This window comes from Eublepharis macularius, chromosome 11 (assembly GCF_028583425.1).
Source record: "Eublepharis macularius isolate TG4126 chromosome 11, MPM_Emac_v1.0, whole genome shotgun sequence".
NCBI classification, from domain to species: domain Eukaryota; kingdom Metazoa; phylum Chordata; class Lepidosauria; order Squamata; family Eublepharidae; genus Eublepharis; species Eublepharis macularius.
In genome coordinates, this window is record NC_072800.1 from 79242851 (window position 1) to 79387029 (window position 144179).

Consider the following 144179-nt stretch of genomic DNA (forward strand, 5'->3'; position numbering starts at 1 on the left):
CCTCGTACATTGCAGACTCATAAACAGTGTGACATATAGTTCCTGCCACTCTAACTGCGACACAATACTGGCTATAAACAGAATGATACACCAGATGAGGATGCTCTGGTATTTTTTAAAAGCTGCTTTGAAGACCATAGAAGGGTTGCTTAGGAAGAGGGTGTTTCACCCTTCCTATTTCTCTTTCACAATTTAACTCCCCCCACCCCTTAAAGCTGCATTTAGCTCTACCTGAAAGAGGTCAAAAACAACACAGGTGCGATGATTTAAATCATGAAACATGCAATGGAGGAAGGAGTTAAACAGTTCCTTTCCAAACAGGCCCTCCCCAATCTTCAGAGCAGCCACCTGAGATATCCCCATGAAGTTTTTGGTAGCCATCATACATGGAAAGGAACTATGGCTGCCAACCTCCAGGTGGTGGCAGGAGATTTCTCAGAATTACAACTGATCTCCAGGCCACAGAGAACAGTTCCCCTGGAGAAAATGGCCGCTTTGGAGGGGGGACTCTATGGCATTATACCCTGCTGAGACCCTAACCCTTCCCAAACTTCTCTCTTTCCAGGCTTCACCCTCAAAATCACCAGGAATTTCTCAACTTGGAGCTGGCAACCCTGAAAGGAACAATCCAGATTGATTTCCAGAGGACTTGAAGCTTATACGGATCAACATGAAGCGCTACAATGCCCTGTTCGAGACTGAGGCAAAACATCAGCTAAAGCCCCAGGCAGAACAGGAAAGCGGGATCCGTACGGAAAGCAGAATGAGGCTTTAAGAGTGAAGCGAGCTGCGCGTAGCTGCCAACATGGTGGAAAAAAGTCTTGATAGCAGGAATTAATTACCAGCTGTTGCTGGAAGCTGAGATCACCTCTTTCACCTTCACGGTCCTCACTTCCCATTTTCTCCAGTGCTGCTCCTTGCAGTCCCTAGACATTTTCTTGGACATCCTTAACGAGAGCCCTCGGAAGAAGCAAACATTTGACAGCCCGGTAAGCGTGCATCAGCTCCTCAGCCAATTCAGTGTGTTTCCCATCTAGAATTTCAAGCTTGTACTGTACTGCTTCTTAGCCCTAAATGAGCTGTAGGTATATTCTTGGGGGCCACTCCTGTCCGTGAACTGGCTAGAAATGCCTTTTGCTTCACAAGTAATCAAGAGCAAATAATACAGCTGATGATGCAACCCACCTAGTGCAAGAGTTTCACAGATTAGGAGCAGATGTATCAAGCATGCCCACTGCAAAATCAAACAAGAAGTATGCAATGCATTTCTGATGTTCAGCTTCTGAAAATTATTTGTGAGTGCTGCTGTTATCATACCTAGATATAAAACTTGAAAAAAAATCTATTAAAGCCCTGATAAAATCGCTTTTGTGAGACACCAGTTGTGGTTCTTGCAGTCTAATAAAATAAGAAATAATCATTTTATTTGAAAAACATTAAATGGTTGTTAATTTTGCAGGTGGTACTTACTACAATGTAACAGAAAGCAAAAATGGATTCAATAACGTTAACCATGTGGATAGGCAAGGAAAGAACATGCATGCTCTACTAAAAATGTTAAAAAGACATCTCCAAGATCACCCTTGAAGACAAAACAGGAGGTGAGAGTAGGTGGGTGATGGGATGCAGACAACTGTGACCCCCCCCCCCACCAGACAAGGTTGCCTTGGTAGCCGGCATCCCTCGCCTGCAGTCTAAGAGGCAGGTCCGTCGCTTCCTGGGACTTCTCGGCTACTATGATCTGTTCATCCCCCACTTTGCCTACAAAGCGGCGCCACTGACCAACTGTCTGAAGAAGGGAGTGCCAAACCGCTTCGACTGGACCCCAGAACAAGAGGACACCTTCCAGAAACTCCAGACCAACCTGATGGAAAGCACCACTCTGTGGAATCCAGACTTCGAGAATCCCTTCTCGTTGTCCACTGACTCCTTGGATATAGGCCTGGGGTTTGTCTTAATGCAGGAACAGGATGGTGTGAGGTCCCCATCCTCTTCTTCAGCAGGAAACTCCAACCCCCGGAGCCCTACAATATTATCTGGCAAACAATCCCTTTGTGTTGATGACCAACCATGGTCCCGGACTTGTGTGTGTCCGGAAACTACCGCCTTGCCGTCCCCGGACTTACCTGGCTCATTAGAGAGTGCCGGGAGAGCAGGAAGAGCTGACGCAGAACCATGGCCAGCCGCGGGAGGGTCGGCAACGTCTGTAGCTGGCATGGCAATGCTCAGCTGTGCAGCATAGCCCTCCAGAGGTGCCATGGAAGTGGTGTAGCTCCCCAGAAGCACCGCCAAGCCCAGAGAGGTGGCAGCAATGACTTGATGCTCTGCGCAGCCTGCTGGGGAGCCACCAGGGCTGGGAAAGGCCCAGGCAAGGTAGCACAGTGGACAGAGGCCACTGCCAAGGATGCAGCCACAGCAACAAGGCCTGACAAGGGGGCATGGACCCAAGAGAAGCCACAGGAAGCCCAGGCCACCTCCTTCAACTCCAGCAACATCACGGGCCAAGCCTCAGCCCAGGCAGTGGGGGCGGAGCCATGCCAAGACAGCCACACCGGCAAGACAGGGCAGCCAAGCGAGGTTGTGTGGCCCTGCCAGTCCTACCTTACAGGCCGCCATTAGAGGTCAGGAAGGGGCCAAGGGCAGGGCCAACCCCAAGGGAGTCCCAGACTGGCCAGTGATCCAGGCAGTCACCTGGGGGGTTGGATACCCCCTCAGTGGGTGGAACCTGGGGGAGGAAGCAATGAAGAGGAGGCCTATAAAGGAGAAACCAGGCAGGGAGCCAGTGAGGTGTAGCTGGGAGCGAGTGTGAGGTGAAGAAGAAGTAGAGAGAGCAAGACAAGGGACAGAGAAATGGTAACCCTAGACAGCCCAGTGGTGGAAGAGAGGGAGCAAGTGTGCTATAATCTCCCCGTGTCAAGGGCTGGGCTCCCCCAAGCTGGTAGTCCACAGTCAGAGCACTCACACAAAAGCCAAGGGGGAGTCCAAGATTCCAAAGCCAAGTCCAGCCTGTAGTCAGAGCACGAGGTAAACGCCAGGAGTTTCCACACGGCTTACCTTGTTCCAGCGAAATCTCACACGAAATCGCGTGAGAAGACATGATAACAGCGTCTTCTCCGAGATTTCGTGCGTGATTTCGCTGTTTTCTGGAACAAGGTAAGCTGTGTGGAAACAGCCCTGGTTCCAGGTTTGTGTGACGGTAATGTCTGAAAAGCCCCAAAAGGAAGTGCCAGCTTGTTCCTAACAGCAAAGCAAATTATAGCACCACCTAGTGACCTACCAATGCCCTGATTTTATTTCTCTGCAAAGCTGTTGCTATTCCTTCAAGGGGCCTCGCTCCAGAACCCATGTCCTATACTCAGTAAAGTGGCTAAATTTGGTAGCCAGAGTTCCCAGCTCAAGACTCCAGCTGACAAGATAACAAAGATGAAATAAAGTAACAGACATTTTAAACCATTTAAAACCTTTTCTGCAGTTTTCACAGTTCTTTTGCACCCGAGTTTACCTAGATTTTTAAAAGCGTTCAAAACAATTCAGCGCCAGCGCACAGAAGACATTCCAAACCCAGGCGAATGGCCGGCTCGTCCGTGTTTCCCGCGTGTTTTCCCTTAATCGAAGCGTGGTGTTCTGAGACTTGGCCTTGTGTCATGGTCTGATTATCATCAGAAAGAATTAAACAGGAAGTGGCAGAAGAGGGACGCTAAAAGTACTCCCAGGAAATTTTCATTTTTACTAAAGCTTCCCTTTATTGCCTCGATGGTTTTGTTTGTCCAAACTTCTTGTCAAGATGCGGTTACCCTCATTTACCCACACTAGGCAGTACAGCAGAATAAGGCTTGGAATTAAAACGATGACCTCCTTATGGTGTATGCATGCAGGCAATAAGAACTTTTTTCCTGGATATACTTGGAAGTGGCTAGGACAAAACTTTGAAGTCGATTATTAAACACATTTGGGGCAGTTTTTTATCTATCTCTGCACACCTGGTATATACAAAAGTAATTGCTCATTAGGGGAGAAAGAGTGGTAGTCTAAATTCAACTTTTGGCACAAGATGCAAATAGGGTTGCCAACTCTGGTCTGGGACCCTTCTGGAGATTTGGGGGTGGAGCCTGGGGAGGGTGGGGTTCGGGGTGGGGAGGGGCCTTGGCAGGGTATAAAGCCACAGAGTCCACCCACCAAAACAGCCATTTTCTCCAGGGGAGCTGATCTCTGTAGTCTGCAGATCAGTTATAAATCTGTGAGATCTCCAGGTCCCACTTGGAGGTTGGCAACCTTAAATGCAAAGTAGGCTTTCAGGGCCAGTTCTAGGTGTGGCAAGGAGGTGGGTGCAGCGGCGTAGCATGCCTTAGTGCTGCCCGGGGCAGGAGGTGGTGCCTTTGCCCCCATGGGCACGTGCAAAGCGCACACGCTCTGGGCCCTGCGCAATGACATCACTTCTGTGATGTCATTGCACAAGGGTGTGCCCCCACCCACCCAAGAGTGCTCTGCGGTTTGGGCAGCTTGCCTCACCACCCCTTACCTCTTCACCGCAGCTGCCCGTGCCCCTGCTGGGCACTGAGCTGATGGCAGCGGCACAAGCGGCTGCAGCGAAGAGATAAGGGGTGGGGGATGTGAGTGGCCCAAACCGCAGGAGTGGGGAGGGTCAGGAGACGAGCGGAGAGGCAGGCCGCCTCCTACGCCGCCAGGGTGCTCAGCTTGCTGGGCACCGTGTTGGCGGCAGCAGCGAAGGGGCAGGGAGATGAGCAGGGGTGTTCCTGGGGGGGGGCAGATGTGGCACTTCCTCCAAATTTTGCACCCAGGGCAGCAGCCCCCTGGCCCTCCCCACTCTATGCCTCTGGGTAGGTGGCATCCCTGCAAGGTGCGCAGCCCAGCTGCTGGCCTTATAGGGCCTGTGCCCCCATGCTCGGGGGCAGCCACCAGTGGGGGAAGAGGCATGGGAATGGATCAGGAATCCCCCAACGTACACTCCTGCGCACTCTGGAATGCTTCAGTGTCACACCAGGAATGGCATCCGGCACTGGGCAGAGAGCAATGGCTACAGGACTTGATTATTTTGCACACCAGCAACATACACGGTCATCATCTTCTATCTTTCACTTTATCCTCATAACTACCTTGTGGTGTAGGTTAGGCAGGGCCAGCTTTCAGTCAGTGGGCTTCTTTGCTAACCCGCATCTCCCCAGTCCAGCACTCCACCACAAAGGGTACAGGCTCCCAAACAGATGGGCACAACCACAGGCAGGGGAAGAGGTCCAGTGCTCAAGAGGGTTACCACAAGCGCTCTGTGGGGCAGCATGTACCACACTATTTGGCTGTCACCTCTGTATTCTTGGGGGGGGGGCTTTATTTTCTGGAAAACACTCCCAGACCTGGAAGTATGTTTTCCCTCAGAGCTTGAAGCTTTACTAGGGTTTCTGGAGCCCCAGCAGAGACAGGAGATCCCCCACTTCCAGCCTCTACCCCCCTCTCACCTGGCCAATGGGGGGCAAGGCGCAGGAATGGACATCCCAGTGCATGCTCCCAGTTCGGTGTGATGATGTCACTTCCAGGAGTGACATCATCACACAGGCCCCAGGAGTGTTCCCAGGCTTCATGCCGGGCTGGTTCTTAAAGAATTGGCCCAGTACAAAGCCTGGGAGCTCTACCAGGGCCTGTGCGATGACGTCACTCCCGGAAGTGACATAATTGCACTGCGCAAGGATGTCCCACAAGCAAGTGGCAGGTCCCCCTCTCCCGCCATGAGGGTAAAGGGACCTGGCAATGCTACTCTTTGCCTAGCAGTCAGCAATAAGAGTTGCACTGTTATGTTCGCATAGAGGTGGAAGAGGAAAAACCCACGTGGGACAAGCTCAGCCATGTTGATGACATTATCAGTTTGTGCCAGCTAGGGTTGCCAGCCTCCAGGTGGTGGCTGGAGATCTCCCGGAATTACAACTGGTCTCCAGGCCACAGAGATCATTTCCCCTGGAGAAAATGGCTACTTTGGGGAGTGGACTCTATGGAATTAAGCCGTGCCAAGGTCCTTTCCTTCTCCAAACCCCACTTTCTCCAGGTTTCTCCAGGTTTCACCCGCAGATCTTCAGGACTTTCCCAACTCGGAGCTGACAACCCTAGTGCCAGCCACAAGAATCTTCTTTATGAGTCCCCTGGTGGCAGCTATTTTGTGGCTCTATAAAATTCTCTCAGCAACTATGGAACCTTTACATAGTCAACAGTAACACCCACATATTTCCTACATGACTGCTTCTTAACAGATGTGTATTAGACAGCCATAAAAACTCAACCTTCCCCCTCTCTTGCTTGCATGAATGTGTCATAATATTGGAAGGACCAGGCCTTTTACCAACTCTTACAGAATGCTACGTTTGACACTTTAGTTCAGGCTTCTGTTCCTGCAGACTTTGCACTAGGCCTGTTTGGTGGAAAGCCCCTAGCGCTGTTGATTGAATACATCTGTGGGTTGCTTTGTTCCTGTGGGAAAGTGTCAATGAGCAGGCCGGAGCCTGGTGTTTTCAGCTCAGTCCCTAATCAGCACTCCCTATACTTTCACATGCCATAATGCCAATTGACTAACTGAGCCCTGACTGGTTCTTAGCCGGTGGGCCGATGCCCTCCTCAGATCTCAAGAATGCTCACCTTTCCCTACATCCTTCTCTCCTCAAATCCCCTGAACAACTTACCTTTTATCTGCACCTCATCTTCATCTATATTTATTAATTTACTTCATTTATATACTGCTTTTCTCCCTAGCGAGGAGGGACCCAAAGCAGCTTACATCATTCTCCTTGCTGCCATATTATCCTCTCAACAACCCAGACAGCTAGGTTAGGCTGAGAGGGTGTGACTGGATCAAAGTCACTTAGTGAGCTTCTGCAGTAGATTGGGGATTCAAACCTGAGTCTCTCAGATCCTACATTGAAACTCTAACCACTAAACTACACAGGCTTTTGTGGGAGGGGGCTGCTGTTGAACAGTAGGAAGCAGCCAGGCCTGGGTGATTCATGCAAGTCACATGATAGCAAGTCGTCCAATGGTTGCTTCTGGGCTTGACCGCAGTAAGTCCTCCCTCAAAAGCCAAAACAGCCCTGAAATGGCCCTGTCCCCTCCTCCTGCATTTTACTGACAGAAACCAAGCATGGAACACTGGCTGAACTATTATGGTTGCCTAACAACAGCCATTGAGGGCATCTGGTTAAAGCTACAGGTGCTCTTTTTTATCATTTTGCATTTTTAAATCCCCCCTTCCAATGTATTTTTTTTAGATTTCAGATTTTTCTGCAAACCTGGGGCATTTTTCAGATGTGTAGGAAGATCTGTCTTGTCCAGTCATTGGCTATTCATATATAAGATTTTGTTGCAAAACATAACATACGTGTGTGTGTGTGTGTGTGTGCGTCTTCCTGCCTGCCTGCCTGCCTGCTGAGGAAGGCCTTTACTAGTTCTATAATCTGAGTAATTACACTTCCTAAAGTTGATACAGATCTCAGAAAGACAAGCAAGACAGAATACTATATTCAATAGGTGACCTCATGCAATTTTTTTCTCTGGAGTTCGAAAAATGTTGGAAATTAAAGATACTTCAGTTTGTCTGTATAGCAGTCCCTGTTGTGATTCCTTTTCCTGTTACTGCAGAGGGGTCTGTTATAAATTCGGGCCTAACTATTCTACAAATGCAGACTAGTTTTATACCAGTTTAACTATCATGGGTTCTGCCCCCCACCTCACAAATCATTTAGAAATTAATTCCAGAAGAGTAATTATGTCAGTATGATGCAACCAGAGCAACAAGAGCATTCTACAGCACCAGTGTGAAAATATTCATCATCATCTTTTTATTTTATGATACCTAATAATTAAGTAGGTGACTTGAGTCAATCAAACAAACAAAAAATCAGACTGCCTGCAGTCAAGATAGGATTTTTTATAAACTCAGAGGACTCCCCAAGAGGACAGAAAGATATTACTTTCTAAATTAAAAAAAGAAAACAAAACCACCAGTTTACGTTACAAAATCCTTGTTTGTTGGCCAATGACACAAGGAGTTGTGAGTTTTGTGCTTCCTAGATTCAAGCAAGTCTTTTTCTGCTTCTGACCAGGGTGCATAAGCAAAAGTGTTTGGGGCCTTCCCCCTGCACAGGGTTGCCAGGTCCATTGGGGGCTAAACTAAGGGATGAGGGGACAGCGGCGTAGCACGGGTCCCAGGCACCCAGGGCAACTCGTGGCCAGTGGCACCCCTGTCACTACATGTGCACACGCATGCGCACAAAGCACACACGGTCCAAGGACTGCATGATGATGTCACTTTACACACACACACAAGAGTGCTCTCACGATTCGGGCCACTTGCCTCCCCACCCAGCCAGTCACCGTCAGCTCCACGCACTCCCAGCCAGCAGCCGCGCTCACCGTCCTCTCTTTGTGGGGGAGGCGGGGCAAGTGACCTCCCCCCAAATATGGCTCTGTGAAGGAAGAAGGGAGGCAGCAGGTACTTACTCTGCGTACCCACCCACCATGCTGGAAAATGATGTCATTTCCCATACTGTGTGGAAGCAGCAGGTTGCAACAGGAGCTGTTCTCTAAAAGTCAGCCACTAGTGCAAGCCATTGCTTTCACATTGCACCTGAAATTGTGATATTCCGGCCGCGTGGGAGCACATGCACCTTGTCAGCTATGTGCCTTCAGGGCAGAGTACACCTGGTGGGCTGGTTCCCTGTGCATTCCCCCTGCCACACTGGCAAGGCGAGAGAGCGCCGCGGTTGCAGGGCGTGGCAGATGAGCGGTTCCCACATCCACCAAGGAACTGGTCGGCTTGCCAGTGGTGGGCAAACCTCTAGCAGTAGGAAGCAAGCTGCTTGGGGGTCACCTGTCACCAGCAACCCAGGCCAGATAGAACGCCATAGACTCCACCCTCCTAAGCAGCCATTTTCTCCAAGAGAGATGTAGTCTGGAAATCAGTAGTAATCCCAAGAGCTCTCCAGGCCCCACCTCACTTTCCTCCCCAGTGATGTTCCAGAGCTTACAATATTCTCCCCTCTCCCATTTTATCCTCACAGCCACCACCTGTGAGGTAGGCTAGGATGAGAATGTGTGACTGGTCCGAGGTCACCCAGCAAGCTTCCATGATGATAGAGCAGGGATTTTAACCTGGACTGCCCAGATTCTAGTAAAATACTCTAACCACTATACTATGCTATCTATGCTCAAAAAGCAGCAGGGGAAATCTTAAAGCAATCTTTTTCTGTTCTGGGTTAATGCAAACATTGGCTGCATAGCCAAACCCTATGCATGGAGGGTTGATTTATTCCCCTTCCCCCAGAGAAACCTGGGAACAGTAGAGGTCTATGTGGGGGCTAGGCATTCCTATCCTAACCAGACTACAGTTCCCATAACACTAGGGAGAAGCCAGGGAAGTTAAATGAGTCTGATTATATTTAGTATCTAGATGTACCTAGAGAAAATCCAGATATTCCATCCAATCCACGCCCTGTTTCACTCTAGAAACGAAGTAGCTAGTCATAATTCATAACACTGATTTTCAGTGGCAAGCATTCATCTTTCCTCCTTTTCCCCTTTATCCGCTTGGAGACAATGCACATGCAAGCCTGATTATCTCTGTGCAGACATTCAGCACTCGTCCTTGTGGCTAGATCGCTTTTGTAAACGTAAGGCTGCGTGCAATACGAAGGCTACAGAATCAAGGATGGTTTCTGTCTGAACGGAGAGCCTCCAAGAACAGATCAATTAACCCCAGGGCATGCTGAAGCTTCGCCTCTGAACTGCCCCACGGTCTACAAGCATACACGCCAGGACAATAACTTCTGGTATGATACGTATCACCCACCACACTGCTCCATTCATTATAACACATCTGCTTTTGAAAAGGCAGGGACCTGAAAATGCTACAGGCATAGCAACAGGTCAAGGAACAGTGAGTTTGGGATGCTCACACACAGCTGTTCCTTCCGCAACTGCTGCTGGCGGAATCTGTTCAGAACTTGGCTTGTTTAGGCAATAACAGAGCAAGAACTTGGCCAAGAAGGCAGGAGGAGATGATATTGGGCCATAAGTTTAGAGGGCAAGGTTTAATGAACTATTTGTGCCAAGGGAGCCAATGAGGGTCTGAGATCTACTGCGTAGTTTGGAGGCTTCTTCTGTGAACTTCCTCTATTGCTTCTTTCAGCTCTTTCTTGTACATTTTTGGTCAGACTGAACCAAGCATTAAGCTGCTGTTCCATTATTGCAATAGAAGTGCTTTATGGTTTGCAATTAACAAAGCAATGGCTTTATTTATGTAGAAAAACAAGATCGGGAAATATTCCCAATTAATCTTATTTTAAGGGAAACTTAAGCATCAGAAAAGGGATATGTGAGAGCTTAGGAGGCATAGACTACAGCCACCTTACAAAATGTCCAAAAAAGTCATAATACTAACTTAGCTAGCATGGCTCAGAATGAAATTTGCACCATTTACAAACAAATCTCACTCTCCTACTTGATGCTAATTTATTCAAGGGACTTTGCCAATCATTCTTCATCCACACCCACAGCCCGTTAGAATGGATCTAGACAGGCAGCAGAATCACAATGCATGGCACACTGAAGAGGGGAGAATCGTACAGTGAAAAGCTTCTTTTTCTGAGAGCCAGTTTGGTGTAGTGGTTAAGAGTGGCAGGACTCTAATCCAGAGAACCAGGTTTGATTCCCCACTCCTCCACTTGAAGCCAGCTGGGTGACCTTGGGTCAGTCACAGCTTCTAGGAGCTCTCTCAGCCCCACCCACCTCACAGGGTGATTGTTGTGGGGATAATAACACACATTGTAAACCGCTCTGAGTGGGTGTTTTGTCCTGAAGGGCAGTATATAAATCAAATGTTGTTGTTGTTCTGTGGATGCACCTTTTTATGGGGAGTGGAAGACAACAGACAGACCAGGCAACTGTATCTGCTACTGTGACAGAATGGGCATTAAATGCCAACTGCTGCATCCAGAGAGAAGAAGGATAAGGGCTAAAAAGGGAGGATGATTGACATATTACTCCCCCCTCTCTGTGATTGGCCAGCAAGAACAAATGGGAGCTGACAGGATTGTCAGGAGTGAGTCAGCGCTTGGAATCTGACCAGGGAAGGTCAGGCTTAGATTCCTCTGTATGAGGAAGAAAAGAAGAGAAAAGTTTGCCCTAACTGGGACAGCTTAAGCTTTATGAAAAGCTTTTAGCTGATGAACTAAATTGGGAAAACAAGCACTAATTTTACTCAGACAAGATAGAACAGGAAGTATGTGGTTGGCAGAGGAAGGGGGTAGTAAAGGAGACCCCCCATACACAGCCAAGAGAACAGGGTTATGTCTGTAGTAGAAGAATAATTCCTGCCTAGTGTCTGGAAAGTGGTTTTTGCCTTTGTGGAGTACCCTGGGTCTGCAGTAAAAGGAAAAGAGTGCCGCGTGGAAGTCCAAACACCTAAGCTGTAAAGTGAAATCTATGAAGGAACCTACTTTAAGTAACAAGTCTGAAACAGCCAACCTAAGATCTGTAAATACTGAAACTAAGATTTTAGAAGACTATTGTGCCTAACAATTTTGAAGTATTCTGCTCTCCAATAAAAATTTACCTCAACTTTTCTTTCACTGCCTATTTATATACCAATCCTGCCTGTTTAATAAACCTGCTCTTTCCTTTTGAACTTTACTCAACCTCTAGTACCATTTCATTTTAGAATAGACAAGGGCTCCTACTTCTCCTCTTCCCAGCATTTGGGCTGGGTTATAAGCCAAAAATATGTGTGTGTTAAGTGTGAGTCAAAAAGCCTTTTAAATTATTCTCAGAGACATGCTACCAGAGTCTGCCCAGCCAGAGCAAACAGTTTTGGAGGGAAAATCTGCCTCACAACGGGGGAGTGAGTATGGTTTGTATGCTATAGCTACCTGTTAGCTTCCCTGCTCAAGGTTTAACATTATTATTATTCATTCATTTATTTATAGTCCACCTTTCTCGCTGAGACCCAAGGCAGATTACACAGTGCAAGTGCAATATAATCTCAGTAGCTAGAAAATACCGGTCATCAGTTAGGACATTCAATGAGCAGATACAATAGGGTACGGTAGTAGAAAATTTGAAAATAAGCATAAAGCCAAGCACAGAGAAGAAATCATTTTGAAACGATGCATAACTAATTAACACTACATGTTTAGCAACATGGAAACTCCCCAGTAGAAGCATATGTACGTCAACAGACAGTGCCCAGCAGCGTAATCTATAGTCTCTGTCCCTACCAAGGCATCTTTCTAAGCTATTGATTTGTAGAAAGGCAGTAAAGTGGGAGCTTTCCTGACCTCCTCAGGCCATTCCATAAGGTGGGGGCTGCCACAGAAAAAGCATATGTCTGGGCAACTGTTGATTTTACCCAACTGCAGGGTGGTATCTGCAGAAGGCCCTGTTCAGATGAGTGAAGCTGCCATGGTGGAACATGAGGAGAAAGGTGGCTGCACAGATATGAGGGGCCAATGCCATGAAGGGCTCTGAATGTGGTGGTCATGACCTTGCATTGAGCCTGGTAACTAATAAGCAGCCAATGGAGTGATTACAGAATGGGAGAGGTAGGTATGTTCTGTGTAGCACCTAACAGTAAATGAGCTACAGCATTCTGCTCTAGCTGGAGTCTCTCTGAATCAACTTTGAGGGGAGACTTATGCAGACTGCATTACAGTAGTCTAGTCCCGATGTTACTGTGGCATGGATCCAGGTGGCCAGATCAGCTGTGTCAAGGTAGAGGACCATCTTCAAAGCTGTGTCAAGGTAGAGGACCATCTTCAAAGCTACTCTGAGTTGGGAGAAGGCCTTTTATGTAGCTGCATTTACTGGCTTCTCTAGCAGCAGTGCTGGATCCAGTGTAACCCCCAAGTCAGGCAGGGAGTTCTCTCTCCTTATGATCCTAGCCACCCTGGGATGGGCCACAGCTCAGTGGCAGAGAATCCGCATTGCGTTCAGAAGGTCCCTGGCATCTCCTGTTAGAAGGATCAGATTGTAGGTGATACGACTGACCTCTTCAAGGGATCCTGTAGAACTGCTGCCTGTCAGAGCAGTTCCGACCTTGATAGGACAGAGGTCTGACTCAGTATAAAGCATTTTCTTATGTTCCTGAGCTGGAGAGCCTGATCTAGTCAGCTCTCAGAAGCTAAGCGGGGCCAGCCTTGTTTAGTAATTGGATGGGAGGCCGCCAAGGAAGACCAGGGTTGCAGAGGCAGGCAATGGCAAACCACCTCTGTTAGTCTCTTGCCGTGGAAACTCCATGAGGGGGTTGCCATAAGTCAACTATGACTTGAGAGCAGAATTTCATTTCATCCTTTATGAACTGCTTGAGAACCTCTGCTCCGAGGCCACTCCACTTGAAAAGATGTTGATGAGGGAGAGGTGTGCTGTCCCCCTGCCCCGCCCCAATTCTATTGAATTCTCTTCCATGTGTGTTACACTTAGAGCACAATCTGCAATATTTTAGAAAGCAGTGCAAAAGGTGTCATATAAAATTTTACAGAGACCCTGAAGTATCCTCTATAGTTTAGCAATTTGGTTTTGTAGGCTTCTATTTGGTTATTGAATGGTATTCTTGCATTGTATGATTTTAGAATTCTGTATTGTCTGAACCTTTAATACGCTGCCTTGAGCTTCAGGAGAAAATGTAATAAAAATAATTGATTAAAAGTTATGGCGTTCCCGTTTGTTTTAAAATAAGCTTTGATTTTCAAGCACACCTGACAGAGCAAATATATTACCTTATAATGCCTAAAAGGTATAAAAAGCATAAGGCTGAATACTTTAGCCTAGTAGTTAAATAAATATATAGTCTTCTAATTAAAAAAAAAACCTCTCATATCTTGCTCTGCCCCCCAGTGGAAGTTAAAACTAAAAACAGTTTTTGCAGATAGTCTCTGCAGAAAACACACCACAATCTGATGCATGGCGGCGGGTGGGGGGGTGGGGGAATCTGTCAGAGATCAAAATGGGCTAGAAAGGAGAGGAAGTAAATGTAACATGGAATAGTTAAGATCAACAAGTCTGTCCATAAAAGCATGTAAGGAAACCGCCATTTCAATCAACATGACAAGTATTTTCAAAAACCTTCTGGAGATAAGAGGCAACTTCAAGGCAAAACAACAAGATGCTGACATGGAGTTAAGTGGCAGGCTGTGCTTATGTGGAATGGAGGCGCATATAATGAACACAGTGCAGAGGCAGAAACAGACACACACAACGACCAGAAGGTTGCCTTCTTACCTGCTGTCTTATCTACTAGGGTTGCCAGCTCCAAGTTGGGAAATTCCTGGAGATCTGGAGGGTGAAACCTGGAGAAAGTGGGGTTTGGGGAGGGAAAGGACCTCGGCATGGCATAATTCCATAGAGCCCACCCCCCAAAGTAGCAATTTTCTCCAGGTGAACCGATCTCTGTGGCCTGGAGACCAGTTGTAATTCCGGGAGATCTCCAGCCTCTACCTGGAGGCTGGCAACCCTATTATCTACTAATAGCCAAGTGGCCCTAATCTGTAGATACTTAAATTTGGAGACTGAAGCCATGAACAGACAAGACAGATCTTCCTAAACGCCTGAAAAATACCTTAAGTTTGCAGAAAAATCTGCTAATCTCTTGCCTTGGAAACCCTGCGTTCCTGGGGTCGCCATGAGAAAGTTGTGACTTGACAATTATTATTATTATTATTATTATTATTAGGCAAAGGACCATTCTGTGCCCGGATTTCCCCACCTGCAGTCTGAAACAGTGGAGACCATTTTCTGACCTCAAGGCTCTGCCACTTCATTCTGCCACATGTATGAACCAGGCCTAGGATTTATACTACAGGAAGTCAGAAGTAGTTTCCCCCTGATCTTTCTATTCAGAGGTGGCAGTACCTGTGAGCCTGAAGGGCTTGCAAGAGGGAAAACCACATATGTTCTCACCTGGTGGCTCAGGTAAACAGGGAGCTGGTTTTTCACTCCCATATCTCCCCAGAACTTTGCCTCCTATCTGGCCTGAAGGTGGAGCTAAGCTACAAAACATATCGCAAAGCTTCTGAAAAAGGCAGCCTGGCGTGGAGTCCCCTGCCCACCTCCCCTGTAACATCTGACACAGTTTACCCAGTATCCTGCCACTGTTTTGCTGTCTGTTTTCCCACCAGCATAGCCCAGGTGAGCCTGATCTCATCACATTTCAGAAGCTAAGCAGGGTTGGCCTTGGTTAGTAATTGGATGGCAGGCCTCCAACAAAGACCAGGATTGAAGAGGCAGGCAATGGCAAACCACCTCTGTTAGTCTTTTTCCATAAAACACCACCAAGGAGGGGGGGGGGGTCACCATACGTCAACTATGACTTGAGAGCAAGATTTCATTCCCCCCCCCCCCCACCAGCAGGCTGTTAAATGTAAAGCCTCAAAAGAAATTGTGCCAGACATTATGGAGGAGAAAGGACTTGGCTCTGGATTGCTATTTTCAGACAACACAAATACAAAAGGTGGGGGTACTGACTGAGCATGTTTGTCTGTATCACAGCCACGATGAAGATGTGGCCCAGCTCCACTCTCCCTAAAGTTTAGGGGCCTCAGCTGGGACCCAGGTGTAATCCGTTTCCTCGTGCTTCATTACTTTATTTGATTGGACCTAGTTTTGGGGGTTTTTTTTAAGGGAGTCAGGCTGAATTTGTTGAACAGAAATGCACAAAACACACCAGGGACCAATGGTTGACTGCCTCGATAGACAAGCACAGCACCGAGAACAGATGTTGTGTCAACTCTGCAGCGCAAGCCTGCCAGCAGACTTGCGATTCCAGAGTGGAGACAAGCGGCAATGCCAAATTTCTAGGGGTTTCGAGAGAGAAAGCAGGCAGCAGCAGAAATGCAGAGGGCAGCAGCAGAAACCAGGCTCATGGCGGAAAGGCTCTACCTGAAGCTCCTACCTATTAATTTCCAAATGAACAAAGAAACAAACTGATACCAAAAAGCTAGTGGGAATAACAACAAAGGAACATGGGGCATTTGTGTCATTCATTTCTCTACAATAAGTGAGGGTGAGGGGGCTGTTCAAAATGACAGGCACTGAGATCAAATATGAAGCTGCCACCCAAGTTTTCCAATCATCAAAGTCAAACAGATTTTGCCATAGAAGAGAGTTGTTCTGACTGAGTCCACCAGTCGCATTGCTGGTTTGAATGCTTGTGGAAAACATTCTTCTTTCTATACAAGCAGCCTTCCCTGCCCTCGAGTTCTGTCCTTGTCCGACCTGCCTCTGTGGGCCAGACTAGATGATTCCACGTTTCCAAGTCCACTATAAGGACATGCTGCCATTTTACAGCCTGAGCCTGCTGAGGATCACAGCACAGTGGGATGAGGGCTCCCATCCACACTCCCGGTTGCCATCTTCAAGAGCCAAAAATTCAGTTCTCGAAAATCCACTTACCTTGTGTCTGCAGGTAACAGAACAAAACCCAATACATATTGGCAACACAGACCCTGTTGAAGATACCATTTGCTTCATATTTCTGGAAAAGTAGCTGCTCTTCAGTATTTACATTAACTTATTTAATATAATCAACCTTTATAAAATATTTCTCTAAAGCCTTAGAAACAAATAGCTTGAGGAACAACTATTAGGGTTCAAAATTAATTTGGTCTCGAGAAGTTCTAAAATGCCATTTTTGTCAAACTAACATGCTCATCTTGAAACATGTTCGAGAACAAGAAACTTACTGCCCTCTGAGAAATAATATTCCCAAATTAGGCAACCCTCTTACTCCACTGACATAAGTACAATATGGAATTAAAGTGTGAAATGTTTGACTCTGAGTGGCTCGTAAGTTAAAGGTTTCTCAGTCTCAGGAGCCATTTTAAGACAAGAGTATCAAAGGGCAGCAAAGCCATTCCCTAGCAATGTGGCAAGCCTCAAAAAGGCATAGCCAGGATCCATAGCAGAAAAAACATCAAGCGAGCTGGGGAGTGTAGCTTAATGGTACAGCATCTGCAGGTCTGTGGCTCAGTGGCGGAGCCTCTGTTTGGCGTGCAGAGGGTCCCATGTTCAGTCCCCGACATCTCCCATTAAAATGGGAAGGGGGGCATTGCCACCTGCTCCACTCCTGGCCCTGGCTGGGTGAAGAGGGGAGCGGGCATTGCCTCCTGCTCCGTGCCTGATCCTGGCCGGGTGAAGGCGGGGTCGGCATTGCCCCCTGCTCCGCTCCTGATTCCAGCTGGTTGAAGGCAGGGGGAGGGCATTGCCACCTGCTCCGTGCCTGATCCCAGCCTGGGCTTCCCACCACGATGTGCTCTCTGGAGGGATGGGCTGCCTCGTCTGGGCATCCCTCCACAGCAATGCCCTCTGGAGGTGCTCCAGGGTAGGAAGTGAGTTGTCAGAAACACGGTTAACCTTTTATATAGTAGGATTAGAATAATTTCAGATAAAAGCAAGTTCTTTTTCACGTGTATGTGCGTGCCATCAAGTCGCGATTGACTTATGGCAACCCCAGCAAGGGGCTTTCAAGGTAGCTGAGAAGGCCTGGGCATCTATGGGCTCTTTTTTGGCCCTCCAGGCCAACTAGTCAGCCGCTGTGTGAGACAGGATGCTGAGTTCGATGGACCACAGGCATGATCCAGGAGTGCTCTTATACCTCCATATTTCAGACCAAAGCAAAACGACTCGCTCATGGGGATTTGCAGTCACACAGCATCTTGCTTTGAGAGGGCTGCTGCTCCTGCAAAGCAACTACCCATGTCGTGTGGCAAAACAGAATTCAGAAATGTGTTTCCTTACAGCAAGACTGTGAGCCTAAGTACATGAAAGCTCTAACAGCAGAAGAAAAGGAACACTGCACCAGTCTAATTCTATCTCTTCTATGGTTTTTCACCCAGTACATCAAATGTCACATCTATTTCCCTTGTAGGATTAACCGCTGCGTGTTGTATTGTGCTGCGAGTGTTCCTCCGAGACTGGCTCCATTAAAAATCCTTTTGTTTTCCTTGGGTCCTGATAAGTAATGCTGCAAAGGTACAGATAACATTTTGACTAAGCTAGATAAGAAATTAAAATCAGATTAGATTTTATGCCATCGTTTCACTTTTGAATAGTCCAAAGTACCTTCCTCTAGGGATGTCATCTGAACTTGTGAGAAATCCAAACTTTAAACAATCTAGTGATATTAACTTACTGACTTTCCTCGGCTGGCTGGCATTTCTTTTGTTTGTGAAAGCTCCCTGAATGGTACAATGTGGAATCTGATTGCTGCGAGTTTTTCCACACAGCATGACAGTAAAGCATACTAGACACATATTCATGCCCATACCCACATTCTAACCAGAGCTACATATTCTCCAACCCAGGGCTTTTTTTCTGGGAAAAGAGGTGGCGGAACTCAGTGGGTTGCCCTCGGAGAAAATGGTCACATGGCTGGTGGCCCCGCCCCCTGATCTCCAGACAGAGGGGAGTTTAGATTGCCCTCCGCGCCACTGAGCAGCGCGGAGGGCAATCTAAACTCCCCTCTGTCTGGAGATCAGGGGGCGGGGCCACCAGCCATGTGACCTTTTTCAAGAGGTTCTGGAACTCCGTTCCACCGCATTCCTGCTGAAAAAAAGCCCTGCTCCAACCATATAAATTAAGTAAGTTTCATTCATTCTGGTACTGAAAGTCAAGGAGGAAGAACATGAAGCTATTCTAAGCACTGAAAGGCCAGCCATGAGGACTGGGAATAGCACAAGATTTGTTTTCTGGCATTCAAGAGGAACGGGGGTTGTTGGTCAATCATATCTGAAGAACCTGAAGAAGGGAGCTTTGACTCTTGAAATCTTATACCCTGAAAATCTTGGTCTCATGGGCTACTGGATTCAAATTCTACTGGTTAATCAAAGATTCCAGTGGCTCAAGCTTTACGCCTTGCACATTTGTTTGGAGGCTTCTGCCAACATCACTCCCAGGTTTTTAAGTATATACTCTCAATTATAACTTGGAACTTGCTTTTTTCAAAAGCTGGATTCTGTTCCCCATAATGTGTTCTGTATTTTTTGAACCCCTTCCATACACAAACAGCTCTGGTTAGAAAATTATTGGAATACTTGCTGTTCATAGCTCGCTGTTAAGCTGCACCATTCGCTGTCATCTACAATTGGGTTATTTCACATAAAACCTTTGCGATGTTTTGTATTCTCACTAGTTGATAGTGGACAATACCTATCTAACCATACAATGGTGTATTTCTAGTTGTGCTGTTGTTTAGACAAGCTTTGCGATGACCTCTCTTTAAAAGTCAATAAACTGAACCACTATCTAAAAAATACATCCCATTTGCCAGTAGGCGTTTTCCTCACAGTTACTGCTTGGCACTAATGGGCAGATTTATCTTTATCTATGCCACTCTAAAACCAAATTGGCTCCCAAAGCTGCTTACAATTAGAATCTGATGCAAAATATTAGTCCATGGGTGTGGAGATGAAAGAATGCTTGTCACTCTCTGCTTTGTGGCCCTCTGAGGAGGACTTCAGTCATTGTTACCATCTGGAAGAAGATGACCCAGAAAATGAAGAAGTCCATAGATGTGGTACAGTCCTTTTGTTACGCCGTACCACTGCAGAATTTATATATTGCCTTGTATGCTCCTACATACCAAGATCTCTCTCACACCAACACACAGGTAACACTTACTGCCTCTTCTTTGACTTCTCTTATATACAAGGGATTTTCATACCATGATATGGGATAGCTGTGCCAAAAAAAAAGAAGATAACAGAACTGTGTCCAACTCAGCATGCTTCTGTTAGATTTCTTCGGTGAACTAACTATGCTATTTGTCCTGGTGTGGTTTGATCCTTGTTCTTTGGATCAATACAGATGGCTTGCACATTTCTAAACAAAAGCAAAGAGGAGCATGGTGGGATTTCAGCTCAATTTTAATAAATTTCTCCCTTAGAGTTGTTCCAGGAGCACAAATCCATGAATTTGTTCCATTAACTCCATTTAGGGATGTGCACTTCGGGTTTCCAATTCAGGCTTTTAACACGAATCGGGCCCGATTTGTAAAGATTTGGGATTCTTGAATCAGCACCAGCATTGCTGAGCTGATTTGAGAATCTCAAAACAAAGTTTTCCAAAGCGGTTTGTATCGCTTCAGGAAGCTTCCGGCAGAGCGGCAGAGCGGCAGCAGCCTCTCCTGTAGTACTTTTCTAGCTGTTTGCATTGCAAACAGCAAGGAAAGTGCTGCTTGCTTTCAAACTTCCCGCCCCGCTGCTTTTTTCCCCTCATGGGAAGGGGAGGAGTTCCCCTCCCCCTCCCATGGGGGGGAAGTGGCAGGGGGGGAAGTTTGAAAGACTTCTTTTCGTGCCACTTGCACTTGCTTTGGTGTGCTCTATAAAAATTACCAAAGCGATTCAAACACCCAAATGCTGCTTTGGGGTTCAGGTTATTCCAAATTGTTTTCCTGATTTGGGTAAACCCAAAGCAGGAAACCCGAATATTTTTCAGGTGCACACCCCTAACTCCATTGGCTATCAGTTACCAGGCTCACTTCAAGGTACTGGCTATCACATGCAAAGCTCTTCATGGCCTTGGTCCAGCATATCTATGGGACTGCCTCTCTCCCTATGTTCCACCACAGCAGCTTCTCTAATCTGAACAGGACCTTCTGCAGGTGCCACCCTGCACATGGGCAAAATCAACAGCTGCCCATACACGTTTTCTTTGTGGTTGCCTCAACTTTATGGAATGGCCTACCTGACGAGATTAGGAAAGCTTCCACTCTCCTAGCTTTCCACGAACTGTGCAAAACTGAATTATTCAAGAGGGTTCCCCCCCCCCCTCAGATAAGAGGGCTGGAACATAAGGAAGTGCTCTCAAAGAGATGTATCAGTAAAGTGATAGGAAGTTACTATAAACTTTATTACTATTGCTGTAAGAATGACACACTGCAGATGTTAGGGTTGGCAGGTCCCTTGAGTCCCCTGGTGGGAGATTGGGAATCTGGCACTCACCCTCCATGGTCTCAGTCGTTGCTTGCACACACACTCCTGGTGTGTGTGATGACATCCCTTCCGGGAAGTGACATCATCACGTGGGTCAAAGGGTGGCCCAGCGTGCACTCCTGCACTCTCCAAAGGACTGAATCGGCCCTCCGCGGGCCTGATTCAGCCCAAAATGGGCCCGTTGCAGGGGCATGCTGGGCCGCTGGGGGGCGCCTTGCAGGGCGCACCCCCCCACTGGCCAGGTAAGTGGCATCGGGGGGGGAGGAGGTGGGAGCAGGGGATCCCCCACCCCAGGGAGGGGAATGGCAGCCCTAGCAGATGTTACTATTAGTGTGCAGGCATGAACTACAGACTTTACTGCTATTGCTGTAAGTGCAACCCTACTGGGTAGATCCTATGTTGTTTAATACGTCAATATTATAATTACTTATGCTGTTTCAGTATTTCTTCAACTCTGTATTGGATTTTTGCTGGTTTAAATCTGCAAGTTTGCATGTACATACCCTATTGCATGTGTATTGAAATGTCTTTGAAAATGAGTGTGCTGACTTACACTCTGTAATCCACCTTGAGTCTCAGTGAGGAAGACAGACTATGAATAACATAAATAAAAATATCTTCCCCTCAGTGGAAGGTGGGTTTCCCTGCTCCTTGCACTTGAAGGAATTGCCACTGTTAGCAGATCTGTGTGATTCCACCCAGTATGCCTTATCTCACTTGTGGTGTTTGACAAACCCGGCGTACAAGACCTTTGAAACGCTATGGATAACAATTCTGCAAGAATATTTTAGGATGCGTAGTTAACGCCGCAAGAAGTTTCCATAGCAATTGTAACTCTTCGTCTCAATATGAGTGCAACAATCTTTGGATCACTTGTCAGTCATGACTCCAGCTTCATTGTAAGCAGTATCAGTTATTTCTGTTCAGTCTGTAAAGTGTTTCATGATACTCTGAGGGCTGTTGCATCAAAAATAAATTGTACTGAAAGTATGTTTTGACTTGGTTCTTTAAGCAAGGAAAATCTATTTAATGTACCTCTAGGGAAACAAGCCACACGGAGGATGTTCATAACCTGCGTAGCAAGATGCAATTAAAGATTTGCTTGCACGGAATACAGGAAGACACAAAAAGGTAAAAAAAATAAAACACCTGTCAAAGCCACTTGTAAGTTACAGACTTCAAGCTTCAGACAAATCCCAATTTCAAAAGGCCAACTTGGTCTTCTTCCTGCCAGCCATTGCAGAAGATAAAATTAGATGAATGAGACAGAACGACTGTGGAAAATTAACGTCCTGTATCACATTCTCCATCTTCTCCATAACTTCTGGAGATGCCCAATGCACAATCTGACACTGTATAGTGTATTTCTGTGCCCTGTAAGCGACAGCCAGTGCAACAAAGCATGGACAGGAAACATCCTATCGTGTCCTGAAAACGGCAGCTCACTGCTTCCAGCGCGATAGCCCTGTGAGTGCCATAATGTCTAGTTCCACCACTAATAACAAAATAAGAGAAAAGCCTGGGAATGTCTCAATTAGAATGAAGAAATCTGATTACTTTGACTGTGTGGAATTTTGAGAGAGGAAAGAGCGACTTTATAAACTACGTTATTCAGAGCTTATTAAAAACACACATTTAATGATTTAATGATTTAATGACATTTTACATTGCAACGAAGACAAACACTGAACATCTAAAAAAACACAAACAAATCACCAGTAAATTAAAAAAGGGGTTTTACATTAACATACAAGTACAGGATTTTTCCTCCTCTGAGGAAGCCGATTTTCAAAGACTTATGCTTCGAAAATAAGATTTTTTGATCCTGAAATATTTTTACAGTTTTCCATCTGAAAAAAAAACGATGTGCATTTTTAAAGAACACACGTACACACAACGAGACAGAGACAGACAAGTCTTTGCCATTTGCCCAGTGATACTGCTATCTTTAGCAAAACTAACTCTCAATACTGAAAATATGTAACAGCCATTTTCCTTCCTTTTATGTGAAATGTGTGGGACACAAATAGACCAATAATCAAAGCAGCAAGAATGCCTTCCCACTTTGAGGAAGAGACCCCTGAAAGTGAAATGTATAACTTAGTACAATTTTTTTCATTTTTTTACCATTCAGCTACTGTTGGGATGGAACCTATCACCTTCACACAGTGTTTAAGACATTGCAGAAGTCAAGTTGAGGAATTTGTTTGCTCCTCTCAAAGAAACCGCAGTGTTGAGGTTGACATGAGAACGAGTACCTCGGCAGCTCTGCTAGCAGAGGTTGATCCATTGATCCTGAGCATAGAAACAAGGGGCGGCATCAAAACCATACATTCCTGCATTATTTTGAATTGATTGTAGAAAACCTTACAGACGTCAGTCCTATGAACTATCCATGCAATTAGAGTCCAAGACTCAACAGGAAAGCCCCAGTCACTGACCAATAGGCAGTCAAGCTTCTGCCCAGTCCATTTTGGTATAGTCCATACAGATGACTTATTGCTCATAAAATGTGCAGAAGTTCAGCTGGAACGCCTTTCATTCTATGAGACAAGGAGCTCACGGGGAATGAGAGAATTGTTTTAATAGTGACAAATCTGCAGATGCACTAAAGAGTTCGGCCTTACTTTGGTTTCTCTCACGAATCAAGGGATGAACTCCCAGGGTTGCTACAGCTACTCCCTCCACCCCACCCCACCCCATCTCTCTGTGGCAACTGCAATCTAAATACACCAAATCTTGTTTCCTGAACGCACAATAAAGTAATTTACAACTTATTTTGACATGGACAGGGGAAGAGATTGAATAGAGCTGAATTGTATGACTTGAAAAAAAACTGCAAGGGTTCTCCTAAAAAGAAGTAGGGAGAGGAAAGCAGGCATATCCAATGGGCTTGAAGTCAAACGCCAATCATCTTTTTAAAAAATTAGAATAACTCGTTCTGAATCAGCATATGGTTATCACATACTCCAACCATTTACTCACCCATGAGGGCTGCAGTTCTAAGTATCTACTTGGGCTCTAGGATCACACAACCTTTTTCCCTAATGAGATCATGCCACTGTTATTCTTTATGGCATATATTCTCTTCCAGATTCTCCATTAACTACCGTAGCTCTTATCTGCTCACTCACAATGTTGTGCTTCAACAGGCTTCCAGGATTTTTGCTCTCTTTTTCCTTTATTCTCAACCCATACTCTCCTATGTAAGTGAAAAAAGTCAACCTCTTACATTTGTCTTGGACCATGCTGGGGAGGATGTCAATCTCAACAATTCAAATAAAAATGATTGCAAGACTGCAATGACAGAAATTCATTTTAAACTCTATTTATAAGAAAACTACATGACCATTCTAACCGTTTGGGTTCTTAGCCCTGGGATAGACAGGGGAACCACTTATGCAACACTTACGAAGAAGTCTTGAATGCACCCTCCAAATTTTTTCCAAAAACATCAGCAGCAAAAAGGATCTTGAGAATATGAACCAAGCAGGACTTAACATGGAAGGAGCAAAATCCATCCAGATCCTCTTGAGGAAGAGAGAAGGGAAACCTGCAGGCACAGGAACCTCTGTGCCGAGAAAGAGCGGACCAGTCATGTTTCACTGTAAGTTAAATTTTGGCTATGCCTGTCTCTTACTCTTTGAGAGAGTACATCAGGAGGAGATGCAAAGTTCTGAAGTGGAACAGCAAGTCTCAAGGGAGCCCCACATTCTTTTTGAGGTAGCACTCAATTGCAATGGCAGGGAGCCGAAGAACGACTTCCAGCACCCATGCGCTCTTGGCAATGCCCACGGGATACCTATTTTATATATATAATATATATATATATATAATTTGAACAGCTGACACACACACACCCTTCCTCCCCACGCTAATGAAACCATGCCAAGTTTGAAAAGCCTTTTTCTATGTGGAGTGCAGGGGAAAGGCTGCTCCTGCAGGAACACAGAGGCCCAGGCGTCCCCCTTTGCACAACAGGAGTCTAGCTGCACAGGTCTTTGGGCTTCAATAAGTGTGGTGTCAGCTCAAACAGAACTGAGGTGGGCAAGTTCCTGTTTAAAACATGTGAAATACAGGATGCCTTGTTTAAAAACCCAAAACAATGTTTATTCTCTGGCTTCAGGGGGAAAAATATCACAGAAATAAAGCTATGTAAATCCTTCTTAGATAGTCTCACGTTCTCTAGGAAAGTCATCTGACACTTACAGAAATGGTTTATAACAACTGCTATAAACTAAAGTGCTTAAAAGCTTGCTCGGATTATCATGATTGAAGTATTTCATCGTTCGCCATGAGTGTGAAATTCCAAAACAACAGTGTGGTGCTCAGGCCAATGGGCTGAGAACAAATAGGTTAGTTCTTGAAATGTTACGGACGTTCTCGGTGTTACCGTCTCCCTGTGTTTCCAGCAACCAAATTAAATTGGAGTTGGAACTGTCACTACATTGGAGTGCTTAAGTAAAACTTCATACAGAGGCAAGAAAGTTTTCCATCATACTTCTAAATAAAATGCACCCTTCATCTTAACACCCTCTTTAACCACAAGGCAGATATGTAAAATGAAGGGGGGAGAGGGGAGGCAGACTATATATTCTTCACAATAATGACACAGAATTCACATTTAAGTCAAACATAATGCCCTACTGCTGAACTATGCTGAATAACTTATGAACACTTATATGCTCTGTAGGAAAGCCAAACATCCTTCTACTCACAAGTGGATGCCAAGATATAAAAGTTCATACACAAGAACCTAACTTCTTTGAAAATGTCACATTTTCTGTACATTTCATGCAAACTGTGCACAACGTGATAACAATATCTGCAACACATCCCCTTTTCAAGGCGCATCTTTTACAATGAGAGCAGACGAGCTTACAAGAAAGTCTGCAAAAAAGGTTAAAAAGTCTATGGCAACAAAAATGAAAAGAAGATGAATTCTTCCAGCATCTCATTTTTCCTGAAGCAGGGCAGGGATGTTGATATTCCACCCTATAGCCTGGCGATCGAATCCACAAGTGAACAGGTTGCATATTGGGTGGTCTTCACTCCACGCTGAACAACAAACCATTCTTCTGTGACCCTGTGACAGTAGAAATGCCTGCATTAGACCTGGCCACTCCTGGAAGCTATTAGTTTCAACATATCAAAGGCCTTTCAAAGGCCTAAGTTCTCAACTGCATGTACCGTTAATCATTCCTTGCTAGAATAAATCAAGCTGCACGTGCACACAGAAAGAGGCCACAATAATCCTCAAAAGCCATCAAGAACAACAGTGCCGGGGGAGCCCACCAGCCAGCTGGAGCAAGGGCGCAAACTTAAAGTGTCCCCCGTGTTGCTTTCAAGCAGCGTGAGGGGCACTTTAAACTTTAACCCCACTCACTCTTGCTTCAGCTGCCTCGCGGAGCCCGCCAGTCAGCTGGAGCAAGTGTGCGGGTTTAAATGCACCCAAAGCTTTCTTAAGCGCTTCGGAAAGCTTTAATTTGGGATTCCCGAATCTTTAAAAATCAGGTCCGATTTGGGTATTTATCCTGAATCAGAAGCTTGAATCGTACACCCCTAATAGCCAATGCAGAGAGTGATGGTAGAGCATCTGCTTCCCATGTAGAAGATCCCAGGTTCAATCCCCGATATCTCCAATAATGGTCAGGTAGTGGGTGATGTGAAAGACCTCTGCCTGAGACCATGGTGAGCCACTGCCAGCCTGAATTTGATGGATCAATGCTATAATTCAGTATAAGGCAGCTTCATGTGTGTCTCTGATCTGCCCCATTTCTATGCTTTTAATGCAAATATTCCCAGGGCATTTTACCTCCAATGACATAAAGATTTTAACACATAAGATGATGCATGCATTCTATGTTTATTGTCAAGAGGACTGGGCAAAGAGGAGTCATGATCAGTTTGAGAATCATCATCATCATTTATTTGGAAGGTAGATAACCTACCTTTCTATTATGAATAATACTCAAGCTGATTTACACCTTTTTCCACACTGTTCAATGCAAACTGAAGGCTGTCAGGGCATGAGGCAAGAATATCTGGGGGAGACAGTGTTTGATAGATATGGGGATGGAGAGCCTCAGACAACACCCAGGCTGGGAACTAGCCTGCAGCACTGGACGATTGCCTTTTACAACCTGGTGTGAAAACAACAACACCTCTTTGATCTGTTAATGCCCCTCTATTGGACTAGAGGAATGGGGGGCTCTGAAAGTCCAGAATCACAAGCCCTGGTTGGTTAATCTACATAGTCCAACTAGGTGAACTCCTGAAGAAGTGCTGTCCCTTTGTGTGTGTGCATGAGATGGGAGACCTGCACTTCCCCTTTTGGTTCAGCAAGAGCCAGAAGCCATGGAACATGTAAGATCCTTTTAGCTAGCAACCTTGTCTCTCTTTCCTTTCATTTTCTTAGACTGCATGCTTCTCTGTATTCCTGTATTTTGTGTTAGAGAACGATGATGGCGCTATCAAAAAAGCTGTACAGAAAGTGGAGCACAATCCTTTACAGGCCAGAACTGAAATTCAAAACCTTTAAGCTATTGAGCCTGTAGAACTGCCATATGGTTAAAAAAAACCCTTCATCTTGCTGTAGCTTTGAGCACAACTTTTCTTCAGTTTGTGGAAATTAGAATCTCATTCCAAGAGAAGGTATAGATAATATCATACCTGGGAATTCATTCCATGGGAACAAATAGGACTTACTTTCATTTTAAAAAGTGTTTAGGACAGGAATGTAAGATGACAGGCTCTCTGTTATCTGAAGGAACATCCCGATGAGAAGGACTGATTTGTTTTTGAAAGCAAGACTTGAGAGACTGCAGTTCATTCATCTCAAATAGCTGGAGGGAAGCATGGGTTGTACTTGTGTAGTGTAACACACACACACCACCCATTGGAAATATCAGAATTGTTCTGAGGCACTTCCTTGGTAGTATATTTAATAAGTTTAACAGAACAACAACAACAACATTCGATTTATATACCATCCTTCAGGACAACTTAACCCCCACAAGAGTGGTTCTTTCCACCAATTATAATGACTATTTGCCCATATAGAGAAGATCCAGTCCTGTTCAATACGTGACAATATGTCAGCTGCAAGAAGAGGTCACCCGGGATCAAACACTTCCAGCAATATCGTCCAGTGAAGGTCATTTGAACAACACCCTGTGAACAATTTGACTCGTGCAAAAAACAGACATGCAGAGCCACGAATCTCTCTTTATGTATGCAACTAAAACATTCCAGTACCTGTCTGTTGCTGCGAGGTAGCCGTGCTAATCGTACTCCAGACATGTCAAATAATCTAACCTGTCGGTTGTCATGTGGAAGGGCAATGATTCTTTGGCCGACACAAACGTTAATCCTGTACCAGAGAGATAAAGGTAGGTTAGGGACCGAAGGATGAGCCTGACAAATGAGAACTGACAGTTCTTCAAGCTCACTGAAAGTGATTTAATTGAAGGATTTATATTGTACACATTTCATGCAAATCCATATTACCTTTTTTTCCCCTTGCAAAGAGTTAAGGCACTGGAGAAAGATTTATTTCCTTTAAAAGGTGGTGCTGATGGTGATGTGTTGCAGGGGGAGATTTCTCATTCTCCTTGATCATTCAAACTCATACTGCTGTCACCAGCATTGGGATAGTTCCTCTGGCTGAGATCAAAAGTGCTTTATTGGTACACAAGGGGAATTTTATGGGGTCTTCCACTGCACAGCGGCCACTGAAGATCAGGGGAGTCCCCAAGCAGGCTTTGATGTAGCACAACGGCTGCTACCAAAGAACTCCACACCCTTCTCCCTTCCAGGGTCACAGGATGACTACAGTGCATGTATGTGTTCCTCGGAGCCAGGACTTCATAAATAAAATGCTGTTTATCATCACAAACAGTTAGGATCAAACTACATGTGACCTTTCACTGTTCCCCGAGGTTTTTCTCTTACAAAATGCAACTATGGGTACCAAATCTTGAGCACAAGAGCAGCATGCAGCACAGGATGGCTTCTTAAGTTTTCACCCTCTGGCACATTTTTTGGTAAAACAAAAACAAAAAAAACACCTGTCTTTGCAGCCATGTCCTTTCCAGAGGAAAAGATGCAGGAATGCACAACTGGGTGTGGAGGGAGGTTTAAGAAGCCCGCTTCTCAACCTCTCCTGATTTTCCTTGTTAGACAGCAGATAAATTTTGAAGAAAAAAGATCACAAGCGATCATTATGCAAAACTGATCATCACATGTAGTTTGGTCCTTAGTAGCTTCAAGGCAATTCAGCTAAGTCATAACTGCTGTCCCTGCTCATGAAAACTCATAAAATATTTCTGTAACATGAGCACTTTGATGTGATTTAAGTTTTTCTTGGATCTGTTAAGATTAAGGAGCCTAGACTGATTTTACTTTGATGATCAGAAGGCATACAGAGCTGTTCCAGGGATAAAGTCAAACTACTTTGGTCCTGAACTCACTGTCCAGAAGGAAGAAGCGAGAAGGAAGAAGCGAGGCAACCGTAAACTGAGATCTTCGGAGAGAGTACAAATACACACATTCAAGGTGGCAGTGCGCTAAGAGTGCACGGTGAACCTAACGAGACCTGCCATTTTTAGAATGGTGTTCTGCATGAATTCCAACCCGAAGGCCTCCAGGCTGCCCGGCTCAGCCTTGGTGAGATATTTCACACAGGAAGAAAGAGGAGCTCTAAGTAAGTTGGATTCCAACTTGAAATTCAAAACTTGGGCATCAGTTTGAACCCTTGGTTTAATTTGTGGAAGTTAGCCAACACCTCCCACATTTAATCTCATGGCTTTGCTTACCTGTTCACTGCAGAATCTGTACGGATAGTTGCAATAGGCGATCGCATATTTTTCAAGTCCCAAACTTTCACAGTACGGTCATCACTTCCCGAAACAACATTATCCCCCACAGTGAAAACTGCTGAAGTCACAGTACTAAAGGGGCAAGAGAGGGATATGGAGCCACAGTTAGCAATGCTACCTAATATATACCTGCCAAACCCCAAGTCCATCTGCAGGTACTCTCCCCTCTGGAGGAAAGAGCTTGGAAGTCAGAGTATGTTCAAATCGAATGTTCTCAGTGGTAAAGCATGTACCATGAAAAGCATACAGAAAGCCCTGGATTCAATCCATCGTGACTTGCAGCAGCAGTTGAGAAATACATTTCTCTGCCTGGAGAGCCCCTGGCAGCCAAAGGAGATAACAGAGGCTGACCAACGGTCTTACTTGGTATAAGGCAGCTTCATAGGCTCCACTGCTGCGGCCCAGAAGAAATTAACCCCTATCCCCATAAACAACCCATCCCCACATATATCTCTAACACATGGCAACTGCATTTATTTAAATTGCCATCAGCTGCTTGCATAACCAATCTTGGCTGAAAAGTCAGGCATAAAGAATAAACTTGTATGGCGGAAAGAGCAGATGATGTCAATCTTGTATGTTACATAGCTGAATATCCCAAATTTAAGAACATTTTATCACCTTTTCCAAATCTGAATTATAATGGCCAAGTCAAGGAAGCTGAAAATATTTAACCCAATGAACCAGGGGCATGCTTACTGATAAATCTGAAAAGGCCTGGAATTTTAAGCCCTTCCTTCTGTTCTTGTCTACAAAGCCTTTAGTTCCTTCCCACCTATACCATTTACTAACAAACCATTTCCTTCTCGCTCCTGCTTCATTACGGTGCTTCTCAGCTCAATTGCTATGGATCGCGTTTAATGACCTAGCCTGCATAGCTTGGGGGTCACATACATCAATTGCTTGGAATTTAGTAATTTTAATTTAAGGTGTCAAGTTGCTCCTGTCACTTCTATTGTACTGTGAGAATTTGATTTCATGTCCTATTCAGCCCACTGATTGAGATTAGTATTCTCCAAGTCACAATGGACTAGCATGTGCAAGCCCTCTTAATTTAAATTGACATCAAATTAAACTCTAATTAGATCCAAACACCATTGTATCAGTGGCACAAAGTTTTTTAATGCGGTATGAGCGTGCCACTGAGGTGCCCAGGGTAATTACGTGGCACGAATGAAAGGTCTCCACTCAAAGCCTTCTGATTCTTAGGCTCCCAACGCCAAATTATGCGTGCCTGTGTGCCCAAATTGCTGGGTGAGGCAAAAATGCTTAAGAATAGTCATTGAATCCATGGAAGATCTCCAAAAATCAACACACACACAACCACAGCCGCAAGAATGTCTAGCCTCCTGGGATATCTGAGTGACAGAGCATCGCATACTGAAATATTCATGCCAACGAAGCATTTTGCGGTTCTACAACACATGACAATAGATTTGATTCTCTCATCATGCATTAAAATTATTCAGTTGGTTAATATTTAAAAGCTTGTATTTCCAAGCGACTTTCAAACCTCTGTACTCTTCAACTTCTGCTTCAAAAACTGGACGCTTTTTTGCAGTTCCAATCCTGACATATATCCCCAAAGGTGCAGTGTGGATTACATGTTTTAAACGGGTAGAAAAGACATTCAGCCAGTGTGGTGTAGTGGTTATAGTGTTGGACTAAGAACTGGAAAACCTGGGTTCAGATCCTCTCTCTGCCATGGAAGCTTGCTTTGTGACTTAGGGCCAATCATACCCTCTCAGCCTAACCTGCCTCACAGGGTTGTTGTGAGGATAAAATGGAGAAGAGAAGAATGATGTAAGCTGCTTTGGGTCCCCGTTGGGGAAAAAGGCAGAGAGTAGATGAAATAGGTAGAAGTTAACTTTTTATTAACTGAATTCTTTGCATCTAAATGTTAGTTTAATACACAGAGGTGTAGCATTGGCTACTGTAATACAAATATTCACGACAGTGCTCAGCAGTGCCCTTGCATTCCAAATTTACAGTGAGCACCTCCAATCAACAGTGGCCCCACCCACCAAATTGGGGGGGCTGCTAGGATTTCCCAAATCAAAGTGGAAACCAAGGGGCATGTGCTAATCTAGCATTTCTGTGCCTATGCTCACTTCCGTACGCTGCATCCAACCCCTGTACCAGACTTCTAAGTTCCCACTCACAGGTAGTAGCCAAGTCAGGTGGCATATATGCTGGCATTGCCTCCTAAAAGACTGGATGGCCCATTTACTTTTTGTTCCTGAGCTGCAATGCACCTACTTAAGGTCTTTGCCTACATAGTGGCAAAGGATGACATGTGAATATAAGGAGATGCCTTCTGCTACAGACTCAGGCGGCTGCTCCAACACCATGAGCAGCCCCTGCGTGGTTTCAGAGGTCTTTCCCATTGCTATACGAGGTCCCATTGAAATGGCAGGGACTAAACAAGAGACCGAGCCATTTCTTTGCCTCTTTTAATGTTCACTCAGGATTGTGAACACTTTTAACAGGTTACTTAAAAAAAAAAGAATAACTTTGTAATTAACTTTTTAACAAACTTCCCTCACTCACTAGAGTGAATTATTTAGTCACGATTTTATGGAATGTGGGTACCACAAGTCTACTCAAACCACAGGTGAAGTCAGGCTCTAGAGCCATCATTTCCCCTTTTTGTACCAGTTACTTCTTACACAGTCATGAAGCACATCCCGCAACCAAAAACATCCAGGAATAAGCATCAGCATGGAATTGTTTGTCATTTGCATGCAAAGCAGCTGCTCTGCCAACAGCCCTGAATATTCTGTGGCCATCTCAAAGGGCAGATGAAGTGCTTCAAAAAGCTGCACAATACTAACTCGGTTCAGACATTCAGACAAATCTCACCAGCCACAGCATTATGGCGCTGTTTAACATCAGAACTGTGTACTCAGAAATCCCAGAGGCATACATACTTTCACCTGAATATCAAACCCATTCATGTTTTTGTACTATTTATCTTCCCTTTTATCCTATTTTGTGGTTGCCACTCTGTTTTCCCGAACTTGCTCCATTCTGACATTGTGCAAGTGCGCAACTGAACAAATCTTGGGAGAGAAGATAAAGCAGTCAAAGTAACAGGACATCCTGAAGCATAACCCACCCAACACACATTGACGGAGATAGGGAAAAAAATGTACAATTGCTGCAAGTTGGACAGAAGACCAGATGGCCAACATGGCAAATGCAAATCAAAGACACATATCTTGTACTGAAGACCCTTCCAACGTTTGCAGAAATAAAGATGCATTGAATCTGCAGCCAGCTGTAAATAAGCATCTGGAGATGAGGCCGATAAACCAGAAGAAAGGCCTGGAGGCTAGTTTCCATCTTCAATATCATCAATCAATATATCGAATTCTCAGCATGGCCAAATCTGTGCATGCTTGAATCTGGAGACTGGAGCCATAAACAAACAAAACAGATCTTTCTACAAATCTGAAAAGCACCCCAGGTTTGCAGAAAAATCTGGAATGTTTAAGGGAAAAAAACACTGGAGGAGTACCTGTAGTTTTAAGAAATGGGTGCCCTCAGTGGCTGTTGCTAGGCAACCATAACATTTCTATCAGGAAAAGGGACCGGGAGGGACCATTTCCAGGGCCTTTTTGGTCTTTGGGGGAGGACTCCAATTTGCTGTCACCTGACTTACATGACTCACCCAGGCCTACCTGCTCGCTTCTGTTCTACAGCAGCCAGCCCATGAAAAACAGTGTAGTGCAGTGGTTAGTTTCAGACTGGAATCTGGGAGACCCAGTTTTGAATCACCATTCTGCCTTGGGCCAGTTATGTATCAATAAATACAGCTGAAGTGGGGGGTCAGGGTTTTCCCAAGGAAAGGCTGCCAGAGGGAGGAAAAGAAGGAAAACTGAAGGGAGGGGGGAAAGATAAAGGTAGGTTGGCTGGTAGGTGGTGAGGAGAGAAGGGAGCAGGAAATGGGGAGAAGCTGTGGGGACTTTCAGGAAAGGGAAAGAGGAAATCATTGGGAAAGGAAAAATGAGATGCCCCCCTACAAGTCCCTGCAGCTCTTCCACTTGTGTTTGAACTATTTCTCAACCTTCTGTCTACGAGTTCAATTTCTAAAAGACCTTCATCCTCCCCCATCAAACAGAATAAAAAATGAAGTCCACTCCCAGGTGACCTGAAATCTGAAGCTGAGATTGTTAACAGCGATGTGCTGAAACCTACAACCAAACAGGAAAAAACAGCTTTGCTTACATCCCTCTTGTATGAAGAACCCTATCTTCAAAGGAGGGGGGGGGGGCTCAGAGTCTTTTTTCATAATTATGTTTTAAACTTTACATTTCTCATATTGTGGAGAATCAATCTGTCTGTGAACAGATGTGTTTATTGATGGAGGATGGTTACTATTAAAGGGAAGAAGAATTCTCAGGACTGCATCCTTTAAGAGGAATGTTATGGTCTTCTCTTGCGGTCTGTTGAAAATCATGATAAAAAATGGAATAAACTGTTGAAGGAGTGGTTCACTATATAACGTTAAGTCAAAGAAATATCCCTCAAAGCACTGAAAATGTTGTCCTATAAGCTGTCCAGAGGCAGGCCAGGAACATTCTTTTCCTCACCCTTGTAATCTTTCTGGAATACACATCATCTTTAAAAACCAGGGAAGAGCAGCTGTCTTAATATGCTGTGGCAAGGAGGCTTGTGACATCTTAAAGACTCACTCCAATTCATGGCCACATTTGAAACTTCTTCTCCCTTGAATTGAAATCTAGATTAGCCAAGTCAATAAGAACGGGAATCATCTCTTATATACTATTGTCTAAATGGTCAGTAGCCAGCAAAGAATAGCTGAGCCTGACCCACCAACTGCTACGGAGCTAGCAACTAAAGCCTGTTTATTTCGTTTGGAAAATTTAGTGTTTGAACACGTTCACTTTTTAACCCTATTTCACAGAATGGTGGAGGATGATGTATGAAGAGAAAGGTAGGGTGTAAATCAAGTAAATAAATACTTCGTAAATAAATGTGTTCACATTACTGTGTGTGTTATGTACCATCAAGTCGCCTCCAACCTACGATGACCCTATGAATGAAAGACCCCCTAAACTTCCTATGATTAACAGACTTGTTCAGATCTTACAAACTGGAGGACGTGGTTTCTTTTACTGAGTCAAGCCATTTTGGGTCTTCCTCTTTTCCTTCCACTTTTCCTAGCATTATTGACTTTTCCAGCGAGTCTTGTCTTCTCATGATGTGACCACAGTACAATAGTCTCAGTTTTGTCATTTTAGCTTCTAAGGAGGCTTGATTTGATCTAGAACTCACTTATTTGTATTTTTGGCTATCCATGGTATCCACAAAACTCTCCTCCAGCACCACATTTCAAATGAATCAATGTTCTTCCTGTCAGCTTTCTTCGTTGCCCAGCTTTCACATCCATACGTAGTAATGAGGGATACCATAGTTTGGATTATCTTGATCTTGGTCCCCAGAGAGACGTGTTTATCTTTAAGGATACTTGGCCGTTATCTTCACTACTGAGTTCCTGGATATGATGGAGCGCGTGGAATATTGCTAATGCCACAATAAATGTGCTCATCTTTCAGGTCAGATACTTTTCACTGTTTTTAAAAACTGTCTGCTCCTACACACACCACCAAACACCTTTATTTAAATGGGCAGGAAAGATCCCCATGGATGGTTCACCGAAAAAGCAAAATCCATGGAACAAGGTCAATTACGGCCAACCAAAATGACATAAAACGCGGCGCAAGCTTTCCAGCTCATCAGAACTCTTAATCAGGCTAGATGTTACCCCCCAAAAAATTTAAAAATGAAGGAGGGAAAAAGCAGATTTTCCAGATCAAAATCTTAAGACTCTGTTTACAAGTTTTCTCTAACTTAAAATCCTGTGAATTTAAGTCCACTAAGAAGGGCAGCTCAAAGCAGTGCATTAAAGGAGCGCATCTCTATTCTGCCCTAGAAGGGAAAATCCCTTTGGTTTCACTGCAACTTTCAATTGCCTCAATTTGTGGCCCTCTGAGATTAGAACAACAATACAGGAACAAGAACAAAGTCAAGTTTCTTGCTTACAAACTAAATTGAGGCTTGAACTCAGAGTTAATGGAAAGCAGGGGGCTAACTACAGCATTTGGCTAATGCACTGGCCTCTTGTTTGGAGGCTTAATGACAAAACACAGACACTGCCCAAAGCTCACCCTGAGCTGATTCTGGAAAGTTTAAATAAGGAACTGGGGAAGGGAGGGCAAATTAACATCTCCCACAGTCCCCCCTCCCCTCCTCCTCTCAATCCTGGGTCTTCTAGCAGCTGTAGCCAAGTTAAAACTGTGGTTAACATCCCCTCGGCTAAATTAACGAAAAATGTCAACAAAAGATCATTAGACTCCGTGTTAATGGAACGCTAAAAGGCATTAGGCTTTTAATAACTCAAGAGTGGATGACAGGTATCTCTGGGCATTAGAAAAAAAGTTGGCAAAGAAACAATAGTCTTGTGACACCCTTAAACTGTGGGTCCCCCACAGGGAGTTTGGTGTGCTACTACCGTTCTCTGGAAAAACTTCAGACTCTGCCAAGCCCCAGCAAAACTCATTTATCTTGTCGTAGCGAGCAGCCGAGCATGTACTTCCAGCTGACAGAGTGGCATTTTCTCACCACACACCACTGCCTGATCTGGAACATTCTGCTCCCTCCGTGGGTCTCAATCAACGGAAATACTGTAATGCTAGCACTCCTCATTAGGACTAACAGCTGTCTCCCCAGTCACACAGAGACACAAAACTGTTTTGCATAACAATCTGCTGAAATTTCACACTCACAGGGAAAAAAAATATGATGCGGAAGATGCTGGACCATGAAATGCTGATGCGGTGTGCTGCCTGGAACCGCTTCAAAAAAATTAACACTGCAGCGCCCATTTCACTCACACGGCACGGTATTCGAGAGGGTGAGGGCAAGTTGTGAGGAAGGATAACAAGGATTTTGTTACGTTCTGGGAAGAGAGAGACTTACTACTGAATTCTAAAAGAGTTTGGGTAGAAATTGAGGTCAATTTAAACTTTTGTTCAGTGAATATGCTAAATTTTGCTTTAAAAAAACGATAGTACAAAATGAAGAAAAAGGACCCAAAGAAGGGTAAAAACATGTATTGCATGTAACAGAAAGATACAAAATGTGTGTGATGAATACTATGTACAGAAAGATATTTAATTAAGTAGCCAGGCTTCTTAACATCTGCCATTTAGGCACACACAATTCAAAAAGTGCGTAAGAAAAAATACTTATTCAAGCATATATTTAAACAAGAAAAAGGGAATTCTGCAAAAGCATGGACGGAGAGCAGTGTGTGTTCCTGTCCAAAGGCATGTAGGGCTTTCTAAGGGTGAGAAGGAAAACGAAATTCACATTAAGGTTACCTATACTAGGAACCAAGGGAAGCTCAGCCAATCCTAAGTTTCTTGCCAAGAAGTTAGAATTAATCTTTTTTCATTGGCATACTATCATCAGGAAGAGATGATGGTTGTGACTGGAAGAACTAAGAAGTGGCAACAAATAAACAGGACTAGAATCTTTGTTTAGAGATGTCTGGAGCTAACAGCCCCACCTACTCAATGAAGGTAAAAGCGAAACGGGAAAAACACGTGGGGCCCATTGCCTAGCAACCATTTCAGAGTCTCCCTCTTCGGAATTAATTACATAGCGCCGTCAACGTGCCTGGCGTTACTTAGAGTTCAAGAAGACTGATACTTGCCTCAAACAGCTTACAGCCAAAAATATAGCATAAGGAAGATAACAAAGGGAGAGGAGGGAAGAATATATATTCACTTCAGGCCACAATTCAACAGGAAATTAATGAGTTAAGCCAAATGCTTCTTGACGAGAGATTTCCAGAAAATCAAAGAGGCAGCAGCATGCTGGTGTTGGGAGAGGGAGTGCCAAGCGGAAGGGGCAGCAAGGGAGTAAATAACAGAGTAATTTGAGGGAGCAAGAGCCCTCGGGTTGGGCTGAAAGAGCAAAGGTCACAGGCAGGGAAATACCAGTATCTGATCAGATTAATACGTATTAATAGCTTTACTGCTATTTTACTGCTCTGTGTTTTACACACACAGAGCTGAGTTACTGAGCGCTCAATGGTACATGCATCTGACTCCCAAGGATTTAGCGGCAAGAAAAATCTAAAAAATATCAGTGTTCCAACAGTCTCATCGAGAATTAACTTGCAACATCATACAATACAGAAAACAGCAACTGCCCATGGAATGAACACAAAACATCACACTTGTTTTATGGGGAAATGCTCTCTTCTTCAAGTATAAGAGAAGTAAAGCAAGGAGAGGGTTTTTTTATCCCACAGATTCAAAGCAGTGATTGGGGAGGGGGCACCCAATGCATTCAAACAGGGAATAATTCCAATTCTGAACACACAAGAACTAACTGGCGGGGGGGGGGGGGGGAGAAGAGCTGTGTAACCTTCAGGGAATAAAGCTTTCTGTATAAATTACTGATGAAAAATAATGAGACACCCCTTACATGGGAAATTCTCTTCAGATCCCCTTCAGATGCCTTTAATCTTGTAGATGCTTTCTTCCAAGTAGCTTTCTTTCAACTTGCACCTCTCTCTAACATGCAGCGTAATTGCAACTTAGCTACAAGTACACACACAGCTGAGTTTTTCAACTCTGTCTAACACTCTTATATACATTCTCCAACCCCCACCTCCACTGTGCCATCTTTCACTCTTGCTCTACTAGATGCTACGCATTCCTCAAGGCACAACTCAGTTTTTATTTTAATTCACAAGAGTTGCGTTTATTTTTGGATGTGGAAGTTCAGAACCATCGCCTTATTATTCCAACATTTACTTAGCCACAGAAGCAAGCATTTTATATTCCTCCATTCTTATATTCATAAAGGATGTGATTTTATACGAAGGTGCTTGAAAATTCCTACCTAAAAGGTAGCTACAGAGCAGCCAGGTATTTCTTTAAAAAAAACACTCTATGTTGTCAAGTCTGGCTGACTAAGCTTGGAATTCTGTCTCAAAACTATGTATGTCTAACATTAGAGTCGATTTTTCAGTTTTAATACAGAATTAAAGTGCCATCTGCTGGAAATATCTATATCAACAGAACTTTCATTTTAAATTCAGCTGTAAATGTCCATGTTGCAACTGTAAAGATGAATTACTATTGGTACTACCTTGAAAATAACCAAACCACTCACTTTCCCAGAGGTAGTGACTAGAGATGGGCACGATCCGCATTACGATCGGAAAAAAACCACGATAATGGCGATCGCGTGATCGTGACCCGGTGGATCGTGATTGGCCAAGGCCAACGATCCGGCGATCGGGAAAGGCCTGGATCGGGGCGATCAGGCTCGGATCGGGGATCCAGACACTCAGGCGCCAGCAATCTATTCCCCTGGCAACGGAGCCAGGGGAAAGCCTGAGCTCTGTTTGCCCTCCTTCTGTTGCCCTGGAAACCCGAACAGAAGCCCAGCTTTCCTTGATCAGCAAGGCTTCCTTCTGACCACGGAGCAGCAAAGCAGTCACAAGTTGGGAGAAGACACCCAGGGGAGGGAGGGGGAAGGGGGTGTTCTGTAGCCATGGGCACTCCAATCTCATCCCTGCAAACCCTGATAGGCAGCTCTGACGGCCAAACACAGACCTCCTGTGTTGCTGAATGGGACCTGAGGGGAGGCGGGTCGCCGCCACCTCCCCGTGCCCGCCAGGCCTGGCAGCCACCACCACCACCCACCTTCCCACATAGCTGGGAATAGCAGCACGCCCCGCTTTGGCCTCCACGATCCATGGATCGGGAACGGGAGATGCTCGGTGTGGATCATTAATTCGGGATCGTCGCCAGCGCCAATCCACGATCAACTGGATCGTTAATTTTTTTTGGATCATGCCCATTTCTAGTAGTGACTCACCAAACCTATTATTTAACTGTTCCATCATTACATGGCCCTACATTCTACCTGGGATGCCCTGCCTGTATTTGAACCCAACACTTCCCCTCACCTTATGACGTAGATCCTGCCAGAAAAGCTTTTTGTGGATTTATTTTGTACATTCAGCTTTGAGTCATTAAGTGATGTCAGATAAAGGGATATATGCATGCATAGCAGGAGCTACATGATCATTTTTTGCTACAACCCAACATGACTATTCTCAATACAAAACTAAATATCTAGTTTTTTGGCACAGGTTTACAAGCAGAATAAAATAGAGATGGGTAATCAAAAAATTAGAAAAATGTACACAAGTCAACAACTGAAGTTCAAGAATAAAATCACCACCGCACTTTTTCCTTCTAATTAAGCTACAAAACACGTCTCTAGGTTGTCACCCAAGTAAAGTGAGCGTATTATACGTATCATAGGAAGGTGTTGTATTGAGGGGAGAGCAACCTGGTCTACGACAGGCAGCTCACCAACTCCTTGACCTGAGGACCCATTTTCAACCATCACTTCTGGCTTACCTAGATTGAACTTCAGTTTATGGGCCTCCATCTAGCCCATTACTGATTCTAGGCAATGAAACTGACTCACTGAAATTTCAGGATGAGATACTTATTTATTAATTCAAAATATTTACAAGCCTGCCTTTCTCCCCAAAAAGCTGGGATGCAAGGCAAGTAATTAAATATAAAACCCAATCCAGGAACTGGAAATATACCCCCCACCACTTCACTATACAGAAGCGAGCAGCACAATATAAAATGAACCACAGCGGTGGGTCCCTTCTCAAAGATTTGCTGCTCCAGGACCTGCTAGTTGCAGGCTGTATGTCATAGGACAGCCAAACATGGGTTAATGGGTCAAGATGGATGAGTAAAATCATTAGTTGCAATATTTGAGGCCGCGGGGAAATGTGGGCTCTCCCTAAACGACTGTGGAGAGTTACACCCATAAGAGCTTCACCCATAAGCCTCCCCACTCCCACAAGCCCAGCTCTTGTATTTTTGACATGCTGTGCTGGTGAAATGCTGACCTCCCCTTGCTTTTTAACAGTGTCGGTCAGGGAAATGTAGACCTGATCAATGGTATGGGGGCACGGGAAGTTGCAGTATTGCTGAAACAAAGGATAACTGGACATGATCAATGCATGCAGAGAAAATCACTCCCGTGGTCAGTGAAAGACACCTATGAGCTTCATGGTCCTGCTGTTTTTACTGTGAATCTTTCTGCTCACAGACCTGTCATGAGTGAGGCCACTTGTCTGCCTTCTAACCTTTATTATTATTACTTGAAAAAAAATATCCCAGGGCCTTAGCAAGCCGTGTGCTTTTTTATCTCAAAAATGTAGTAACATTCAGTTATGAATGGAAAGGGTCCAATTTCATTTCTTTGATCTGGGAAGAATGACTACGAATGTCCACAAGAATATTTAATATGCTTAAGGCTGCTTAGCAGCCCACTCCTATTGTCCTAGCATGTGCTTCAACTTGCCTAAATCATTTCTCAAAGAGCTACTGTCACAGCTTTTTAAGTGATACCCTGTCTCTTAGAAACTAAGAAGATTGCTTCGGCTACCTCAATCAGAAGTCCTGCTAAAATGGGGGGGGGGGGGGGACGCCATCCTCAGCGTGGTCCAGGCAAGAGACAAGCCAAGGTGATTTGCCACTGCCTTCTTCTATATAGCAACCTGCAACCTCCTTGGTCCCCTCCCATCCAAGTACTAACTGGGGCCGACCTTGGTTAGCATTCAAGTTCTAAGCAAGCTCAGGCTAAGCTAGGCTAATTGAAGTTGTTCTGCTAAATCTTCACACCTCTGGCAGTACGATACTGCACAAGTCTCATGAAGAAAAGATGGTTTCCGATGTCCTGAGATATGGGAGGAAGCTGCTACTGGAAAACCCAACAGCCCATCCACAGAGCAGCACAGTACTGTAACAAGAACCTTAGTGTCAGGCTACGGATGACAGGCTATGGCAGACAGACCCCTGTACCGTTACAGCAAGAATCCAGGTTCTTGGTTAAAAGGCTTTATTCAGGAACCAGATCATTTCCACAGATATGTCCATCAGATTACTCAGAAGCAAGGTAAGCAACTAAGCAGTAACAGCAGGTTGACAGGAATACTCAAGACCTGTGAAAATCATTCTGTTATAGAGCACGATTACACTTCCCCCTTCCCAACCATAAACATAACCTCTGGCGCGAGATTGCCTTGGGAGCTCCTCACATAGTTAGACAACTAGTCTAGACAACTAGGAAAGTACAAGATTAAAGTTGAAACACAGTAAGTCATGAGAATGAATGTTTACAAGGTCAGAAGCCCTGGGAGCTTCAAAGGAACAAGATAAGGCACCTGCAGCTTCATGAGGCCTGTGAAAGCAAAGCAGTTATAGCATTGGCAATATGACATCAAGATGCAGCATTAACAATGGTTCTTAATGACAGCTCATCTGGGAATAATGGCATGGATGGGGTACAGACATGACACTTAGTTTAAAATGTATACAGCCTCACATAATGAGTATCATCTCTTACTTTTTTCTTGGCAACAACACAAAGGTTGTAACTAGGAAGGAGAAAAGGGGTTTCTGAAAGAGTCGCACAATTTTTTTTTAAAGGCAAAACCCAGGGGACAGGTAACTTTTGGCACAAGCACCCCAACACACTTCCCCCTTATAAACCCTAGGAAACAGCTGTCACTTACTCTGTATGGCCCTGAAAGACATTCACAGAATGGATAGAAGGGTCTCTGAAATCCCACAGACGGAACGTCGTGTCGCGAGATGAGGTCACCACAAGACGCTGGGTGGGATGTGTGCAACAATGTGTAAGTTCTTGGTCATGTCCTACAACCACAGATGAAAACACATAAGGCACCAAGAATACACAACACTTCATTTCCACTAAGACTGGACGTGAAAAACATCACAGACAAAATCTACATATTGATGGCCATCAAAATGGCTGCATACTAACATTCAGACGTTAAAACTAACTAGGCAGGGCTAGCACACAGTTCTGGTTGCCCTAGATGAATTAAAGTTTTGCCCTTAATTTTTTTTCTTGCTGTCTTACTACTTATCACCAGATTCCTAGACACTTTCATTAACTGATCTGACTCACTGTTTTATCTGCCACTCTTCAACAATCCCACAAGCACAACTTATTCTACATAGTTATGCCGAGCACTGAGATGAAAATGGACAACCTGACTTTAATAAATACACATGGATGGCGAGGTACAGATATACTCTAACTGCAGAAGAGCAGGTTACCCAACCAACAAGCTGCTAGCAGTGCAGTCCGCAAGGCAGGCATCCCTGGAATTCTGGAACCCTAGTTTGTTTTTACAGCTTGAAAGGTGTGACCAGAAAATTTATTTCCTTTATATATAGTCCACCTTTCCTTTATATATAGTCCGCAGATTACACAGCATAATTGATAACAGTCCATATGAAGAGACATCTAATAAGCACAGCGTAGGTCAATGCAATCAATACAAAGAGACACTGAATGACCTATGGATTAGGATTACCAAAATTTGAATGAGCATAGCATATTATTCAAATGCCAGATAAGTTGTTCAGGCTGGATCCAGACTAAATTTTCCGCTCAGAAGGCATTTATGTTACTGGAAGGGAACATTCCTGCCCCCCGCCCCGATTTGCCCCCAGTTCTGCTCCTGGAGGACAAGGGACCCTCAGGAATAGCGTGAGAGGGCTCTGCAGCAGGAAGAAGGAATCGATGGAAATAACCCAACCCATTCCCTTGGCAGAAAGTTTAGTCTCGTTCCAGCCCTTTGTATTTTGAAAAAATTGCTGCTAGAACCCTCAAAGATGCTTCAGCACTGGCCATCTCAAACCCAAAGCCAATGTTCTTAGGGCTGCAAGATCACAGAGCTGAAAGAATCTAGAAATCACCTAGCCCATCCCACCTGCCTTTGGTAACCTACACAGACTTCAACTTCCCACAGATTAACCCACACCTGTTTGTCGCCTGTCACTGGCAAACAGAGCAGCCGCACATAAGATTTCCTCACTGGTGTCTACAGTCAAGGAACAGTTTAAAAAGATGCCTTCCACACACTACCTGGTGGGTGGGGAATCTAAGTTAAACTTCCCATAACTGGGAAGAAATGCTTTATTCAGCATGAACAAAGCCACTATAGTTCTCTTTATCCTCTAGAAACATCAACCTCATTCAACACTCCATCCTGAGTACTTCTGGTATCTGTAACTGCTCCCCTGTTGATCCTAAGAGAAATGCAGAAGACGACCATGATTTTTTAAAAAAACCAATGAACCACAATCTACAAACCAAATTACACAGAGTTCTTCATCAGGCAGAAGCTTGTCCATTTACCCATTTTGCCTTTCTCATGCTTACTTATGGGAACCTTTGACAGCACATCACACATTGCCCCAGAGGATGCAAAGCTTCCACTGTTCAGCCATGGAGTCACTGGGTGGCCTTGTTCTAGACACTTTCTCCTGGCTTAGCCTACCTCACAGAATTGTCACTGAGGATAAAGGAGAGGACAGGAGAACTATATAAATTGCCCTGAGCTTCTTGGAGAAGAAGCAGGATACAAATGCATGAACAGATAAAGCTTCTGTGATTGATACATGGAGCAGAAAGCAACTGTGCAAGAAATCTACGGGGGCTAAAAACCGCATTAGTGACTTAATGTTTGACACTAAAGATCTCAAGTTTATGGATACATATTCTGTATGAGCAAATAACCTCTAGTCATTTCTAATTAACATACCACAGTTATCAAAGGCTACAAAAGTTTGCCTCAATAAAGACAAAAGAAATCCCTTTGCATTGCAACTGTGTAAAGGATGATTCATTTATTTGCAGCTACAGCGTATAGACCCTGGAATCACAGAGACAGCAGGAGGGCACCCAGCATTTTGAAAGCTCACATTCATAATCATTTGTGGGATTACTCTCCAAGACTTCCCAGTAAATAACATGTGCGGATTTCTAAGCTCCCTAACAGTTGTGCGTGGAAATTGAAACAAGCGTAACAGAGCAACAAATACCTGTCAGAGAGTGCACAAGTTCAGATGTCTCCACATCATAGAGGTTTGCTGTCCTATCCCAGGAAGCTGTCACAGCTTGCTTCCCTCCAACCAACCAATCCGCTGCTATGACCACACCTTGATGACTTTTTAGGGTGGTTAAAGGAGCCCGGATGGTCGGGCAATCGCTAGAACCGTCTCCGTCTCCATCAGGTTCATCTTTATCAGAAAACTCAACTTCATCTTCTCCAGACATTTGCTGTTAATTTTGAGAATACATAATATGCATTAGACCCGCCCAACTGAATAGAGCTTTCAGTCCAACCAGGGTTGCCGCTTAACACACTGCAAATGCACAGCTTCCCATGATGTATATCCCATATAAAACACATAAGTGAGAGAGCCTCCGGAGAAGCAGAGAGGGGGCACTGGGAAGGGAAGCATGATTTCTTCGGGGAGTTTAAAACAGTGAAGTACACAACTGTGAAATAAACAAGGGTCTTGGCAATAATACCAAGTATTCACAAACGGCTCAATACAGACGATGCTTTTTCAAAAATCAGCAAACTCATGACTTACATTGCAGTCTGCAGTAGGCTGAGGGGTGGGCAACTGGACCATATACCTCCAGATATGAGCTGTCTGATCTCCCGACGCTGCAGAGCAAATAAGGAAAACAGATTCCACGCTCACTTGTGAAAAATGCTGCATTTACCCAAATGAAAGGCTACGGTTATTTCCAGGTGTACCAGTTAAAAAAAAAGGGGGGGTGGGGGAGTGGGAGGGAGTTTCATTTTACAGTCACATACAAGTTACAAGTGTGTACTGTACACTAATATAAAAACCTTTGTGTGTAAGATTGAGGGGTGTCTTACATGCTGGGTCGTAACACATTGCCACATTTCACTGGCAGTGGGTAAACTACAGGCAGACGGCTTTCTGAAAGACATCCCAAGTTTGAATATTATTGCCAATACAAGTAAAGCCGTGGCATCCCGACTCCAGTGGCAGGAATAGTCTGTGTGTCACTATAGTGCTTACACTGGGGGAAAAACACTGCTCAAGGCATAGTAAACCGATTATACTTTGCAATATTCTCTGAACTAAAAGCCTTAGGACTGGGGGGAGTAGATAGGATATCCTACACAGGCCAGAAATACACACACCAAAATATTATGATAATTTCTCAATCAAATAATTAGACACCTTTTTAAACATTCTGGAGTCTACTGATAAAATTGTAAACCCCCGTCTTCTCTCACACAAAGACAGAGTATGGCTGAGACAAAGAGGAAGAAACCTCGTGCCAAACATTTGACAGAGCAAGACAGGAGGCAAACAAAGAAGTACAGAGGAAAAGCTGACAAAGGGAATAAAATGATCAAGCTACTCAGCAAACACACGCACGCAAAACAACTGACAAGGGAGGGCTACTGCGTTTACCCCAAAGGACTACTAAGGTTTTTTTTTCCAGATGTACCATAAAAATAGAGGGGGTCGTCTTATATTTGCATAAAAGTTACAGCCATATACAGTAATTTGAAAGCTATGTATAAACACTGCAGAGGAGATGGAAGGCACCTTACATACAGGATTGTCTTCCTTTTGGGTAAACACAGGTAGTTTGTTCCAAAGTATTGCTATTAACAGAAGAAGCACAAAATATTTACATACCTGTAAGACCGACTTGTTCCGTTGGATGGAACTTTATGGAATTTACTGTGTTAACAGACAATACACAATAATTAGAACAATAAGGCCATTGCAAGAAATCATCACACATACAGTCATCTCTTAATACTGCCTTAATACACAGCTTACCTGATCCAGCATGCCCGACGTATTTGACAAGGCACTTCCCTGTTTCTATGCTCCACAGCAGGGCAGTGTGATCTGCAAAGTGTTACCAAAGAGGATCAGGATATGACTCTCAAAAGATGAATATGTTTCAGCTAAAGACATCGCAAGCCAGAGATTGAGAAAGAAAATATCCACCCTGTCTGGACTGGAGAGCACTTGCAGGCATGGTTTGCCTCCAAAGGAGGTTAAAGTTTTACATATAATTGTTAGTGCAGAAATCAGAAAATCTCTCACAAAGAAGCAGCACAATTCCTGTTCTTGGGACTCTTGCTGGGGAAGAGACTTCAGTACTTCATAGGGTCTAACACTTAGAACTGATTCACACGTGCATCCGCACCTCTCGATTCCTCGGTGCTTAGTGACTTGTAAGCTGAATGCGTGAACTGACTCCCGTAAACTTTAGGTGATCAACATTCTCTGTGTCTGGCTTATAACTGCTCTTTCATTCATAAAGTCACCACTTCATGCAGCAGTCACCTTGCAATGAACGTGCGCATGTGAACCAGCCTCAGCGGATTCTGAGGTGTTGATGCGGGAGCACCGACTCTCCCTGAAACAAGCCTCACTACTTTTTTTGATGTCCAGCAGATGGCACTAAAGTATCTCAGACTACTCATTTTAATCAAAAAGGAAAAAAACACCTTCTTTCAAAAATCTGCTAAATTAAATATGTAGAGGGCCCTTATTCTAGTTGCCAACATATTTCAGACTGCAGGATTCACATACAGCCTAATACAAGAAATGTCCTAGGAAAAAAAAATTGCCATGGAAATGGTTTAAATTAAGGATTAGAAAAATGTTTGAAAGGGGCACCCCCCCTCCCACATTCATGGGTCTGCCTTTTTAATGTATGAAGTGGGGGGGGGCAACGCAAAAGGAGCACATAAGCAAGGAGAGCAGAGCCTTGCCCTCCACGTTATCTCCTTGTGCTTGGTCTCTGCATGGTTCTGAATTTGTGAATGAACTCAGTTTCAGCACTCTCACGCTGAATAAAGGTGAGATGTACTTTAGAGACTAAGAAAAGGCGGCAAAACTAAAAAGGCATCTTCTTTTATTAAAATGCCCTAACCTGGATAGCCCAGGTGAGCCTGATCTTGGTAGATCTCAGAAGTTAAGCAGGGTCTGCCTTGGTTAGTAATTGGGTGGGAGACCTCCAACAAGGACCAGGGTTGCAGAGGCAGGCAATGGCAAACCACCTCTGATAGTGTCTTGCCATGAAAACCCCACCAGGGGTCACCATAAGTCAGCTATGACTTGAGGGCACCACACACACACACACACAATTAAAATACCAGAAAAGAATGCAAAAGAATTCCAGAATCTGAGTTCTGTCTCAACTAACATAATTAATCTAATCCCTCTTAATTCTTGGTAATAGTTTTCTGAAACTGCATTTTAATTGTTCAGAGGAAAACTGGAAACTAAAATACAGTCATTGAGTCTAGAAGAGTAAATAGTTAATCCAAACAATTAATTTAGCCATGGATACTTGACTACAGAATCAATTGCTCTGGCTAAGTACCCAAGTCCTAAGCTAGACAGCAAGATGTTACAGTCCACCAAGCTGTCAAACAAAACCCACCCATTTCTACTTAGCTGGACTGAGTTCTCTTTAACAAGACTAGACTTGGGGTGGGGTGCCTGACTGATATATGATAAACGAGAGGAGTGACAAGTGGAGTCCCTCCGAGATCTGTCCCGGGCCCGGTTTTGTTCAACATTGTTATAAAAGTGGAAAAGAGCAAGAGTCCTGCAGCACCTATAAGACTAACAAAATTAGTGGTAGGGTATGAGCTTTCATGAGCCACAGCTCACTTCTTCAGATACCTGAAGAAGTGAGCTGTGGTATCCGGAGAAGTGAACTGTGGCTCACAAAAGCTCCTACCCTAACACTAATTTGTTAGTCTTATAGGTGCTACTGGACTCTTGCTCTCTTCTACTGCTACAGACAAACACAGCTACCCATCTTGATCTATCTTTATAAAAGACTTGGACGAAGGAATGGAAGGGATATTCATTAAATTTATAGATGATACTAAAATGGGAGGGGTAGGTAATACCGTAGAAGATAGCGTCAAGATTCAGGATGATCTTGACAGGCTGGAAAACTCAGCTAAAACTAATAAAATGAGTTTCAACAGTGATAAAAGTAAAGCTCTGCACTTAGGTAGGAAAAACAAACACCTGATTATAGGATGGGTGAAACTTGTCTCAACAGTAGTACATGTGAAAAGGATCCGGGGGTCTTTTTTTTGTGTGTCTAGATCTAGGGGTCTTAATAAACCATACACTGAACATGAGTCGGCAGTATGATGCTGCAGACAAATGAGACTTTGAGGTACAGGGTCCAGATCACACAAAGCAGCTTTATTGCTTGGCTCTTGAGGGTTGCTCCAGAGGGTTGGATCAGAACCAACAGGTTAAAATTAAACCAACAGAGGTTTTGGCTAAACATTAGGAAGAACTTCCTGATGGTCAGAATAGTTGCTCAGTGGAATAGGATTCCTCAAGAGGTGGAGGGCTCTCCTTCTTTCAAGGTCTGTAAGCAGAGGCTAGATGACCATCTGTAAGCAATGCTGATGCTAGGACTTAGATCTGAGAAGGAAGACAGGAAGGGTGGGCCTGTGCTCAGCTCTCGTGGCCTTTTCTTATGTGTCCAGGGAAATGCCAAACACCGTTCTGTGGTCAGGAAGGAATCTTCCTCCAGGCCAGATTGGCCAGGGATCCTGGAGGTTTTCTGCCTTCCTCTGGGCACTGAGCAGAGGTCACTGGAGGAGTGGGGGGTAGCTGAGAATTTCCTGCATTGTGCAGGAGGTTGGACAAGATGACCCCAGCTCTATGATCCTACAAGACACAGAAGCTGGAGATTAAAGCCATAAAGGAAGCCTTTGAAAAGACATGAGCACATGTCTTTTCACAAGCTCCCTTTGCTTTGATGCGCTGTTGTTTTGATGCAACAAAAGTCAAGGCCTAGAATGAGAACATGAATTGTTTTAGTACAGGAGTGGCCAAGTTCTTCAGCAAGGGAGACAACCAAACTGCTCAAGGGCAGAAGTGCCATCCACAATGTTCTTGTTGTTAGATCTTCTACAGTAGTTTCTCTAGGAAAGAGGTCAGCCCTGCACTGGAGAATGTGAGAGCACCATCTCAATCACAATATGAGAGGACTCTCCAGGAGGGCAAGCTAGAAGTGAACTATTTCTCAGTTTGCACAGGGACAGTAAAAATAAAAAAATATGGCAGAGAAAAGGCTATGTATAGACTTCTAATTAGCCATAACCAGCCTAGCAACCCTTAAACATAGAACACACAGTAATGAAGATGGCAGAAGGCTATTACCAGCAGATGCAGTCCCCAGCACCACCGGCTGAGTTTTTGTGACACTAACATCCCATATCCCATCCCGATGGCCAATGTACTCTTTCACCAGCTGGCAGATGGCTCTTGAGGTTGTGGTTTTGAAACTGGATACAATCTAAGAGAAGAAAGACACAGTTTTTCAAACACAAGTAGAGATACAAGTTGCTTACTCTACCCTCCCTCCAAGTACACAAAATAAAAGCCACTGCTATGTTTAACTGTAGCACAGTTTATGAATGCATAAGCTCTAGGATGCTTCTCCTTTTTTAAAAAAAGGGACCAAATTTGTCCTATGTCAAGTTAGGACAGAGCAGAATTTGGCCCAGTGGAAGCATTTTAGGAGGTTAAGGTGCAGCAAACTCTCAGATTTGCCCTCTCGTCAAAAAACAAAAAAGTGGGTAAAATCTGAGGAACACTATGCTTCTTCTTGTCTAAACATTGCATGTGCCATACAAGTCTGTTTAATATGTACAGCTGGCTAAGAATGGGTCAGGTGGGGAAGAAGGAAATTGCTGAACAAAAATCCAAAGATCAGAGCCATTTGATACGAAGTGCTTCAACAGTACACAGGAACAATCAATTGACCTGCAAGCACAGGCCAGTTCCTTTTGCATGATGTTGAAACTTTCATTCCAAGACGGAGCACAAGCTTTAAAAAGCGGCCCAAACTGGAAACAAGACACTATTAATTCAAACATTTTTCCTGCTCTGATCGTGTGTGCGTGTTAAAAAATTGAGGAATTTCAATTACTGCATAAAAAACTAACAGAAAAAAGGAAGCGGCAGTTAACATTAAATTCACAAACGGGCACTTTCTCCATAGTGGGCATAGAGCTTTAGGTAAATGCATCATTTACCATGAAAAAGGAAAGAAGAGAGAAAAGTCCAAGGAAAAATAGGTGTGGTGCTGAAACATGCAAATATTCAGTATTAAGCAAACCGAATTAGCATGGCCAACTGAAGACAGTTTCCAGCATTAAATCATCTGCCCTGACTGAGTGATTCAGGGGCGACACTACTTCCTTCTTTTAAAAAGGGGGGAGCAGAAAGATTACAGAATGGTTAATAGCACGCCCGGGGGGGGGGGTTGCATTATGAAAAGCAATAAACCGGGGGGGGGGGGTAAAGGGTCCCACCTAACCAGTGGCTACTACCTCATGTTACTGGGTCAACCTCCACTGGAATTAGTGGGGCAGCAGATGTCAAGCAGTAGAAGATTTGCAAATTTTTTTAGGATTTGCAACCCAAAAGGGAGACTTGGATAGCAAGGATATTTAGACTGGCAGAATTGGGAAGGGGGTGGGGAGATCTTGGGAGCGCACACATCACACATGGGACAGAGAGCTTAGACAGAAGGGAAAGATAGCTGAATGCTATCTCAGGCGCAAGGAGAGCTGGTAAACTGGGGGAAGCAGCGATGCTAGCAAAGGGGGTTCTGTAGGCAAGGTGTGATGGGATGGAAGGGAACATTCTTACAAGTTAACCACTGGCTTTGCTGCTGTTCCTCTCTGCCCATAAAAACTAGCAATTTTGAGAGATGATATGGGTGTGGTCCCAAGCATCCGATCCATTTGAGTTTGTATAAGGTAAAAAATGAAAGAGGAGGTACCACAATACAGATGGGGATTTATTGGTAGGCACGCCCAAAAAAGCTGAGCTATACAGCCCCTGTCCAAAAATGTAATAATGGAAAGGTAATATACTTATACCTATATTTATTTCCAATACAGGTGTAGAAAGTACTTCCACAAAAAACTACACTCAGCTATTTACACCTTACTTTAAGGAATGGGGAGATCACAGGGGCATTCTTATGATTCCAAAATTCTAGGGGCGAAAGACAGAGTGAACGAAAGAGTCATCCTGGGGGCTGTTTTACGCAATACCTTTTCCCCCTTCATTCTCCCAGGTTCATTTTTGTAAGAAAAAAGTATGACACATGTTTAAAAGTATGTATTACAGACAAAGTATACAAGAACTGGGGTTGGGTTGTGGCTCCTGAAATGCAGTCTCTGTGGCAAACCTGGATTTGTTGCTGTGCAACGGCCCTTAAGACATAATAGCTCTCTAATTTCTCCGGTATGAAATTTGGCCACTACTTCAATGACAGCAGTGTAAAATTAAAGTCTTCAGCATCACCACAAAGAATTTATATGGCCTGATGAGAGTCTCAACTTTTATTTTTTTTAAATGTTAAGAATTCCAGAAGCAGCTTTAGAATTAGAAGCAGTTAAGTGTTCAATAATTAGAGTCCAATTAAACCAAACTTCTAGTTGCCACACATACCATCTTGTAAGCAAACATAGGAAGATTTCAATTATATTCAATTCTGTTATTTCAAATAAACCCCTAAAAATGTTTGATTAAAACAAAAATAAAACAAAATAAAAATAGGTACTCAACCAGCATATTAAATTAAATGTTGGGCTAGGCTGGGGGTGAGATTTAAGGAATTGAAGTTTGTCACATTTTTGGAAATTGAAGTATTCCATTGTTTCTCATGTTAATTTTGTAATGATGAAATGAGACCTAGATGGAGTTATAATTAGCTGGTTAATGAGGAGAATTGTTTCAAAGCAAGTCGAAGCAATAATTGCTATGGACGCGTTGAAAAGGAAACAGGTTAATTCTTGCAGAACTAGGTAGAGATTAGTACTTGAACAGTCATGTGGAATTAATCATAAAAAAATTTCAAGGCAATATTAAAATAAAGTTGTCAGATTTAATAGATGTCTTCAAACAAAATGGAGTTATGTATGAGAAGTGGAACAGTAGAATAAATTATAGCAAATGGACCAGCATACCTTTCAACTGTTTAAGAAATAGGGAAAAGTCCACTGGGCTCTTGGGTCCCCCAACTAATCTCAAGGAGGTGAAAGAATTATGGTGAAAATTCTCTCTGCCTTTTTTCTTCCAGCCCTTTTGGCTACTTTTCTCAGCCGGAGTACCCCAATACCTAAAGAACTCTGCAAAACTACAGCCAACATGGAAATGATTATTTTGCCTTGCTACAAAACATACACACTTTTGGAATCCTCCTAACTACCTTGAATAATCCAATAGAACAAGGACCATAGATGGGAGTGTTGCTTTGGGAAGGCTGCAAATCTTGCACAATAAGCACAACTCGTCTCCAGTCCCTGCCTTGTCTGGCCAGTCTTCTAGAAATTGGGGCATGAATGCCACCACTCCACTCAACAATGTTGGAAGACTTTCTCCAGGCGAATACGCTTTCTTCCAACTTAAGTGGCTCTTCTTCCAAAGGACTAGTCACTTAAGATGGAGAAAGGCTCTGGGCTTTGCCAAGCGGAGCGGTAAAATACCTGCCACTGTCCCCTGCTTCGCCATGGGGGCACACTCTCACTGAACTGCATGTTCAATCAGTAGCTGTGTTGAATGGTCGTCATTCTCAACTATTTGTGGGCACACACAACCAACATTAGCAATCATTTCTATTGCTGCTTATATTTTGCAATTCTATACCATCTCTGGGCATCACCTGAATGCTATGCAACTGGCACAACCCCACCAATCCGGTGAGTAGTTTTGTTGGCGCCAAGGGAAAGTCAGTTGACAGGCAGACTTTCAACATGGTGGCATGGGATGTATAGCAGTTGCTTCTCAGTTAGTTGAAATCATGCAAACAGGGAGAGGAAAAGGAAGGGAAGTGGTTTAATGGCTGCTAATACCAGAAAGGCTCCAAAGCCCACATATGCAGGCAGCCTTGCTGCAGTTCTTTTCTTTGTGGATGCCATGCCAGGGGTGGGTGGGGGGAAGAGGACTGAAAGAATTTCAAAAGCTTGGGAGGGAGTGGAGTGTTCTAAGTGCTCTAGAATTATGAAGAACACCTGCCCCAAGCAGGCCAATAAAGTTTATCAGGAGGGGAAGGTGGGGGGAGACTTAGAAATGAAACTCACAATATGTAGCTTCAACTTTCTGTAAAGCTTGAAATAATTTGTTGCCTACATTTTAGGACACTATACTTGAGTTTAAAGGTTTTTTAAGTGGGGGCTTCCTTCTGGAAAAATCCTTCCAAACCTTTGCACTTGTTACATTTCAAGAAAGGCCAGCATATTCTTTCCCAATACTGGCGCCCTCTTTAGAGAATGCAATCCATGCTGCTTTAAGCTGCTCTTTTGCTTTTATGGACCAACTTTTTAAACACTAAAGTGACCACCATTCTTCAGTTCTTGTAATTTCTTAAGTAGCCACAAATGATCCAAACCCTAACATCTGCTACACTAATTAAACACCTAACAAAGAAGCCTGCTGGCTGCCTCAGTATCAGTAACAGTGCAAACCTAAACTGAGTTACTCCGGAGTAACTTTGCTTACAATCGCACTGTAACTGTAGCCACCACTTGAAGGAGATTACACCACTATACACCCTTAATACACTCATACAAGAATTTTGATTTTAGATTCTACACCTTTAGGAAAAAATTCGACTCTTCTGCTTCAGATAAGGATCTTTGTTTCTGATTTTGCTGCAATTAAATTCTTTATTTTTCTATTACAGAAACCAGACAGACTGGCATTGCAGACCCAAGCAGAGTTATCTTCTTCTAAGCCCCCTGACTTCAATGGACTAAGAAGTGCGTAATGCTACTGTGGAATGCATTGTTAATACAGCATCAATGTGCTACAAGAGCCCAAGCCCATTATGGTATTATATTGAATCGGCTGCTGACCAACCAGTTGTGCAAGCTGTTTACCATCATCATTAAGTGCAGCCATTTATTAGTGAGAAGCCTGAAGACTAATCTAGGTTCCCAATTCAGGCAAAATAAAGAACAGAGGTCAGGGCCACCTTTTTAGAAAGCCAGTGTAGACCTAATCTATAAAGTATGATGCCTAAAAAAAAGGCAAAAACTGACCTCCCCGTTTGACGTGTCACCATATGAGGAAGTCATCACAATTCAACTTCCTCATGAAAAAATCCCCTAGCTTCCCCTCAAAAATCCACAGACTTGTGTCAGGGACTTTATTAAAGCCCTTTATAAGATAGTTATCATACGCTGTGCTCGCTCTGCTTAATACATGTGCTCTGCTGTGAGGCTCTGAACTTTGCCAGGTTCTACCTTTGCCAGGAACCTATTATACCTTTAATTGGCTAGCTCAAGGATTCCTGTCACATTCTCTAGCTTTTCTGGAGTATACTATTATAAATATTGGTCTATTAGCTACTTATTTTCTGGAGCGCTATGAAGTGAATCGTTAAGACTGCTCACATAGCCAGTGACTTTTTGGGCTACAAAAGAACCAAACGCTGATAAGAGTAGGGAAGTGGATTACACTGCATTTATTAAGTTAAATAAAAGGAACACACAGATCTCATTTAACACTCGCTAGGAAGTCAGCCAGCATTAAGCCAAATTGGCATTAATACCTTCCCCATATGTTTCCATATTTTCACCATTAGCCTCTGTCACTGCCTGTAACATGGGCTATAATCCCAACAAAGTAGGCAAAGACAAACCAATGGGTTTGTTACTCACAACAGCTTCCATTTTGAAACAAAGCACCCCTGAAACTTCGCGGGCATCAGATTTCTCCCCAAGTTAATTTTCATTATGTACTCTTTACCTGCCTAAATATGTATTTGCACTATGCACAAAAAAAGGCATAAGCGTCAACTTTTTTTTTCATTTTCAGTATTACCTTGCCACTCGATTTACTCCCCAGGTCTCCAATGGCCAATTCAAATTTCAACCCTCTTGCATGTGCCGTTTATAAAGGTCTTCTCTTCTCTATACTGGCAGCCTGGGTGAATTGTTACTTTCTCCTTCTTTGAACAGTAGTTCCTAGGCCTTACCACATCTCCTTTTATTCGAGGTGTGTCTTGCAGCATTGTGAGGCAGCAAGGAAAGGGGTTGCTGTTGAGAAAGCCTCTTTGGACTCATGGAACTAATGACTTGAGAACCTGGCATTTCTTCCTTTTCCCCCCACAGTTAATTTAGTAGGCTTCTATGGTTGTTAATGATAAAAGACTGCTCCAGAAGTTTTGTCATGTTTGAAATATACGATGACAAAATTCTGTTGAAACATCTGTATTTCTGACATCCTCAAAGGGGTGGGGGCTTGAAAAACAGCTCAATTTTCACATGTAGAAGACTGTTCAAGAACTGGTTTATTAAAAAAAAAAAAAGCTTATGCACGCCAGTCAATGGAATGGAATGCAACAGAATAGCTCAGGAGATTGCTTTTATAAGGAAAAGGATTGTAGCCTATTGCAATATATTATATGTAATGCATCACACCTTGCTTTCACTGCAGTCGTGTCGACCTTGTAATTTACTTTCTGCATTATGGTATGCTGTGCTTCAGACAGTGTTTTATTGGCACTGTTTTCCAATTCTGTAATCCTAGTCCTATTGCATTATTTATCGGATATGTTATTCTGCTTGACTGAATTATTTTCTATACTTTGTAATCCCCCTCGAGTCTCAGCGAGCAATGCAAACTATGACCATGAGTGTGTACTGAGGGAGGAGGGAAGAACAGAGGTCTCTTAATCCTTATGAGTCTGTGGGCACTATCCATGTCCTATGTGTCTTACTGCAATACTAAAATATGAAAATGTATTCTCTTCCAGTAATTGTTAAAGGAACATAGGGAAGAAATGGGGGCAAACATGTATCTCTAGCTACTTCTATTTTCTGCCTTCAATTAATATCTACAAGCAAAAGCAGGAAAAGACTAACAATGGGCAGCATCAGGTCTTCCAAGAGGGCACAGTTGACAGATACGATATCCATATGGGAAAACTGGTTAACATGAGATTCTGCATGTTCCACCACTCACTACTGTTTAGCTGGGCATGCATGCTGGCACACTGGGAAGCAAAGCAGTTACCCAGGAGTCTCCACCCCATATTTCCCAGCTTCCCACGTTGAAGTTTCGAGGTCCACCTGATTTGCCTGGGAAAGAATTTGAGCGCTATGCAGCAAGTAAGAAGAGATAAGTGTTCAGCACTTGCTTTTAAAGAACAGTGATATAAACACACAGTTAATAAACATTTTTATTTTAAAGACAGCATAGAAATGAATTCCACATTGCTTGTACTTCACATATTATTCAGACACATTAACAAAATGGAATGGGCACAGGTCCCTCCTACAACATGCGCATCAATAATGAAAATGAAGCAGAAAGACACGTTCAAAGTTTCTTAAACTGAAATGAATACATATAAACACAGCCCGTTATCAAGCTAAAGAATGTCAATGGTTTGCTAAAATTCTTTACAAGAACTGCATATACCTTAGCACAAGCCCTCATTAAATGAATTTAAAATTTGCTCAGTTAACTTGAACAGCTCCATTCTGTTTTGCCTACAAACCTAATCCTGTCCCTTGCACCTAGTCAGCAACCTATCTGCCAAAAAATACCTGCATGTTATTTGAGTACCTGGATAGGTGATGTAATCCTTGTCTCGCATTTATATTAAATTTTACAGCCTGCTTTGAATACTCTGTGGGTTTGGAATTCCTTCACTAACTCTCTTATTAGCTAGTTATAATTCTATGCTTTGGCCTACTCATGTACTCTTGGCCTACTCATGTCACACATTCAACTAATAAAGTCTAGTTTCAATCCCTCTGGGATTTTTTTTACCTGTGACTTTTTTTTAACTCTTTAGGGTTAAGACTAGGCAAGCAGAGATTGAGTTCCTGTTGTTTACCATCTTCTCTGATCTAAAGGAGGGAACAATCAACTGACTCCCTGTTTAAATGGCTTGAACAGAAGGACTTTGGTAAAAACAATTAAACTTTGTGTCCTATTCTAGTTTTAAGATCCAGTATCAGTCATTTTAGGAAGCCTATGTTCTATCACTTTCGAATGCACAGAAGTTTTGTTTTTTACTAATAAATGCCATGTAAATTTTGACTTCCTTTTATAACAGATCTGTTTTTAAGTTTTTGTTTATGTAAACCTCTCCCTTTGAAACTTTCACCCTCCCTCTACCCATGCCAAATTATTCAGGTTTACTCTCAAATAATATTGAGGTTCTTTGATGAGAAAAGGAATGATATAAATGTTTTAATTCATAAATATATAAGACTGCATGGAGCATCCTCATTGGCTAATGACTAAGGGGTAGTAGTGGTATTACTAAGGTTTTATTGGTCCGGACTTGGAGAGGGGACAGGTTGGGGGGCGCAGGTCCCAAGTATAAGCAGAAAAAAGAACTTTGCACATCTCCTGTATTACATTTAACTATTATTATTTTATCCGACGGTTGAAAGTTTACCACGGGACAAATAATACAGTGAAAAAGTAGCTGATCAAAAAATGACAGGAAGGAGGACAAAAGGAAAAAGGGCTGATAACCGCTACATCATAATAACAAACAGCACATGGAGTAATTCCACAAATTCTTCCTCAGCTGAGAAAGTCCATGGCCGTTCTGAGGCCCAGCAAGGAGAAGAGGTGACAAGGCTCAACTCAGATTCCTTCTTATTTCCCACCTGGCTTGCTTCTCCATATGTTTCAGTACTACTGAAGCCCAGCCTCAGGGTACTTTGAGCTTGAGGCTGGTGGTAGAATCCAGGGCTCAAGGCCTACACAGGCTACCCTATCCACCATCTCACCATGTTCCTCATATTCATCATGGCAGGAGGAAGAGTCAAATTCTAAAAGCTCCCCGCATTGATTCCCCCTCGCAAGAGGGCAGAAATGCTGGGAAGGAAATGGGGCAGCACAAGGCAATTTTAAGCTATATGGAGCCGTTCCTGTGCAGTTTCAAAAAAGAAGACAGTTAAAACAATGGAGAGGAACATTAACCTTGCCCTTAGAGGTCTGCGATCAGGACTAAAAAAAATACTGGCTATTGAATTATTCACCCGGCTCTGAGGACATCTAACATCTAAACAAGGATGCCTGCATCTAAAAATCTAGTTCATTTTGAAAGCCCAGGAAATGATAAGGTGAAATGCTTAGACCCAACATTTGCTCCCCATTAACAGGTAATACCTGCAAGTGTTAAGAACACGCTACAGCCAACATGTGACTGACACTTCAAAACAGCAATTAAGTTCCTGATAACTGCAATCAGCAAGGAAACCTGTAGACATAGGAGTCCTCATTCTGAGCAGCGCCAGAGTAAAAATCTTAACATGCCTACGGGACTAGGGGAACTAATATGCAAAATGAATTCAACACCTATTTTAAACACTGTTGATTTGGTGACACTTATAAAATAAAAAGAATGCCCACCTGGTGTGGCTTTCCCTTATGGCAAACATCCTTCTATTTTATATTTGCCTTTAAAAAAATTTAAGTTACACATTCATTAAATTAGAGTGACATTCATTAAAGGCACCTTGGAAGGGCTGGATAAAACATGGACACCTATCGCCCTGGTAGCTTTGACAGAGCATGCATAGAAGCAGACAGGACTTAACATAAAGCTGCCAGATCGTCTGGTAAGTAAATACTTAAGTGAAAGGAAAGGTTCAAGATGCGCCTCATACCTTGCTGGTAGACGCCTTGTAAGTAGTCTTTAATTTCTGAGAGAGCTGACTGGTACTATGACTGGCTGTTGAGACAAATAAATTGAAAGGAAGATTTCAAAATTAAACGTTGTTCATTCACTTACTTGGGCACTGGTGTTAATACCCGTTCATTACATTTCCAGTTCAAGTTATGAAAGGCGTGTTTGTCAACATACCTTTTGTTTTCAGCTGTCCCTTGCTCAGTTCTGCTCCATCAATGGTTTGGCCTTCAGCTGCTAAGCGCTCATTAAGTGTATCAATCTCTCTACGTACTAGCAGTGGCACAAAATGTCATGTTAATACAGACAGCAAGCATGTTGTGGCAACATTTATATTAACGATCCTAGTTTTCGTGTGGTATTTCCAAAACCTCAACTCTGCAAGCTCCAGCTTACATATAGCAAATTCGTTTTCAGTTTACATCTCTTTTAGGGTTATCTGTGTACTCTGTATTTTAAAGTTTTGTAATCAGCACCTTCCAAATCCAGATAAAATTTCATTCACGTTGAACTGGGCTATCAGGAATTTGTTTTCAAGTCAGGTTCCGTAGCAGACCAGTGCTGACGGAAACAGCTGTCATAACAACTCAAATTCAAGAAAAGATTTTCCACAGTCAGCACACCAAAGAGCTTATCTTTTGCATTCAGCTCTCTCCATCTCAAAAACAATGAACATACCATCAGAGGATTGTCACATTAGGGCCAAGTAGAAAGAACTTTCATACTCGGGAACAGCAGGCTTGAATCAATATGTACGAATAATGAGTAAGAACCTCAGCAATGTCTCACTCGGAGGCCTCTGCACGCACGGCATGGCAAGCACGTATTTCTTTGTTATTTGTTTAATTTCTGTTCTATCTTTCTACCAAAGCAGTGGCTTTTTACAAGTCGTCCCACACAGCTGTTGTTGCGATGCAGAGCTTCATATCTTAAAATAGCCATTGTCTAGCAAAATCAAGAACTCAAAAGAAAACCTTAAAAGATAACTGAATGTATCTAAACAAAAAAATAAAAGAACTGCCCACCTGACAGACAACACTTGCTGCATCACGACCCATATTTGTATTATGATCCCATAAAATTAAGAGGCATAAGATGTTGATACAGGGCATGCCACGTAGACAAACAACATGTAAACTTGGGATACGTAACAGTTCATACTCAGTTCAAGGCTCAGCATCTTTTACAATAAAGAAGACCCGGATTAAAGCTCTGGCTCAACCCCTGCCCCAACAACCTTTCCTGCATCTAATATATCTTACCAGCAGAACCCACTTTATTTGAATTTTATTTTCCCCACAAATAAGGTATGTGAAAATCAACTCACATTCAAGATTTTCAATGTAAAGGTTCTCAAACTCTCTTTCTATTTGGCCAAAGAGATCCAGAAGTGTATTTCTAACAGATGTCGGCAGTTTGGAATCCTAAAAGGGAGGAAAATATCACATGTCAAAGTTACAGTGAAATCTGACAACATTTTTGCACACCACAGCATTTTGCATGAACTCAGCTATATGCCCTTTTGAAATGACGCTTTCATTAAACTTTACTCAATGATAGGCCGTTTGAATTGTTAGTGTACTTCAAAAGCATAAAAATCAGTACCCCCCAAAATGACCACACAAGATCAAGGGATGGTTGCAAAAACCACTCTGAAAGCATGAGCCACAGATCTCAGACTGCCTTGATCAAGGGTGCTGTTCAACACAGGTGACAAAGATGAGCTAAGGATCCGAGCAAACCCCATGGTGGAGACAGGAGGCTTGAGTTGAGCTGCCTCCTGGCTGGTTGGTAGGAATCACGGATGATAATATGCACTCACCCCGCGAGTGAGAAGAACTGTGAAACTGAACCTAACGTCAAATCGGCAAACAGATCCTCATTATGCAAGCGAAGCTGATGAGCATGAATTTGCCCACATACAGGTCTCACCATTCATGTAACTGGATAGGAAGGGCCGCCTGTGGTCAAGGCAAATAACCTTCAGGCTTGCTTTCTGCCACAAAATTCACCATTTTTGAGGTCAGAGTTAAACAACTCTTCACATTTTATTTTTGTTAAAAACTAAGTTTCATATCTTCTTGGGAGATTATGTAGAAGATATAATGACATCGTAACACTACATGGCCTGTAAGATTTGGCTAAGGGCAAGTGAGACCCGGAGTTCAACATTTCCTATACTGACACGTGCAGTCAAGGATCACTAACCAATATTTTTTCACAGCAACTCCACACACAAAAAAAATCACTGACACCCCTCCCACATACATACACCTTTTGACACTAGCATTTACAGACTGGCTTCCCCCATTTTGTCTAGTGCTATGGATGCAAACAGAAGTGTGTGCAACAGGTATGCTTCGTCAAACTGAAGGGAGAATTCAGAACCCATTATTGTTCCGGAGCTTCAAACCACAAATCAAGTTTTCAATCACGACGTAACAGTCTGTTTAAATGCTCACTCTATGCAGGAAGCACAGGTTTGTTCGATTTTTGTTACAGCTTCTAAGAAAACATCATTTTTTTGCATAGGAAAAAAGAGATAACAACAACAGCAGTTCATTTGTACATGGCTCTTGTGGGCAGAGCAGTGCCCACTCAGAGCAGTGAACAAAGCCAGCGTTATTAACGCCACAATGCAGCTGGAGAGCTGAGCCTGAGAAGAGTGGTTTACCCAAAGCCACCTGGTGAGCTCACGGCAGTGGTGAGATCTGAACCAGCGAAGTGCTGAACTGCAGCTTGATTACTTAACCAGGTATGCTACACTAGCTGAACCTAATGTCAAATCAACATTGGATGATAACGGATTAGAATAAGGCAGTCAGCTGAGTAACATTTTGAAAGGTACACTAAAAAAACCAGCAAGATCACAGAAACGCAACCTTGTATTAATGTGGGCAGTGGGTGTTAATATTCTCTCAAGTGCTGTCATTTCAGGTGGAGGAGAGTAGTGAGTGATCCAGACTCCACTGAGCTCACTGATATAACAATTATTGACTACAATAGATGGTACATTCATTACCATCCAGAGTTACTCCAGTTTAAGCCTAGACTAGAAAAACTCTGTGTGTGCTTGTAAATATTAGACTGCGCCTATGACATTACTTAACAGTAAATTATTAGTCAAAAGGTAAGAGCCACAATTACCCGGCAGGAGGGGGGAGACCCAGTGCTTACCTTATTCTTGTTCCCAGCATGCTTCTGGGAAATGATGTCATTGCCCAAGGAGGGGGAGCATATGCATGCTTCTTCACAGCAGGCCAATTTGGGCCCCAAATAGGCCTGATCCAGCCTATTTAGGGCCTAATTGGCCTTCTGTGAAGCACGGGAGCACTCTCAGGGCAGCGCAATGAGGTTAGTGACGTTGTCACACTGGCCCCAGGAGCACACCCAGGAGGCCCATTCCCTGCCTTTCCTCCCCACCAGCTAGGTAACTGGGGGGGGGAGGTAGGAGCGGGGCATCCCTCGCCCCCACAGGGGGAATGGGATCCCTTGCCACAATGCATAAACATTCCAAGGATTAAAATGCTCCCCCATAAGTCTTTTTGCCCTTCTAGTCTGAAGAGGTACTCTTCCATGCAGCACCATCAACAACAAATGGCGATATGGAATTAAGTCATATTGCTCAACAGAATGTTACCAATGTATTGAAACCTGACCAATAACAACAACAACATTCAATTTATATACCCAGGACAACTTAACACCACTCAGAGTGGTTTACAAAGTACATTATTATTATCCCCACAACAATCATCCTGTGATGTGGGTGGGGCTGAGGGAGCACCTAGAAGCTGTGACTCGCCCATGGTCACCCAGCTGGCTTCAAGTGGAGGAGTGGGAAATCAAACCCGGCTCTACAGGTTAGAGTCCCATTGCTCTTAACGACTACACCAAACTGGCTCGCGTTTAACAGTAGCAGTAAAAGCAGTAAAAGATTTAACAGTGGAGACTCCTTGTAAGAAAAGAACCACTCCCCGGCCCAGTCGAATTTACCTGGCCTTCCAGCATCTCTCTCTGCAATCCCGATCGCTCTTGCTCAGAGCTGTTGGTTCTTCGTATTGAAAGACTGTGAGATTTGCGTTTCTGCTTTGTTTGGCGAGCAGTGGCACAGCTTCCACTTTCTGTGGGCATTACTTCAAAAAATAACTTCCCAGACACTCCTAAAATAAACTAAAAACCAAATATTAAATATCACCATTTGCTTTATATAACAAGCTACTCTTAGAACTACTAACAGGAATGGAAACATTTAGGCCTAAAGAATTCTTGAATCACTTTAGGACTTTTCAGGGGGGAAAGATCTGCTTTTAACTGAGATTAACACTGTAATTCATTCTATAAACAAATATTGTTTTTTCAACTGCAGATGAATGCACTTTGAAACTGGAATTATTACATTACATTTTTCACCATTAATTGCTAACTAACAAAGATAAACAATTCTATCCTCTTTATACCTACTGTTTTCCAGACCCAGTGAACATCCCAAAATGTTTCCAGGAAACAACCGAACACCCATTCTAATACATGCAGAGTCAAACCCAGCTGGAAATACAGGAAGATGATGTTTGAAGGACAATATCAGGTAAAATATTTAGAATCAATAATTTTCTAAGGAGGGTTTGGCTTACTATTCTAGAGTTTTCAATGTTCCATGTATAAAGTGTGCGATCCTTCAGTACCTGATTCTATCTATGCAATGAAAATAATTTACCAATATAATTTTTCTTTTACTGTGTGCTTCTTCCACATTAATGTGATGCATTTCAAACCTTAATTCTATAAAACTAGTTTGAACTATGTCTAAATTACCAGACAGTATGCTTCAACCAAAGTCACCATGCATGAAGCATTTCCTCTCCCAAATAAAAGATACTGTATTTACTGAAAATGGGTCAAGAAAATGCATCCACGTCTCACATATGAGAGGCCATTTTATCAGCAGTACTTCCAAACATCCATGTTCACTAGGGTTACAATGTTTATTTACTCTAAGTGATTAATTTATTTAAAACCTTTCAAATAATTAAAGCCATTGCCATTCATTAAGTACTTACAAAAGCACCATTTTAGAAGTACTATCTTCAAACAGAGAAGACCTCTTCTGTTGTGATGCTTACTGCTACATGTACTTGCACGATATAGAAAATAATGTTTTTTGTTCAAAATGGTTGTTCTATACATAGGCATATCTAATCAATTAAAGTCCTATAATCAATCAAGATTTCTTTCTTCAGAAGATGCCCCTAATTTGACTGTTATGTGAATTATGTCTATGTTATTGTTTGAAAAGTTAACAGACTGTCAACTGAGAGCTGCTGTAGCACAGTGGTTAAGTGGTTTGACCGCAAATCAGCATTCTACTGGTTTGAATCCTACTAATGCCATGAGCTCAGGGTTTTTATAAGGGAGTGTGAATGGGAGGCATCTTTGGAGTGGGGAGGACTTGGTGTTTGTTATTTTATTTTGGCTTTAACTGGAATTGTTTTTAACTATTATCTTAAGCCACCTTGAACCACATGGAAAGGCGGGCTATAAATGTTTTAATAAATAAACTCATACTGACAGAAGGCACAGAATCAAGTTCCAGAATGGCAATAACTCCCAAGAGAAAGAACTAGCATTCTACAGAGCAAATCAAGTAAGCAAAGAAGCCTGAGCAGGATTTAAAATAACTGAACGATAATCCCTAATTGGGAGTGTGGGGGGGGGCGGTGTCTGACAATCCAAAATGTTTTTGAGTAGTCTAGGAATGAGGCTGTCACAGTTTTAATAAACGTTTCATAGTGGTTGTTTTTTAAACATTAGAATAGGAAATACACAGTCAGGGACAAACCCAAGTTCCCAAAGACAGATAAAGTAGAAATATGGCACCTGAAATCAATACAGAAAAATTCTATTGGACTTCATTCATTCACGATAAATAACGGTTGCAGATGCCACTCCTTTTGATTCACAAATATGAGGAAAGGACATGTTCGAATACCTGAAATAGCTTCCCCTGCCAGTCTACCAGCCAATCACCAATTCCAAACCACACATGACAAGTCAAGGCAATGTGAGATAAGGCTCTATGAGAAGAATTGCCTTACAGAAAATAAACTGTGTTCATTTCACAGGAACAAATGCAGATTGGACCCAGGATCCCCCTGTGCTAGCTGCACTACATGTTACTAAAATACTGCCACTGAATTTGTTTTGCTAATATCATAAACCTAAGCATCTATTATATTCACAATCTGCACTGTTCCCTGCACAAACATTCCTTTTGTTTGTCTATCCTTTTGTTAATTGTTTAACTCATTTCACTGCATCAAGGGAGCAACTTTCTGCCTAGCTAAAGGCCCTCTGCAATTCTTTCTGAGCATCAGAAAAAGAAAGCAGAAGCTACAATTAAAGTGATAAATGCTCATACTTGAAAGTAGGAAGAAATCACGTAAGCATCTGCTATCTAAAAATCTTTCCATCTACTATTTATTAATTGGGAAACACAGGGTTCCCCTTCTACTTGTTTAATTCTCACAAGCAGCCCGAATACAGTAGGTTAGTGAGCAACAGTGACAGACCCCCCCCCCAAAAAAACTTCAATTTGCGGTTTTGTCTAAATCGTATTAAAAAACTAAATGGGCTTGTATTTTTGCAATTTTTGTATAGAGCCTATGGCTGGCTTCAGAGCAGAAGGGTACCTTTGGATCCAAGGCAACTCTGAAGACAACCACCGGCACTATACAAAGCACTGTACGCTACACAAATACAAAACCATTTGTTTTTAATACAATTTAGACCAAAAAAATCCAAAGTTGCCTTTGGTCTCTCACTCTAGCTCAACCTAACCTGTTACAACCTAACCTGTTTGTGAGAATAAAATGGGTAGAAGGGGAGCCACGTATGCCACCCTAAGCTCCTTGACAGAAGGGTAAGATAAAAAAGTCATGAATAATAAAAATACAAAGCTAAAAAAAGGGGAGAGGGCAAAACACATTTAGACATCATCAAAACCTAAAATTAATGCAACCTGAGAACTAGAGAAAAGTGATTCATTCACAAAATGCTAACGGTTTAGTTAGTTGGACATCATCATTCTGCGTTTCATTGTACTAAATGTTCTCTTGCACATCTTCATGCACCCACCAGCACCACTGAAAATTCATGCATTATTTAGGGAAACGTACACACCACATGCAAGCCTTTTCAAGATCTCGCAGAAGAATATACCTTACATTTGAAGCAGCAGCAAGCAAGCATAGGCACAGAAAGGAGGAGAGACGGAACAAGCGGGATCAATCTCCAAGGGACAGCTGATACGTGACATTTCTCCCACACTAAGAATCTGTGTAGAAGCAGCACACACTCTCGTATGTGAAGCCAGAGCAAATGTGTCAATCGTTACAAATACACGTCAGAGAGCTAGTGTAGGAAAAGCATCATGTGTGAAGCAGCCCTAAATGTGTTTGGCATTAGTTTAAATCTACCCACAGGCCACTTCACTAGGAAAACCAAAAAGCTTTTAAGGGTTTTTCCCCCCCCCCCAAAAAAAAGAGGTGGCAATGATTGAAATGTAAAAGAAAACACAACCATCCTTTCAAGAATTTTAGAAGTAAATCACTTCTTCAACAAGTAAAAGTGATTTGGGGGGAATCAGAATCAATAGCATATTTCACGAATTTAAAAAAATGAGGAATTAATGGAATACGCCCTTGGCAAAATGATGCTACAAGGAGATACACAGATGCTCATTTCTGTCAGTTACCTGGATTTACTCTATTGGATTAGGGTTTCAAAAACAATGGAAATTACCTGTCCAGTATATCAGTGTCATGTTAAAAATCCTATGAAAACCATATTAAATAATGATTAGTAAAACAAGACAAAAATCAGTCAAAAAGACTTTTACATTTTAAAGTTAATAATACTTGAAGCATGCAAATCTGCTACTTATACTTTAATCCTCTTGTTATTGTGGAAACTAAGGGTCACAAAAAATGCATAAGTAAGAAATAACACAATATACATTTTGCTGTTTGCAATTATTCTCCTCGCTTTAAAGATCCATGGACTCGAAAATAGCTAGGTACACTTACAGCTCCCCATCAACATACTTACTTGAAAGCAAACTTCACTTATTTCAGTGGGATTTACACTAATGATGTGCTGTTAACACCAGCAGAATTATTCTAAAACGAGGCCCGGGAAAGCCCCAAAAGGGTAGAATGAACTGTGCTACTTCAGGCTGCAGGGCATTAATGCCTTTGAATGCTCCTATACATAAAGAAAATTCCATGCAAAATGTAACCATAACAAAGGAAACATTCTACCTACAAAAGTAACCTCATTTTGGAAGACTACCCTACGTCAACATAGGAAAACTTTTCAAAACCAGTCCTCCATCTGCAGTCTGAAATGAAGTCTACCCTAAGTAGTTCTATTCAGAATCCTTCTCAGGTCTATTCAATGGAGCTTTTCTATGGAATTTTTTTTTAGGATTGCACTGTGAATATATCTACTATGACAGTAGAACACATTTCAGTACCTAATTAATCTGCTGAAACACCAAAGGATCTTCTGAATATACACAAGCAAAGTTTTATTAAGATCTTTTGGGTCAACAAGAGAAAACAACCATTTGCTGCAAAAAACTTACATGCTAACAAGTCTACATGCCCAAGGTGGAAAAGAAATGCCATATCCCACACATCACTAGTGCAAAATTATCTGGTTATACATTTTTGAACAGCTATTCCAATTATTTGCTGGGCATTTTTTGTAAGTTGTAAGTAGCATGCATGAAACCCAGCTTTAGGCAAGATATCATATTACATTTGGAAAAGAAATAAATGTAAAACAAATTGGTTTGCAGTAATGAGCTAAAATGAAACGACAGTATCAAACATCAAAGTGCAAGCCATGATATTATTATTTTCCTGATAAACCACTTATTCTAACAATAGCTAGCTAGCATTCTTATCTGCTTGTATCTGATGTTTAACCATCAAGATGGGTTGTGTAATGGAAGGGGAAAAAATCCCTAGGAAGTACAGTATATGCCTCTGAAAACCAAGAGACTATCTTTGCATCTCACAATGTATCCGGATGCAAAAGGAATGATTAAAGCAGTATGCCTCGTCCTTTATTCATTTAAAATGGCTTACAGATTAGAGGAGAGAGAGTGGTAGATCAGATATAAGTATGTCAGCAAAATCTCCACCTCTTTCTATTCCATTGAAGCTTAAGTCTGAATGTGAATTTTAAGCACAATTAAGCACTCTTATTGGGAGGGAAGATAGCATAGTATGGCTCAATCTTGTCAGATCTTTGAAGCTAAGCAAGTTCACTACTTGGATGGGAAACCACCAAGAAAGAGTCTGAAGAGGAAGGCAGTGGCAAACCACCTCTGCTTCTCAGCTGCTTTGAAAGCTCCTCACTGGATCCACCACAAGTTGGTTGTGACTTGACAGCACATACATACATATGTAAGCACTTTTATTACCAAGGGATACTTTCAAAAGACACAAGGAAATGAAACAACAAAACTTGGTGAGAGATTGAGAAACTAAAAAATGTTCTCCTTAAAGTTCTAGTCCAAAAACAGTTGTGAAATTTAACTCTTAAGCAGCAACACAAGACTATGAAGAAGAGCAGAGGTTTGCACTACAGGGCACTCAAAGGCCCATTAAAAGAGGTTGCTAAAAAAAAGGCATGCTCATCCCCTTTAAGTAAATGGAAGAAAGAAGTGACCCCCAGCTGGCATGGGGAGAGCACCATATGACAGAAGTCCAGCCAAGAAAATGGCCAAGAATGCTCTGCAACGTGCCAACATGGAAAGGGTTTTTTAAAGGCAGAAACCCTGAAAATTGACCGTCACCAGGGCTTTTTTTCTGGGAAAAGAGGTGGTGGAACTCAGTGGACTGCCCTCGAAGAAAATGGTCACAGCGGCGCGGAGGGCAATCTAAACTCCCCCCTGTCTGGAGATCAGGAGGCGGGGCCACCAGCCATGTGACCATTTTCAAAAGGTTCCAGAACTCCATTTCACCACGTTCCAACTGAAAAAAAGCCCTGACAGTCACCTTCCCTCAATTGTTTGTGAAGCACCTAATATCTGAAAAATTCAATGTTAAAAAGTACACACCAAAACAGCAGATAGCCATTTGTGAGATAGGTGTTGTGCAGCAACTTCTAGGCCATATTTATTTATATCTCGCTTTTCCCCTGTAATCAGTATTCAAAGCAGCTTATCACATTATTCTCCACACTGTAACCTCACAACAACTTTGTAAGGTAGGTTAGGCTAAGGGACTATGATGTACCCAAGATTACCTGGCAAATTTCCATGGCAGAGAGGGGATGCAAGCCCAGTTCTCCCAGCTCCTAGTCTGACACTCTAACAGCTATGCCATGAGGGCACACACAAATTATAATTCAAACAGATGTTCTTAACTGCAATTCCCACTAAGAAAACAAATCTACATCTTGATGGTACCACTTTAGACTGTAGATGAGGGGAGTCCTTAAATATACAATGTTCTCTCACAAAAACAAAACCTTGCACACAGAGTGAACATGTTAATGAGAAAACTAAGTAAAAACCTTTTCTTCTTAATGTTTAACTTTTTGTGCACAAGGGGGTTTTTTGTATAAGGAAGCTTTCGTTCTTGACAACCCTAAAACAACAGACTAATATGATATAATGAAGAAACCAGCTTTCCATTCTTAGTGAGAACTAGGTCTACATTCCCATTGTTATTCCATCTTTCAGGTACCTTAGGTCCCATAATCTTGTGGCTTGGAAAAAAATAAGGTAGTTTTGAGCAGCTGAAAGCAGAAACTAGAGCACAAAAAATCCCCAAAAACTACTGCCAATGACATATTACAGCAAAAACTACAATTATGTGAAAATTCTTGTAAACTTGAGACATCAGTCAATAAGAAGATGGTTAATAAAATACAAAATATTCATTGTTTCATAAGAGTGAAGTTGAATTTCTGTAAAACAGCCTGTCTCTCTTTGCTAAAAGCTAAAAACCCTGACAAATTTGACATAGGAAAATTGGGCTTTTTTAGCCACTTAAAAGCACAGCTCTGAGTAATCGTGTCATCCATATGGATTAGGCTTCTGCTGAAATGGGGGAAATGACACTGATAGCTGTAGCTTCCGTCAACTTTCAAAGGGAACCCTGCCCACATTACATATGCCTCTGCATAACATGGTGTTATAGGTAAAACCAGACAGGACTGGCACAGAGCAAGACCAGCTTTACTTCAGACACACAGTGTTCTGTGGGCAGCGGCCAGGTTTAGCCAAACCATGTTGCCATTTTTAGCATTAAGTACATGAATTTATCAGCAGATCACCATATCACCCTAATGATCATTCTCAATAAGATATTGAAGCGCATAGAATTCCTGTTTTGAAATTTTATATAACATTTCTCTTGGCAGGAATTTTATCCAGACTAAGATCATAACCAGTGGGGGAGAAAATCTCATTTCTGTTATCTGACACAGATGCATATGTGTCCTACAGAGTTTCATTATTTGCCCTTGCTGCAAAAGAATATACGCTCCAAGGTGGCAAAGTGAAGGGAGGTCACCTAGACAATTTTTATTCTTATCATTCCTATTGTACTGAGTTTGTAGCTATATTTTAAAACTGGTTCCCAGTTCTACATCCTATCTTTTGTGTATTTGCTGATTTATAGTTTGCACACAATTTGCATCCCTCACTGTTGAGGGTAATGTAAATATGTAACAGCCAAAGGCTACATACAAAAAACTGAACTTGTACTTATAACATTTCTAGGAGTGACTCGAATGATCAAAATTAGGAGTCTGAACCCCATTATGTGACATTCGGACGTGTACTCCAAGTTGCATGACACACAGGCTGCACCAGGATTTAAACCAAGATTCCCAGAAACAATTGAATAAAGGATTCAGATCAAGCAGGAGAAAAAGAAGTCTGCTCTATGGCTGGCACTAATGAACATGCACAAAATGACTCTCTAAATCACAAATGTGTCCAACATGTTTATGTCATTCTTTTCAACAAGCAATGTTCTTGACTGGATTTTCACTTGCTGCTGAAACACCTAGGCCTTTCAAAAGCTCTACTAATGTTCATTAACAGAAACCAGCTATTTCATGTATCAGCACTATGCTCTCCTTATCACTAAACACACCTGGACAACATGTGTGCTTTAACTCTACATCTAATCTCCATCAAGTTAACATATTAGGCAACTATTCACCTGCCTACTTTCTACATTAACAAAGTTTCTGTCATTGTGATACAGGTCTCTTATTAACTTGAGCTTACCCAATATTTTTTAAAAGCTTCAACTCAAAATAAAGTTTATCTTATTTGCATGCTCATTTAGAAATACTCAAACAAAGAAGCTTCAAGGGCAGATTACAATGTGAGACTGATGAACTTGGAGAGCCAGTTGGTGTAGTGGTTAAGAGTGGCAGGACTCTAATCTGGAGAACCAGGTTTGATTCCCCACTCCTCCACGTGAAGCCAGCTGGGTGAGCTTGGGTCAGTCATTGCTCTGCCAGAGCTCTCTCAGCCCCACCCTTCTCACAGGATGTTTGTTGTGGGGATAGTAATAACATACTTTGTAAACCACTCTGAGTGGTGTTAAGTTGTCCTGAAGGGCAGTATATAAACCAAATGTTATTATTATTATTCGTTTAGACATAAGATTCTTATCTCACTACAGGAGCTAATTTCTGCTCTGTCAAACTACATTGTACCTTTACATCCTGACTCCCTTCTTTGCTTCATCCCTCTCACTTCATGACTGGAATATAAAAGCTCAAGGATCTTCACTTTGCCCCACATGTGAAGAAGGAAACTTTGACGCTCAAAAGGTTATACACTAAAAATCTTGTTGGTCTCTAAGACGCCACTGGACTCAGATCCATTAAGAAATTCTGTTCTATAATAGTAACAATGCATAATTTGCATATTCTCCTTTTTTCTGGAGAATTCAACCAACTGCATAAAAACACAAACCCCAAATACCAAGCTGCCTAGATGTTTTATCATAATGTCCAGGTTTTTTTCCCGAAAAACACAAAGCTCTCTTATTGTCTCTCAGCTTGGCTGCCACTGCTCCCAACAACTTTTGTTAATTCTCTCTTCCCAGCTGTAATCAGAAAGAGATTCCACAATCCCTGCTCATCCTGATTATTAAGACAAGGTGGATATTCATGGGATGACATGGGATGGGATGTAATGTAACATTCACTGTGTATTAACTCACCACCTAAATAATGGAAACTGGAGCCCTGAAGAGATATCTTGATAATGGCTTTGGGCAATCCTAAGAGTCCCTTGGGCATATCTGTAAATTAACCCCTGGGTACTAATTGTGTATTTTTCCCCCAACAGTTCTGTTGATCTTCAAAACTGGGTGTTTTATATCTGGGTTAGGGGTTAGCTTTTTGCTGTGGTGATGACAACAACCAGGGTTATCCCTGTATTTATATATATTTGTGTGTCGTACCATTAATAAAATTATGATGATCAGGGAAAAGAAGAGTTTAGGATTCGTGTGGTCATCAACATGTGAAATATTGAAGGTTGAAAGTCACCTCTTAAACCCAAAGAACATTAGTTAAGGTTTAACCTAGCCAAAGAAAGATGCTTATTGATATGAACACACAATGACTTGCACTAGCAATGCTTTTCTGGTAGCAACAAATTATAAGACATGCTTCAGCCTTGGGCTGACAGCCACTTATATGAACTCAAATATATTCTCTTTCAAAATTACCAAAATTAATCAGCTACTCAAAGCATGAGTGACTAACCAAGACTCTGCTAGAAATGTAGAATATAAATGAAGAAAATAAAGTAAGTAAACCAACAGATTTCAAACTGTAAGGCCATGTGTTAAGTAGAGCAGTAAACTTCATCCAATGACAGTTCTGAAGGTACAAAGCAAAACACACCCTGCCAATTACAGAATGTTCAACAGTGTCCATTAAGAACTCCTAATACACTGAGAAGAAAAAGCATCATATACTTAAATCTAAATTAGCAACTCCACCACTGTCAGTTTTGCAACCCAAAGAATACAGGTACAGCTTGCCACTTCCAACCCAGGAGCACTGGTCAGTAATAAAATAGTGTAAAAAACTTAACTATGTGGGCTTATATGTGATGACTTCATGTTTAAACTCAGAGGTTCCTATACAGTCACGCAAGGAATCCTGGATGCAAATGTATGATGCACTGGTGAAAGGGGATTTAATTTGAAGTACTCTGCATTTTATTCATATTCCCCTTTCAGCCAATGAATTTACACAAATCAAGACACCAACAGCAGTGATCTATGAAGAAATATGGGTTTACAGATTAGAGCATAAGCCCATGACACATATCACCTCTCTATAGGCACATATGTGTAAGGACCATTAACATTGGAGGGCTTTAAATACTCTCAGCACTGGTTGTTTACAGAATAATTGTTATTTGTTTGCACAGAATAAAAGATCAGAAGGTTAGTGTAAACAGTTCTTCAGAACTACATTCCTCAGGATACATGGCACCCAGCAAATCTGATTGACAGGACAATCAGATCTTACTGTAATATAAACACTTAAATCCCTGGAACCGTACTTCTGTTATGGGCTTACAACCTCGCTGGGTAACTACTTATCCAAGACTAGTACATAGTTACAAAAGAAATTGTTGACAATTGGAGATAACATTCTCTCCTCAATGTAGGGCAAAGCGGACCTGCAGTTTAATCTGCTAAATGTGTGAGAAATAATTTGCCTACCAAGACAAACATTGCCTCCTATGTAAGTTTTTAGCTTCAATTAGTGCTCACATAGGTTTTTAGGTGAGGGGTCCTCAAAAAAATCCCTTTACAACTGGCATTCTACTACTGTTACTAAAGAATACAATTTAAATGTATTGTAACCTTGTTTGGGTAAGTTTCCTTAAAAAAACCAATCTCACTTCCAAGCCAAGCCTGATAGTCAGAATGTACCATCTCTCAAAGCCGATACTGCATTTTGGCTAGCAGTAACCAATAGACATATTCTGCATGAATTTATCTAATTTTTTTAAAGCCACAGGCACCTAAGGCTATCTCACAAAACACTAGGAGAATGAATTCAATAGGCTGATCGTATTGTGTTAAATGTTCTTGTTTCCCTAAAGCTTTGGCTATACATTTCAGTGGATAACACCTAAGAGATATTGAGAATATAGGTACACTAAATATTTTTTTCTTTGAGATTATATCAGTTCTAGAACTGTCAAAGGGAATTCATCCTACGTACATTTTACATTTTTATTGGGGAGGTTGCATCCGTCACTTTAGGCAATCAGCACTAGGAACCTGTTCTAGGAAAATCATCACATCAGAAGAACAACTTGTCCTAGGAAAATCATCACACCAGAAGAACAAAATGCCTGTGTGAGCTAGGGTAGGATATTGGGTAAGAGTCTAAGCAATAAACTAGGAAGATACTATTCAAATATTACATCTGCCATGAAGCCACCAACTGGCCTTAGGTTGATCATTATCTCCCAGATCCCAGGTGTAGTAAACTGATAATTATACTGGCCATGCAAGATACAGTTCACCTCAGAAGGAGAGTGGTGTACCACTACTTATCATTCTTAAAAACAAAAAGCAAGCTCAACAACAGCTCTCCATTTTAACATTCATTTGGGCAGAAAATTCAATCCTCCATAAAGCCTTCAGAACACACCCCCACATTTCCCAAGCTATGAAAGAAAGTGATTTTTTTTATTATTATGCTAGTAGAAAGAAGGTGTATTTGGGGGTGAGAAGTTCATTTCAGCCCTGCAGGCTGAAGCTAACTGTCAATCCTCCTTTGCACTAATTATTGCGGTTCTCTCAGTTCTTTGTGGAACAAGTTCCTTAGAGCATTAATTAACACCTCTGTATTCAAACACCAGTGTTTACTTCCAGGATATTTTTGAAGGAGAATGAAAGGAAAGCACGGGTAACCTAAAGCAGCTACCTCAATGCTGATTTATATCAAGCAGACGCTTCTCCCCCTCCGGACTTTCTTCACACCAAGTATTTGTTCAAATCACACGTATTACATGTATTAAAGATACCTGGCTCACAGACTTCCAAGATAAAAAGACCATCAATACACAGACACAAAGACATGGAGAAAAACGATCCAAATTATTATATTACATGTCATCATTCCCCAACGCCTTGCCCGCTGGCCCCTATCTGAATGCCCTGACCCACTGCCTACATCACAGTATTCTACGGTTGTCTATTTCAGGTTAGGAAATTCCTAGAGATTTGGGGGCGGAGTGGCGTTTGGGGAAGGGAGCTCAGCTCCCAAAGCTGCTATCTCCTCTAGGGAAAGTTATCACTGTAGTCTGAAAATATAATTCCGGGAGAACACCTGGAGGTTGGCAAGCCCACAACACGCCCAGAAACCCCAACATGGCCCCTTTCTGTGGCTGCTTCTCCTGGTCTCCTCCCACCCAGGGAACCGGATTTATAGGCTCATAATTCTCCCTCACAGGATAGGAAAAGGGTGGAGTGGGGAGGCAACCAGAGGCCCCGCGCTCACCTGCGACGTCCAGCTGAGAGGCGGCCTCGGAGCACAGAGGGGAATGGGGAAGGTTAAGAGAGGGTGGGGGGCAAGCCGAGCGGAGAAGGGCGGACGGAAACAAGGACAGCGCCGAAAAAGGGTGGGCCGGGGTAAGGATAAGCGAAGGAAGCGGGAACCACGACAACAGCGTCCGGTCTCGCTGCGAGCAGGAGCAGGAATGCCGCAAAACCGCTCGCCCGAAAGCTCCTCAAGACCACTTCCGGTTCTAAACGGAAGCTCCCCCACAGCCCACTACCATAGAGACGAGACAGGAGGAGCGGTCAGAGAGGTCACGGTTAGGACCCGAAAGGGAAGGTAGAGGCTTGGCGTGCGTCACGTGACACTGAGGCCGCTGGCTAAGGGCCTGAGCGGCCCTCCTGGACCAGATCTTGTTGGTCTCTGAGGGGCCCCTGGAATCAAATCCTGCAAAATTACTCATGAGTCACAGCTCATTTCCACAGAGCCGTGCAGTTAAATGTTTCTAAGGGAGGCAGATTTAAAGCAAGATCCCATCAAAGATTGAACGGTTCACTCCAAGTGGCAAAGGAGGATTAATACAGAATTTAGTGCAAAAGAAGTAGCTAGCTTGTACAGAGGTACTCTTGAAGGAATTATGTGGTGGGATATGCAAGATAGTTGCACCTATAATGAGTGCATAATTCCAGGTCCCTGTTAAGACGGAGGGGGTGAATAAATTTACACTTGTTAACAAATTATAATCCAGCCAATTCTACATTTGTAGTCTGTGGGAAGACACTAGCCTTGTTCTTATGTTACACTGCACGCATGTACATCCTATCTGTAGCTGCAAAAGAGCCAACATACATTCATTTTACACATATAACCAGGGATCATTAGATAGATAAATGTAGGATTTAAATCACACATTCAGTTCTGCTTGCATTGAATGTAACATGAAAATTATGTGCATATGAAGAAAAACCAAGTGTACACTGTACACAGCCAGTACATGCATTCATTGTAAATTGTGAACAGGCTACTGAGGGCCAAACTACAAGTGATGAATGACACAGGTTGGACCCTTGTCAGCTTCCCTCAAGTTTTGATGGGAAATGTAGACATTCTGGTCTTGCAGCGTGACTTTCCAACTGCTGTCCAATGGACTTTTCAACTGTCACTTGTCCAACATTCCACCAAGCTGCCTACATTTCCCATCAAAACTTGAGGGAAGCTGACAAGTGTCCAACTAGTGTCAGGCATCACTTGTAGTTTGGGTCTGAGTTCAGTGATACAGCAAGTGTTCTGCCTGCGGAAGATTCCATCCTCAGTCTGTTGGCACCAGTCTGTTTTGATTTACCTCCACGGGCAGCAGTTGTTGGCCTCCACATGAGAGACACTGCCAGCCATGGTACATAATAATACCGAACTAGGTGGCCTGACAGGTTGCTTCATCTATCCATTCCAGAACAGGCTTACTGACTGAAATTGGATTACTCAAAATAACTCTTTGGAAGTTTACACATAAGTTTGCATTTGTCTTCCTTTGACATGATAGGGAGGAGCCCTTGAGAGTTTTATTAGCATATGACACATGCCACACATTTCTTGCTCAATTTGTAAATGATTTGGGGTTCAGCCATTCTTGCAGTAGGTCTCTTGATTAGAGTCATACAAAATAATTATCATTTCCCAGTTTATGGATAAGAAGCAGAGAATAAAGAAAGCAAGTTTTCAACAGCTGTCCAAAGCCCAGTCCTTTCTAGAGGCAGGCATGCCTAAATCTATTGAAAACAACCAGCTCAGGCACACTCAACTATGTAGAGGAAACTGATGTTGGTGAAATCGAACAGAGGGAGGCTTTGAATTCCAATGTCATATTTTTAAAGTGGTGCAGTGGTTCATATTCTTACAACACCCTCAGTGAACATGGTGCACAGAGAGAGAGGTTCCTGTTACACTACTGCTCCAAGTTAGCAATGGGAGCAGTACAACATGTCCATGTGGTGGAGAATGCCCTCAAGTCATAGCTGATTTACAGCAACCTCTGGCAGGGTTTTCACAACAAGAAACTAACACAGGTGGTTTGCCATTGCCTGCCTCTGCAACTCTGGTCTTCGTTGGCATTCACACATCTGATTGCTAACCAAGGCTGACCCTGCTTAGCTTCTGAGATCTGATGAGATCAGGCTCACCTGGGCTATCCAGGTCAGGGCACAGCATGTCCATAAGATGCCCTATACCGAGTCAGACCACTAGTCCACCTAGTTCAGTATTACTAGCAACAGTTCTCCAGGATTTTGGGTAGAGAAGGGCCTTTCCCATTATCTGAGATCCTTTAGTTAAATCAAAAAGAGTCCAGTAGCACCTTTAAGACTAACCAATTTTATTGTAGCATAAGCTTTTGAGAATCAAGTTCTCTTTGTCAGATGCATGGTACAGAGACCAGTCTCTGTAACATGCATCTGACGAAGAGAACTTGATTCTCGAAAGCTTATGCTACAATAAAATTGGTTAGTCTTAAAGGTACTACTGGACTCTTTTTGATTTTGCTACCACAGACTAACACGGCTAACTCTTCTGCACCTTTAGTTAAAGATACTGCATAGTACTGGGACTCTCCCTCTTTTCAAAAAACCCTTTGTCTTATGGAGGTCACCTCAAAATGGAATAAATGTCCATTTCAAGCCTCTGTCCCATTGCAGGCCTCTTGCCCATTGAGCTACTAGGTTGGTCAACTGTTATGTAATATTATATAGCAAGGAGCCAGGGTGCTGCAGTGCTTAGAGTGGGAGAGAAACTTGAGAGACAAAGGTCCAAAATTCCACTGTGCCATGAAGCTGGCTGGCCAGAGGACCTTAGGCTGGTCACAGACTCTCAGAGTTGTTGTAAGGAACAATGGAGGAGAAAGAACAATGCATGCTGCCCTGAGCTGTTTGGATGAAACATATAATTAAATGTACCAGATAGATCATAGGGAAAATACATACCAAACAGAGCGATTGGTCACAGGACACAGTTTTACGAGGCAAGGAGATGTATAATTGTTGGTCCAAGCCTGCCAAAAGGGAGGGACTGTGGTTGCAGCTTTTCCTTTCAGGCAGGCAAACAGAACATTTGCCAGTTGAAACTTCCTCAGTGAGATTTTCTTGTGAATAAATATTCATAGAATCAAGCTATTAGTGTCAAATTTTAGCATTGGTTGTTCTGGTGATAGGGTTCCCAGATTCAGTGCAGGGACTGGAATCCTATATATTTCATATATAAAATAAAGCAGATTCTTCTGTTATTGTGCTGTGGTTCCAGAAGCAACTGCTCTTGTTGAAATCCTCTTTATGCAACAAGGGATGTGATCTGGGGAGAATCTGGTGCTGCAGCATTGTGGAAACTAAGCTGCTTTGGATCTGGTCTGTGCTTGGATGACAAACCAGAAGAAACCCTAGGAAAGCTGCTCGGATGATTAATTGCACCAAAAAACCTGCCTCACACTGACTCAGACAAGACAAATTCAGCTGCTAATAAATAGAAACCCTTTTACTGCCAACTTAGAAGGCCATACCAGGCCCCCTAGTGGCTACTATACATTGCTACCAGCCAAAGTGGCAGGCCAGAAAATCTGGGAGATTTATTTTTCGTCGAACAAAAGAGCTCAGAAAAACAAGTAAACTTAATTATCCTGCTTACAAGTGCAGCTTTCACCATGCACATATATATTAATAGGAATTAATAAATATATATGTCTAATAACATGTCTAATGAGGTGCTATAGGTATTTTTTATTTTGTACACCGTGTCATCCAAATTCACAGAGCAGTAAGGTAAGGAAAAGCTACCAACTGGCACAAGTCTTCAGCACTCCCTCTTATTTATTTATTTTAAAACTTTCTGTGCTGCCCTTCCACCCAAGTAGGGTCCCCAAAGCAGCAAACATCCAAAAATTGCAACAGTACAACATTTAAGATGTTAAAATAGCATTTAAAATAGAGTACATATAAAATATTTAAACAATTCAGTAAAAACACAGCACACATAAAACAACCAGGGAGGAGATCCAATAACTGTTTTCCATTCTGAATAGTTTATTTCGTATTGCATTTATAGTCCATTTCATGACGTGATGCACAGCTTGACTGTACAATTCATATGGCCCAGGCAAGCTAGTCCAATCTCATCAGATCTCTGAAGCTAAGCAGGGTCAGCCCTGATTAGTTCTTGGATGGGAGACCATAAGGGAAATCTAGGATTGCTATACAGAGGCAGGGGTAAGGAAAAGCTTCTATCAGGCTCTCAAATGTGTAAGTTCACCGCTTTGGTTCAGGCTCTAAGTCTGTGCAGGGCCCAGACTGGGCCTGTTTTGAGAAAAATCTCTTGGCTTGCTAATCAGGCACATACATCCATTTTCTGCTGAGCAACCATAAGATGCCAGCTAGGAACACTATCATTGACCAGAATTTAGGGCTTGCACTCACACACCAAGCTTATCATTTTTTTCTCTTGAAATATATACATCATAGTCTGTATCTATATAGATCAAGATGGGTAGCCATGTTAGTCTGTCCGTAGCAGTGGAAAAGAGCAAGAGTCCAATAGCACCTATAAGACTAACAAAATTAGATATCTGAAGAAGTGAGCTGTGGCTCATGAAAGCTCATACCCTCCCACTAATTTTGTTAGTCTTATAGGTGCTGCTAGACTCTTGCTCTTTTCCACTGTATCTATATAAGCATATCATTATGATAAATTGATTATATAGTATTGCAGTGGAGATCTTTATCAGCAGATTTGTTTCACCATTCATGTCTGAGTAGGTGGCAACTCTTAAAAGCCGTAACTTGAAAGCTATTAAAACCCCCTTGTCTGCCAAATACAAATCTTATCTGAAATGTATATGTCAAAACGTAATTGTGAACTTAATCCCATCAGCTTTGGTTGATTTAGAAGGGTGTAACTTTTTTCTAGGATCTGCACCGTAGGAGTGCCCATCTGCAGGCCAAAGGGATTGTCAGTCTTGTAAGTCTCCATTGACTCCAAGGGATTGTCAATCTTGTTAATCTCTTACTCCATACCATTAAAAGGCATGGAATTACACGATAGGCTTCACACTTCAGAGGCACTTAGTTCTAGGCCTGTGATTTGCAGCTGCGCTTGGAAATAAACCACATCAGACGGAGATTTACTTCATTGTTAACCTACGCAAGGTTGCTCTGGGTTGGGAAATTCCTGGTAATTTGGAGGGTGGATCCTGGAGAGGGCGAGATTTAAGAAGGGGTGTCTCGGGGGGGGGGGGGTATAATGCCATGCCAGAGAGTCCACCATCCGAAGCAGTCTTTTCTCCAAGGCAGTTTATTCCTATGGTCTGGAGACCAGTTGTAATTCCGTGAGATCTCCAGCCACCACCTGGAGGTTGGCAACTACCCACCACCTGGAGTTAACTAGCAAAAACGAACACTTCTTCTCATAACGGCCGCAAACTGGTGGCCCTAACCTCCCTATTGGTCAACGTTCCGTTCCAATCCTCCTTTTCATTGGTTCTTCCAGCTGTCCATCTCTGGCTCCTTGCTAGTCTCGCCTCTTTCATTTTTTTCTCACCCGCAATTTTCTTCTCTCCCCTCCGGCATTTCGCCCCCCCCTTTTCTTCCTTGACATCCTTTCGCTCTTTTTCCTCTTCCATTATCCCCCCCCCGCCTCTTTCTTAGCCCCGCCCTCTTCACACTCGGCTCGATCTCTATTGGGTAACCTCCCGCGCAGGCGGGCGTCTCCTCGCTCCCGATTGGCTAGAGGAACTGTGGGCTCTTGGTTTCCGTTGTGGTGGCGCGATGGCCCCACGCCGTGACGCGCAGATCGAAGTCCGTCGCCATTGGTCGGAGTCGCGGAGAGGCGGCGTGACTGGCGATGTGGCGCGCGGCGCGTCGGTTGGTTTCCGCCGTCGGGGCAGGCGGGGAAGGCTCAGCGGCGCGCTCTCTCTTTTCTGCGGTCTCTCAGGTGCGCAGTCCTCGTCGGTGCCTCCGCCCGAAAAACGTCTCGTCGCCGCGTCCTTTGATCGGCCTGCGGGGCAAGGCGGTGTGGCCTGGAAACGGAGAGCGGTAAGGACGGAACGGGACGGGACGCGAGGGTAGTCAACAGCGTCGGTGTAAGAACAGCAGGGGAGCCCTGCCTGGTTCCCCCTCGGTGATTTCGTCAAGCAGTGAGATTTTCACTGCAGCTTGTTTTTAGCGGTATACTGCATCTGCACGTGGAGGTTCCACTTAACTGCTATAGCTGAGATCTTCCTTCTCCAGGTGAAGCAAGTTCTAGGTGGGTAGCCTTGTTGGGCTGTAGTAGGACAGCCGGGTGAGAGGCCAGAGGCTCGTTAGAGACGAACAAGATTTTCAGGAAGAAAGGGCAAGAGTGCAATAGCACCTATAAGACTAACAAAATTTGTGGTAGGGAATGAGCTTTCATGAGTCGCAGCTCACTTCTTCAGATATGGCTAGAATGTGAGTCCATCTGTCCTTGTATCTTGGAGAGTGGAGTGATTTTAGATGCCGAATGACAATAGCAGGCGGGATTGAATTAGGTAGGGTGTGCAGAGGGGTAGTGGGTGTGGAGAAATCAGCACTGGTAATGAGACTGGAAGCCTAGGTTTTGATTCAGTCCAGGTGGGTTCATTGACTGGAGTTTTGTTACCAGTTACAATTCAGCAGTAGGTGCGTTGAAAGTCAGAGCTTTCTTCAGATACCGAGACTCTTGAAACCTTATACTCTGAAAATCTGGCTGATTTCTGAGTAGCTGCTGGACTCATCCTGCAGGTCAAGCAAGTGTCAATTTCAAGCCTGAGCTTAGAAACCGGGAACACAGGAAAAGCTTTAAACCTTGATATGCTCCACCAACTCCATTGGGGGACATCAGAACAGGCCTGGAGGCTGAGTTCAAGTTCCCGCTTAGCCGTCTAGTTCTCTAGAGTGGCTTTCTTTCAGCCTAACCTACCCCACAAGGTGGTTGTGAAGTCAAAATGGAGGAATTGTATGTACACGCTGAGAGCTTTAGGGAGAAGGATGGAGGAAATTGTGTTGGACTGATGGATCAAGCTCTTCTGAATTATGCCAAAGACTTGTGCCTAGCACCTTGCGCTCCTGCAGGGGCAAGACAGGAAGCCAACAAACAGGGTGTGAAGACATCTTTTCTCTCCTTCTGTTGCTCTTATATCCCTGCTGAAAGGGCTTTTGTGCCTTTTCTTCAAGGATGGCTTGTAATGAAAGAGAACAAAATTAAGACACAGACGTTGAAGCCTAAAAGGCAGTGCTGAATAATGTGGGATCTGTAAAAATGTTTGCTGTCTTGTCATTTTATGTGGGCTGCCTTTCCCATGCGTAAGTAAGGTTCAGTGAGTACATTGTAATGTGTTGTTTCTTAAGTATGTTTGGGATTGTAGCCTTTCTCATCACTCTTTTCCAAAGTGTCTCTGTATGCTCATGCCTCTTGCCTTGGGAAGTGCCAGCTAAAACATGTAAAGACTTACAATTATATGCAATGTGCACTTAATTCTGGAAATTTTGGATGAGGATCAGAGAAGCAGTGTACCAGGTGCAGTTATTGAGAGAGGGAGGGAGTCCTGAAGGTAGCTTATATAACCTTATATAACCTTCTAGCACTACAGATGCAGATATGTTTTCATCCTGATTTTCAGCATTCTTGCATGTGGTGATTTACACTGGTCCTCTTGGGGCCTAGTCCAGCATTCGAACCAGTTTATTTATTTATTTTACAAAATTTATACCCCATCTTTGTGCCCACATAAGAGCCACCAAGGTAGCTAAGAAATTAAAAACATACATAATAAAACCACACCTTAAGAACCATTAAAACAGAACAAAAACACATTAACAATTAAAATCAGAGCTAAAATACACATATCAAAACATAAAAACAATTTTGCAAGAATCAGAATCGAATACATGACAACTAACGTTCATTACAAAGAGTTACTCAAGGATTCTGTTCTGCTAATGTTGGAGCCGCCTTCTGGCAAAAGGCTCTTTACACTGGAGAACAGAACCCATCCCAAAAAAGATTCTCAGGGAAGAAGTAATCAGCCACTGTTGGCACTGTCAGGTATAAGCAATGATTGACAATATGCTACATTCAGTTGTTCCTTTTATGGAGACATAAATGTAACTGGTGAACCTTCTGACAGGAGGTGATCTGTGTGGTTGATTAAATATTGTTCTAATGGTGTATTTTCTGAATACCTTTCCTGAGCGCTTTTTTGTAATTAGTACTTTTCTTAGAAAGGTCAATATTGCAGCCATGCCAGAAATAAATACGGATGATCTAGATGAGCAGCAGGTACAGCTGTTGGCAGAGATGTGCATCGTGATTGATGAAAATGACAACAGAATTGGTGCAGATACCAAGAAAAACTGCCATCTCAATGAAAACATTGAAAAAGGTATTTCAAAATTTTCAAATTCATTTCGTGGAAAGTTGTTCTGCCCCAGAGCCCCGGTTGGATTGAGCACTTGCCCCATCTGGTACAACAACTCTCACACACCTCCAGTAGTGTGTGGTCCAGTTTTACAAGGTGAAAGAAAAAGAAGGGCTGGAGGATATGAAACCAGGAAGCAAAACTAATGTAGATGAACCAACTGATCTTGTAAATCCGTCACCAGGACAGGCTTGAATTGTTGATGGAGTGAAAAAGATGTTGAAAAGCTACTTATACTTGCTAACTGGCTTCCGGGTACCCACAAACTGCTCACTTCCTATGCCCTACCATTCCGTTTAGCTTTACATTTGTGGGCAGTTGGAGATGTTCACACCAAATATTGATAAGAGGTGTAAGTGGTGGGCAAGTTCCCGGCGTCATATGTATGTGTTTATAATGAGTCAAGATGCTCATTCTCTCTTGTATAGACAATGTCTTTTGGCTTTGATATATAAGCTTGTACTTTGTGTTTAACAAAAAAAAAAGATCTCCGAGCCGATGTATCAGTTAACTCGTTAGTAGCTTTTGGATGGAATGGCTGACTGTTAAAATCCGCAAGATTGTAAGAGGTGTAAAGCCATGACGGGGATAAAAGCATGTATCAATCATGCTTTCACTTGCATCACTTCTGATCAATCTGTGAAGTCACTCTGTAGGATACACTTTTCTTATGGCCAGAATATGTTGCCCAAGGACTTCAAGACTCACAGCTTCAGCATTTGGAGTCTTACATAACAACCTATCTGAAGAAAGATACAAGGGTGGGGCAGTGTTACCTATGCCAGGCTTAATAGATGTATGATTATGTGGCTTGGTTGAGTTCAGAACCTGTGAGAAACACGTTTGTGTTCAGAATAATATTTCCCTTGGCGCACAACCAATTCAGAGTTCCCTTTTTGTTCCAGTATGTTGCGTGTTATAGTTTGCTTATTCTGTGCATGTACTGGTATCTAAGTTGACTCCAATAAAGCTCTCCAAAGGAAGCTTTAAGGGGGTCTCCAAGCAAATAGTTGACTGAGCTGCTGTAGAATGTGGTTAAGTAGTTGGGCTATGAGTCAGCACTCTGCTGGTTCAAATCCCACTACTGCCATGAGCTCCGCTGGTGGCCTTGGCAGAGCCACTTCTCTCAGCTATATTGTGGGATAACACTGTTTACCACTCTTAGTGGGCACTATTCTGTCTAGAAGAGTGATATATAGGCTTATATACCACTATTATTATTTTAAAAAGGGATTTTAAAAAGGTAAAGGTACCCTGTGCGAGCACTGAGTCATTACTTGCCTATGGGGGGATGTCGCATCATGACGTTTTCTTGGAAGACTTTTTACAGGGTGGTTTGCCATTGCCTTCCCCAGTCATCTACTCTTTACCCCCAGGAAACTGGGTACTCATTTTACCGACCTCGGAAGGATGGAAGGCTGAGTCAACCTTGAGTCGGCTACCTGAACCCGGCTTCCTCCAAGATAGAACTCAGGTCGTGAGCAGAGCTTGGGCTGCAGTACTGCAGCTTACCACTCTACTGAAATCCTTCTCTCCAAGCAAAATGTCACCCTAAAAAAAAAGTTTGCAGTTGTGTCAGGAATAGAAATATAAAATATAGGAACAGTAGTAGTTTGTCCTTTGCCCAATATGCATTTAAAATTAAAATCTGATTAATTGAAAACAAAGATTGAATTTGCTGTTTGAAGTATACATTTTTTAAAAAGACTCATCTCTGTGTTACAGGATTGCTGCATCGTGCTTTCAGTGTTTTCTTGTTCAATTCAGAGAACAAACTGCTATTGCAACAGAGATCGGATGCAAAAATCACTTTCCCAGGTGTGTGTTTTAATAATCTTGATTTCTAAGTTCAACATTGGTAATGCACAATTTTGAAAAGGGCAACCTTAGAGAAAAATACTTTGTATTTGACTTGTGGGGTTTTTTTGTTGTGCAAACAAACTCATAAAATATGGTTTAGCCTGTTTTCCACTACATGTTTTGGCATTTGGAATCCAGTAGTGAAATTTATTTAACAGCAATTCATGTATATTGCTTTTTTAAATGTAATGTTTAGAATTATAAAGGACTTTGAAGTCAGTGACAGTGATGACACGATCTGAGTGGACAAATGTTGAACTAGACTCAGACTACTATGAGCAGAATGGAGCTCAACGAATTTAATTTAATTTATTATATTTATATTCCGCCCTCCCTGCTTTCGCAGGCTCAGGGCGGATAACAAATACAAACATGTTTAAAAACATTTTAAAAAATTAAATAATACATTTAAAAACATTTAAAAACATTAAATATAACAATTCATGCTGCCCAGTGGTTCATACATGCCTCTGTGTTTGCATAGGGGTGATGGTTTAACCCCCCCTTCACGGGGGGGGCGGGCACTGCCCGGCGTTAGCCATATGCCTGGCGGAATAGCTCTGTCTTACAGGCCCGGCGAAATGCAAGCAAATCTTGCCGGGCCCTTGTCTCGCAAGACAGAGCATTCCACCAGGTCGGGGCCAGGACTGAAAAGGCCCTGGCCCTGGTCGACGCCAGGCGGGCCTCCCTAGGGCCAGGGACACTTAAAAGATGTTTTCCGCCAGAGCGGAGAGTCCTCCGGGGCTCATATGGTGAGAGACGGTCCCTCAGATACGTCGGTCCCAGTCCGCGTAGGGCTTTGTAGGTTAACACCAAAACCTTGAACCTGATTCGGTACTCCACTGGCAGCCAAGAATCTGTGTTCTTTCTGATACCCCCTTCCCCATCCTGAGAAAAGCCATTCCAAGGAAGAGTATGAGATGTGGTATGGGGGTTAGTGGAAAAGGGATTTAGCAGAAATTGCACTCTTTCTTTCTTGTATAAACAGGCGTATGTGCAAGGGAGGCAATTTGCATTTATTCTTCCTTTTCGCTGCAGCTGCCTGAACCATGTCCCACACTATTCCTGAGGGTCCCCCAGTCCTTGGGAGTGACTCCTCATGAAATCCATTTATTACTTTGCAAAATGTAGATAATGTTGATGGAGTTTCACTGTGTACTGTGTGATTGTGCTAAGTAGTATTAATCCACACACGTTTTGTAGATTGTTTTACGAACACCTGTTGCAGTCATCCCCTAAGCACACCACTGGAACTGGAAGAAAATAAAGCAATAGGCGTTCGACGAGCAGCACAAAGACGTTTGCAAGCAGAGTTGGGCATTCCACTGGAACAGGTAAATAATATTCTGTTTTCAAATTAATGACTTCTCTGGAGGAAAGAAGCTGAATAGCATCTAGCTGTATTTGCAGCCCTAATTAGAGCTGCAATTAGAGCTTTGGTAGTTATTTGGAAACTTGAAACTGCCCTATTCCCAAGTTTAGCCTCTGGAACTGTGTGTCTTTGTCACAATTCCAAGAAACCTGGTGTTTTTCAGTAGTCAAAACAGCCAGCTCCCTTGAGTGCCTGACAAGAAAGAATGGAGACAATGCAGAAAAGAATCTTCCAGTACCTGCAACCAGAAGCAGCAGTGTTTTAGACTCCCATGTTAATTTCTTTTCAGAGAATTTTATGTACATAGACATAGGTAAGGGCAGGGCTTTTTTTCAGCCAGAACGCGGTGGAACAGCGTTCCAGCACCTCTAGAAAATGGTCACCGTTAAACTTTAAAATCACCCCTGGTGTCAGTCAGCTGGAGCAAGGGGGCAATTTAATCCCCCCCCTTTGCAGTAGCGCTCTTGAGGGTAGCTGTGTAATGACATCACTTCCTGGAAGTGACATCATCACACGGTCCTGGGAATGTGCGCGCACTTCGTGTGTGCGCACGTTGTGCCAGGGGCACCACCACTTGCCAGGAATTGCCCCATGTGCTGCCAACCCACTGAGTTCCATCACCTCTTTTCTCAGAAAAAAGCCCAGGGGAGGGAAAGATTCAGATTTAGTTAAAGTTTTAAACACCTTGAGACCAGTAATGAGTATATTTTTATTCAACTCCGGTAGTAGTGTTTTGAGGGTACGATCATCCCTTTCCCCAAGGCTGAAAAGTTATTTCAGATTTACTGGCACACTAAATTTATATGTAGTTGAGTAAAGAGTTCTCTAGTATTAGGCGACTGGTTTTCATAAATTTCTTCTTGCAATTACTAATGCAAACCAAATGATAAAGCAGCCACCCCTTTCCATGTACCCAATCCCTCTGCGTGTCCTGTCTTGGAGAATTTTTGCAAGATCTGAGTAGCTTTGATCCTCATGGTCATATCAAAGGCTGGGGGTACAACTTTGTTTTCCTCTGTTGTTGTGGAAGAGATTTTAAGTAGCCAAGTCCATCTTTCTTAAAAACAGATACGATTTGAAGTCAAACTGTATTATGGAAGATGTTCTTTCTCTCCTGTATCAAATTTTCATACAGAATGTTACCCCTTGTCACAAAATGAGACTCAGATCAGCAGAAGAAACATTATCATCTGCCTCCACCCCCCTGGGCCATTGTAGCCTTCTACACTGCTTATTCTTATTCCCTCCTGGGGGGCGAGGGGTGCCTTGTGATGCTTGTACAACAGTACTGTTGGAAATTAAGGCAAATACTGTAATCTGGTATCCCTTTCTCCTTTGCCTCCATGCCAAAATTTAGTGTTTTTGGAAAACGGGCTTACATTGAGGTGTTCTGAAAAGCTTCCTATCAAAAATCATTAAAGAAATTACTAAAGTACCTCTTGGGTATTGATCTGACTCAAAAGTTTTGGATTGTAGGTAACTCCAGAAGAAATCTTCTACCTAACCCGAATTCACTACAAAGCCAGGTCTAATGGAATCTGGGGAGAACATGAAATAGATTACATCCTCTTTGTGCAAAAGAACGTGATGCTGAATCCAGATCCAAATGAAATTAAAAGCTATTGTTACGTAACACAGGAAGAACTAAAGGAACTCCTGGAAAAGGCTTCTCAAAATGAAATTAAGATTACTCCCTGGTTCAAACTGATTGCAGAGACTTTTCTCTTCAAGTGGTGGGATAACTTGGATCATCTGAAGAAATTTGTGGATCATACTAAAATACACCGAATGTAGAATTAAATATGCTAATCTGAAATGGGGCAGTAGCTTTTTTAAACACTGAAGTGACACTTTTGAATTAATGTTTAATATATTGTAATGGCAATTTAAACACAAGAAGTCCCATACAAATGAAGGGCAATTGCTCGGATGACTCGTTGCTTGCCTTTCTTGCCTGTAACTTGAATCGTGCTGGTATTCCTAACAAGCCATCAGTGAGTATCCTTGTCAGAATTTGTCACTAGCAGCTGAAATTTCAGTACTAAAATGGCTACTTGTTCAGGTAGGTATATGCTGGCCACAATCCAGAGAGCCCTGTAACTCATTTCTTATACAGCTTTACCTGTGGAAGTTCTTTTGAAAACATCCAACTTCCAAAGCAGCATGTGATAGCAAAGAGAAAGGGGTCAGCAATTCCAGGTGAGCAATCCCATAGGGTGTGTTTAAATAGGGGGCAGGGGGGAAAAGGGGGTGTCTACTATAGCTTTTTTCCCTCATATCCCTAAAAGCTACATTGTAATCTTGTTGGAGGTGTTAGAGAAGACAATTAGGCTACACCTGCCCAATATATAGCATGTTTCAGTCACACATTTTTGAGTGTGTTGGATAGCTGCAGGTGCATATATTATATAAAACAGGTGTGTGAGGCTCCAGCAATACCTGTTAGCCTAGTGCAGTGGTGCACTTCCAGGTGAAGTCAGCTGTTTTTGTAGCTAGAGAAACAGCAGGGGGTGATATTTCAAATCAAGGAAGATGACGTCAAAACTCTTCAAGTACAAAATTGTACTGTTCTTAACTGAATCAACTTCCAGAAAAATCAAAATCCTAATGAACCTCTTCGATTTTCAGGCAGAGCTGGGTTGGAAACTGAAAGGCAGTAGTGTAGTGTACTGAATAACCCAAGAGCTCTTCTTAGAACAAGTTGTGTGTGTGTGTTTAATCACTGAAAAATCTGAGTTTTGAAGGTCATTATTTTAAGAAATTATACTTTGAAGAAAAATAAGTGCAAATGTTTGCAGTGTTTCTCAATGGTTTAAGTGTGGAAGAGTTGGCTATTTTGTTGAAAGAAGTAATTTAGTCTTGTAGTTTGTACAAAATTGTTCCCTCAAAAATAAATGGAAAAGAATATGGTCAGAATTTGAAGAACTCATTTTGCATGCTATAGGGTGGTTGGATTGGCTTCTTACACACTATCTCCTCTGCTACAAGGCTATCCTGAAGCAGGGAAGACATTCAAAATCAAATTGTGATGGGGCTGTTTTCATTTTCAAAAGCTTCCAGACAACAATATTTTAAGAACAATTAAGAGTAGGCTCGAAATGAATTAATGGATGGAAAATACTGATGCACTATCTGAGCTATCCAGAGTCCGAAGAATCATTCAAGGGGTTCTGTTTTGAGCATACAGAGCTGTTACTGCTCCTTTAGACTTGATCATAAGCCCGCCCACCCCCTTCTCTCTTTTTTGTAGGTGTTGGCCCTAACCGCTATAAATCCTAACGTGTGTAACTCACCCTTTCTTGGAAACTGCTTTATGCAGAGTTCTGCAGTCGAGAGGGTGAAGTCAAGAGGTGCTCATCAGCTGTGAAATCTCAATGGATACCACTGAGCAAATTTATTTCCGTGTCAGCTTCCAAGACCAAAAATAGCAATAGAAACTGGATTTAGAAACTAGATTCTTGGCTGACAGCCAGCCCTGGATCAAAATTAGGACTGATCCTAGATCCAAGCCAAAGTTATTAGAGGAGCAGGTAGGATTCATGCTAGTGCTGTCAGTTTTGAATCCCCATTCCCTCATGGAAGCTTGCTGGGTGACCTTGGGCAAGTCCCTCTCTGTCACTGCTGTTGGGCCAGTGTGGATTGACACTCAAGTGTATATTGCTCGCTGTCAAGAGACAGTGCACCCATCTTATTTCTGACGGATGAGATGATATGACATAGCATTTGTGTCACAATTCTTTTTATATTTTAAGTGTCCCAGAGAATTCAAATTATGCTTTCTTCTAAATCTGCAGTTTTATACACACATATTTAGGAAAAGGGGGGATCCTGTCAAGAAAACTTGCACAGAGTTAATTTAAGTAAGCTTTTAAGGCATCTTCGTTTTGTCCATGCTCAGAAGGATTTGTCCCAGTTTCTTCAACATGGTTGAGATTTTCACCTACAGCACTACTTAAAAGGTAATCTAAATACCACAGCACAGATTAGCTAGATCAAGGAGAACAAAATAAACAGTGCTGTAGTGGGGGCAGGCCCAACCTTTTACACTCAGATAAATCTCTGCCACCTGAGAAAGCGAGCACAAGCCTACATTTCCCTTGTGTTGCATATTCTGCTTCTACTACCTCAGTCCTCCCTTATTTATCACACACTTTTCAACCCGAGGTTTTCATTCCGCACACACCCTGATGCAGTGTAGAAGAGAAGTTGCACACCAAACTCTCTGGCAGTAGTCTGTCAGATCTTCCTGGAAATTAACAAGGGTTGAACTGGGAGCCTTCCACATGCAAAGCATGTGTTCTACCACTGAGCTACAGACCCTTCTCCCTTTACTTGAACAAATCTGTTTACAGTCCCTAGTTTAAAGAGAGATTACTTGAATGAGACAATTTCCAAAGTCCAAGGCACCAGTCTTACATTACAAGCTGGTGTATCCCTCATGACATGGAGAAAAGCAGTTAAACAGCATCTATGGAAAGCTTATCAACCCTTAAAACATTCCAGAAATAATGCAACGTATCCTAGAAGTGAGTTGTTACATGATCTCAGCAACACAAATCTAGATACCTGGTTTATGCTGACATTTCTCAATGTCCTCAGAATCCAAAGATTTCCACTCGAAGGCTGATAATTTATATTTTCTTATATTTTTAATTTGTATTTGTAAAAGGAGGTGGCTATTTCATTTGGTTGTCCACTATAAGCCACTTATCTTCTCTGTGTTGTGCCAGACTTCCTCTTGCCAGAAAAGAGATGCTTGGGCTTAAGGTCAAACACATGCCTGTCTCCCTCGCCTTTCCTGCCCAAGCGATTCATTTTCTTCTGAGCTTTCTTCATCATGGTTTTAGTCTTCTTCACCATCTGCACAAGGATACAAAGTCACAGAAGTGAAATCATATTTCTGTACTTAAGCCATAACAAACCAGTGTTTTTGTGATCTAGAACAATGGCTGTGTCAGAGGTCACTCCTGGTGGATTTGACTGACTAAAGACTATTTCAAGATACAAAAATGTGCAACAGGACATACTGGAGAAACCATGCTCTACTCTAAGCAAAGTGCATTTTGCAAGGAGCAGTAAGGCAATTATGCACCTCAGGTCTTTCAAATATTAGAAGTGCCTTTGCAGAATCTCAACAATGCAGTTAGACTATAAGTCAAAAGCTTGGATTGGTTATTCAAAACAGCATATGAACTGCAGCCTGGCAGCTCCTGGCTCCATCCATGCATCTTTCTGTGGATTATCTCATTTCACTAAGGCCCTATTTATTCCATCTCTTCATCCAGTGTCTGTCTGCCTCTCCCCTCTGATGCTGATCTCAACCAACAATTACCAGAGGTTTCACCAACAGGTCTCAGAGTGCATCTGTATCAAATTATTAAATGAATTCTGCTTCTCTAAGTAAAATGTCTCCTAGCTGCCTCAGTGGCCCTTCTGTGGGTAGCGACGCAGGGTACTAATTTTGCAAACTAAAATGGTGAGAGATTTAAGAACTGAGTTTCATTTTACTGTTAAGTTTTTAAAGACACCTATTAGGATTGTTCAGGCCAAGCCATCATTTAGGGCAGTAAACAATTTATGTTCCATGGAGTCCAGATTCCCTGCCGTTGCCCCCAAAAGTAACAACATTAGAACAACAGGAACTCTATGAATTTAGTTCAAAGTGTTTTCAAACAAGAACCTAACTTCTATTTAATTACAATAGTACAAAATGTGTGTCTTACATTTAAAAAAAATACTATAAAGTGTCAAGAACGTTACTAAACCAAAGCAGACCTTTGCATCTCGAAGACCAGAAACATCACGAGGTGTGCGCGAGGAGCTCCGACTTCGTGCAACAGATGTGGGTGGTGCTGACTCCTCTCGTTTACGTTTACGAGTAACGCTACGGGAACGTCTTGTCTGGATCACATAATGAGCCTGAAAAATTACAAAGAGCCCTGTCAGAACCTCATGATATCCAGTCATAATTTGTGATGCTGGCCACAACCAGGTCGAATGACTTTAAAACAGAATTAGACAAATTCACTGTATCTAATAGTCAACTGGCATGGCAAAAGCAGGGCAGAAAAAGCAGGCCACATGCCTGCAGACATGGTGTGGGCCTTTATGTACTTCGGGGGCTTCCAAGATATGAAGAAAAACAGGGCTATAAAAGTAACCAAAACAAAAAATGATTAAAAATGGTATAATGAGCTCAAAATGTTCCAGAGGGAATAGAATATACAGAATAGCTTAGCATCCATAAAATAAAAAGAGGAGGAGAAATAAGAATTTAGCTGGCTCAAGCTTTTGAGAGGTTAGAGAATCCTGAAGTGAAGATTTCAAAACAATTTCCCCCCCACCTAGTGATTCATCCTAGATCCCCAGTTTGACAACATCTATTAGCTGGGGGACAACAGTGGAACAAGAGATGCCTTCATGCCTGTCTTCTGAGCTTCCCAGAAGAACTATGGGAAACAAGATGCTGAACATGATAAATCTTTGCTATAATTCAGCTAGGTTCTTAGTATGTTCCTGAAACCGCTTCTTCTAAGTTAGATATTCAAGTGATCAGATGGTGTACTAAGGACTTTTATCAATGGTTTGCAGCTAGCAATCCATGTGTGGGCCACTCCATATTCCCCTCCACCGAACAGTTCTTTCTGATTCAGGAAACATTGATTCCCAGAGTTGCAAGACCCACATGGACTAATCACTTTGTGTGATGGACTGACAGACCGCTGAGGAGGGAGAACACAAGCAAAAATTGTCCTCTCATGCATCAGATGAGCTCTGCTAACAGAAGGAACTGGAAAGTCAATTCCCTTTCTGCAGTCCCTGACCCATGCAGCTGTTATTCCAAATGGAGCCTGCAAACTTGGGAGTCTATTTTTTCTCAGTCAGAAAGAACTGCTGGGAGAAGGGGGACATAGAGCAATCCGTGGCCATCAGCAAATTCCACTGGCAAATTGCTGGATCAAAATATTTTAAAGGTGTGATATAGGCTGCTTTAAAGGACAAATCATAATTTTCCTGAAACAACAGGGATTTCATCTGAGAATTCAAGTGGTACGGTCAGCCTGCGGCCGGGCGCCCGCACACGCCCGTGTGATGACATCGCGCATGCGACTATGCGCGCCCCGCCAGCCCAATTGCTGTGGCGGGCAGCTGGGAAGGCGTGCGGGTGGCCTCCAAGCCCTCCTACTCGGTTTCCCTGTGCCACCGCAGACGCCCGCCCGCAGCTGCTGAGCCCGGTCGGGGGCGTGTGCGGGCGGCAGCGGCAGCTCAGGGCGGGAGACCTAGGAGGCTGCAGGTCGGTGGTGCGCGCTCCCGCCCCCCCACGCCTCCTCCAGCGCCCCCTCCAGCACCCCACGCCCTGAGGCCACCGCCTACCTGGCCTCAATGGGGGCCCTGGCCCTGGGTACGGTTCCCTCTTGTATTCAGTAGTTCATGAAGCCAAAAGAGGAGTCAAACCAATGACTTTTTAAAATCATGAATGAGGCAGATAGCAAAACCAGATTAAAAACATAGTATTAAATAACTCACTTCATTTTTGTCTGTCATGTCCAGCCCAAGACCACTCATCTCCTTCTCTAATTTCTTCCGTTCAACCTAAAGCCACGAGAAACCTGTTATTTTTTGCATTATCCATATATTTTGCATTTTTATAAGCGCAGGACTGAGGAACCAAAAAGCAGTTAAATATGAAAATCCTAAGAGAAACACTGGTGAAAAAAATGAACATAAGAAGCAATCGCTGGAGGCAAATGGATGAGAAAACCTGCCATGCTTCACACTCCCCCGCCTTTTGCTTTAGCATAACATAACATGCATTAAAATTCACCCACGGTAAATTCATCTATGCTTACTAGACACGCAATACCGCGATGCAAAATGCAACAGCAACCACAGCAACAGAACAATCACCTTTCACATTATTCACTAACAAAGCCATCTCAAATGGGAATCGGTCACTGTTCAAGACAAGTTCCAACTTGAGCAAAACTTAAGGAGATTCTGGTTTGAACACTACTTCTGCCATGTACAAAACCAGGATATTGATTTTGAGTTGCTCCATCTAACTCAGTACTGTTTATGCTGACTAGCAGTGGCTCTCCAGGCCTCAAGCAGAGTAGGATAGTTTTGAAACTCTGCTACCACTACCTTCTGCAGTCTCTGAAGGCCGCATTTTGGGTATACCTTTCTCAAATAGATATTGCGACTGTGGTCTGGGTGTTATCGAATCTGTAACCCGTGTTTTATTTGAATGTCCCTGGTACAACAAAATGGGACAAATGGATCAAACCCCTGACATTACACTGGTCAGATTCTACACTAGATATTTTAGTTCCTAAATTGCTAACAGACTAAAGAGTGGAAAATTTACTCATTTTTGCCAAATTTTTAGTTCAGGCCATGAGAATTCGGGCAACTTATAAGAAATCAGCCTTTTTGTAGTTTACATACTAACCTCTGGCCTGAATTCTTCCTTTCTTTCTCATATTTTCAGTTGTGTTTGAAGAATGGTACTTAAGACTTATAGGTCGGAAGAGTAAGCAAGAAAGAACCCATGCTCACAGAGGTCTTTTCATTGTAGAAGCTGGGGCAAGAGGGAGGGAGACAGAAACCCGACTTTCCTGAAAGCAAAGCATGTGTTCTGCCAACTGAGACGAGGCCCCTCCTTTCCCTTGAGCAGAGGCTTGGCAGAAAACTGAACTTGAGAATTGTCACATCTAGAACGGGAATCATATCTAGACCAATAAGCCTGACCCAAATCTCCTCTGCGTATGGGAGTCAGGATATCAGGCCAATAACACATGCAGTAGATAAAGTAGATGGAAGAGCAGGTGGGCACGGAACCCCTTAATTGTGATCGCACCCAACATACTTCACCGACGCTACAAGTTATCTTTCACTTGCCTTTCTAGCTGTTCTTGGCATCTTGGGCCCATGCGTGTCTTTCTCCTTGGATTCCAACACTTTCAATTTCTTCTTCTCACGAATCTGTTGTGCCAACTGCCTGATTTCCACCATTTCCTCATCTTCAGTCTCTGAATCGCTGTCGTATTCTCCAGCCGCTTGCCTGAGTTCTTCCTCTTCTTCAAGTTGTTGCAATTTCTTAGGAGAGATCAAACAAAACTTATGAGCAGGTTAGATTCCAAGTGTGTATTCTTCACCACCACAACTTGTCAGGCAAGGCTCAATCAACGATTCTGGCTGGTTTCTGTTTTAACATGGCAACAGCCATTCCAAGTGTTACGATGGAACACCTGAAGCTGCCAGCTCCTTTGTCCGTCGCAGCCTTTACTGTCTATTCAGACTGGCAATGGATCTCCAGGGTCTCAGGTAGAGGTCTTTAACCTACGATCTGATCTTTTTTACTGGCTGAAATTGAACGTGGGACCTTCTACATACCAAGCAGATGCTATACCACTGAGCCACAGCCCCCCACCTCCCCCGTCCGTTTGTCTCTCAGGACATGAAGACCTCTAATCCTGAGAGAAAAGAACAAAAGGAATCACTCAGCAATGAAAATTTATATATTGGGAATGGGTGGTGGTGGAGTGCCCTCAAGTCACAGCTAACTTACGTCGCTCCCTGGTGGGGATTTCATGGCAAGAGTCTAACAGACTGGTTTACCATTGCCTTCCTCCACAACCCTAGTCTTTGCTGGAGGTCTTCCATCCAATTACTAACCAAGGCCGACCCTGCTTAGCTTCTGAGATCTGACGCGATCAGGCTCACCTGGGCTATCCGAGTCGGGGCATTGGGAATGGGAGGGGAAAGAAATAGTTAAACCTGTACTTTGAAAATACAAGTTGCTTTGAGAACATTACAATTGGGAAAAGATTGACATTAACGTAACAAATCAACAGAAGCTACCACTTTCGATCCAGTATGAGGAACGAGGCCAGAACCTTTAGGAAGGGAACATCCGGTAACACTTTTAAACCAGTCAGCCAACCAATGCTTTCCTCTTATCCTCCTCCTTGGTGTGGAGGAGCATAAAGTCCCAAATTCTTGTTTCAACACGAACTCTCCACACATCAAAGTCCTGCGGTAATGAAACAACACTTACCTTCATGATGTCTGGGTCAATGTAGTCAGCTATGTTATGACCTTCCCAGACCTCTGGTATCTTATCATATTTTTCAGATGGATTCATTAGATCCCAGTATTCTAGAGGAAAGGAAAACAGAACAAAGCCCCATCAAATGAAGTGGTTGCCAGAATGAAAGCAGGAAACACCTACATCTGTCAAAGGTAAGTAGTAACTGATCCCTTAACTGCTGCGCTTGTTTTTTCTGGCTGCCAGTCCTCTTGATTTCAGGGTGGTGTAAAGAGTTTTGTGGGGGTTTTTGGGGGGGGGGGGGGAGATATTAAAAATAAATCTCTCCAAAACGCTAAAAAAGGACCATGGATCCCAGTTCCATGATGAGAAAAGAGCTCTCCACAGACTTCCCTGAAAACCCAAGGAATGGAGCACACCGTGTTGGCATGGCTTTAAAATACAGATTCCAATAGCAAAGCATACAATTAAAACTAGAAAAAAGGAAGACAGTTTTATGCCACAGAGTAATAGCAAGGATGCACATATCACAATGTCGAGATTCTGGCTGGTGTGCTCTTTTTGTTTTGCTTGAACCGCTCCACTCCCAAGATCTCATATGGTAATAGCTGGGATTAGGATTAACACTTATACTCGGATTAGGATTAACACTTATACTGGGATAAGGATTAACACTTACTCTGAAGATCCAAAACATAGTCATCTCCCATTTCCATTTCCGTATCTTTCTCCTGCAAGTAAGTGCACATCATTAATATGGGCTTTATTCTTAGGGGCTCGTAACGGAAATAAGCCCCAAATTCATAGCAAAAGGAACTTTTTGAAACATGCTTACCAGTTTCCTTTTGGGCATGTCCACCTCCATGCGTTTTTTGCGCAGCAAGGCACCCTCTGGAATAAAAGGAGGCCTTTCCTATAAAGCAGAAAATCAACATGAGCTCAAAGAAACCAGAATGTTGTTTTAAGCACTGGGATTTGGTGTAGTGATTAAGAGCAGCAGGACTCTAATCTGGAGAACCGGGTTTGATTCCCCACTCCTCCACTTGAAGCCAGCTGGGTGACCTTGGGTCAGTCACAGCTCTCTCAGAGCTCTCTTAGCCCCACCCACCTCACAGGGTGATTGTTGTTGGGATAATAATAACACACTTTGTAAACCACTCTGAGTGGGGGTTAAGTTGTCCTGAAGAGCGATGTACAAATCAAACGTTGTTGTTATTGCCATAACAAATCTTTACTAAGGAACAATGGTCACGAACTGATAAGCCCTCATGGCATTTTGCAAGTAAGCAGATGAAAAGTTGTTTGTATTTCTACCTCAGAAGGGAAAAATAAATTTTTAACAACTACACAAGACCAACCTTGTTGTCCCTTCTGGCTGGGAGAGCTACATGTAGCCTATTCAGGACATCGTTCACCTTGTTGCCTTTCATTTTGGTTTCGACTCGATGGGCCAGCAGTCGGTCACAGGCCTGCAAGCACATGCGTGTTCATTTCAATAGTTTGCAAATGAATGATGACTCCGTGCAGCCGTCATGTATGCTGATCTCTTAAACCACCATTTCCGGGACAGGGAGCCGGCCCCTTCACCATCCTGTGCAACCTCTCACACCCCCTTTTCAGTGTTGAGTTGTACAAGCCCCAAGGTTAACACTAACCATGGCTACCAAAACAGCCTCAAACGCTGGCCTCAAACTCATTATAATTAGTAATAATATACTAATAATTAGTACTGCTGCAGATATAATGCTACACCATGATTATGAGTGAAAAGGAGGTAAATTGGGGGGTGGGCTATGCATGCCAGGGGCACTCAAACCACAACTTTACTCCTGACATCTTGCTACGGAGGGATGTAAAAGGGATGTCTGTATACAGGGCAAGCTGTGTAAAGAGAAAAGGTATCAGTCCCAGAGCCAGTGCGGTTTACTGGTTCAGTGTTGGACTAGAATATGGGAGAACCAGGTTCCAATCCCTACTCTAACATGGAAGTTTTGTTTGGAACCCTGAACGTAGGCCAGTCACACACACACACACACACACACACACACACACAAACAACCTAACCTATCTCACAGGGTTGTTTTGATAATAAACTGGAGGAGAGGAGAACAGTGTAATCTGCTTTGCGACCCCATTGGGCAGAAAAATAGAATATAAAGTAAATGAAATAAATAAATTCCACCAGAAATATCTGGACTTCTAAAACGTGCCCAGGATTAACCTTGCAACCTCAGATGCAACTGAAGACAACATTCTTGAAGAAGAAGTTCCTAGAAGACACAGTCACTTGGGGGAGGTGAGGGAGAGGTTAGACTAGATGACCCTTGGAGTCACTTCGAGTTCTATGTTTCTATGTCAACATGAGTTCACCGAATATCAATCTAATGAGCAGGCATAGAAGTTTGAGCACAAGGAAATTGGAGCTACTTCCGTTAGTTTTCCAGGTTCTTTAGAAAAGCAACCCCAAACAACAATATATGTACTTTAGCCAAGTATCTATGTCTTTCTTTACCCGTATGTCACAAATATTTTACATGGTTCAGGCCAAGGGTGGAAATGATACAAAAACAGAATAGACAGGATTCAACAACACCCTTCCTCCAGCTCTTTGGCTCTACACAAGTTTCCATACACCCAGTTCTAAAAGAGGTATGAAAGTTCTTGTGCAAGCCAGACTGTAGGCATGACACTCATGGCCCTCTGTGAGCAGAGGGGGACCTCTGGATCCAAAACGAACTGCATATGTTGAATATATTTTGTACAACTGAGAGAGCATACTCACTTCTGTTTTAACCTGAATCACTCCTTCCTCAGTGAGGGTGCTTGTCTCTATTACAGGGAGTCCATCCACTTCTAAATCTGCAAACATTTTCTAGAGCAGAGCATGGACATTCATGAATGAAGGAAAGGACTCTTAAATTTTTTAACAACGTTACTTGTTTCTAAGGAACTGATATAATACCAGAATGTCATAAAATGGATAATCTATAAAAATCATAACAGGACATGTTACAACTGTTGCAAAATACTGCAACAGGAAATATTGCATCGGGAGATAGGTGATGCATATATTGACCGAACCAGAAGCTCTGTACAAGCCAATGTTCCTGCATGGAGTCTGAGGGGAAGAAGAAGAATGAATGGACTTTTCTGAGTCAGAAGATCAATGGAAATTTTTAGCATACTTCCAGAATAGATAGACGACTGATCCTTGGTACACATGACCCAGAACTAGAGCAGTCTGGGAAGGCGACATTGCCCTCACGCACACTGACCAAAATTTGTAACATGAACCTTACACTACCCCATTTAGGGACATTGTTGTTGCCATGAAGGAAAACAAGTTCTGACCCAAAGTGAAAAATAGCAAATGAAAAAAAAGCAGGTAACGCCTGCGATCCAAAAGGAGGGCGTGCTCGTGCACTTGCATTATTCCTAGCCCGAGAGTTGGAGAAATTTGCAGCCAGGAACCTATCCGCTCATGTGCAATGCAAGCTGTATTTACTAGTTGATACATATACACATATGCATACCCTAATGCCCTGCCAAAGTTTCCTACCTGGTTTTCCTCACTAAGGTCAGAAATCCTCTTCACGTCACATTTATTTGCAACAATTATAAGAGGCTAAAAGGGAAGAAGAAACACACCTTAAGATAAATTGGCTGCTGGGTTTTTATGAGTGAGCCGTCACGGAGGCTATAAAAATCCCAGCATTACCTTGTTAGCAAACAGGGGCTTGATATTCATAAAGAGTTCAAGCTGCTCCTCCAGGCTGTGCCCACACTGCTCAGATATATCCATGACATAGAGCACAGCAGCGCGAAGGTGAGCAAGCGCTGTTATTGCTTGCATCTCAATGGTGTTTCTCTCTTCCAGGGGGTGATCCAGAATACCAGGGGTATCCACCACCTAGACAGAAAGACTACAGGGTCATACTTTGGTCTTGCAGGTTTAAAAAAACCCAAAATGAAAAAGCTACGCAAAATGAGGCCCATGATGCCCATGATGTTCATACTGCTGTCCAATGACAGTTACCCTTCCTTAAAGAACAGTGGAAAGACCACAGATCAGTAGAAGAGCACATGCTCTGAATGTAGAAAGTCACAGCTTCAATCCCCAACAGTCTCAGGTACCAGGGCTCGAAAAGGTCTCTGCCCAAGGCCCTGGAGAGCAGATGTCAGAGTAGACAACTCAGTGTTAGATGGATCCATTTTTTGATCGTGCAACAGATGTTTCTTCTAAACCCCTCCAATAATACTGGCCATGGTCAAAGGGTACAATGGAGTTAGACAGAACTGCGAATCAAAATGCTCAAGACTGAATTCATGACCCTGTAAGTGCTCAAGGGCTGCAATTCCGGGCACACCGAGATCAACAGTCCGATTGAATTTGGTGGGACTTCTGAGTAAACAAGCACAGGAACTGCCTGCCACCCTCCCACTTCAAAGGATTCGAGGCAAGCAAAGCGATCCGTCTGGCTCTTTGGAGCTTCCGGACGGCTCTCCATTGACCTTCGCCAGCACATTTAGATGGGTCTCCTTGGTGGTTCTGGTGAGGAATCCCATTCTTTTGGGTAGAGCTAACAGAACACTATGGAAATAGAGAACCATAACAGACAACAGCTGCACAAGGTAGTTTCCGGTGGACAGCCATGTTGGTCTGCAGTAGAAGAGCAGGATTTGAGTCCAGTTGCACCTAAAAGACCAACACGAGTGTCAGCTCTTGAGAGCCAAGCTCCCTTTGTATCTGACCAAGGGAGCCTGACTCTCAAAAACGCATACCTTGAAAATCTTGTTGGTCTCTCAGGTGCTACTAGACTCAAATCTAGCTCAGCTGTCCAGGAGCTGTATCAAAAATGAGCTGCAAGGGTACCAACATCTGTTCTAAACTCACAACCAATTAAAAAAAACACATCAAGGCACCCTTTTCTATCAGTTTCTTATTTAGCCAATACTGATATACAGGGTGAGCTATTGATCTTCAGCCATCAGGCCCAGAAACTTTGTAGCCACACCTATTTCAATACTGACTGTAGGATGGAGTCATGCAGGTAATGGTGATCCAGAAAAATTGTCAGGAGACTCACGTGACAAAGGCAGGTGACCAAAAGGGACACCAAGTGGAACAGCTTTCGTTTTGGATAAGGCTGGACAAGGGCTCTGTGAAGTCTAAATTCCTGCACGACAGCTGTCTCGGGCCAGCTATTTCTATCAGGTTGTTTTGCTTTGGTAGAAGCCAAGAGTATAACAGGCTTCCATTCTGAAACTCATCCGTTTCCTATGAAAGATGCAAGGCTTGCATGCAAATACCGTCCCTAGAGCAAATTCTAAACCCGGACAGCTGAAAGTAACCATCATGGCACATACTCCTCCTCCCCAAATAGCTTAACTGGATATTGGATTGCAGTAGTTAAGGGAGAGAACTTACCTGCCACCGCAGATACTTGTAGTCCATGTGCCCCACAAAAAGAGACTTTGTTGTAAATGCGTATGGCTGCACTTCTACATCTGCTCTTGTCACCTAAAAAATAGAGAGGGGAAAAACCCTTAAAGCAGCTCTGTCTCTTCTTTGATGATCACCTTTTCAAATGAGAGGGGCCATGGCTCCGTGGCAGAGCAGCTGCTTTGCAATGGGAACAGCTCAGCCATGGATCCTGCAGAAGGGCCGTATTTGGGAAGGGCTGGGGGGGGTCACTTGCCCTGGGTGCTACCAAAAAGAGGGCAGTGGGCACAGCTGCTGACTGGGAGTGCACGGAGCTGGCGGCACCTGTGTGCACAGGAGAGCTGGGAGGCGCCACCCTGGCCGCCTGCTGTGCCAACAGGGTCGCCGGCTCACTGGCCACTGAGCTGGCCCTCCAGCTCCTACAACGGCTGCTGGCCAGGAGCATGCTGCCTGGTAATGGGCAGGGAGGCAAGCAGCCCAAATCATGGGAGCGCTCCTGGGGGGCGGGTGCACCCTGTGCAATGACATCACTTTCAGGAAGTGATGTCATCACGTGGTCCTGGGAGCACATGTGGTGACAGGGGCACCACCGACGAGGAGTTGCCCTGGGTGCCTGGAACCCACGCTACGCCACTGCCCTGGAGAACTGCTGCCAGTCTGAGTTGGACCAATGGTCTGATTCAGTATCAAGCAGCTTCATGTGTTCAAATAATATAAACCACGTGTATTTCAATCATACCAAAGAGAAGAAGAAGGTTTATAAACTTACACAGTACAGATAAGAACATGCTACTTTCCTTAGAGTTGAGTGTCCCACAGTGTGATCCCCAACAGAGTTACATCCTTCGAATTCCGCTGACTTCAGTGGATTTAGAAGGATGTAACTCCGCTTAGAACTGCACTGCTAATTTCTTTTATAAAACTTACAGCAGAATGTATAGAACGGGACATCTTCATTATAGCCCCATTAGCAGCTCATAAATTTAAAGCAAGCCGGAAACTCAACTGGAGGCAGCAGAATGCCCTTGCGGGATCATGATAAATTCAAATGACTGGTTTTCTCTGAAGCAACATTTAAGTCCACTAACCTTATTTATAAAACTGGATTTCCCAACATTTGGATATCCACACAATAAGAGAGTGCGTGTGTTTGGATCGATGGTCGGCAATCGAGATAAGTGCTGACGCACTGAGAAGTAGAAAAACAACACCGAGGAAGAGGGTTAAATACAGACAGAAGTAGCATCAAAGAGATCCCCCGTTTCAAGACAGCAGGCACATGAACGCAGAAGAGTATAAAATGTATGAGGCCACAACATTTTTTTTCCTAATCTTTTTCCAAAGTGAACACTGATGGAAAGGAAAGGGCTAAAACGTCATAGCTGAAAGACTGACTAGACTACATAGATATCAAAAGGTATCAATAAAACGGCAGCAAATAAAAATGCAGAGATAAAAAATACCTGACAACGTAACATCCCAGACTAACCTCATCAGAGCTTGGAAGCTCAGCAGAATCAGCCACAGTGAAGACTTAGATGGGAGACCAAGACTGGGATTGCTATGCAGAGGCAGACAAAGGCAAACCTACCTCTGCTCATCTCTTGGCTTGAAAACCCTACAGTCCTGGGGTAGCTGTGAGTCAGTTGCAACTTGACAACGTATTATTAGTCCACTGTGAAGTCTGGCACCCTGAGATGCCTGGCTTTCGTCTTTCTTAACTTTCACAGTCAGGGTAAGCATAAGGAGATGATGTTTCAGTCACTAAACAGGTTTTCCAATCAATGGGGCTTTGGAAACCCGCTCAGGTCTATGCCCCAGTGCTTTAGCTTCTGCTCATATTTTCCTACTCACGGCCTTTTCATTCTGTGCCTATATCCTGGGCACCAATGGGAAAAACTTATTTCTTAGAAAATCTAAATTTAAAAGCAAAATCAATGACATATACGCAAACCCAGCTGCACACAGCTCTCCTATCAATAAAAGCAGCTACTCAGCTGATGGCGGGGGGAGGTCTATTCCACTGCCTCTTAACAAATGTATTCCCCGACACCACAATGGGAAGCAGCTTGGCTGGAAAGCTGAGGAACAGCAAGGGCACACCAGGAAGTTCAACTGTGACCAACAGACAGACGTGCCCCACTGCTTCTTATATCAACGACAGTTCCACTTAGAGAGGTTAACCGCCTTTCTCGTCACACCTGTCCTGCTACCACATCTGAGATACACCACCTTGTTCTAAGTACTCCAGGCTCTGCTTCTGTCTTTTGATTATCGTGCACATCCGGCCCAGGGCTGCCCGCTTCAGTTGCTTGCACCGGTAAAGGGAGTCGCCGTACTTCATCAACCGAACATAATCTTTGGCAACACTGTATTGCAGGACAGGAGACAAACCTGAATTCCGATCACAAGAACAATTTCATGCTTACCCCCCCACCCCTGATATCTGATCACAGGGCTAGAGCTTTGGAAAGGAGACAGGGTAAGTATGGAGAAAGATGCAAACATTCCTTCATATCATGAAGAAGCACAACTTTATAAAGCTGAAACACTAGCCAAAAAACATAGGAAGCTGCCTTACTTGGAGCAAAAACAGTGGTCCATCTTCTAGCCTATTACTGTTTATTACTATGACTCGCAGTGACTCCCTAGAGCAATGATCTTTATTCAGTGGCCTAGGAGTCACCTGTGGCTCTTCTGGGTACTGTTCCCCAATGTGACACCTGCCCCATGTTCCAGGAAAGCAAAGTAGGCCACTGCTTTGTAGGGCTTATAGTTGGCAGGTGGTTCCCACCTTGAAACAGCTAAAAAACAGGTACTGGAAGATAGGTAAGCTGCATGTCTCATGCCCTGAAGCAAAATGTCACCTTCTCAAACAACATCCCACCCTTCTTTGCAGCATCTGTGGTCTCATTCCAGCACCTAGGTGGCTGTAGGGACAAGAGAGCCAGTTTGGTGTCATGGTTAAGAGTGCTGGGACTCTAATCTGGAGAACCGGGTTTGATTCCCCCTCCTCCACTTGAAGCCAGCTGGGTAACCTTGGGTCAGTCACAGCTTCCCGGAGCTCTCTCAGTCCCACCCACCTCACAGGGTGATTGTTGTGGGGATAATAATGGCATACTTTGTAAACCACTCTGAGTGGGTGTTAAGTTGCCCTGAAGGGTGGTATATAAACCGGTTGTTGTTGCTGTTGTTATTAAGAGCAAGCTGGCCACAGAGAATGGAAAACCACCACCTTGGCAGCCATCCAGGAGAAGAGCAAGTCCTTCCCAGCAGTCCCTAATTGAGATCTCTTAACTGCAGATACCAGGGAGCCATCCTGGGCAGTGTTACACGCAAAGTGCTAACCCTACTGCTGAGACAGAACCCTTACAACTCTCTAAATGAACACTTTACATATACACAAAACACAAATATGTCTTACTTGTCAATCAGATTTTTGGCAATATTAATTTGTCCCAAAGCTAACTTGTAATGATCCTTGTCATAAAGAATGTTCATCAAATCTGCGTAAAATGGATGAATGTCCTGTAAAAGAAACAAAATAGATGGCATTTTTCATTTCTCTCAGGTAGATGTAGGCTTTTCAGTAGCTTAGCCTTTACTAAGAAATGTGGCCGGGATCCAAAGATCTATGAAATGAGTTCCATAAACCTAAAGAGGAATCTTTCTCCTCCGAAAGCAACTTCACACACTAAACCCAGACAGAGAGTCTGTGATCCTACACGGGGGTAGGGTCAGCTGTTCAGAGGAAGAAAGACAAAAATTCCCCTAAGCTAGCACAACCCTATGACTTTTTAATGCATGTAAACAACTGCAACATGGCGTCCAAATGCACCGAGTTCTCCAAAGCAAGACCTGTTCCCTCTTCCTTGCCATAAACTTTTCATAAGGTGTTACTCAACCTCTTTGTCTAAGTGCTATGCATAATAAGAACGATACTAAGGACAGACTGAGCCATACCATATGTAGGTTCCAAACAATGGGAAACGCAGAAGTCAGTAAAATGATAACATCTTCCATTGCATCAGCTCAGGCTGGTGTAGTAATATACGAATTTCCAAGTTCCAAGGAACGTTTCATTGGGAAAGAGTTCTACACAAGTCTGCACATTCACTCCCTTATTGAAGGTGTATCAGAAGAAGGCATCATTTTCTATAGCAGGCCTTCAAAAGAGATTACCATTTACCTTGCCAGAGCACTGCTACAAAGCTAGTTTTAAGTTCTCACATCCAAAAGTGAATTGCACAAGAAATCCTATAGAACTGCTCCTTTTTCTTGACAAAAGGCATGCCACAGTAATATAAAAACTTAATGTACACCCTCTACAATGTACTTTTCACTGTCATTAAAGTTGTCAAAACTTCCCTTAAAAATTATCAGCATAAACATATACACACTTTGTAAACCTGTGCAAAAGAAAACACCAAGCCCACACTTCTTCTCTAAGTAAGAGATCTGCATAGACTTGACTATATTTATATACCCTGCAGAGTGTAAATAAGCATAAAACACACACACACACACACACACGTCACTTACATCTAGCTTTGGGAAATCTGTTACGATTTGCGTGAGTCTGTCATGGTAATTTTGTTGAGTGTATTTTACTTTTCTCATGTAGAACTGACGGATACGGTGAATTTGATAATGTTTATGAATGACGGTAGGAGTCTTCCGCTGTGTCTTGGACAACGTCAAATCTATGAAGTCCTGTAGGTAAAGAAAGAACAGTAATTGGCAGAGACTCGGTTACTGCAAAGCACTATGGTGTAGTGGTTAAAGCATCAGGCTAGGGCCTGGGAGACCTCGGCTCAAGGTGACCATGGGCCAATCATGTTCTCTCAGCCGTGCACACTTCACAGAGTAGTTGTGCACAGGGCTTTTTTTCTTGGAAAAGAGGTGGTGGAACTCAGGACCGCAAAATGACGTCACTTTGGGTCAGCTGGAACAAGGGGGGAGTTTTTAAAAGTTTAAATCACCCTTGGCACGCATGGAGGGCAATCTAAACTCCCCTCTGTCTGGAGATCAGGGGGCGGGGCCACCGACCATGTGACCATTTTCAAGAGGTGCTGGAACTCCGTTCCACCACGTTCCCGCTGAAAAAAAGCCCTCGTTGTGCAGCTAAATTAGAGGGGGGGCATGTATGCTACCCTGAGTCCCTTGGAAGGAGAATAAAACAAAACCAAATGCATGGACAGAGACATAGAAGTTTCAAAGTCATCATACAGGGGGTCAAAAATGAACATTAGTACTACCAGATAAGAGGCTGGTTGTGACAGGACCATTTGTGATGCTGAGCCATTAGAGGAAAGTGTGTGGTGGAGATGTTAGTCACACACAATAAGGAATAGCAGTTGCAAATCCAGAAACCTGCAACTGTTTACATCGCACAGCTGCACCAAAGCACTAAAGGCCACGAATGAGCATAATGGTATCTTCTTACATGCAGCTTTACAAATTTCACAAATGTGTGAAAATTTGTCACGGTTATTTTCATTTTTCATTTTCTCTGATGACTCTGGAGATATTCCAAGAGTTCAAAATCAGTCTAATTTCTTTAATGGCTCTTGAGTTACAAGCTGTTCAAACCCATCCAGCATCTATTAGTCCAGATCTCTTTAGTTGTACATCACAGCTCCACTCACATTTCCTAATTGTTGTTCACCAGCTCTTCCAAATGGAATAATAATCATTTAACCTGTCCCAGAGCACCTGTATAAATATTTATAAAGCTGCATATAAAAAGGTAGTTACATATACATTCTTGGCCTGACTGCGTTGGTGGTTTTCTACGGTGGAGACAAGTGCCCAGTGATTTTTACTTGTCTGAGGAGAAAATGTGAATCCTTTGATTGAAAGAACAATCATTTCATATTGTTTGCAATTATACCAATTGTATTTTAAAAATCCATCCAAATCTCCTTGGTATCTTAATGGTTTTAAAAATCATTTTTCATTGTGTGCCTATTTTTGTTAAGCATACTTCAGGGTTTCGGTCCTAGTTCTCAAGAATTAATAAAAAAATGCATAGCAAATAGCTAATTCTAATGAACCAGTTTACTCAGAAATAAAGCCTTTGAAAAACTGTTATGTTTTCCAGACACTAGAAAGGAAGCGTGCATGCTTCTTAAGTGCGATACAAACTGCTTTGGAGAGTTATGATCCACAGCTATACAACAGAGCACAAATGTCAATGTCATTTGTATGGGTCTTATGAACACATTAGGCTAGCTTATACTGCCCCCTCTGGTTGACAGCGGTGCTGCCAGATCTTTCCCTGCCCAGCTACCCCAGATCCTTTTTCCTAAACACAGCAGATTAAGCCGAAGGCACTTTGCATGCCAAACTCATGAAAATATCTGCTCTGATTGTCAGACATGGCTCAGGTCGACAACAGGCAAAATTAAGATCCTTTTAACTGGATATGCCAGGCACTGAACTTGTGATCTTCCACATGCAAAATATGTGCTCTAACACTGAGCTACGGCCCTCCACTTTGACACTGGTTGATCTCTCTCCAGTTCTGCAGAGAGCCTGACCAACAAGTGAAACTGACACACTCTCAATAGATAGTAAACAAAGGGAGAGTATCACCGTAATGTACAAATAAACAAAAAATACCAAGCCGTGAAATCTAACTAATGAGTGTCTCTATTGTAAATCAATCAAATTAAAGCAACATTATAGTCAAATTAAGCAAAATAAACAGAGAATATATATACACACAGTGTAGGTGATTACAGAAGGCAAAGCATCATATATAAATAATTAAAATATAATTCAACAGGATTTCCTATACAGTATTAAAGTGCTATGTGCCTAGAATTGACCAGAGGTCTAAACAGTAATCACCAAAGTCCCAGTAAGTTTTGATGAAACAATGCCAGAAGGTCTTCAGTGCAGTAAGTTTCTATTGGAGAAACAGTGTATATGATTTCATATGAAGGCAGTGATAGGCGGCAATGAAGAATGGATACACAACTGCGACGGGAAGCCAGCAATCTGCCCGTTTCAACTCTTCATCCTGGCAGTCGTTATATCACAGGCCACGCCTAAGAACTGATATTGTTAATTTTTGTCCCATATGTATAAAACTGATTATATGATGGACTTCTTTATATATGATGCTTTGCCTTCTGTAATCACCTACACTGTGTGTATATATATTCTCTGTTTATTTTGCTTAATTTGACTATAATGACACTCTCAATAGAAGCATAACCAATCAGAGGAAAATTGATATGGTGCTTTAAAATCATTTGGATAAAGACAGCAACATCCGAGTCAAACAGAGACAATTTCTTGGTTGGCAGTGCTCAGTTCTGTCCTATGCCCAGGAAGCAGAGCCAAGAAAAGAGAAGGGAGTGGAGCTTGTGCTTTAAGTGCCCAACATCATCAACTAAAACAGTTTAGGAGCACACAACACACAATCCAGTTACTGGGAAGGGAAAGAGGAATTGGTCAGAGCACCAAACTAAGATCAATAGTGAAATCCCAAGCAGAGTTACTCCAGTCTAAGCCCATTGATTTCAATGGGCTTAGACTGGAGTAACTCTGCTTAGGATCTCACTGTAAGAGAACTCAAGCCAGCCTCTGGTCAGGAAGCGTTTCTTGTAACTTTGAGCACCACAAATATGCACTGAAAAAGGGATCCCAAGACAGTATTTATTTACTTCATTTATACTGCACCTTTCTTCCCAATGGGGACCCACAGAGGTTCACATTGTTCTCCCCTCCTCAATTTTATCCTCACAATAACAGCCTTGCGAGGTAGGTTAAGCTGAGAGTGAGAGACGGGGTCCAGCCACCCAGCAAGCTTCCATGGTAGAGTGGGGATTTGAACCCAGGTCTCCCAGATCCTAGTCCAACACTCTATCCACTAGATCACACTGGTGTAAGGTGTTTCACAGGGTGTGGCACAAATAATTATTGTACAATGCATAGATATACAATTGTGCTGACCTGGATAGCCCAGGTGAGCCTGATCACATCAGATCTTGGAAGCTAAGCAGGGTCAGCCCTGGTTAGTACTTGGATGGGAGACCACCAAGGAAGTCCAGGATTGCTATGCAAAGGCAGGTAACTGGCAAACCACCTCTGAATGCCTCTTGCCTTGAAAACCGCAAGGGATCGCCATAAGTCAGCTGCAACTTGACGGCAAAAAAAAAAGGCTATCTCAATTATGTGCAACCACCAATGGTAAGCCACACCATTTTGTTGGGCATGCAGGGTTGGTTTGCTGACCAAGCAACTGACAGAAACCACTGAGCAGAGAGAAAATAGGAGGTGTGCCCAAGAGATAGCTTGTTCCCAGTGTATATGGCTTTGCACAATCCTTATCTTCCTGCACCCCTATGTCTACTGGCACGCACACACATATTCACAAGTAGATGGTGACGTTCTTGTTGGGACTCAGGCTGAAAATAGCTTTCTATGCTATACCATTATAACATAAACCCCACTGACTACTGCATTAGGCAACGGAGGCAAAAAATTCTGTATAGGGGGTGACTAGCATTACGTGGAGGAATGACTGGAATGAAAAAGCCATTTAGAGGGAATATTTGGGGTGGGGTAAAAGATTCAAAGCAATGGTACCAGAGACTGCAAGCCTGCAAGAGAGACTTAGCTGCCTAGGAAGTGAAGCTGGAACCAATTCAAGAACCCACATCTCACCAGGTTCACTTTACCTACTCACTCCTCTCCTTCATTGACTAATAGGGTTGCCAGGTTTGCATTGGGAAATACCTAGAGATTTGGAGGGTGGAGTCTGGGGAGGGCAGGGTTAGAGGAGGGGTTGGAGCTCAGCAAGTTATAATGCCATAAAGTCCGCCCTCCAAAGCAGCCATTCTCTCCAGGAGAAATGATCTCTGTTGCCTGGAGATCACTTGTAATTCCAGATCATCTCCAGACTGGCAATGCTAGCTACTTTAGATGGCAAGCTCTTTGGGGCAGAGCCTCATTTACCTTGCACTACATAACAAAAAAACGGACCAGGACGGTTCTGGATGAAGAACTACTTCTTTCCTTGGGGACAGTGCTGGCTACCCTCCGTCACCCTGGCAGGGCTCCCAGCGCTATTAGTAACTCCACAGTAGGCAGAAATGCAACAGGAAGAGCTCTGTCAGGGCTCTCAGCGCTATTAGTAATTCCACAGCAGACAGAAATGCAACAGGAAAAGCTCTGTTAGGGCTCCCAGCGCTATTAGTAATTCCACAGCAGACAGAAATCCAACAGGAAAAGCTCCTACAGCTGAACAGAGCTCTTCCTCTTGAATTCCTGCCCGTTCAAAGCACTATCGGCCTCTGCCGCAGAAACTCAACGGCCGTGGCCAAAAGAAAGAAGTAGTGGAGGGAGGCACAGCCTCTCCTTTTGACACGTGGTCTTCCACTGAGCACCCGGCACACCCGCGAATGTTGCAACGGAGACAGCGCAGCCGCACAAAACGCCAAACCCGACAGGGAGGAGAGACGCGGCTGCCATGACCTGCTTGGCTTTACCTTCGCGGACGGGACCACCATGATCTTCTTAAAGTTGTAGAGCGCCATGGCGGCGGCGTGCTGGTCCGGCAATCCGCCGAACGTGAGAGGCAGAAGGGGAGGGGGAAGGAGCACTTCCGGCTTCGGCCGTTCTCGCGAGAAGGGAACGAGAGGAAAGAAATGTGCGACTCGCAGGCCCTAGACCTCTTCCTTGCAGCGCCGCCTGGAGCTCAGGGGTAGGAAGTGCAAGTCCGATTGCGGCTCTGTTTCCTAGCCGTCATTAAAGCCTTGCGACGCTGTTTGGATTATATTCTATTTCAGGCAGAAAAGCGCTGAAAAAGGATTACTTTTGGGTGTATATGGACATATACATATACACTTATATATACACACATATATAATAATAATAGATAATATACAACAATATATAATAATAATATATAATACACGATAAATAAATGCCATAAATAAAATATACACACAGATACATACATAAATAAAATATACACAATGTATTGTCGAAGGCTTTCACGGCCGGAGAACGATGGTTGTTGGGGGTTTTCCGGGCTGTATTGCCATGGTCTTGGCATTGTAGTTCCTGACGTTTCGCCAGCAGCTGTGGCTGGCATCTTCAGAGGTGTAGCACCAAAAGTCTTTTGGTGCTACACCTCTGAAGATGCCAGCCACAGCTGCTGGCGAAACGTCAGGAACTACAATGCCAAGACCACGGCAATACAGCCCGGAAAACCCCCAACAACCAAAATATACACACATACATATACATATACATATAGACACACAGATTGACAGACACATTCATACACATATACAGACACACACGCACACACACACATAGATACAATTGATGGTACCAATTGTAAACATTTTCAAACAGTCTTCAGCCGTTATTCATTTATTTACAAAAATTGTACGAACTAAAATTGTATAAACTGGTTTTTAAAAAGTACTTTGATAATGCAATTTGGCAATGTAAAAAATAATGTTAAAAATTGTATATGCCTTTATATTTCTAAATCAAAAAGAGTCCAGTAGCACCTTTAAGACTGACCAACTTTATTGTAGCATAAGCTTTCGAGAATCACAGTTCTCTTCGTCAGATGCAGATGAAGAGAGTGTCTCCTTCCACTGCTTCCATCTGACGAAGAGAACTGTGATCCTCGAAAGCTTATGCTACAATAAAGTTGGTCAGTCTTAAAGGTGCTACTGGACTCTTTTTTATTTTGCTACTACAGACTAACACGGCTAACTCCTCTGCTTTATATTTCTAGTCATTCCATAACAACCTATCACAATGCTGCTGTTACTGTATTTTCAATTGTTGTATAGTAGTGATCTTTTTAAATTTGTCTATGTTGACCACTTTGAACACAGGTAAAGGGGTTTATAAAGCATTTAAAATAACAATGAATATTATCTTTTATGAATTCAGATCTATTAATGCTTAATTTTTTTAAAAACTGAGACACTCCTTCAAAAAATATGGAGGGGTGGGGGCAGTCCCTATTAACCACTGCTGACATTTTAATTAATTATATATATATATATATGCTGCTTCAGTGACTTGCTCAAGTGATCTCACAATATAAAAGATAAAATCATAAAACATAAATTAATTTTAATTAATACAATTAAAAACCAGCCAATACAATTCAGAAGCATACAAGCCCAGAACATCTATTAAGTATTGAGATTTCAGCTCATAGTAACAACTTTATTGAAACTAGAAACTGACAGATACAGACAGGCTGAATAGGAGCCAACTATATACACACAAGCCACGCCCTTTTTCAAACACCAGCCAATAGGCACATAACTAGAATTCTTCGTTTGCATTAACTATGAGCAGAACCACAAGTGACAAAAGGCACAGGTTGGACACTTGTCATCTTCCCTCAAGTTTTGATGGGAAATGTAGGCAGCTTGGTGGAATGTTGGACAAGTGACAGTTGAAAAGTCCATTGGACAGCAGTCGGAGAGCCAAGCTGCAAGACTAGGATGCCTACATTTCCCATCAAAACTTGAGGGAAGCTGACAAGTGTCCAATCTGTGCCTTTTGTCACTTGTGGTTCTTCTCTATATACAATGTAACTTATTTACAGTACCGTGATTGGTCGTTATTATACAACACTGATTGGCTGCTACCAGCAGAAAACAACCAATAGAAATGAAGACTTCAGGAGCCTTAGCTCAGACAGAAGCTAAGTGAATACATAACACCATCAACCTATAAAAACCCACAGCATGTCACCATAAATTATAAGTGAATTCCACCAAGCAGGGGAGCTCAGCCCCTTCTTCCTCATCAAAGTTCCACCATGCCACAAATCTTGTGCAGGAAGAGGCTATCCAAACTGCTGAGCCATGACTCACAGCTGAGCAGTGGTCAAGCTTTTGTTTTTTAAAGCACAATTAGAAAGCTAAAAAGATTAGGGAAATGTCAGATATGAGCAGGGCTTTTTTTCTAGGAAAAGAGGTGGTGGAACTCAGTGGTGGAACTCAGGACCGCACAATGACGTCACTTTGGGTCAGCTGGAACAAGGGGGGAGTTTTTTAAAGTTTAAATCGCCCTTGGTGAGAATGGTCACATGGCCGGTGGCCCTGCCCCCTGATCTCCAGACAGGGCAATCTAAACGTCCCTCTGTCTGGAGATCAGGGGGCAGGATCACCGGCCATGTGACCATTTTCAAGAGGTGCTGGAACTCCGTTCCACTGCGTTCCAGCTGAAAAAAAGCCGTGGCTATGAGTGTCACGCTTTCTCATAAAGGCTGTACCTGCAGCGGGCATTCTGTTTCCCCTTTAAATCAGAGCAGAGGAGGTTTTTTCTTTGCTCTAGTTTAAAAGAAAAGTATGGGAAAGAGCACATCATGTGGAAGCTCCCCAGTAAAGTAGGAGCATGCTGTGTTCCATGGGGGTGGGAATCCCTGTGTGGAAGCAGCTGTGGTGACCAAAGCGGTTTAATGGATGCCTCATCTATGCTGAGAGCCAATCGGGGTGACTCAAAATCCGCTCTAACCGAGCAAGGTGAAGGCCCTTTGGGACAAGGGCCCAAATGATGAAGTGGCCGCCATCACTTTGCTCCACCACATGACCTGGTGGGAGGGGGTTCGGCTGGCAGCAACAAACTCCATCCAACCTCTAGCTTCTGTCTCCGTGTGATTAAAAGAAGAACTCCAGTCCCCAAGAGATGTGAGTTTGGAGGGAAAGGGTGATCTCATACCTTCAAAAGATAATATTGATCGCTGCATGCCCTTGAACCTTTGACAGAGGTTTCATATCCCTATTCTTGTAGTAAGGGTCCCTCTGTACCCCTCCTCAACCCCTCCACTATTGCACTAAATTAATTCCCCTGCTGTATTTATCAACCTTAGCTAATGGGGATGGCTCTTCTGGTTAAAAGCAAGTGCTGCCAATTCAAGGTAGTGTTGGTGGCTACCCTGGCCTTGCTCTGACTTGAACAGCATTGCCCCTTCCAGGTTGGGAAATTCCTGGAGATTGGGAGGGTGGAGTTTGGACAGGGGAAGGACCTCAACTGGGTATAATTCCATAGAGTCCACCCTCCAAGGCAGCCATTTTCTCCAGGAGAACTGATCTCTGTCGTCTGGAGATCACTTGTCATTCTAGGAGATCTCCAGGCCCCCAACTGGAGGTTGGCAGCCATATTGGCAACTATAGATTTGAGGCCTGCTCAGAAAGCAGAACCACAGCCACCTTCATTCTCCCCCTTCCTCAGCTCATCCCAGTGTGCCATATTAGAATATGGGCATGGGCGGGGGCCTTACCAGTTCCTTGAGATCAAAGCTGGCTGCCAGAATTATGGCACAGAATCCTTAGCACAGTTCACAATTTGCAGGCCCAGCCTCAAGGAGTCTGTCAGAATCCCAGAGACAAAAAGTGAACAAAAGGGCCTTGGTTCTCTCCCTGACAAGTCCCAACAGTCACACTGGAGCCACCGGAGAATCCTTCCGGGGACTGAGAACAAACCCTCGTCTCTGAGGTGATGTAGGCCAATCCTAGGGAAGAAGGGCAAGAAGTGCAGAAAAGGGGATATAAGAGCTGATGCACCCCCAAGTTGGACAAGCAAGAGAAAACGACTGTTTTGGAGGTGGACTCAATGATATTATACTCTGCTGAGGTCCCTTCCCAAACCTCACCCTTCCCAAATTCTACCCCGGAAATCCAGGAATTTCTTAACCCAGAGCTGGCAAACCCATCCCCTGGTAATGGGACAGTTGGAGCAACAGTCTGTTCTGGATGAGTCTGGAATGACTTGATTTGGATATAGGCACGTACTTAAGAAGAACTAGGTGTCTATTTAGCTATCTGATATCAATTAGTTACATTCCAAGCAAATGTTTTAGGTTCCTTGTGAGTTTAATATACAAGTGGGTTTAATACACACGGCCTTTCTCTGTGGTGGCCCCTACCCTGTGGAACGGCCTGCCTGAGGAGGTCAGGAGAGCCCCCACTCTCCTGGCTTTCCGTAAACGATGCAAAACTGAATTATTCAAAAAGGCTTTTTACTCAGATAGGAGGGGAGTATTGTGGGGGGGGAGGTCTCAGAAGCTTCACCATAGACTTCACCACTATGTTGCCTTGCATATTATCTGTTGCTTTGAATATGTACTCCTATATACTACCTATGCTTCATGTTATCTAATGTCAGTCCTAGCATTGATTATGTTCTGTTTCAGCAATTCTTCAACTCTGTACTGGATCCTTGCTAATGCTATGTCTTTGTAAAATCCTATGATATTGTTTATGGGAATGTCCTTGACACTGCATGGAAATGTCCTTGGTTTCCCTAATGTCCTTGATTGTACTAATCTCACACTATATAATCTGCCTTGAGTCTCAGTGAGAAAGGTGGGACTATAGGGAGCCAGTTTGGTGTAGTGGTTAAGAGTGCGGGACTCTAATCTGGAGAACCGGGTTTGATTCCCCACTCCTCTACTTGAAGCCAGCTGGGTGAGCTTGGGTCAGTCACAGCTCTCTCAGAGCTCTCTCAGCCCCACCCACCTCACAGGGTGTTTGTTGTGGGGATAATAATGACACCGAGAGATCTCTGTCTTTTGGTGCTACACCTCTGAAGATGCCAGCCACAGCTGCTGGCGAAACGTCAGGAACTACAATGCCAAGACCACGGCAATACAGCCCGGAAAACCCACAACAACCATCGTTCTCCGGCCGTGAAAGCCTTCGACAATACACAATAATGACATACTTTGTAAACCGCTCTGAGTCGGCATTAAGTTGTCCTGAAGGGCAGTATATAAATCAAATGTTGTTGTTATTATTATTAAAATGACATAAATAAATAAATAAATGATACTATAAGAGAATCTTTGCTTCCATTTTAATCTTTGGCTAATTCAACAGGAAATTATACCATCCATTACTGTTACATAGATAATTAAGAGAGTGCAATTACATGAGTCCATTAAAGTATCTTACCCAAAGATAAATAAGTGAGAAGCAAGAGTGCCTTCAAACACAGAAGGTCTTTTGAAAACTTCAACACCGTAGCTACCTAGCCAACAGGCCTCTGTCGCTTTCACATGTCTCATTTTATACAGGGAATAATTTCTCTCCTGAGGCACACAGAAAGGGTTTTTTTTTTAATTGTAGCTTATTCTTTCCTCATTTTCCCTGGCTTCTGTTTTCAAAAGTGGCTTCCTCTGAACAAATAATAACATATTGGCAACTGTCAGTATATTTGAATAGCATTTATCTTCCAATCAGCCAAGCAATCGACTAATCCCTTTCACAGCTTAATTTCCATAATTAATGAACGAACAACACATCACACAAACAGGCAGATAAAACCACAAGTACTACAGTCTTTAAGTGTTTGTGTACAGCGGCCTTGTCATCTTGGATGGTAAATGGCTTTATAAACACTTTAATGAATCCAAGTCCTTCAGCCTCTTATGTCTGAGCCTTGTGAAGATTGATGCAGGCTTTGAGACAGAACTGGGGTTCTGTGTGCCATAAAAGGCAGCGTGTGTGTGTGTGTGTATATATAAGATAATTCAATTTTATATTATAGATCTAAAGGGGATTTTGATGAGGATATATGACAGATTAATAAGGCGTTGTTTACAAATCTTCAAAGCATTTGTTTTGCTTTCTGAGATTTAAATTTCCCCGAGTTTCAAAGTGTCGTACTGCTTAGGGCCATAATATCTTTGTCCCAGCCACCTCTTCTACAAACTACTTCCCAGTGAATAAGTTGGATGGGGATATTGGTGTTATGTCCTACTCTGTTTTCTAGCAGTATTTTTGGACAGCAGTTTGCAGCACTGTAATCAGGAAGATGTTAGCGTTGCCATCCTCCAGGAGGGGCCTGGAGTATTCCCAGAATTGTAACTGATCTCCAGACTACAGAGATCAGTTCCTCTGGAGGAAATGGCCAGTTCAGAGGGTGGACTGTATAGAATCCCATTCCTGCTAAGCTCCCTCCCTGCCCCTAACTGAGAGCCAGTTTGGTGTAATGGTTAAGAGCCGGGTTTGATTCCCCACTCCTCTGCTTGAAGCCAGCTGGGTGACCTTGGGTCAGTCACAGCTCTTCCAGAGCTCTCTCAGCCCCACCCACCTCACAGAGTGTTTTATATTGTGGAAATTATAATAACATACTTTGTAAACTGCTCTGAGTGGGCATTAAGTTGTCCTGAAGGGCAATATACAGGGCTTTTTTTCAGCAGGAACACGGTAGAACAGAGTTCCGGAACCTCTTGAAAATGGTAACATGGCTTGGCGGCGCGGAGGGCAATCTAAACTCCCCTCTGTCTGGAGATCAGGGGGTGGGGCCACTAGCCATGTGACCCTTTTCTCCAAGGGCAACCCACTGAGTCCCACCACCTCTTTTCCCAGAAAAAAAGCCCTGGCAGTATATAAATCGAATGTTGTTGTTGTTATAACTCCACCCTCCTTAGGTTCCTCTCCCAAATCTCCAGGAATTTGCCAAGAAAAAGTTGACAACCCAACAAGATACATGCTCCTTTTCAGGTAACAGCCCATTTCTTTCATATTGAAAAGGTCACCGGAGCAGCTAGGCCTGAATAAGGCATGTGGAAGTGTCATGATATTTGTTTGCATAACTTAAGGTTTCCTGGTAGTTTTTGTAAGTAAATATTTACAAGCTGAACACAGACAATTCTTATTTTTGTTATAGTGCTCACAGCACAAAGTTTGGCATAGTTCTTCTCAAGATGGAAGAGAATATAGAAGGATTACCAAGCATAGCCTGCAAACCAGTGGAAGACTGAGGTGGCGGTAGTCAGGAACATGGGGGGACAACCACAGGCAACAGTGTGATGTCACTTCCAGGAAAAACTCAGAAGTTATGTCTCACCTTTCTAGGAATTTCCACAAGCTGTATGGTTTTATCATAGAGTTTCTGATGATTCCTAGAGAGGCATGACATAACTTATGGGTTTTCCCTGGAAGTAACATCATACCATCAGCCCAACAGCCATTTAAATTTTTTTTCTTCCACCACTGCTCCTAGTGGCAGTGGAAAAAAGAAGCAGGGTGGAGCATCCGCCACCAGGGCACGCAACCCTAGAGGATGGTTTGTTGCTACTACTCTGCAGCATGAATGAAACAGCATACAATCTGTAGAAAGAATATCATGTACACAAAATGTAAAATATTAAATGTTAGGTACACAGGATATTGAAACCTAAAAAGACTCTGGATAATATACTGGTTTCAAATCTTCCTGAGATTTGTATAAAGAACTTCATTATGAAACAAGAATTGCAAGGAAAAGTAGATGGTTCCCTGTTCAAATCCTTTACCATTTCACATCTATGGAAGCATCTTTATGAAAAAGTAATATGGAGATCTGTGAATGTGACACAGAAATTTGTTACTGTGTGGTGAAATTGCCCACAGGTGGGGGAATCATAAATTCACCAGAGAAGACTGTTTATCGTCTTGTTATATTTGGGTCATTTCTCTAGGAAACTAAAAACTCATTAGTAAGCTCAATTTAAAAAGGCAGAGGTCATCTCCGATTTTAAAATGTGGTAAATATTAAACATCATTGTTTCTGTAATGGAAAGGACTATAAAGTGTGATCCTTCTTTTACCAAAACCCAAAACAAACAACAACCAAAAAGGAGCACAGAAAAGGCACCTTTGGCTGGCCAGCCTTGCTCTCTGCTTGTAATCTGACATCTTTTCTTAATGCTCTAATGATTTTTCTCCCCCAAGCCTCTTATCGGCAGAGATACAGGTAAAAGATAAAGAGCTGGATTTGACTTGGCAGGCAAGATTTCAGTCTACTACAGTTATGTATGCATTATTGACAGAGGCACGGTTGCCTTAGGGGTTGCTGAGAGCTGAATTCTGACTGAAGAAATATTGTTAACTGGTTGTACTTCCATAAGAGCAGAAAACCCTCTCATGCAATGCTTAATTTCTAAAACCAATGCCAGAAATTACACAGTTAACAAAAAGCAGAGTAGACAGAGTGTCAGATTTATACTGAGAAATCCAAGGTTCAAATCCCCACTTGGCCGTGACCTATTAATTGTATCTCAGCCTAATTTACATCTCAGGGTTGTTGTGAGGGGAAAAACAGCAGGCCTCTAAATATGCTGCCCCAAGTCCCTTTGAGGAAGAGTGGGATATACAAGTGTAATGCGTTCATTTTCTCTACTCACACCACAGAACTACCTAATGCTGTGATATTCAGTCAGTGGCCCAGGAGTCATATGTGGCTCTTTATGCCATCTGTGGCTCTTCTGAGCACTGTTCTTCAATATGGCTCCTGGAGTCTGGGGCAAGCTCCTTGCTCATCAGGCTGATAGATGAGAGGTGATTCCAATCCCAAAACAGCCATCACCAGAAGACAGGGCTTTTTTTCTGGGAAAAGAGGTGGTGGAACTCAGTGGGTTGCCCTTGGAGAAAATGGTCACATGGCTGGTGACCATTTTCAAGAGGTTCTGGAACTCTGAAAAAAAGCCCTGGCAGAAGAACAGGCAAACTAGCATGAGTCTCCTTGTGGTACAGGCCTAATTCCAAGGTTGGAAGTGAATGTGGTTTGTTTGGTTGATGGTAAGTGCAAATGTGGCTCCTTGAAAGCCAGGAGGGAGTACCACTAACTTAATGAGTGCAGCACTATCAACAAATGATTTGTTAATATCCAGGTTTGTCTTTAAGATCCACCCAAGCTTACCGTTTCCCCAATCAGGGAGGGAGATATGGCTGCTAGGTCCTCGCCATGGTGAAGGAATCCCCTGCCCCCCTCCTCTACACCCCCCCTCCACTACTCACCTGGAGAAAATGGCTGCCTTGGAGGATGGACTCTATGCTATTATACCCTGCTGAAGTCTCTCCCCTCTCCAGATCTTGCCTTCCTCAGGTTCCACCAACAAATATCCAGAAATTTTCTGACCTGGAGCTGACAAACCTGGGAGCAAGGCATACGCAGGAGCCGAGCAACAGCCCAGATCTGTGTACATGTTGGTGGTATTTGAATGCAATCTTAGCAAACCTTGCTTCTGTGGGAAATGGATTTAATGAAAGAGATTTTATGTAACCTTATGTGCCTTCTATCACTGTTATGCACTTTTACTATTCTCAGGAGCTAATATAGTAACTGTAACACAACTTGCAAGAAAATGAAACGTGAAACAAAAGACCAAAGCAAAATGTATGTTACACATGTGAATCACTGTGAACTGTAAGATCAAAGTACTTTAAAGCTTGCTATCAGGTAGATTGCACTTAATAAGTTTAATGAGCACCTGTTTGATTCCTGACACCTGTTTCTTACTTGATACAGAAATCCCCTTTGTGAAACTCTCCATGCAAAATGTTGCAATGAAAGCTAGCTAAGATTAGAAACATCTCTCAAGGCTGAGAAAGAAAACCACAAAGAGGAGAAAGGGTCTTAATGTAACCACAAGCACATTCCAGGAGAGGGGTGCAGCTCTCCTCCCACGGAACCCATAGAAATATTCCTTGCTTGAAGCCCCCAAGGTTGCCAGAAAGCAACATTGGGGCGCTGCTATTAAATGTTACTTAGACCAAAGGAATGGGCATGAATGAGAAGCCTATGAAAGAGATGGGTGAGACACAGGGATTTTTTTCTGGGAAAAGAGGTGGCGGAACTCTCAAGAGGAAAATGAGAAAGAAACACATGGGATTCTTTGAGATCATATTATTTTCCAGCACTATTGCCGAGTATTTTCAAGAAGTGCCGGAACTCCGTTCCCCCGCGTTCCCCCTGAAAAAAAGCCCTGGTGAGACAGGAAGGAAGGTGTTCCTTCCAGAGATAACACCAAGGACAGATAAGAAATTGCAATCAGGTAATGCTGTAACTATGCTGTTGACCTAAGCTGTTTCTTCCAATCAGAATAGCCCTAGACATTTGTATCTTGACAGGTGGTCACCCACTTGATCCAATGGGGGGCCACTATATTCTTTCAGCCAATAAGATAACAAATATTATAATTAACCAAAAGGTATTAATTGCTTTGTACTGCTATTGTAACTTTGATGAGCGTTGGGCACGAGGGTACCTTGTGCTTCTTGTGTAACCATTGTTCCTCCATTGTTTAATAAACAATTATAGATTGCTTCATCTATAGGACTCCACGTGTGTCTCTTATCATGATTGGCTAGAGGGACATTCAAGATACCAGTTGTGTACAACACTTCCATGACTATTGAAGCTACATAACTGTTGTTCCATGACTTGGGCAGGGGATTCCCCTGCCACGCAGCTGGCTGGCGGGGGAAGAAATAGGGTTGCCACAGGGCCCTTCTGGGTAATGTTGTGACAAAGCTGGTGATGTGATAACATCACTTCCTGCATTCCTGGAAGTGACATCATCACATTGCCAGGTGAAGCTTTGGTATTTGGGGAAAACCATAGAAGTTTTTGCCAAAATACCAGAGTAGTTTCGGTGTGGTGCTGATGTGATGACATCATTAATGGAAGTTATGACATCATGTCACCAATGAACACACCTGCACTAATGTGCTCACAGGGATAAATCTTCCCCACCATCTCCCCCCACTCCCACCAGTTGCTAGGGGTGACCTGGCAATCCTGCACCCCACAGAGCTGAACTTTTTTCCTAGCTCCCCTCCTGTGCTTTTAACTGTAGCATGACTTGAAGAAATTAACCAGGTAAATCTTTTACATCATGCATGCTAGGAAAAGTTTCACTTCTTTAATGACTGTCAGACTGCTGCAAAGGGAAACAGACCAGTTATTTTTCTCTCTCTCAAGTGACAACCCCACCATTTGGGATAGTTTTTTCTCTGTGTGTTTTCTACCTAGAGGGGGAACCATCATCCTTCCTTCCTTTTTAAGTTTCCTGTATTATCTCCCAGCTATAGCCCTGGGCTTTTATGCTGATTGGGGTCAACTGGCCTCCACCAGCTGCAAGCGACCCCAATCAGTTTCCTCTTAACTCAGGCCTATCATTTTCCACAACGGAAATTAGCCAGAGAGCTGAGGGTATTTTTCTCCCTCATCTGCGTCTCTAAAACACTTTTTAATTTATAACAGGACTTTTTCTCCCGCTTTGTGTTTAACCTCCCCCTTCTGTAGCAGGCTTTGAATTTCTCAAGCAAAAGTGGCTACCAAAATGGTTTTCGCAAGATTAAACTAGACCTGCCAAAAGATCCAAATTTTAAACCCAAGAGGGGGGCTAATATGATTCAGTAGAATATTGCAGACAGGATATCATGAGATATATGTAAATAAGTTACTGACCAAACAGAATTGTTGGAAATAGCAATGTCTGGTGTACAAGAAGGAAGAAGAGAAGAAGACCCTTCCATACAGGGGGCAGCAAGGATCAGTTAGTTAGGATAGTGAGGGCAGCACCTCTCTTGTCTCCTAAAGGTCATTTCCTTGTCTTGTCTCCTATTGGGCTAAACAGGGCAATATCTTCCTCCTTCTCTCTCCTCCACACACCACACTCGCTCTACTATGTAGTTAGATAGACAGCATCTCTGTCTCTCCTCTTTACTATCAGATATGTAGTTCCTAAATAAACTCTTTTAACCTTTAATCAGTACTGCGTAACTACCGCTGTGTCATTTGCCACTCTGCCAACAAGAATAGGCTGTTTCTACACAGGGAAAATTCCCAATTGTTCACTCATTACCACTGCAAATGCAGAGGTATTTGCAACAGCAACAGAGTGTCTACACGGGGGTGGGTTCTCCATACCCAACTCGAGTTTCCTGCAGCTACACAGCAGGGCCGTTTTCACCCATCTTAACTGTTGGGAAATATCGCGCAAAACTCACGGAATGATAGCATCTTCATGGCGCGATTTCCCATCATGATTCCATTTCATGGCATGATTTCTGATGTCATTGTGCCACGAAACAGAGTCGTGATGGGAAATTGAGCCATGAAGACGGCATCATTCCATGAGTTATACGCTAGTTTGCGTGACGATTAAGATGTGTGAACATGGCTCCTATTTGGGGGATGGCTGTTAAAAAATAAAGGAGAGCCCAAATGTCCCCCCCTCTTTCCTCCCCTCTCAAGCTATTTCCCCCTGTCAAAATAGCATGGGAGGGAGGGGTTTTCCCCTGTTTTTTCTGTTCCACGTGGAGTATTCTGTGCATGTGGAGCAGTAAAAACGGTGGGGAGCTCTCCCTGTGCTATTTTGACATGGGGAAAAGGCTTGAGGGGGGAGGGGGGATCCTCTCCTCCCCCTGTGGAGGCATTCTGAGGACATTTGGGCTCTCCTTTATTTTTTAACAGCCATTTACTTTTTAACTGCCATATGGCTGCGGAAACCTGAGTTGGATCTGGGGAACCCAGACCCAACTCTTTAACAACCCGCACATCTAGAAAGATTTTATGTAGTTTGGCTTTCATTTGCACCTATAATACAGAGCAGTAGATTTCAAAGCAAGCATTGGGAGCCAATGTGATTATTTTTCCATGCCGATGAAACAGTTTTCTTAGGCAAGTGACATCTTAATCAATCCTGACATATACTTCAAGTTTGCATGACTATAAACTTCAAACTTGGAAATGTTATCCAATAGAAAAGACATTCAACTTTGAGGCACTACAAGCAAGAGAAAACTTCTGGATATACAAATATTTGCCTTCTGACAACAAATGATAGCCTCGGAAAGAACAAGCCTTGAAAAGCTCCAGGTACACATGTTCCATTCCATTCTTTGTATGCTGTGCCAGGATTAAAGACATAAATACAGTTTGTTGTGACATCAAACTGATTTTCTTTCTAGCATAGAAACCAGAATTCTTAGCCAGCATTAAAGCATGACTTGCTTTGGACATAATACAAAACCGTGGTTTAGTTAAACTAAGTAAGGTTAGCATGGCAGTCCGAACAAAGGCCACTCCACTAAATAAGGTTAAACTGCATATATCAAGCCAGGATATGAAATCATAGTTTGTAGTCAATGTATTAAACACAGTCTTAAGGAAAAGAAGAGTCCAGTGGCAGCTTAGAAAACAGAATGTATTCCAGCATGAGCTTCCATGCGTCAGAGCTCACTTCATTGGGAGTATGAAGTGGGACGAGGAAATGAACTCTGACTCATGAAAGCTCTTGCTGGAATAAATTCTGTCTTTTAAGGTGCCACTGGGCTCCTGTTTCGTTTTGCTGCTACATATTAACATGGCTAACCATCCAGCCATAAACATTGTTTCGTGTGACATACAACAAACACAGACTTCCCTGGGTTAATGCAGTCTTTTTTGCCCCTGTAGCACCCTCACAGCAACACAGGCTGGGATACCAGAAGGGTCTCTGCAGGGGAAGCAGGAAAAGGAGCAAAGGTGATAAAGTTGGCATTTGTCGTGGCTAACCAGGATTTGAATGATCATTTTAGGAAAGGGGAAAGGCGATAAAACTGACATCTGTCAAGGCAAATTAGGATTTGAATTATCATTTATAGCCCACCTTTCTATGTGAGAAACACAACAAATAATGCAACACAAAAATTAGAAACAATGCAAAAAAGTATAACATATGATATGTCTAGCGTCATCAGGTGCGCACTGACTTTCCCTGCCCTCCATTGCTTGCTCTTGTGAGCAAGAGGAGGAAAAAGGGAGTGGGGTTCACTGCTGATGTTCTAATTGCCATTTCCAGGTGAAGACTCAGAAGTGACATCACTTCCCTAGTAACGCTCTAGGCACTGAGCAAACCTTTATGGTATTTACCATAGAGTTTTCCTAGATGACAAGGAGCACACTGCCTCAGCAATACCTTTGCCTCTCAACCCTCCCCAGAGCTCCTGGGGAGTGCAGGCACAGGCCTGGCATCTTAAGATACGTTACAAACAATGCAAACATTCAAATTTTAAAAAGTAGTAAACAGTGCAGTAAAAGCAAGATGATACATACAATAAACAGTGGTATAGACAACAATACTGTCCACTTAAAAAAAAGTACCTTTCTGTGGGTAGATGCTATGAAATCACATCCCTACAGAGCTCCATAACCACCCTCCAAAAGACTCCACCTGCCACAGGCTCTTTCCTTTGGTCTGTAGGAATTTCCCAAGCCAGAGTTGGCAACCCTAATTGTGATGTAGTGGTTAGAGTTTTGAGCTATGATTTGGGAGACCTGGGTTCGAATCCCTACTCGGCCGTGGAAACTCACGGTCACTCTGCATAGCCTACCTAATGTGGCTGTTGTGAGAATAAATTGGAGGAGGGGGAAACAATGTTGTAATGTTGCTGGCATATCTGGAAAAAAAAACCCTCTTCTTGCATTTGAGTAAATACTGTACTTATAACAGCAATCCCCACCCAGCATTCCTGAATGGTCCTTAGTCAGTTCTTGTTTGGTGGAGGAAGCCTTTGGTCTTTGCAACCGTCAAGATTCCTCAATAATTTTCTTTTATTGGGGCTTCCTATGAAGTTATGAGGGGGGAGATAGTGAATCCCTTTGACTGCAAAGACCAAAATATTAATTAAAGCCTTCCTTTTCTGCCAAGAAAGATCTCTTCAGGAATGCTAAGGAAGTCATTAATTATACCGAGGATTGAAAGAAGGGAAACGTTAAAGGGCAATAGCCCTCCGAAGCCTCAATAGTGCTTTGTAAGTCAGCATTGCAAAAGGCTGTGGTGGCAATTTGTTTAAAATGAAAAAAAATCAAATCTAAAAATGCACACTAAACAATAGAGAAAATACTGTGATATATTGGGTCGACAATGTTGTCTGGATTCTCCATAAAATATGGAGTGAACAAGTGACGTTTATTCCAAATGAAACAGTTCGCACAGTAGCAGCCTTTTATAGGAGCAAAATTCCTCGTCTGAATTATAGTTAGTGAGTCAAAAGGGATGTTACTAATTCAAATTAGGCAAAAGACCTAGGGCCTGACTACATGTTGTACTTAACAGATGCATCCCATGTCCTTATCAAGATGATCTGCACAAGGAGTTCCCTGCTGTACCTTAGATTTTCAGACTCTATTCAACCTTCAACCTTCCCATGCTGTTTGCCAGCCCTGAAACAGCCCTGGGGAGCCAGAGCTTGCCTCATTGTAGAAATGTTTGTATAATCCATACGAGTCAGGTCAGAGAACCACCTTGACTCATGTCACACATATCATCTAGCTGAGCCCTGAATGGGCCCCACGTGCCTAAGAATCTAAGAGTCTCTCTGCACAAGACATCTGACACATGAAGAACATGTGTTGGGAGATGCAGTGTTAGCCGGGAATGGTAGTTTAAAAAGACCATCAGTGGCAGGGCAAAGGCTTTGGCTATACACTGGAGGTGTGTGAAGGGGCTGTGAAATGCCAGAAGGGAAACTTCAGCCCATTATAACCTCTCCAGGTCCAAGCCCAGCTCTGGAAGGCAGCTCCAGCCCATTTCCATTCCTCCCTGCCTCTGGTTGCAATCTCACACACTTTTAGACTGGGGAGGTGAAATTGACAGAGACTTCCAGGAGGCGAAGATGAAATTGACAAACCCTCTGAGGAGCAATCTCCACTGGCTCTGTCTTTTAAAACTACGCTTCCTGGCTAACATTGCGTCTCCCTACACTTGACGAACCCATGCCAAGTCAGCTCATGTAGAAAGACTCTAAATTTCAGCATGGAATTCTCAGCACATGCCTGCTGGGCAGAACCTGAGGTGGTGAAGTATGGTCCTATATAAAACGTGCAGTTAGGCCCTTAGAGACCATTCTGCCTGATCTTTTAACCACTGTCTTTGTGTTTTATGGATGCATTTTAGCTTTGGTGTTAACTGGATGTGCGTTTAAAATGTTTTGTTTTTAATCCTTAGCCACCTTGGTAGCCCTGACTGAGCAGAAAGGCAGGATATAAATTCTGTAAATAAATCAACTAAATTAAATTGGAGGGTGAATGACAGTTAGGTTTTAAGTAATATGTACAGGGGTTGTTTAAGCTAACAGCAAACTTCAGTACATATGGACAACTATCCAACGTGCATGAAGACAGAAAAAAAACCTGCTCTGTCGGGCAAAGGAAAAGCTTGACCTTGGCAAGTCTGGCTATTAAAATATGTTGTAGGGAGGCAAAGAGGTCTATCGAAATTAATGCATGGAATGTATTAGGTTCTTTCTCACCAAACCATACAAATGTGTCTTTGCTGACCATGAGGGGTAGATGGTGCTCTCTGAATAGAGAATCTGGTTTCTCGGCAGGACAATTTTATTTTGAAATGGTGCCAGCTGCCCGCCTGCCTGTGTACGTATGAGGTAGTGGTTCCTAAGTTATTAAAAATCAAACTCTCCCATTTGCAATTATCATTACAAAGGGCATCTATACTAATGAGCCAAAGAGCTTTGGAGAGTAATGAGTATGTCACTCAGTGGATTATAATGCATTATCATTTCACTTACAGCAGCCGAACTGCTCCACTCTGCATAATGCATGTCACTAACAATTTTGTTGCAGTCATTTTCTTCCCCGGTTCGAAAAAAGAAAAAGAAAAAAAGCTTCCCACTTTATCAAATTAAATCAACAGATAGATTGTGCTAATGGCTTGTTTATCAGAGACAGGGTTGTCCTTTTCACAGCTCCACCCTATGATATAGCTATCCAGGGCAGCACTTGTTCGATAACGATACTTTTGCCTCTCCTACTGCAATCAGTGGTATAGAATATAGTGGGCGAAGGAAAGGTTGGGAGGAGCGCTAGTGGTAAAGGAAGGGCCAAGTAGACAGAAGAGGAGTCCACTGTGCAGGATGCCCTGCCAAAAGGTGTTTAAAAAACACCTCTTCCCCATCACTGTAACCATCATCCACATTAGGTCTCCTCCTACCCTGGGCAAAATACGATTTCAGTCACAGAACTTCAGGGTGATATTTATTTATATTTTATTTATTCGATTTCTATATCACTTCTCTTCTGTTGAAATCTCAAAGCAGTGCACGTCAATTACAACAGTTAGAAACCAATACAAATATAAAATACTTTCAATAAAAATTGCAATAAAACAGCAGTCTAATACAAATAATTAAAACCCACTCTCATCCCAACCCCAGCCTATCAAATCCTGCAAATAAAATACACAGCAATTTGCTTTGCCTGACAGTAGAATATTAGATACCGAAAGTACGCCAGAATAGTTCTGCTTTGCAGAGTTTCTGAGACATCAACAGGTCCCACTGAGCACGAGTGCCTTCTGACAGGGCATTCCAAAGGGAGGGTGCCACAATTGTAAAGGCCCTCTTCTTGACTGGAAAGAGCAATGCCATCCTGGGACCAGGAACCAGCAGCAAGCCCTGCAAAGATGAACAAAGCAGGGGCTGGGATTTCATAAAGGGAGAGGCGGACCTGACGGTATGACGGTCCCAGACCATGAGGGGCTTTAAAGGTGAGGACCAACACCTTGAATTCAACACCTTCATTTCTTTCTTGGTCCCTCCTGAGGGAGGGAGGAGTTCTGGTACTTTTGAGACCACTTTTACCCCAATCTTTTTCTGGAAGCCAATTTTGGATTGAACTTTTCCTTGTTAATCATGGTTTTTTTTTTTTCAGTTTTGTTTGCTCCGTCCATTCCCACCCACCTCAAACCCACCTTTTGATGACTGGAACCACTCCTTCTCCTACCTTTCTTTCCCCCTCCTGGTTTTGTTTTCATCTTTTTAAAATTGTTAGAACTGGCAAACCTATGCTGACTGTGAAACTTGGTAGGATCCAACCCAAGGTTAAGGAGAAAAAATTGTACATAGCTAGATCAAAAACCCATGAATATATAATGTACATTCAAATGTTATCAAGATGAGTACAGTGACTGTTTGCTATAGTAGTGATTAGTTTCCCTAGTTCTGCTAAATATATTTACCTGTAATAGATGAGACCTGTAATTTACCTGTAATGGCTGAGAGATGCCGGGCTGTTGTTCAAGCTTTGAGAAACACAATCAAGTTTCTCAATGAATTCTAATTCAGTAGTTTCTTGGTAGAGTCTTTCCCCCCCCGTTGAATAAGGGTGATGTTTAGGCCAGCAACAGTGTCCTGGGATATTTAAATATTCTCACACTGGTTTCTGAAAACTGCCACCTATGTTAGATTTGTGTCTGTCTATTCTTTTCCTTATGAACTGATTTCTCTATCCTTTTTAACCTTGGCCACCCGACACTCAAATAGAACGGTCTGGTTAACGATATAGCAGTGTATAAATAGCTAAATAAAACTCACGGAGGGGCAAAGCATGTGAGATAACAAAATGAAAACTTGCTTAGGAGAAGATTATGGTTCTAAACTGGGAATTAAATGTTTGAGACGATGGTTTTCTTTAATTATCAGAATGATCTTTAGAAGACAGAAGTAAAAACTGTAAAAAATACATTAATGCAGCTGAAGGTTACAGCGGCATGTGATTTCCTAGAATTGCAGATGGTATATGAAGGTCTGTGGTGTCGTTAAGAATCAGCAGGTGGTGCTTTTGAGTCATGGGTTCTTCCCATTCTACTCCTGCATTAAACATTAAAGCATTATGCAGTGTAGTTTATGTAATGGACAAAGGTCCAACATTACTAGCTAATGGCCAATTTATACAATCAGTTGTTGCTAGACTGTATAATTTCAGTCTCCAAGTGAGGGGTGGGGTTGGGAATCAATACAGTGCATTTTTATCCCATTCTTCATCCAGGGCACTCATGGTAGAACAGAGAGAGAGAGATCAAGAGCACCTAGCAGGAATGTGGGGGCAGGGTCATAGGGCATGCCAGTGGCAACAATATGGAATCACTTCTGGGTTATACCTCTCTAGGAAACCCTGGAAACTCTATGGTAAAATTACAGTGTTTCCAGCAATTCCTAGAGCGGGCAGTGTATAAATGCTCAAAGATAAAAAATAAAGGCCAGGTTTCTAACATGCCTGAGGCCAGGCCAATTTAGAGGCTTCATAATGTGAACCAAAAACATTCATGTAAGGTAGCTCATTAACTAGATCCCAAAATCAAACCATGAGGTTGTTTATCCTGACACAATGCTATCCCCACATCTGTTATGAGCAGACAATGTATGGGATGTAAATTGAAAAGGAGAGGATCAAGGAAAAGAAATAATGCAGTTTAGACATGCTTTGATTGATTGTGAAGAAAGCCTTTCATCTCTATAACAGTACATCACTTTTAGTCTTCTTGATGACAATTAGGACAAATGTATTGCTTCCCATCTTGAATATAATTCATGTCATTACATTTGTTTCCCTTTATAAACCTTCCTATGTTACATGGGAGATGAGAGAAGCTGTGGCAATTACTCATGGGTCCCTTCCTCTTTTATCCGAACACTGAGGAAGGACTGTGTGTATTAGCATGTGTTCAAATATTTTAAAGTGCCGGGAGTCTCAAATATGAACCTAGTCATAGCCTTGGGCCCTTTACCACTAGAACAGCTAACTCTGGGCTGAACTCTGCACTGTTACAGGGCCATCACTATTGCAAGACATAAGGCGTATTGCAACTTTTGGTCCAGAAATGATCAGGAGACCTGAGAAACAAGGGTCACATCTGGCCATATGTAACTGCTGTCTCTGGCCTGGCTTCTCATGCCGAGTTCTGAACTCTGTGCAGGCCAAGCTGCTCACAGACTGCTCGGACCTCTGCTGAGTCACTGGCCTGGAGTATCTGCTGCTCACCCGACTCTAGTTGCCTTCTGGCCACCAACCAAAACAAATATCCCAGAAAATACTGGGAACAACACTGGAATTTTCTTTACAAAGGTCTTCTTCCCTAAACTATAGCTTTCTTGATGTTGTTACATTATTGGTATCATTACAATAACTGGGCTTAAATTCTATGTGTGTGTTATCTGCCATCAAGTCACTTCCAACCCTACGAATCCTACTTTTTCATTAAAAGCTCCCAGAGACACTGTCTGTTCACACATTCAGACACCAATTAGATCTAGACCTGCTTTGCTTTACCATTGCAGTAGAGGGATACATTAGATTGAAAGTAAGCCAGTACAGAGCAGTGGTGACAAAAGTGACAAAAGTAGGGTTGCCAGTCCCCAGCGCTTGTTAATAAAATTAAAAATGGTCATCGGGCCTATGACATGTCAGTTCCAGGAAAACCCAGATGTGACATCTGTTCTCTCTAGAAATCACCAAGAACTCTATGGCTTTACCATGGAGTTTCGAGTGATTCCTGCAGGAGTGCAACATCAACTCCATTTTTTCCCCAGATCTGACATCATGTCTTTGCCAACAGCCACCCCTCCATGTCCCAGCCAACAGTCTCCTGCTAGTTGCCAGGCCAGTAACAATTAAGGGAAAAGACCCTCCTCCAAAGGGGAAAAAATATAGAGATTCTTCAATAGTACGTTAATAAATATTTTTGTATATTTTAAAAAATACTTCTTGTTATGTAAAGTGCAAAGTGCTGAAATGTGCAATGTAATAATCAATGAACAGGAATACCTATGAATATAATAATGTAACTTTATATGAGAAGACTATGTAACAATCCTTCCTGTCATCACATACAATCAATGTTGCAATATTACAATAAGCTAACACTACAATAAAAGATATAGTCTACAAGTCCAATAGGTAAAAAAGGTGTCCTCAAAGTTAATCTTGCAGGTAAGTATTCTTCAGTATCTTCTTATTAGTAATTTATATTCCTTCTCTTTACAGGTACACTCATCATGTGTCAACCAGATGTTCCCACTGGAATGATATTCCTACTCCAGAATGTAAAAATCCTGTTGTGGGGCAGAGCCTGACGGGGCTTGATCGCATATCAACTTTCCCGTATTTGTGTTTAAAACTTTTTCAAAGGCTCATCATTCCTTAATTGAGGGCTTGCATTCTTCAGACTCTTATCACCAACTGGGCTAGCTTTATGACAGAACACAACTGTGCAAGTCCACAATTTTTTTAAAAAAATATATACAAAAATATTTATTAATGTACTATCGAAGAATCTCTATATTTTTCCACCTTCGGAGGAGAGTCTTTCCCCTTAATTGTTACTGGTTTTGCACCGAAGGAGCCCTCACATTGTTAGTTGCCAGGCCAGGTCTGGCAACTCTAGCAAAGTGGTACCTTCTTTCTTCTACCCTGCAAGGGGAAAAAAAACAGAATCCATTTGATTTACTTTCACCTCTGGAATAGGTGCTCACAGACCAATCACTGAAATCAGAGACTTTGCACGTTGAAAACCAAAACAGCACAAAGAATAGGTACCCTGAGATTTCTGAGCCCTGTGGAAAAGCCGTTATTAAACTAAACTTCACATGCATTGAACTGTATCTTATTTTTATTCCTCATAAGTCTGGTCAGGTTCATTAATTCCTCTGCTGAGTCCTTGACATTTTGGCTAGATGCAAATATAAAACCTAGAAACAAAAGGAAAGATCAATAAACGACCCAAGCGTGTTTGACAGATGGAGTTTAGTTTGCTAAAAAGTTTTTTTCCCCTGTCAGTTTAAAATACAGTTCAATGTGAATATACTTATTGTATTATTTACTAGTCAAGTTGGTAGCCTGGTTTTATTTCAAGAAGCTCAGAGCAGTTTCTTGATCCTATGAGTTGAAAGACTGTAGCTGGATGTCCACCCACAACAGCCCCATGCCATCGCAACCTGAACGGATACTGACTCTAGCAGGCAATCCAACCCATCAGGGCCACAGGTGAGGCCAGTGGTGGTTTGCCATCACTGGGATGGGAAATTCCTGGAGATTTGGGGGGTGGAGACTGGATCGGGCGGGGTTTGGGGAAGGGAGGGATCTCAGCAGGGTGTAATGCCCTACAGTCCACCCTCCAAAGCAGCCATTTTCTGTGGGGGAACTGATGTGTGTTGGCTGGAGATCAGTTGTCATTCCAGGAGATCTCCAGCCACCACCTGGAGGCTGGCAAACCTAGTTGGTCAGTGGAAGGCCTGCCCTTGCTGGGATGGCAGAGCAAGCCAGGAGGTGTGGTCCTACAAAGAAGGGTCAGCAAGTTGAGCCAGGATTGGTGCTCATGTGGAGGGGTGGTGCTGGCTCACCAGGAAATCAGCGGCCCCAGGGGAAGGTAGGCTCATGGGGCAGAGCACCAACCCTGGGCCAGGGCCCAGCAAGGGAGATGAGCTTCAAGGCAAGGCTGAGGGAAATGCCTGGCCATCAGAGGCCAGGAGAGGAAGGGCAAAGGACTTGTGTTAGCCTCCTCAGGGAAGCTGTCAGGAAGTGAGGAAGCAAGCCAGTCGAGTATAATTGTAATTAAAACCTTGAATGCTGACTTATTCTGTGCAGTGAGCATTGGGGTTGTGGTGCTGGAATGGATTTGTGATGGTTTCCAAGCTTACTGCTGTCACCTGTGCTGTTGGGGCCATGGGAGATACAGGCACCAGCCACAAAGACTCACTTGCCCTCTCAGGTAAACCTGAGAAATTAGTTTTCTGGATAAAGGGAATTTGGGGGCAGGGATGAGAATCTAACCATATAAATTCACAACACTAATTTTTACTTGTTTAGAAAATGTATACTCTACCTTTGTACTATTGACAACTCTCAAAGCAACTTATAAATATTAAACAAAAAGTAAGCAATAAAAAAATCAGCACAAATGGCGAATCAACAGCAGCTAAAATACTCTTTTTTTTAAATTGTATTGATGTCTTTGTTTACATAGCCATACATAGTCACTTCCATTACATTAACATAATCCTACATCAATACAACCTTTTCCTCTTTATGTTACTTTATGTTACTCTCCCCCTCTCCCGTAAGCAACCAATTGGAAAATAATACTTTAAACTTTATACTTGCAATCATAAGCACACCCTTTGGATTTTGTCAAATGTATGTTTGTTGCCCCCCCTTCCCTTACCCAATTTATATACCCAAGCCATTTCTTCCTTATCTCTAATATATTATCCTCCCATGTCTTTTCTTGTTTAATATGGCCAGAATGTCTGATTGGATCATTTGATATAGATACAGATTCCATCTACCCATAGTCCACTTTGCCACATCCTTCCAGCCATAAGCTAAAATAATCAACCACAGCTGATGCAAGAAATATTAGGTGAAATAGCAGTGAATAAAATTATGAGATGTTTATTATTTATTTTATTTATTTCATTTAGACCCCATTTTTCCCCAGTAGGGATCCAAGGGGGCTTACATCATCCTCTGTCCTCCATTTTATCCTCACAACAACACTGTAAGGTAGGTTAAGGTGAGGTAATGTGACTGGCCCAAGGTCACCCAGCAAGTTTTCATGGCAGGGTGAGGATTTGAATCTGGGTCTCCCAGATCCTAATCCAACACTCAGGACTTCTGATCATCCATTGGAGATCTGATTGGCTATGCAGATTTTTTAAAAATGTTGCTTTAGGAGCAGCTGTCATCATACCACAATTTACTTAACTTTGTGGCTAAAGGTAAACTGCTTGCATGCAAGAAAATGTTTTAAAACAGTACGTTAATTTTAAAATGCATCCTGCTAAACAGAGCTTCTGCCTGAAATTTTGAAGTGTTACTATTTGAGGTATGCCTAGCTTCACTCCTTGACATTTTTGGCTGCCTCTGCCTCCTATGGTGACAATTTGTGGTTGTGCCCACCACCCTGGGTCAGAATTCCAAAGGTGCCCACAGGCTCAAAAAAGATGGGGACCTACTAATCTAAGTAAAAACAACTAGTACATCTTGTGGCAGTGAGTTCCAAAAGTTAAGTGTGTTATGAAATATTTTATTTTCTGTTTTGAATTGACTACTCATCAGCTTTATTGGGTACCCAGAAGTATTTTGGGAGAGGGAAAACGAGTTCTCTCTTTGTTCATGTCCTCAACCTCATACTACATATTATGAACAAATAAATCTTGGTGGATTAAGATAATAAAAAATGTTGTGTGTGTGGTACATTTCCATAGTTAAGACTGTAACTGTGCCAAACACAACAGATTTTGATGGCATTAAGGAAGACCTGTTGACATCTGTAACAGCAGGTGAATTAGTCACTTCCCTATTTTCTACAATTCTTGCCACGTAAATGGAAACATTTGGTCAAGGTCTGATATTGCGTAAAATCCTCCCTCACATCAATTATCATCCAAATATAGATGTTTAAACGCCAGCCAGGCAGAACAGCTGAATTAACAATCTTTCCCCCGACACATATAGAGAGAGATGAGCTGACCAGCCAACCAAACATCTCCCTCACAGACGCAGTTACTCAGGGCACTACTGTTGCTAGCGGATCAGTTGCTGATTTTCAAGCAATCAATCCAGAAAGGAAGAGAAAGAACTGTAGTGGGAGCATCTGGCAGGCACATGGAGGGGGCTGGGAGGACTTGGCTTTTTAAAATTCAAGAGAAACAGTTGCCTAAGAAGAAGGTGGGGCCTGGGCTGAATGAATCAGGTGAGGGGAAAGAGCATCACAGAGGTAACCCTCTAGAGAGCCTGAGTTGAAACCCATCTTTGGGTCCTTCTGCTACACATTTCTCCGATGCTATCAGTATATAACTTACTGCATTAAGTACATATAATATAATCAAAAGTATTATCTATAATCTAGCATTTAATGATGATAAATTCATTAACAGCCACAAATCCCTGTTCACTAGCTAGACAAATAAGCTATCTATTTGATTCTATAAGCTATTGTCCTGAAGGTCGACAGCTGGATAAACACAACCTTGTTTGTCCACTAATCTTAGGTGCTATGTAGTAATAATAATAATAATAATAATAATAATAATAATAATAATAATCTGACTTCTAGACAGATTAGTACCCTATTCAGAGCAGTGAACAAAGTTATTGTTATTATTATCCGCACAATACAGCTGGGCGGTTGGGGCTGAGAGTATTGGTTTACCCCAAGGCCACCTACTGAGCTCATGGCAGTAGGATTCAAACCAGCAGGGTGCTGATTTGCAGCCCAACCACTTAACCACTTTGCTACAGCATAATGTTGAGGGACCTCAGCCTCGTGCTGCTGGTAAGATTGGCCCAAGACCTCAAAGTAATTTTTTTGGTTCTGGTAACTGATGACTTGAGAAGCACAGGAAGTGGGTAATCAGAAGAGTGTGTGTGAGCATGTGCAGAGCGCCTTTTCCTCAGCACAGCTATTGGAGGAACGGCTTCCACATCAGTTGCTGCAGACTGAATCAGGTGAGACTCTATGGGCAAAAACATCAAGATATTTTCCTGACTTCAATGGGCCACCCAGAGAACAATGTCCTCTACAGACACCAGATGGATCACCTCTATATTTCTTCCAGTGGGATCCGTGTCAGATCTGGGCTGCCTGAGGTTAGAGATGGGGGGAGTGAATGTTCTCTTGCCCTTGTGCTGCAGTCCAGCCCAAATCAGGGCCTGAAAAGAAAATGTGCTGGAGATCCTATCACAGAACTTCAAACATCTCATCTGAGTTTGCCGTAAGATTACCAAGGGGGTTAAATTCTGGCACCATTGCCGGAAGGAAAGTAGGGAAGAGAAAGCATAAGAGGAAGACAGACAGACAGACAGACAGACAGACTAGAGCCATTACAAGGGTCTATGGAACCCCAGGCCATTTGATAGCTGCCCCCCAACTCCAGTTGTACATTTTCAGTGGGGTATGGAGATCTCCAAAAGTTAAAACTGGTCTTCAGAAAACAGATCATGTCTTCTGGAGAAAATGGCTGATTTGGAGAGTGGACTCTAGGGCATTATGCCCCACTGATGACCCCTTCCCCAAACCTCTGACCTCCCCAGGCTCCACCCCCAAATTGCCAGGAATTTCCCGATGCAGAGTTCTGGCAGTTATTTCATTATTTATAACAATATAACTAAAATTAGCCTGCAGATGTGTCCAGAAAGGGACTTATTTAAGCCCTTTGGAAATACTATTGCTTCTGAAGAAAGCCATGAGGCTTACTCATGAGTATATGTATTTAAGGCAACGCTACAAATACATGCTCCACGAGCCAGCCCTGATGCGTCCGGTCTGAGACGGTATAATTCTACTGAGTTCTCGTCATGTTGTAATTAGGATGGGTGTGCTGTGCTGGTCACATCAGAAAGTGCTTCAGTGCTTTGGAATGTCACCTTGCATGCTCCTTGGGCGTTCCTTCCTTTGGGGAGTGTGAGATAACAGCCTGGGAGGGAAGGAGCTGTCGATGCAGATGAAGCTCAGGAGCGAAGGGGACCCAAAAAAGAAAAAAAAATCAAGGCAGCATCCTTTCTCTGTCTTGAGAATTATTAAAGCATTAGACTGGCCATTACTGGATTCCCTTGATAACCCCTGCAGCCTGTACAATGCTACAGACAGGCTGACTCTGCTTTTATTTTATAGCCCTCCATCTTTCTTAAGCCGCCAGGTACCTGTTGTGTCAAAGTAGAGGTAGTCTTGCAATTCTTGATAGAGAAATCAAGGATCAAAGAGGAGACAGTAATCAATATCTTTCCCCCCAGCTTTCAGTCCATGAGTTTGACCTAAACTCTTAGCTGATGGAGCGGTTGTACATCTCTCAACCAACCAGCTTTCTTCCAACATCAAGACAAAATACTTAAGAGAGCATTTGAGGAGTTTTTATATATAGGACTTCTTACCCCAGCTCCCCCACCCTCGGTATGATGGTGACACCTTAAAGATAACAAATTAAGAGACCTTTCTGAGCCAGCACTCAATACTGGTAGAGGCCAAGGAAAGAAATCAATCTCCAGCAATGAAATAAATTAAACACTGCCGTGATCTATCAATATTTGTTTCCAGCTCCAGCTAGTAATGCTGAGGAAACAGTCTGCTTATTTTCAAAGATATCAGCAAGATGGAAATTGGACTTTGGCTATGTGTTGAAAGGGTATTCATTAAAGAGAGAGATTAATCAGAATGACAGCATTAGAATGTGCTTCTAAACAAAGGAAAGAAGAAAGCAAAGGTAGGATTGGAGAGAATACTAGATTGTGACTGGGGACACGATAACATGCCAACTCTGGGTTGGGAAATTCCTGGAAATGTCGGGGTGGAGCCTGGAGAGGGACCTTAGTGGGTTATAATAATGCCATAGATTCCACCCTCCAAAGCAGCCAAGGAACATATCTCTGTAGTCTGGAGATGAGCTGTAATTCCAAGAGATCTCCAGGTCCTGCCTGTAGGTTGGCAACTCTAACAGAGAGACATTGCACTTCAGTTCATCTCAATCAACAATCTCCACAGTGTATAAAACAAGTGTCATGAGCAGGGGGAGTCCTATGGCTCAATGAGAGCGCATCGGTTTGTACACAGAAGGTCCCAGGTTCGACCCCCGACATCTCCAGTTAAAAGGATTAGGTGATGTGTAAGACCTCCACCTGGACCCTGAAGAATTGCTGACCATCTGAGTAGACAATACTGATACAGACTGATAGTCTGACCAAATATAAGGCAGCTTCATACGTATATGTGTACAGCATCTTAAAACATTTAATCAGGGGAGCTTGGAATTAGGCCCAGTTCAATGGCAAAAAAACCCTTTGGAAGATGATGCCAATGTAGTCAGGCCAAGCAAATTAACCCACTTATGGCTCATTCCAGGCTGCTAATGCAGGACTCTGAAGCAATTCGGCATGCGGAACACGTTGTGTGGCAATGTGGACCTGAGAAATGGTTGGAAGTAGGGTTGCCAAATTTGGGTTGAGAAATTCCTGGAGATTTGGGGAGTAGAACTTGGGGTGGGTGTGGTTTGGGGTGAGGGAGCTCAATGGTGTATAATGTCATTGGGTTCACCCTCCAAAGGAGCCATTTTCTCCAGGGGAACAGATCTCTGTTGTCTGGAGATCACTTGTAATTCTGGAGATCGGAAGACACTTGCTGAGGCCACTTGGAGGAAATGAAACACATCTGGGTCTAGTCAGTGCTTGGCTGAGAGATTGTCTAGGAACAATTGTTCAAAGCCATTGGGAAGAATGTGTCCCCACCGCCTCACATCTCCAATGCATTGTGGTGTTTTCACGCTCTTCTTGGGTTTTCTTGGCTTTTCTCTGATATTTCTCATAACTGCTTTTCTCCAAAGTTTTGGAAAAGATTGGAGAATAGCTAGGATGGCTGTCATGTGGATGGGAAAGTGTATTTTTTCCAAGCAGCCATTTCTCCTGTCCTTGTCCATAGAGTGTCCATTTCCTCACCCTGTCACTTCGGGGGGCGGGGTGGGTGGGAGTGTTGTTGGTAACTGAATATCACAGTAAGAAAATAATCTATCAGGTTCTTTGAACTCCCAGCTTTCTTTTTTTAAATAAAAGTTCCAACCCCTTTCCATTGCAGAGATATAAAGGGAAAGATATCTCTCTGCAATGAATGTGGCTAGAGATCTTTAAAATATGAACTGAGAATTCAGAGAACCTGATACACAGATTGTTACACTGTTGTATTGGTAAAAAAGTATTCAATTGCTGGGTTTTTTTTTTAAAAAAACGACATGGGGAGACTGTTGCTGGGGAAGGGATACCTGCCATGTGGAAACATCATTACTGCTATGCAGCTCTGACAGCCACAGCTGCAATGGAGAAACTACATCAGCCTGTCCTTGTGTGGAAAACACTTCAGTCTGCTGTCAGGCACTGCAGGAGGGAAGCAAGGCGGACTACTAATGTAAACAATAAACAACATAAATAGCAGCAGAGACTGAGACGCAGATAGGGTTGCCAACTCCAGTTAGGGAAATTCCTGGAGGTACGGGATCAGTAGCTGGGGAGGACGGAGTTTGGGAAAGGGAGGGATCTCAGTGGGGGATGTGATGCCATAGAAGCTGCCCTTTGAAGTTGCCATTTCCTCCAGTTGTCATTCTGGGTGAATTCCAGACCCCAGCTGGAGGTTCACAGCTGGCAGGCACCACAAGCAATAGGGGCACTGAACATGCGGTGGCTGTTGCGACAAGAAGGGCTTCTATATGCTGAAATTCATTACCACTGACCTAGGATATGACTGGGGTGTTGTTCGTCTAGTGTTTTAGAGAGTGCTTAGGCCTTAGTACTGTTTTGCACTACCTATTGTGACATTTGCTGTACTACAACTATCACAGCTTCTTGCCATTCAGCATTTTGTTGTGATTTAGAGTTGCCAGCCCCTCAGTGAGAGCAGGGAATCCCTTGCCCCCAGCTCGTGCTTCCCGACACCACTCTGAGTGGCAACAGGAGAAAAATAAAATCAATGGTCATCAGCCGATGTCACAGCTCTCTAGGGATTGGCCAAAACCATAGAGTTTTGGCCAATTCCTAGAGAGGCATGATATCATGTCCAGATTTTCCTGGAAATGACATCAAGCAGTTGGCTGACATCACCTCCCCCCCATTCCTGGTTTCTTGTCATTTGTCAGGCTGAGCCTGGCAATCTTGTTGTGATTTAACATTTCATACACCTTGGGATTGAGTGAAATGTTCCATTCTTTTGGAAACCTAACTAGAGCTACAAGACATTGATGTATGGGGGAAACTGCAGCTTGAGCACAAACCCACTACTTGTGAGTTCCAGGGTTGGAAGCAGAGGCAGGGAAGCCCCTGAATCTAGTAAGAAGCCTGCCAAGCAAGAGGACCAGTGCTCTTAGTTGGCACATGTGGTGACAAGGAGGCACAAGCCCCTTTCTCTTTCAAGGGATCTACAGCTACTTACGTTTTAAACTGTAGACCACTGTGGATGCCCCTAGGGTGCAGAAAGGTAGTTATACAAATAAACTAAATACGTAACTAGTTCATACAAGGTATATGGCGATCCCTAAGATACTGTGAGAGGGACTCACAATGCCTCCAACCCTCTTGGCACAGATGTCGCTCCCATCTCTTTAATGGAGGGTTGAGCAGTTCTTAGAGATTTGGATGTGGATCTGGGGAGGATGGAGTTTGGGGAATGGAGCATCCTCAGTAAGGTATAATGCCGTAGAGTCCACCCTCCAAAGTAGATATTTTCTCCAGGGGAACAGTAGTCTGCAGCTCAGTTATAATTCCGGAATATCTCCAAGCCCCATCTGCAGATCGGGTACCCGACATTGATGCTGCAAGAGAACATGAGGACAGTGGTCTTAGGTGCACATTGAAAGCAGGGAGGGTAATAAAGGTTGGACCACATGTGAAATGCAAGGCTGTATGTCACATTTTCACCCTACCTCCTCTATGCTCCACCCCCATATCAATGGCCTACTGTTCTAGAAAGTCATTAGAATCCTAAAGCTGGTCCTTCTAAGTCCTTTGGATTTCAATGAAGCTGACTTTCAAATAACTGTAAAGGCACCATCTACAAGCGTAGCGGCTTATTCGACAACCCTAGTGGCATGCAAAAAGACACACCAAGCGTACTACGGGCAAGCAAAGCCATCATATGCTTTTAAAACTAACTTGTGATTGATCCAGTAATTAAAGCACAATAATTTAAAATCTGCAGTTTTCAGCACACAAATACGCTTTAAAAGGGATAAGGCTGTCATCTCGAGCAATTAGCTCATTATTTTCGTGACAGATTGATGATGACCTTTTATATGCCGCTGCATTATGGAAATTACTATCTTCATTAAAAGCGTAATGATAATCTCTTTTGGAGCTGCAGAAGTTACTTGCTCTTGGTTTGTTCAGAGAACATCTAACAGGCGTGTCACATGGGCACCGTAACTAAACAGCATTCTCCAGTATCTAGGACGTCTATTCCATTTCATGGCGAGAGTGAAAACTCAGTGCTGGATTTAAACTAGAAGCCTTGAGAAGCAGGGTTGGGAGGCCAGAGACTGGCCCACTTGAGAACTAGGTTTGCCATCTTCGGGGCGGGGGGGGTGCGGTCTGGAGTTCTCTCAGAATTACAACTGATATCCAGATTATAGAGGTCAGTTCCCCAAGATAGGTGGTGGCTGGACAACTTTAAGCCTTCCTGGATGAAAGGACCCTGTTCAAGCCTGGTTAGGGGACTGAAACAGACTTGGTCAGCTGGGTGGATGAACTGCGCCCAGAGATGGACACAAGGAGCACAACTCTGTTGATTCTCCT

The 144179-nt window shown here is 43.1% G+C and overlaps 3 protein-coding genes across 7 annotated transcripts; 1 reads left to right on the forward strand and 2 right to left on the reverse strand.

The window, feature by feature from the left end:
- Positions 1-22640: 22640 nt before the first annotated feature.
- WDR37 (WD repeat domain 37) lies at positions 22641-76356 on the reverse strand. 3 transcript variants are annotated; one of them, XM_054991622.1, is made up of 15 exons: positions 76136-76356; positions 63548-63714; positions 60879-60975; positions 59729-59824; positions 59532-59596; positions 56911-56994; positions 50035-50170; positions 46657-46728; positions 46510-46554; positions 45415-45491; positions 44857-45094; positions 42513-42654; positions 29789-29923; positions 28230-28344; positions 22641-26058 (listed from the first exon to the last, which is right to left on the reverse strand). In XM_054991622.1, exons 2-15 carry the CDS (start codon positions 63683-63685, stop codon positions 25927-25929), a joined length of 1572 nt encoding a protein of 523 aa, XP_054847597.1. In that variant the 5' UTR covers positions 63686-63714; positions 76136-76356; the 3' UTR covers positions 22641-25926. The 3 variants fall into 3 exon arrangements, with proteins under 3 accessions (XP_054847597.1, XP_054847596.1, XP_054847598.1); XM_054991621.1 differs by having other exon boundaries at positions 63548-63724; XM_054991623.1 differs by lacking the exon at positions 56911-56994 and having other exon boundaries at positions 63548-63724.
- A 5595-nt stretch (positions 76357-81951) lies between these two features.
- On the forward strand, positions 81952-89740 carry IDI1 (isopentenyl-diphosphate delta isomerase 1). 3 transcript variants are annotated; one of them, XM_054992130.1, is made up of 5 exons: positions 81952-82197; positions 84370-84542; positions 86304-86396; positions 87642-87772; positions 89287-89740. In XM_054992130.1, exons 1-5 carry the CDS (start codon positions 82007-82009, stop codon positions 89602-89604), a joined length of 906 nt encoding a protein of 301 aa, XP_054848105.1. In that variant the 5' UTR covers positions 81952-82006; the 3' UTR covers positions 89605-89740. The 3 variants fall into 3 exon arrangements, with proteins under 3 accessions (XP_054848105.1, XP_054848106.1, XP_054848107.1); XM_054992131.1 differs by having other exon boundaries at positions 81953-82197; positions 84382-84542; XM_054992132.1 differs by having other exon boundaries at positions 82117-82197; positions 84386-84542.
- Positions 89741-92440: 2700 nt separating this feature from the next.
- Positions 92441-112900, reverse strand: GTPBP4 (GTP binding protein 4). Its single transcript, XM_054992129.1, has 17 exons — positions 112808-112900; positions 107847-108017; positions 106729-106832; positions 105537-105673; positions 104393-104493; positions 103290-103382; positions 101580-101771; positions 101421-101486; positions 100644-100733; positions 99220-99330; positions 98697-98774; positions 98541-98592; positions 97871-97971; positions 96712-96909; positions 95338-95403; positions 93586-93729; positions 92441-92670 (listed from the first exon to the last, which is right to left on the reverse strand). Exons 1-17 carry the CDS (start codon positions 112853-112855, stop codon positions 92518-92520), a joined length of 1905 nt encoding a protein of 634 aa, XP_054848104.1. The 5' UTR covers positions 112856-112900; the 3' UTR covers positions 92441-92517.
- Between the last annotated feature and the right edge of the window lie 31279 nt (positions 112901-144179).

What these genes read in the sequence shown, in the direction of transcription:
- GTPBP4 (XM_054992129.1), bottom strand. Translation starts at nt 112,855, where the DNA reads ATGGCGCTCTACAACTTTAAGAAGATCATGGTGGTCCCGTCCGCGAAG. An exon ending in CAGCCAGAAGGGACAACAAG is followed by an intron (nt 98,775 to 99,219) that starts GTTGGTCTTGTG and finishes TCTGCTTTATAG; the next exon opens with GAAAGGCCTCCTTTTATTCC. An exon ending in CTATGTTTTGGATCTTCAGA is followed by an intron (nt 97,972 to 98,540) that starts GTAAGTGTTAAT and finishes CCTTTCCTCTAG; the next exon opens with AATACTGGGATCTAATGAAT.
- IDI1 (XM_054992130.1), top strand. Translation starts at nt 82,007, where the DNA reads ATGTGGCGCGCGGCGCGTCGGTTGGTTTCCGCCGTCGGGGCAGGCGGG. An exon ending in CAATGAAAACATTGAAAAAG is followed by an intron (nt 84,543 to 86,303) that starts GTATTTCAAAAT and finishes TCTGTGTTACAG; the next exon opens with GATTGCTGCATCGTGCTTTC. An exon ending in TGGGCATTCCACTGGAACAG is followed by an intron (nt 87,773 to 89,286) that starts GTAAATAATATT and finishes TTTGGATTGTAG; the next exon opens with GTAACTCCAGAAGAAATCTT.
- WDR37 (XM_054991622.1), bottom strand. Translation starts at nt 63,685, where the DNA reads ATGCCCACAGAAAGTGGAAGCTGTGCCACTGCTCGCCAAACAAAGCAG. An exon ending in ACAGATTCTGCAGTGAACAG is followed by an intron (nt 28,345 to 29,788) that starts GTAAGCAAAGCC and finishes TCTCTGGTACAG; the next exon opens with GATTAACGTTTGTGTCGGCC. An exon ending in TACCTCGCAGCAACAGACAG is followed by an intron (nt 26,059 to 28,229) that starts GTACTGGAATGT and finishes CTACTGTCACAG; the next exon opens with GGTCACAGAAGAATGGTTTG.